The sequence below is a fragment of the Pelobates fuscus genome, chromosome 3 (assembly GCF_036172605.1).
Source record: "Pelobates fuscus isolate aPelFus1 chromosome 3, aPelFus1.pri, whole genome shotgun sequence".
Lineage (NCBI taxonomy): Eukaryota > Metazoa > Chordata > Amphibia > Anura > Pelobatidae > Pelobates > Pelobates fuscus.
The window spans coordinates 305614395-305758573 of record NC_086319.1 but is presented as its reverse complement, the minus strand read 5'-3'; the positions used below and the strand labels follow the sequence as shown (position 1 = coordinate 305758573).

General features: G+C 38.2%; 1 protein-coding gene and 1 long non-coding RNA gene across 5 annotated transcripts; one reads left to right on the top strand and one right to left on the bottom strand.

Annotated features, from left to right (window-relative positions):
* Nucleotides 1–48777: 48777 nt before the first annotated feature.
* On the bottom strand, nucleotides 48778–107585 carry LOC134603155 (uncharacterized). Its single transcript, XR_010090456.1, has 7 exons — nucleotides 107269–107585; nucleotides 84781–84852; nucleotides 81617–81636; nucleotides 80949–81020; nucleotides 78248–78350; nucleotides 51839–51911; nucleotides 48778–49586 (listed from the first exon to the last, which is right to left on the bottom strand). It is a non-coding gene; the product is annotated as an uncharacterized LOC134603155 (long non-coding RNA).
* NR2F2 (nuclear receptor subfamily 2 group F member 2) lies at nucleotides 106412–118691 on the top strand. 4 transcript variants are annotated; one of them, XM_063448862.1, is made up of 3 exons: nucleotides 106412–106813; nucleotides 114155–114682; nucleotides 117175–118691. In XM_063448862.1, the coding sequence occupies exons 1-3, from the start codon at nucleotides 106771–106773 to the stop codon at nucleotides 117447–117449; spliced, it is 846 nt and encodes a 281-aa protein (XP_063304932.1). In that variant the 5' UTR covers nucleotides 106412–106770; the 3' UTR covers nucleotides 117450–118691. The 4 variants fall into 4 exon arrangements, with proteins under 4 accessions (XP_063304932.1, XP_063304930.1, XP_063304931.1 ...); XM_063448860.1 differs by lacking the exon at nucleotides 106412–106813 and adding an exon at nucleotides 111331–112560 and having other exon boundaries at nucleotides 114134–114682; XM_063448861.1 differs by lacking the exon at nucleotides 106412–106813 and adding an exon at nucleotides 111332–112560.
* Nucleotides 118692–144179: the final 25488 nt, after the last annotated feature.

Here is a 144179-nt window from a genome sequence, read left to right as displayed (position 1 = left end):
GTGTCTGTGTGTCAGATACATACACACACACACACACACACACAAAGATACACATTGACACACACTGGCACATACAAACACTGATACACACACCTTTTTCTGGGAGGTTCCAAGATGTTGATACACTATGTCAAAGGGTTCCATGGGAAAAATTAATTGGGAACCCCTGCAGTAGAAAGACATTAAACATTTAGTGTGGGCAGTTACCTTGGTTTAAAAAACTATGATGCACTTGTTCCAACCATTGAGATCTACTAAAACAGCATGAATATCCAATTTGTTGTCCCAACTCGGAGGTAGAAGAACCACTAGGTTAGAACAATGTAGATTTCCATGCTGCTGCCAAGAATAACTTTTGCAGTAATGGTACGAGCTGGCTCCCATTAGCTGTTGATATGACTAGATATATACGCAGAGACAACTTGCTTTCCTCCCAAGTTATCGCAGGTCTCACAATCTCCAAATATTTTTTTATTACTTTTTAAGTATGGTATGTCTATTTACTTCTGAATGGAGGAATTGTATCAAGTTTTAGTAATCATTCAGTAATATGCCCCATTTTAATCTGGCAATATGGTAATCATATGTTATAACTTAATGATAAACATTACATGGGATGATAAAAATAGATTTTATTCTTCCGTAATTCCTTTTAGACCCTTTGAAGTTCTTACATTTCACCACAAGACTTGTATACATTTTTTTGTAAATGAAAAACTCGATTTGTTTGGCGGAGAGACTTTTTCTGTAAGTATAAGGTAAATATTTCTATAAACTTAAAGACGAATTTCCCATCTTTAGTCAATATACTTCTTCAATGATGCAGTTTTGAGAATGTGTTTAACACAGATGCATAGAAAATAATTGATTCACTGACTAACTTTATGATTACACAATTCGTAAAGGGTTAGGAAGAGAGTAGATAAGCGAGCCACAAAACATGTATTTAATTTGATTAATTTTAATAAATGATGCTGATTCTATTTATTACACCATCAGGTCACATGTCTGTATGGTTTGACTGAAGGCATAACCATTTTCTTACCAACACTGCTATTGTCATGATAGCACCATGTCTTAACATATATTTAGGCCAGACCTAACTAAGTTAAAATAGAGAATGGATAGAGGCTTGTTACGGGCAGTTAGAGTGGCTGGGATAAACATTATAACAGAGAAGCAAACACCCTGAGGAACAGGCTAAAGAGTCAATAAACAGCCAGAAGTCAGTAAGATGAATACAATATAAGAGGCAGATGGAGCTGGGGGAGAGAGGTAGGCAGAGCTGGGGGAGAGATGGAAACTGAACTTTGGGGTAGAGATGGAGACAAAGCTGGGGAGGAGAGAGGGAGATGGAGCTATGGGGGAGAGAGGGAGATGAAACTGGTGGGGCAGAGATGGAGATGGAGCTGAGGGAGATGCTGCCAGCAAGCAGAGGCTTAAAGGGCAGCAGAGGATACAGCCCGTAATCTGTTGAGGGGACCAGCCATGGTTTGGGGTCCTGTAATGCTACCTGGTGCGGTTGAGCACTGGACTACATTGCGGAATCCAGTGATGGTTTGTGTGTGTCTCTGTCAGTTCCTGTGTATGTGTTGCCAAACAGAATACAGAGGATGCAGCTGATAATCTAAAAAAAAAGTAAAACATTACAATAGTGTAATACAGTCAGAATTCAGTTACTATGTGCCAAATTCAATTGCACTCACAAGATGAAGACTTTTAAAATCGCCATAGGGTGCCTCCCTTAGATGATTGGGGGGGCTGATCCAGGGCTCCCTCTCAGCTTCAGATGATGTCACCACAGTACTCAATAAGTAATGGAAAATGTAATCTGCGTTATTATATATATAAAAAGTAGAATAAAATCCAAAAGTGGTCCTAGGCGTTTCGTCTTGCAAGAGACTTCTTCAGGGTACCAGTGATAAAAATAATACAATATAAAAGCAATCCTAAGAATGGAAAGAAGCAGCATGTACCCATACCTGTGTTTGTGTGTCTGTTAGTGTGCATATGTGTTAGTATTTGTGTGCCTGTCAGTGGGTGGGTGTATATTTTCCTGTACATGGCTGTGAGGCATATGTGAAAATGTTTGTTAGTGTGTCTGGTATCGAGAAGCACTGTGTGAGTGTATGTCTGTCTGGCAGTTTCTATCTGGGTATGTGCGTGTATCTCCAGGGGGTTGTGTCTGGAATGTTTGTGGATGTGTGAGTGTGTATTTATTTGTCTGGAAGCATGTATGTGAGTATGTGTGGGTTGATGGGTGTTGTGTTATGATAGCAGTCCTGCAGGGTGGACTGAGAATCGAGGCTGCTAATGTGAAGCGCTAGCACTCATCTGCTGGAAACTCTGCCAAATGCAGAGGAGACACAAGAATTAGTCCCAACCACTAAACACCAGGCACCCTGGCCAATAATTTTATTATTGCTTGCATTTTATTTTTAGTTAAAGCTTCCCCTAAGGCCCTGCAAAGTCTAGACCTGCCACTGATTCTTTGGGAGTGTTTGTGGATGCAAAGTGTAGAGAGTCAGAGTGTGTGTACATTAAGTTTTATCTATGTGGACTGTCACTGTATGTATGTGAGTTTATGTGTACTCAGTGTTATAAGCTTACCCCAAAACCCATATCACATTCCAACTGCCTTTGCAATTTCAACCCCAAACATCTCATATACCCAACCATTGCCCTCCCCCTATAACTTCTACTCACTCCTCCCATTGTCACATATTCCTAGTTAATCCCTAGTGCTCAACGTGACACAAATACCCAGCCGTAGCCCAACCTTTGTCACAAATGTCCATTGCTTCAACTCCAAATATCAAACATCTCCTCACATCCTCACCTCCACCTGCATCCTTCCCATTTTTAATTTCTTCCATCTTTTTTATCTATCAAAGAGGACTTATTCCTATTGTCCAGTAACGGCAGCTGCGCATCACTGAGTACAATCAGTGCTGCTCATGGGTGGGTCATGCTCAAAGCATCATTACAAGTCATTAAACTCAAGCCTATGAGGAGCAGTGCTAATTAGTTCTTGCTGATGCTTAGCTCCCACCAGCTGTGCATGTTTCAGGCTGCAGAAGCTCTGGTCCTGGAGACTCCCAGTGCCAACATGTCCAGTGACAAATAGAGGGGCGGGAGAGATTTCTATCTAATTCCTTGAATTTCTTCTGTTTTGCCCTAATTTCTTTAGTAATTCAACTCAAATTGGTAGACCCGCTTGGTGTGAAAATATGAAAGTCTCATCAAGAAAATGCACCACTTCACATTTTATACATAAATATATTTTAAGCAATCCCAATTTATTCTCATGCTGTCCCGAGATTGGTTGATTGTGTTCATTAGGGCTAAAATGAGAATGTTGGATTCTGATGTTGTTGGATAAATGCAGGAATTCAATTTTACACATGGGTTGTGAAAAGTTTATTGCTAAGTCAGCCTGTTAGATAGCCATTTTAATGTATATGCTAAGGATCCTTTTACACTGTGATTATGTGAATCTAATTGTAATTACCATCTAAATTGAATAAAATTCCAAACTTCTAAAATAGCTGACAGAGCCCTTCACATTATCAGTTTGTAAAAGAATGCATGACCGCTGACATGGAAGGGGCATTACAATCTTGAACACAGTGAGATATCTCTGCTAAACAATATGTTTTGAGACTTAAAAAGACCTTACATTATTAAGGTGAAACTATCTGTGTTACAAAAAAAAATTATCTTAACAATTAGGATTTAACCAATTCTGTTATGTTGATCTAAACTGTGCAAGTTATCATAGCCCGCTGTTTAGCGAATAAACCTCAGTATCAGCATCAAAATATATTTATTTATCATATTTCTGAAAGTGACAGTTCCTCATTCTTTTGCCTCAATATACTCCAACCCGTGATGATGCTAAGATAAATCAACAATTGGAGATGATGTCACTTTAATTCTATCTGTGCGCTATTTTATAAAGGCAATTAAAGTGGCATAGTGAGTCATACAGCTTGTCAGAGGCATTCTCTGCTATAAAGGGTATAATATTATAATTGCTACTATCATCCAATTTAGATAGTGAAAGTGTACAAAAACTAAATTACAGAGTGCTGCAGGTGTATCTATTAGGCATCTCTCGCAGTTTCGTCCTGTAAAATAAAGTCTCTACTTAAGGGGGCAGCATGTGCTATTCACTTTACCTGGACAGCAAATACCTGATTTATATTTGGTAAATGACTACAGTTCCTTGGAACCTTTGCTATTTTGTAAATGTATTATTATTATAAATTATCATTAATTGCTTCCTATTTAAGTCATCACCTTATTGTATGAGAAAAAAAAGAGAAAAAATAAAATATTATTTTAACTCATACATGGCCAGATTATCCTGACAGTCCTGCTTAAACAGCAGAACATTTTAAATCAAGTTAAAATAGTTACAAGGCATGCTCTGGCTCCGTCAAGAGAGTCCAGCATTCAATGTAACTTCAAAAATCCATTCTGAATTAAAGAAAAAAAAAAATAGTACAACCCATTTGGTTGGAGTTGGCCCAAATCTCACATGTGACCGTTCCGCTTTAATTATTAAGCTAAACCATATCTTTATTAATATTTTTGCTCTTGTGCCAAGTGCCAAGTGCCAACACACAAAACAAAGAAATAAATTGTGATCAGAAAATACATTTAATCAAAAGCCAACATAATTTAAAAAACTTGCTATTACTAGGTAAGATTCTGTTCCATTCACAGAATGTATAGCTTAGCAGAACGTAGAGCTGGGCAGGTCACTCTCTGCAGAGTTTAATTGAAAATGGTCAATAGCTTCAAGTTCTTTATATGTTTAACCGATCCCGGCAGATATCCTATCTTTGTTGTGGGCACCAGACAATGTTACAGGATTCCAATTTCGGTTTACAAAAAAAAGTGTCCTTCAAAGAATCACTGTAGAGTGTTGAATCATTTAGAGCAGGGGTGATCCCCAGATGTTTTAAAACTACAGCTTACATGATGCTTTGTCATTCTAAAGGCATGCAAAGCATGATGGGAGTTGTAGTTCTGCAACATCTGGCACTCTACCGTTTGGGCACCCCTGATTTAAATTATATTGAATAGGATCACTATAACTCCTGCGGTAATCATGTGTCTTTGGGGCACAGGGTGAAGAATTTTACCTTTTAACACGCGTGTAAACTGAAGATGCTATGAGCGGTAACTAGTCTTGTTCTTGTTCGCGTAAAATATCGATTCAGTCAAATTATTTTTTACAAACTTTTAATTTGTTTGGGATGTCCGACGTTCATTCATGTGATGGTTCGACTTGTCCAAATATCGTCCATGGAAAAATATTTGGGGAAACATATCTTGTATTATGTATATTATGTATATATTTTGCAGTACACTGGTTTATAATTAATATAAATATTATGTACCGTATATACTCGAGTATAAGCCGACCCGAATATAAACCGAGGCCCCTAATTTTACCCCAAAAAACTGGGAAAACTTATTGATTCGAGTATAAGACTAGGGTGGGAAATGCAGCAGCTACTGGTAAATTTATAAATAAAATTAGATCCTAAAAAAAATATATTAATTGAATATTTATTTACAGTGTGTGTATAATGAATGCAGTGTGTGTGTATGAGTGCAGTGTGTGCGTATGAGTGCAGTGTGTGCGTATGAGTGCAGCGTGCGTATGAGTGCAGTGTGTGTATGAGTACAGTGTGTGTATGAGTACAGTGTGTGTGTATGAGTGCAGCGTGTGTATGAGTGCAGCGTGTGTAGGAGTGCAGCGTGTGTATGAGTGCAGCGTGTGTGTATGAATGCAGCGTGTGCTTATGAGTGCAGTGTGTGTATGAGTGCAGTGTGTGTATGAGTGCAGTGTGTGTATGTGTGCAGTGTGTGTATGAGTGCAGTGTGTGTATGTGTATGTGTGCAGTGTGTGTGTGTGTGTGTGTTGCAGAGCTTTGTTGGGGGTGGGCAATTTTATTATTATTTTTTTAATTATTTTCATATTTTTTATTATTATTCCTTATTATTATTTTTTTATTTAATTTAATTATTTTTTTATTTGATTATAATTATATATTTTTTTTTCGTCCCCCCTCCCTGCTTGATATATGGCAGGGAGGGGGGCTCTCCTTCCCTGGTCTTCCAGTGGCATTGGCAGTTTAGTGGGGTGGAGAGGGGGGCTGGCAGAGCTGTAACTTACCTTTCCTGCAGCTCCTGTCAGCTCTCTCCTCCTCCGCGCTGTCCATTCAGCTCTTCTGTCAGCTCACACTGTAAGTCTCGCGAGAGCCGCTCTCGCGAGATTTACACTGGGAGCTGACCGAGGTGCTGAATGGACGGCGCGGAGGAGGAGAGAGCTGACAGGAGCTGCAGGAAAGGTAAGTTACAGCTCTGACAGCCCCCCACAGCCCCAGTCTGTATTATGGCAATGCAAATTGCCATAATACAGACTATTGACTCGAGTATAAGCCGAGTTGGGGTTTTTCAGCACAAAAAATGTGCTGAAAAACTCGGCTTATACTCGAGTATATACGGTATGTATTTTGCAGTACAATGGTTTATATTTAATATAAATATTATGTATGTATTTTGCAGTACAATGGTTTATATTTAATATAAATATTATGTATGTATTTTGCAGCACACTGGTAGGGGCATATTTCTGCCATTAGGTTCACAGATCAAATGAGAAAATGAAACCAATAGAGGGAATAGGAGGAGAAAGAGTATAAACATACATTTAAATATAGATTTGATTTTATTTTCCAACGCTCCTCCTTTTTTCCCTGAATTGGTCACTTATCGCTTAGTCTGTGAATAAAATCAACATTTAGTGGCTGTCTCCTCACAATTAATCATTGTTTTTCCCATCAATTATCCATTTTTTTGGTGCAAGAGAATGTACAAGTCTACACGGTAACCCTCTCAGCTAGGAAAGGCCAAACTAAGGTTTATAGATATTACATCCATAATATGTTCAGTGCAAGAACCTCCTAACAAATGGTTATCTCCTAAGAATCCCCTCCCATTATAGTGCTACACAAATGATGCTCGATATTTTAAATGTGTAAATTTCTCAAATCCATTTTGAATGGATACCCAGAATTTTATTACCTATGACCATGCAGAGTCCTGGAGATTTACAGTGAAATTAATAACAGTGCATGCCCAATTTCTGTTTCTTTTCCAAAAAAAACATCCCTGTCTCAGTGAAGTAAACAGCACATTTCATGGCTTTGTGAATAGGACCATTGACTGGTACTTTGAAAAACAACAAATAAATAACTTCTTGATCAGCACCCAACAAAATAACTAATGTAAACCGCTGGAAATGAAGTACTGCAAGGTACACGGCATGCAAAGCATTCTCTTTGCCAAAAAAACTATCATGTGGCCTTCTGTGTCCACTTTTATTGCACAGAGGGGAACACAGTGGTCGGCTTAAAAAGATTGCTAAGTGGAGGCCAAATCAGCGGACATAGAGAAGGAAACTCTCTAATATTGCTAATAATCCATTTCCATTGCTTTCGATTTAGGTATATGCTACAAATATTCAAATAAAACAAAGTAGAAGATAAAAACTTAACATTCTAATTTGAATATATAAATGTATTTTTATAATTAGATGTGCTCCAATTGCGATTAGATTAGTGACGCCTCTTGTTTAAATATAAATAAATTATATCACTATTGAATTTACCTTCACTCCAGTGCTGGTAAAGTTTTGTTGCTGCAGCCCATGCTTCTCCACTGAAGTTCTCAATTCTGATTATGTTTGTCCATTCAGATGCTTCTCATAGTGAAGCACTGAGGACCCATGGTGCATTTCTCCTCCTGGGATAATTTTGCTATCCGGTAATCATTACGATTGCAAGTTAAAGCAGAACTGTTACTTCTCAGTAGGTAAACAGCAAACACTATTAAGGCATTTCCAAACAAACGATAATTCAGGCCTTTCACCCTCTCAGGGGTAGTGTGATGAGTAAAGATATCCTCCAACACGATATATGTAAATGTAAAAAAATGCAATATAGTGAAGTATGTTTAGAAATATACAAATTCACATTTATTCATTGCACTTACAAAATAGCAGCATAAAAAGGCATCTCTCCATAAACATATGGAACTCCTGGTGATGACAATCGAGTATCCACAGTCCAGAGTCAGGAAGAAGATACAGCATTCAAATAAATAAAAATAAATAAAAACAATATAAGTACATAAGAAGTTCGGTTATATCCAACGCGTTTCGTCCTATTGGGTATCGGACTTCTTCAGGGATAACCATGGGTCCATTTCTGGAAGTTTTTATACCGTTGTACATCATCTTCATAATCCGGTACACATGTAATCAAACATGCGTTTCACTTGTGAACCGCAGAAATCCGGCGCGAAATACATGGAGCTTCTCAAACAGTTCCGGGTAATAGTGCGCATGCGCGTAATGAACGCGCATGCGTCAGCTGGAGAGACCGCTGCCTGCAGGGAACAGAAAGCACAGAAAGGCGAAAAATACGCCTGAGAAGATAACCGTACACATTCTACTGATAAAAATCCTATATAGTGGCAAAATTGCCTATGCTATTGAAGTATAAAGCAAGGATATATCTGTAGATCTCAATATAAATATTGTATTACAAAAGTTAGTACAGAAATTAAATATACATAACCCATATGTAAATATAAGGTTATAAGTGGGGATGGATTGAAAAATCTAGCTAGTATAAACCATATTAAGAAGTCATATAAACCCATATGTAAGTGAATATCATAAGTTCCTTATGCACAAGGAAATATGTATGGTGGTTCAATAAATTGTGGGGGTTCCTATATGTGAATCAGAAAGTTAGACTATAATGAATTTATATTACATAAAAATTATATTCCATATATTTACATATAAAAATTATATATTTATATATACATACAAACAAAGAAAAACCATGACATCTTATTAAAGGAACATCGACATCAAGGAGAACACATGAGGAAAAATGATTAGATGAGACCTTGTAAATCTATTTCTTGATTGAGTCCCACATTTAAGGTTTTTAGATTGAAAATCCACCAAGCCTCCTTCCTAACTAACTCCTCTTGCTTATCTCCACCTCTCCACCCTAGTTGAACTGAGTCTATTCCATAAACTTGCAGAGTGTTCCAAGAGAATGAAGGACAAGAATTACAGTGTCTTGGTACACTGTGGTCAATTTTATTTTTGCGTATATTGTTGTGGTGTTCTAGTATTCTGATATGTAACTTTCTGGATGTGCGTCCGACATACGGTTATCTTCTCAGGCGTATTTTTCGCCTTTCTGTGCTTTCTGTTCCCTGCAGGCAGCGGTCTCTCCAGCTGACGCATGCGCGTTCATTACGCGCATGCGCACTATTACCCGGAACTGTTTGAGAAGCTCCATGTATTTCGCGCCGGATTTCTGCGGTTCACAAGTGAAACGCATGTTTGATTACATGTGTACCGGATTATGAAGATGATGTACAACGGTATAAAAACTTCCAGAAATGGACCCATGGTTATCCCTGAAGAAGTCCGATACCCAATAGGACGAAACGCGTTGGATATAACCGAACTTCCTATGTACTTATATTGTTTTTATTTATTTTTATTTATTTGAATGCTGTATCTTCTTCCTGACTCTGGACTGTGGATACTCGATTGTCATCACCAGGAGTTCCATATGTTTATGGAGAGATGCCTTTTTATGCTGCTATTTTGTAAGTGCAATGAATAAATGTGAATTTGTATATTTCTAAACATACTTCACTATATTGCATTTTTTTACATTTACATATATCGTGTTGGAGGATATCTTTACTCATCACACTACCCCTGAGAGGGTGAAAGGCCTGAATTATCGTTTGTTTGTGAGTGCATTTCTAATCTCACTTTAATCACTACTCATATTTACTTTTTTACGCTATGAAAGTTATTTCAATTTTCACACAGATTCCAATTAAGGAAATTTGACCTATATCAGGTTGTCCTTTTGTATTTTATCTATTATACGTATTCTGGGTGGTTTCCACTTTTTTCTGTTTGCTGTATATTTCCACAGGTGGTTGTGAAGTTCACCTGGAGCTATCACAGTATACGTGTATTTCTTTAGTGTATATACTTTGTTTTTTTGCTTCACTATTAAGGCATTTTCTGAGGTAAATAACACAGTAAAAGTAAATAAAACAATTACCTCTGCAGCACCTCCATATTATGGCTTCATTGGCCCACGATGCCCCATGATGCCCTATGATGCCCCATGATACCCACTCAGGCATCTATCGGAGAAATGCTGTCCATGTGGATGGCACTGAAATAGTTAAACCATTCACATACTTCTCTGGGCGTTGCCCGGCAAAGCATGTAAAGGAAAATAAAATTATGTTTTTTTAAAATAATTTTAGCAACCTATAGGTAACTCTTAGTTATTAGGTTTTGCTAAAACTAAGTATATGACAGGTTTATTTTTTAATATCATACTGTTGCAACACCTCACTGAATATGCATGACAAACATTAGTATATACACATTAGTCTATACACAAACTTGTTGTTTTGTTCATATTATGTTAGCTATTAATCATGTATTTAAAGGAAATGTTCCATTTGTCTTTACTTTAAATCACACCAAGATAGCCAGATTTCAGTATAGTGAGGGGAAGGGGTTTGTGCACATTTTGGCAAATTGCACTGTAGTAAATGGATTAAGTTTAGAGTAAAATATTATATATACACAACCTAACAAAACTGCAGATGGAACGTTCATTGTGGTGAATTGTTTTGTTGAGTGATTCTTACACACCAAACATTCCGGGTCGCTTCTAGTAACAGTATTAGTAATAGTATTGGGGTAGGAATGAACGACAAGTAGATCTGAGTCTCAACGATCCCCCCCCCAAAAACACAGACATGTGGGAGGTATGCAATCCCAGGCCAGTTTGTGTTCTGTCATGCAACTAATTTGTATCATGCATGGTAGTATTAAATAAATTACCTCTTTTTTGATTCCTGAGATATTACCGAAGTTGTTGATGGGTCAGCACTGTTATTTCAGGCAAAAGAAAATAAATCTGACTTAGTGAAACTCAGAAGTGAATTACCCTCCGGTGCTTTCATCATTCCATGGAAAAATCAAATACAGATGGCAAATTATATTTCTGCCCTTACTGTCAACTGCCTCTGATGCTTCATGCATTAATTAGTTAAATGCTCTGAAAATATACAATTGTTAGAATGTATATTATCCTAGGTGATTTTAGTTTCCTGATTACAAGCAGGTACAAGCTAAATTCCAATTCTGGTCATGACGTTAGGAAGTCAAACAGTGTTAACCAGAGAAATAATAAAGGCATGCAATTTTAACAAACTACACACTCAGCTGTAGCAAATAAATGGGGTGCAGCTGTCATAAAGCATAATACCCTATGGGATATTATTCTCTAAAACTGAGGTTTTAGATTACATGGCAGATGTCATGTCGCCATGACCTACTGTTAAGTCATTAGACACCTCAAGTGAAGAGAAGTCAATGAAATTACTTTCCTCCGACTTGTTTACAACTTTACCAAACTTTATTTCAGCTAGGTTTCTGAGTCTATAGTTTGGACCTTTAGGGGTCAGGCCACTATGGTAATGTAAACAAGCCAAAGCAGAATGTAAGAGAGCAGTGAAAAAAAAGTTTATTCTACAATGAACAAAATTACAAACACTACACTTTTTTTTTTGCCCCCATTTTTCATGAGTTGAACTCAAAGATCTAAGACTTTTTCTATGTACACAAAAGGCCTATTTCTCTCAAGTATTGTTCACAAATCTGTGTAAATCTGTGTTAGTGAGCACTTCTCCTTTGCCGAGATAATCCATCCACCCCACAGGTGTGGCATATCAAGATGCTGATTAGACAGCATGATTATTGCACAGGTGTGCCTTAGGCTGGCCACAATAAAAGGCCACTCTAAAATTTGCATGTGACGAACCATGAAGTGGTAGCTAGAGGTTTGTCGGTTTTTACCCGAACGGCTATGAGCAAAAGTGATTATAACTTGCTGTTCGGATCTCCATTCGTTTAATATTCCAGAGTAGATGAAGCGTTCAAGCAGAACTTCCCCAAAGCAGTAATCAGCTACCCAAACATCAGCCAAAACATGATGAAGGGTGTAACAGGAATTAAATTATATTGTGCCACACTGGCTTTTATGCGATTCTCCAGGCCAGAGGAACACCCCCTGGGACTGGTGGAAAACAGGGACACAACTTAGTACAACCAATAACAATACAGGGACAAACAGTGACACACCCAGTACAAACAGTTAATTCCCTTCTCTCTGCCTGGAGATAATTGGGTCAGATAAAGTAATAACTTAATTATCTCTGGGCAGAGGGAACACAATTTTCACAATATTTGGAAAACACCCCAAAACATACAGGACCCCCACAAAGGTCACATCCCCTGATAGCCCCGATCACCCATATCGAGAAAATCACCCAGATCGGTTCAGGGGTTTTCGAATTTCATGGAAGTCCTATTTGACCGACTGCACATGAGGCTCCTGCCCAGAACAGTACCATGTGTTTAGGTTGTGCGGTCGGTCTATTTTGTTAAGTCATAAAACCGAACAAATGCACAAATGGATCCCTCTGGCTCATAGCAGCGATTGTTCCCCTGGTTCGTGGGAACCAAACTACCGAACAGCGCTCTCCTAGCTGTTTCGGAAAAGGAAGCAGGTGTTCGTCAGTTTGACCGGTGTTTCGGGAAGTCGAGTGTCCAATTGTAGTTTCAGACACTCGACGACCAAGTCCCGCTGCCTCCTTTCATGCAAACAAGATGGCCGACGTTTTCTCTTCCACGTGGCGTTCGGCTATACTAACGGCGGCCACACATAGAGAGCACTTTATTGAAGGTTTCCTTTAGCAATAATGAGCCAGAGGAGTGGTCGGTCGACCGGTAGTTTGAAAACTACCGAACAAATAAACTAAATATAAACAAAAATCCAAAATATTCCACGAACAAAGTTAGAAAATGCTGATTTTCTCACATTGCAGTTTTACTGTATTGGGGGATTACCGAGATGGTCCGAAAACCAGTCAATATCTGGTGTGACCAACATTTGCCTCACACAGTGCAACATATCTCCTTCGCATAGAGTTGATCAGGTTATTGATTGTGTCCTGTGGAATGTTGGTCCACTCCTCTTCAATGGCTGTGCAAAGTTGCAGGATATTGGCAGGACCTGAAACACGCTGTCGTATACACCGATCCAGAGCATCCCAAACATTCTCAATGACATGTCCGGTGAGTATGCTGGCCATGCAAGAACTGGGATGTTTTCAGCTTCCAGGAATTGTGTACAAATCTTTGCAACTTGGGGCTGTGCATTATCATGCTGCAACATGAGGTGATGGTCGTGGATGAATGGCACAACAATGGGCCTCAGGATCTCATCACGGTATCTCTGTGCATTTAAAATGCCATCAATAAAATGCACCTGTGTTCGTTGTCCATACCATAGGCCTGCCCATACCATAACCACCATGGGCCACTCAAACCACAACATTGACATCAGCAAACCGCTCACCCACACGACGCCATACATGCTGTCTGCCTTCTGCCCTGTACAGTAAAAAACGGGATTCATCCGTGAAGAGAACATCTCTCCATCGAATGTGAGCATTTGCCCACTCAGGTCGGTTACAATGACGAACTGCAGTCAGGTCGAGACCCCGATGAGGATGACAAGCATGCAGCACCCAGAAAAGAACTGTCAGGTATACTATAACACCAAATGTTTGATATGGCTCTTATTAACCCATCTAGTCAAAGTTACAGTTTAAGATTATACATTTATATAAATATGAACACATATATATATATATATATATATATATATGTCCACCAAATGGAACCCAAAATGGAAATTAGCAAAGCCCTAAGGCTACAGTTCTTGGGTTGAAAAGACTCCTGTAGTATATATATATAAAGCTTTAGAATACATTGTTCCTTTTATGCAAACTTACAACTTAACAGTTTTGGTCCTGGACAAATCTTACATAGCTTGATACGCCTGTCTGTACAGGAAATAGACTCATAATCTACATCTAGATAATTCTCAGTGTTGCGGAGAGGGGCCTCTGGGTCTTCTTCTATGCACTTGCGCTTTCTGACTTTATCCCACTATTATGTGAAAATATCACACACTGAGTTTCCTGGCAGTTATGAACTTCAGCCTGTGGTCTAGATGTTGTTAACTAACTGAAGTGCACTCATTTTATCAACCTTGCTATTATTCCAAGCTTGGCTGAGTTGACCCTTCAGGGAATTGAACCTGCAACTCTGAGACATTGGAGAAGGAGCTCTACTTGCCAAAGTATCATACATTGTTGATATGCTTGCTTAGTATGGATGTCTTCAATACTCAATTGACAAGGCCTTTGATTAGCTGAAACAATTAACTTACGTCACTGTATCTTATGCATAGCAATGCATAACAGCTCTAGACTACCCATGTGGGACCAATCAGACTATCTAGTAGACATTCCTTCAATGCATGGCCCACGTAAGTTAAAACTCATTGGAGACCTCCTAAGTTTGTAGCTCCCATAGGACCTACTTTCATTCCAGTTTAGATTAAAAAATTTATCTAATTTCTTACTTTTTTGCTCAATGCCTATCACGCCATTCTATAAATTCTTTCTAAGTTCTTTGGCATCGAACATTTTAAATATCATGCTGCATAGCTTACCCTGTGGTTGCCATCAAGTAATTTAGAAAAATATAAAACCTTTGCCATAGAAACACATTAATACCGGTCAAAAATACTAAATCTATAAAATGTTACCTTTCACACATCACTATTACCGCTGTGTTGATCCATATATATTTTAAATTACATTATTATTCTCGTGTAACATATTTTTGTTAATTTGTTCCCAAGTCACATTACTAAATACGTCATTGTTAAACTGATGAAATATGCTTGGGATGGTATATTTTGAACTTAAGCATCAAAAGATTACAGTTCTGAATATAAATCCGCTTTCTGCAATGTAGGATTTTGTTTCTATGAATTTATTTATTTGCTTAAATATTTATTTCCTTGGCATATAGTGCTCTTCTCACCTTCAAATGACAGTGCCTCGTTTTCTTCTATCATTCCATATGGCTGTCACAGTGTGGGTATTGAAATGTACTTATAAAAATGAGATAAAAAGCTTTTTCTGGAATGTTTTTATTGTGTATACATAGAAGTACCAGATAGATAGCTCTGTCAGTTCATTGGGAGGACCGGTATACCGAAGGCCCTCTCGGCCAATGCTACTTGACCAATCAAATACAAACAACAAAGAGGAGGTAAAATAAAAGATAAAGTTCAAGGAAAAAAAAAAAAAAAAAGAAAACATACAAAAATCTTGTTTCATGAAAATCATAATTTTATGTTCAGTCTAAAAACAACCCCCAACCTATTCGTAAGTCAGACAAGAGGCTTAACTCTGCTATTGCTAAATATTTATGTCATGTTTAATTACCCTTGATATCTGGGGACATTGGCAAGAAAACAATGTTTTTATTAATGTCTTGAGGAGTACACTGTCAGCACGGTGTATAAGAAATGAGAGATGAGACCATTTAATGGAAGATGTTTCGGTTGCTTAGTTAACATACTAAGAAAGCAATTTATTTCATGGCACCCAGTAAAGGATGTTTAATTCTTCAGAACGTATCTCATGTTTGTTGACAATTGGCCATAAATAATATATGATTGCGGCTGTAATTTATATGACTGCATGTGTAAAGCTGGCAATCCCATTCAATTAACCACCGATATAAAAGAGCGAGAGGAAATCTTTCAATCAAGCTGAACATTAGGATTGCAGAAGAGGTAATGTGAGGAAATCCTGACATCTTGAAGATTTTTTACACATGCAACTACTCAACAGAAATTCATTACACCCATTATCATATTAACTGTGTTCTGCATTGTGACATCTCTCGTAGGCATCAAAGTGGCACACAAGACCAAGCGATGACAGAGTTCTAGGCTTTTACACATCTGCCTAATGCTAATGTTCTCCTGTACATCCTGTAAAGAGATATGAGTGAAGAGAGACACTTTAAACTGGGTTTATTTACTGAACAGAAAATTGCTGTGAATTGGAAACCCAAACTGCAAAATTTAGACCGAATCGATATAATAAGTAGAAATTGCAGCATTCTTAAAGCTCTGCTAATTTGGATTTCTTTTTTTTTTTAAGTTTTTTTTCCAATCACTACTATTGATTATTTAGTAAATTAAACCGATAATTATATGTGTAAAATTCTCCACATATAAACAAATGTTGTCAATATGTTGGATAATGAAGCTGCAATCCTTTCATTGTAATATATTCGCTATATTAATCTTTTCACTCTCAATAACATGTATACACGGGAGGCAGGTGTATGCATCCAACCCACATACCCTTCTATACATGTTTGTCACCATTTCGATAACATGGGAAAAACAACAACTTAGGACTGGCAAATAATTAAATGTTCTCATTATTCGTCAAAGAATAGTTTTGATTGTCTCATTAAATAATGTGCTACTATCCATTGTGACTAAAAAATAAATTTACAATTTTTTCACAGAATACAAAAAAAATGATTCTAGTGATCATTTTGTTTTGCAAATAACATTGTATTGGGGGTTTTATATTCTGCTATGAACATCAACATTTACCAACATTTTGAACGTCTAGATTTAGTTTCTGCTTACACACATAATAATATTACAACATGATAGGACACTCTGTGTATTTTATTTATTATTTTAAGGTATACTTTCTCCTGTGCTAGATAAATTCTAGCCCATTCTCGTCATATGATACATGGAGAGGACAGTGACTGAAGGGTGGATTTCCATAGCAGCAAGAATAAAAATCTTCTTTACATTTTCTGTTTTGTTTTTTTATATACTGAAAATCATCAGTGGAAAGAAAATGTCTGCCTGTTTTTCTTTGCTTATTATGCTAACCCGTTTATATTTTCAGGTACATAAACAATAACAGGAGGACTAATTTAGTGAATTGTAATTACAATATTTTTAAGGAGAATATTTGAGTCCTTATATTCTCGTGACCATTAATATTCTGTACCTCTAGTTATCTCCAAAAATCAGATAGTTGACCCCTTTTATAATATATTAAATGTAAACAAAATAAAAAGGATGAATACCCTTGAAGTTTCTAAATATCCTTCAGTTTTCCTATTTCCTGCTATTTGCCCTAACGAAACCAGGAAGTGGCTGAAAAATGCCACCATAACTCTCTATGGGAGCTTTTTGAATGTCCTTTAAACTCTTGGACCATTTTTAGTTCTGCTGTCAATTTTTACTGAAAGAGGCAGAGTCAACAATAAGGTTACAGATGTTAACTTTTTTTTTTTTTATGAATAAGGCAAATTAATGAAAATATTTGTAAAGTAGACTGTAAACTCATTTAAGCAGGCTCCTCCTCTACCTATTGGTCCTGTATAATTGTGTAATTGTCTCATTTATTGTCAAATTTCCCCCCTTTCATAATATTGTAAAGCGCTGCGGAACAAGCCGGAGCTATATAAATACCAATAATAATAATAATAATAATAATAATAATAATAATAATAAACAGTAGTTAAATGCTTGGCACATCTTGAATTACTTTTGTATTAGTTCACTTATTTTTATTTTGTGTATTACATCATTACAGTCACAAACCTGCTGTATAAACACTGTTACAGAAAGCTATGAGAGAGACCATGCCAACTTTCAGAAGTTCAGTTATATCAATTCACATCATGAAGTTTCACTAATGAATCTGAAAAGGAAAAGATGCAGTTTGGGAGAAGTTGAGCAATGTTTATTAAAATTATATTTATTTTTTCAACTAAAAGATTATTCGTGATTAAAAAAATTAAAATTAAAAAGTCAAACATAAGAGTATAAGTATGACTCACCATAAATATAAATGATATTGCAAATTCCGCTAGAGTTACGGAGATGGGAAAATATTGTGTAAGAGAGAACAACTATGATAAAGTTATAGAAAAGACAAAGATAGGGAAAGATTAAAGTTGCAAAACACAAAGAGAGAGAGCGACATGAGATGCAAAAGGGGTAGAGAACAGGAAAGTGCCAGGGATAAGGGAACTGACAAGAAAACATCTAGTTCCTCTGTTTAGGAAAGCAAAACTTGGTTCTGAAATGAGGGATGTTCTCAGAACTTTATTAATATATGGTTATTATTTGTAAATACTGGAAAAAATAAAATAAAAATCTCTGTATTTTTGGGAACTGTATTTTTGTGGTATGTTATTTGCGACGGTCCACTGGCAAAGGATAATGAATGTGACTTGACTTGCCGTGGTCAAACAAAGATGTACCGATGATCGCTTCTTCATAATCAGGTTTAGAGGAAAAAATGATAATATAGAACTCACATATCATAGAACTTACAAAATCTGATTTTTATGATTGAATATTTCAAATACAATTTTCATTTTCCTCAGAACATTTTGTTTAGGCCAGGGGGGTGCAAGCTACAGAACAAGTGTGATGTGAAATTTAAACAGTCAAGGGTACTAAGTTATGTAAATTACTAATTATGTCAACCAGGATTGATTTTCCATAAACCAGGCCAAAGAATACAAAAAAAGACAATTATTCATGTGCTTATATTTCCCCTTTCATTTCAACCTGCAACAATAGTGCTAATATTATAGCAAAAAGAAAAATATATATATGTACAAAACACTCTGACCATCCTCTCCACACTTGGAGTGTCTTTGTTTTCTGCTACATGAGTGCTTATTCTTGGGCACAAAAGACGTAACATGTAGAGAGTAGAACCGAGGGATTTTGTACATATATTTTATTTCTTTATATTTTTTATGTGTTTTCCTTGTGCCATGGATTGATATTACTCATTAAAGGAGAAGTATTATCTTTCAAGGGTCGGGATTGTTGTTGGTTAGAATGTTTCGTTAAGCACATGTTGCAGCAATGTTTGTATACCTTGGATTGATTTGCCTACATATGTTCCAGTAAAGAGCTTGGCAGGTGAGCACACCTAACCTTTTCTTATTTTTATTTCCTCTTTCATGCATGTACCTAACAATTTTCATGTATGCACCTAACATTTTGAGGATGAAAAACATGCCAGTTGTCATTTTACAATATTTCTGTTTTCTTTTATCTCTCTTTCCCTCCCTTCCTCTTCCTCTCAGTACCCATTTTTCTCTGGACAATTGGTCATCTGTCAGAGGCATGCTGAGTGGACCTTGAATATTCCATCCAAGGAAGCTGTAGTTTATTATGTGCTGGAAGATTACCCTTAAGAATTGCAGATAATTCCCTCAATATGCCCAGATAAGGGATCTTTTCCTCCCACTGCCAAGTGATGCACAGCCATGCAGATTTTATGGCATTGCTTCCAAGATGAGCTTGTAACCCAAGAAGACAACGAGACACCATTTAAAGGGTTACTTAGGCACCAGACCCGTTATCTCACTCAGAGAAACGGTAATATTTCTATTGCAGAGTTAAGACTGCTTCTAGTCTAGAGGTGCTTCTCGGTGCTTCACAGAGTTTAACTCCTTGAAACAAACTGGACATTCTCATGCTGTCCAGCTTCTTGAGAAACCTCATAGGTAAGCATTGAGTCAATGCTTTCCTATGGGGAAGGCCTAATGCACATGTGGCACCTGCCGCACAGTTTCTTTAGTTTCCCCCCATCAGTTGACGTTGGAGGAGAAGGAGGCCCACCCATCTCTGAAAGACCTAAGTGATGGAATCAAGTAAGTGCTTAAAGGGTTATTTAACCCTTTTATGGCTGAGTGGGACCAGGAGGGGCGTGAAGGTAGAGGGACACTTCAGTGTTATGTTCCTAACACTATAGTGTTCCTTTAAGACAACCACCTCACGGTTGGGTTTAAAAAGGCAAGCCAAGAATCCAGCTTAGGAGTATAAAAGTATGTCTCCAATACCACCACCTACTTGCATTGCCACCACATATGAAAGAAAGTAATTCAATTGCCACAGTCCTTACTGCAAAGAGGGGAATGTTCCAGACAAACATGGCTTAATCTCACTTGAAGTACCACCAGGAAAACACACTTGTAGCCATTTTCATACGTAGCCCATATAATAAGTTATAACAACTCTCACAATCTAATTCCCAAGATGTGTCATCTAGCTCTTGACCTATATCCCATTCCCAGAGCATTTCAAATACAGTTTTACCAGTGCTCAAGGTAACCTGAAGCATAACATTTAAAGCTTTTTACATATTGTTTTACATCCCTTAGGGTATAGGGCATTTGAGATTTAAATGCAACATTGTGCATAAATCTCACCAGTAAGTTTTATCATTATTATTATTTATAAGGCGCCAATAAATTCCACAGTGCTGTACAATCTATTAATATAATGTCTATAATCAGTCATTTAGCATACCTGATGATAACATCACTTCTCTGCAGACACCCCGGAATGTGTGATTAGGTTGTTAAACCTTCAGTCTAAAATGGGTAGTAACACTTTAAATACACCAAATTAACTTGCTTCTTCCTATCTTCTTCTTAGTCACAATATGTTATCCAACTTTGTATCCTTGGATAACAGCTGCTCAAGCTGTGTGACATCTCCAGGTCTGGGTGTGGCTACTGGACAGGTAAAGGGACTCCACTACCCATATAAAACATAAATAAATAAATAAAGCAGAAAGTAACTTTCTGGATCAATAGTCTGCTTGAAAGCCAGGAGGTGTACAAAGGTTAATTTAAAAAGGTGTCAGTTTCTATTGTAATCTGCCCATTTTGTAAAATGAAAGTGAGGACACATTCTTCACCCATAAAGCATTTCAGCAAGCTAAAGTGCTTTAGGTGTCCAGAGTGTCCCTTTGAGACTTACAGTTGACCTAGATCAGGGATAGGCAACCTTCAGCTCTCCAGATGTTTTGGACTACACCTCCCATGATGCTTTGCCAGCATTATGTGTGTAAGAGCATTATTGGGGATGTAGTCCACAACATCTGGAGAGCCGAAGGTTGCCTATCCCTGACCTAGATCAACAACAACTGACCAGGAATTGACTCAGAAGCCTCACATATACCTTTTTTTAAATTTAATATAGGCACATACTGTGACAGATCCATCTGCATAGACTAAGATTGCTGGTTTGTCTGTTTGCCTCTATTTAATTTAATTGCCTGTCCGTATGCCCCTGTTCGTGTGTTTCTCTAAGTACCGATTGAAACTACCGAACGGACGGCCACCCAGGAGAGGAGTGTGCTGCTGGTTAACCTCTTGGCCCCAATTAGAACATTGTGGTTAACCGCAGACACCTCTCTATTCTATCCGTATGGGTGGTCGTCGTTCGTATGCCGACCACGAGGCGGCGGCCATTTTGGAACACGCGACAGAACAGCGGTGTTCGGTGAGGATTCTATGGAACTAAAAACAGACACTTTATCCACCGAATACCGCTGAAGACTACCGACTGCCCGTCTATTTCGTCGAGGCATACGAACACCGGTCCGTTCGGGAGTTTGTAACATACGCATGGACTTAACCCAGATAGCCATCCCATGGAGTCAATCGTATACCGAAAGACTTGTGAAAGACTTTGACTCCATGGCGATTTAACTGTGGATCTGAGCGCTATTCGGTAGAAATATGCACTCAGATCCAGGCTATCTGGAGATACGTTACATGAAGCACCTACATTCGGTATTTCTATGATTATGTATTTTATGGTATTTTTATTGTAATAGTTAAAATGGCGATTTGCCTCTATCCCTGGAGATAATTGGGTTTCTTCCCAATTATCTCCCGGATAGAGAGGAGGGATTTATGTATGTATGGGGAGGGCTTACACCTAAGCCACATCGATTGGCTACTGTCCAATAAATGTCCCAGTCTTCCATCTGGTTCCCTAGGGGAGTGTCCATCAGGTGGGAGACCTCCATAAATACCGGGCAGGTAGCCCCCATTAAACAGAATCCTGTTTTACCCTCAAGACGGAGCTTGGTCTCGTTTGTGGGGGAATTGCTACTGGGAAAGTTTATTTTGTTTCTTCTAGCTGTGAAGGGAGTTCGGCTGATTGGATGTTCGTGAGATACCGCATTTTTCTACACTGCGTTCAGGAGTTTGGCGGTTGGCTGTGCAAAGCCTGCATTTCTAAAAAGGGGGATTATCGACTAAGCGGCGGCTTCACTTATTTCAGCGGTGAGTGTGGTAACACATACTATTACAACCAACATTTTACATAGATTTCATGAGGACTTTTGAGATTTCAGGAAGGCTTTTGACACTGCTGAACTTAGAAGGTTCATCAATAGCCTTCAATACAATTTTTAAGTTTTGATTCCAATATTTTTGAATGGGTACGGCAGTGGCTGAGTGTCAGGCAACAAAGGGTTGTAGTCAATGGAGTATATCTGAAGCAAGGTAAGCACGCTAGTTACCAGTGGGGTACCTCAGGGATCTGTACCTGGACCATTCTCTAATATTGTTATTAGTGATATTGCAGAAGGTCTTGATAGTATGATGTGTCTTTTTGCTGATGATACAAATATATGTTACAGGGTTGATGCTCCAGGAGGGATAAGCCAAAGGGCAAATGATTTAGGTAAACTAGAAAAATGGTCAGAGCTGTGGCAACTGACATTTAATGTGGATAAGTGAAAGATAATGCATCTTAGGTGTAAAAACACAAGGGCAGAGTATAGACTATTTGATAGAGTCCAACCTCAACATCTGAGGAAATGTATTTATGAGTAATTTTGTCAGATGACTTAAAGTTAGGAAGAAAATGTATTAGAGCAGCAGTAAATGCTAGCAGTAGGCATGTGCATGGGAAAAAAATTCGGTTCGGTTCGGGATTCCGAAATTCGGGATTTTCACAATTCGGGACTTCGGCAATTCGGCACTTCAAGACATCGGAACTTCGGCAACTTCGGAACTTCGGCACTTCAGCACTTCGGAACTTCGGCACTTCGACACTTCGGAAATTCGGCAACTTCGGAACTTCGGCACTTCAGCACTTCGGAACTTCGGCACTTCGGAACTTCGGCACTTCGGAACTTCGACACTTCGGAACTTCGGCAACTTCGGCACTTCGACACTTCAGAACTTCAGCATTTCAGAATTTCGGGACTTCGGCACCTCGGGACTTCTCTTGCAGCCGCTTGGTAGATGACTCCCTAATTCCCACGGTATCAGGGAGTTATCTACCAAAAGCCTGAAAGACCTAAATTGGACTTTCAACCAAATTTACTAATACTAAGTAAAAATTACTTAGTATTAGTAAATTTTGCCCCTACTCACTATACCGCGAGTAGGGGCATGTCTAGTAAACAGTGAGCAGCCTGTGACTGCTCACTGTTTAAAAAAAAAATAGTGCCCCCCCGTCCCCCACCCCTGAGCGGCGGGTGGGGGCACTAAATACTAATAAGGGGAGGGGCCTAATGTCCTCCCCCCTGGCCCCCACCCCTGAGCAGCGGGTGGGGGCCCTAAGAACTAATAAGGGGGGACCTAATGTCCTCCCCCCTGGCCCCCACCCCTGAGCGGTGGGTGGGGGCCCTAAACAAGAATAAGGGGGTGGGACCTAGTGTCCTCCCCCCTGGCCCCACCCCTGAGCGGCGGGTGGGGGCCCTAAATTGTAATAAGGAGGGACCTAGTGTCCTCCCCCTGGCCCCCACCCCTCAGCGGTGGGTGGGGGCCCTAAATACAAATAAGGGGGGACCTAAGGTCCTCCTCCCTGGCCCCCACCCCTGAGCGGTGGGTGGGGGACCTAAATTGTAATAAGGGGGGACCTAGTGTCCTCCACCCTGGCCCACACCCCTCAGCGGCGGGTGGGGGCCCTAAATACAAATAAGGGGGGGTACCTAAGGTCCTCCCCCCTGGCCCCCACCCCTGAGCAGCGGGTGGGGGCCCTAAAAAAATATCCCCCCCAGGTGACTAGGGGTCCCCAAATCCCTAGTCACCCCCTCCCACCCAATAAAATGTATCCCCCTACCTACACCCCTCACCCTAAAAACTAATGAGTGGGGGACCTTTAACTAAGTACCTGTAAAAAAATAAATAAAACTTACCATTCAATGTTTTATTTCTTCTAAAATCTTCTTTTTTCAGTCCCAAAGAAGGCCAAATAAAAAAACCATAATAACCGACGCAATTATAAAAAAATTAAAAATAAAAACGAGCGCAAAAAATAATAATCCATCTTCACCCATGGAGGGCTCCACGCAGACTGAGCTCTGCAGGCGGGGCAAGGCTTATAAAGCCTTGCCCCACCCTGCAATTAGGCTCAGAGCACTCTGATTGGTGGGTTTAAGCCATCCAATCAGAGTGCTCTGACAGGTAAATCAAGAGACTGACAGGTAAGTTTCTACATTTACCTGTCACAGCACTCTGATTGGTTGGTTTGAAATCCACCAATCAAAGTGCTCTGTGTCATTTTACACAGCGTGGGAAAGTTCTTTAGAATTTTCCCACGCTGTGTAATTTGACTCATAACTCTCTGATTGGTTACTTATTTTTTATTTGGCCTTTTTTGGGGCTGAAAAAATAAGATTTTAGAAGAAAGAAAACATCGAATGGTAAGTGTTATTTTTTTTACAGGTTCTTAGTTAAAGGTCCCCCCCTCAATATTTTTAGGGTGAGGGGGGTAGGTAGGGGGATAATTTATATTGGGGGGTGGGGGTGACTAGGGGTTTGGGAACCCCTTGTCACCTGGGGGGGAGGGGACATTTTTTAGGGCCCCCACCCGCCGCTCAAGGGTGGGGGCCAGGGGGAGGACATTAGGTCCCCCCCTTTTCCAATTTAGGGCCCCCACCCGCCGTTCAGGGGTGGGGTCCAGGGGGGAGGACATTAGGTCCCCCCTTATTCTTGTTTAGGGCCCCCACCCACCGCTCAGGTGTGGGGGCCAGGGGGATGGACATTAGGTCCCCCCTTATTATAATTTAGGGCCCCCACCCACCGCTCAGGGGTGGGGGCCAGGGGGAGGACATTAGGTCCCCCCTTATTCTGATTTAGGGCCCCCACCCACCGCTCAGGGGTGGGGGCCAGGGGGGAGGACATTAGGTCCCCCCTTATTCTAGTTTAGGGCCCCCACCCACCGCTCAGGGGTGGGGGACAGGGGACAGGACAATAGGTTCCCCCCTTATTATAATTTAGAGCCCCCACCCACCGCTCAGGGGTGGGGGCCATGGGGGAGGACATTAGGTTCCCCCCCTTATTCTGATTTAGGGCCCCCACCCACCACTCAGGGGTGGGGGCCGGGGGAGGACAATAGGTCCCCCCCTTATTCTTATTTAGGGCCCCTATCCACTGCTCAGGGGTGGGGGCCAGGCGGGAAGAAAAGTTTGGCGGTCAGCTGTGCAAAGCCTGCATTTCTAAGAAGGGGGATTATCGACTAAGCGGCGGCTTCACTTATTTCAGCGGTGAGTGTGGTAACACATACTATTACAACCAACATTTTACATAGATTTTATGAGGACTTTTGAGATTTCAGGAAGGCTTTTGATACTGCTGAACTTAGAAGGTTCATCAATAGCCTTCAATACAATTTTTAAGTTTTGATTCCAATATTTTTGAATGGGTACGGCAGTGGCTGAGTGTCAGGCAACAAAGGGTTGTAGTCAATGGAGTATATCTGAAGCAAGGTAAGCACGCTAGTTACCAGTGGGGTACCTCAGGGATCTGTACCTGGACCATTCTCTAATATTTTTATTAGTGATATTGCAGAAGGTCTTGATTGTATGATGTGTCTTTTTGCTGATGATACAAATATATGTTACAGAGTTGATGCTCCAGGAGGGATAAGCCAAAGGGCAAATGATTTAGGTAAACTAGAAAAATGGTCAGAGCTGTGGCAACTGACATTTAATGTGGATAAGTGAAAGATAATGCATCTTAGGTGTAAAAACACAAGGGCAGAGTATAGACTATTTGATAGAGTCCAACCTCAACATCTGAGGAAATGTATTTATGAGTAATTTTGTCAGATGACTTAAAGGTAGGAAGAAAATGTATTAGAGCAGCAGTAAATGCTAGCAGTAGGCATGTGCATGGGAAAAAAATTTGGTTCGGTTCGGGATTCCGAAATTCGGGATTTTCACAATTCGGGACATCGGCAATTCGGCACTTCAAGACATCGGAACTTCGGCAACTTCGGAACTTCGGCACTTCAGCACTTCGGAACTTCGGCACTTCGACACTTCGGAAATTCGGCAACTTCGGAACTTCGGCACTTCAGCACTTCGGAACTTTGGCACTTCGGAACTTTGGCACTTCGGAACTTCGACACTTCGGAACTTCGGCAACTTCGGCACTTCGACACTTCAGAACTTCGGCATTTCAGAATTTCGGGACTTCGGCACCTCGGGACTTCTCTTGCAGCCGCTTGGTAGATAACTCCCTAATTCCCACGGTATCAGGGAGTTATCTACCAAAAGCCTGAAAGACCTAAATTGGTCTTTCAACCACATTTACTAATACTAAGTAAAAATTACTTAGTATTAGTAAATTTTGCCCCTACTCACTATACCGCGAGTAGGGGCGTGTCTAGTAAACAGTGAGCAGCCTGTGACTGCTCACTGTTTAAAAAAAAATAGTGCCCCCCCGTCCCCCACCCCTGAGCGGCGGGTGGGGGCACTAAATACTAATAAGGGGAGGGGCCTAATGTCCTCCCCCCTGGCCCCCACCCCTGAGCAGCGGGTGGGGGCCCTAAGAACTAATAAGGGGGGACCTAATGTCCTCCCCCCTGGCCCCCACCCCTGAGCGGTGGGTGGGGGCCCTAAACAAGAATAAGGGGGTGGGACCTAGTGTCCTCCCCCCTGGCCCCCACCCCTCAGCGGCGGGTGGGGGCCCTAAATACTAATAAGGGGGGACCTAATGTCCTCCCCCCTGGCCCCCACCCCTGAGCGGCGGGTGGGGGCCCTAAATTTTAATAAGGGGGGACCTAGTGTCCTCCCCCTGGCCCCCACCCCTCAGCGGTGGGTGGGGGCCCTAAATACAAATAAGGGGGGACCTAAGGTCCTCCTCCCTGGCCCCCACCCCTGAGCGGTGGGTGGGGGACCTAAATTGTAATAAGGGGGGACCTAGTGTCCTCCACTCTGGCCCCCACCCCTCAGCGGCGGGTGGGGGCCCTAAATACAAATAGGGGGGGTACCTAAGGTCCTCCCCCCTGGCCCGCACCCCTGAGCGGCGGGTGGGGGCCCTAAAAATATCCCCCCCAGGTGACTAGGGGTCCCCAAATCCCTAGTCACCCCCTCCCACCCAATAAAATGTATCCCCCTACCTACACCCCTCACCCTAAAAACTAATGAGTGGGGGACCTTTAACTAAGTACCTGTAAAAAAATAAATAAAACTTACCATTCAATGTTTTATTTCTTCTAAAATCTTCTTTTTTCAGTCCCAAAGAAGGCCAAATAAAAAAAACCATAATAACCGACGCAATTATAAAAAAATTAAAAATAAAAACGAGCGCAAAAAATAATAATCCATCTTCACCCATGGAGGGCTCCACGCAGACTGAGCTCTGCAGGCGGGGCAAGGCTTATAAAGCCTTGCCCCACCCTGCAATTAGGCTCAGAGCACTCTGATTGGTGGGTTTAAGCCATCCAATCAGAGTGCTCTGACAGGTAAATCAAGAGACTGACAGGTAAGTCTCTACATTTACCTGTCACAGCACTCTGATTGGTTGGTTTGAAATCCACCAATCAAAGTGCTCTGTGTCATTTTACACAGCGTGGGAAAGTTCTTTAGAATTTTCCCACGCTGTGTAATTTGACTCATAACTCTCTGATTGGTTACTTATTTTTTATTTGGCCTTTTTTGGGGCTGAAAAAATAAGATTTTAGAAGAAAGAAAACATCGAATGGTAAGTGTTATTTTTTTTACAGGTTCTTAGTTAAAGGTCCCCCCCTCAATATTTTTAGGGTGAGGGGGGTAGGTAAGGGGATAATTTATATTGGGGGGTGGGGGTGACTAGGGGTTTGGGAACCCCTTGTCACCTGGGGGGGAGGGGACATTTTTTAGGGCCCCCACCCGCCGCTCAAGGGTGGGGGCCAGGGGGAGGACATTAGGTCCCCCCCTATTCCAATTTAGGGCCCCCACCCGCCGTTCAGGGGTGGGGTCCAGGGGGGAGGACATTAGGTCCCCCCCTTATTCTTGTTTAGGGCCCCCACCCACCGCTCAGGTGTGGGGGCCAGGGGGAAGGACATTAGTTCCCCCTTATTATAATTTAGGGCCCCCACCCACCGCTCAGGGGTGGGGGCCAGGGGGGAGGACATTAGTTCCCCCCTTATTCTGATTTAGGGCCCCCACCCGCCGCTCAAGGGTGGGGGCCAGGGGGAGGACATTAGGTCCCCCCCTATTCCAATTTAGGGCCCCCACCCGCCGTTCAGGGGTGGGGTCCAGGGGGGAGGACATTAGGTCCCCCCCTTATTCTTGTTTAGGGCCCCCACCCACCGCTCAGGTGTGGGGGCCAGGGGGAAGGACATTAGTTCCCCCTTATTATAATTTAGGGCCCCCACCCACCGCTCAGGGGTGGGGGCCAGGGGGGAGGACATTAGTTCCCCCCTTATTCTGATTTAGGGCCCCCACCCACCGCTCAGGGGTGGGGGCCAGGGGGAGGACATTAGGCCCCCCTTATTCTTGTTTAGGGCCCCCACCCGCCGTTCAGGGGTGGGGGCCAGGGGGCAGGACAATAGGTCCCCCTTATTATAATTTAGGACCCCCACCCACTGCTCAGGGGTGGGGGCCAGGGGGGAGGACATTAGGTCCCCCCCCCTTATTCTGATTTAGGGCCCCCACCCACCGATCAGGGGTGGGGGCCAGGGGGGAGGACATTAGGTCCCCTTCTTATTCTGATTTAGGGCCCACACCCACCACTCAGGGGTGGGGGCCGGGGAGGACAATAGGTCCCCCCCCCCCCTTATTCTGATTTAGGGCCCCTACCCACTGCTCAGGGGTGGGGGCCCAGGGGAGGACAATATGTCCCCCCCATTATTTTACATTAGGTCCCCCCCCTTATTAGTATTTAGGGCCCCCACCCGCTATAGCGAGTAGGGGCATAATTTACTAATACTAAGTAATCTTTACTTAGTATTAGTAAATTTGGCTGAAAGACCAATTTAGGTCTTTTAGCCTTTTAGTAGATAGCTCGCTAATACCGTGGGAATTAGGGAGTTATCTACTTATTCAATCCTGTCATTAAACTGACTGGCCAAGTAACTTACATTTTATATGAATGTATGTTACTTGATTGTTGTAAGTGTTGCAAATGCTTACAGGTGAATCCTGGCTATGTCTGCATACTTTTTATTTAAAATTGTATACAATGTAACATTCTTCTTCTTTCACTGGGTAAGTATATTAGTACTTAGGCAATACTATGCTTCGGAACTTTGGCACTTCAGCACTTCGTAACTTCGGCAACTTCGGAACTTCGGCAATTCAGCACTTCAGAACTTCAGCACTTCGGCACTTCGACACTTCGGCACTTCGGTAATTTCGGAACTTTGGGACATCGGCAATTTGGCACTTCGGCACTTCGGACATTCGGGTACTTCGACCGACTTCGGGTACTTTCGGGTATTGTCCGAAATTCGACCGAAACGAATTGCACATGTCTAGCTAGCAGCATGCTTGGTTGTATAGGGAAAGGTGTTAGCAATAGAAAGAGAGAAGTGTTCATGCCATTGTACAGAACATTGGTGAGACCTCAACTGGAGTATTGTACGCAGTACTGGAGACTGTATCTCCAGAAGGATATTGATACTTTAGAGAGAGTTCAGAGAAGGGCTACTAAACTGGTTCATGGATTACAGGAAATGTTAAAGGATCTTAACATGTATAGCTTGGAGGACTGACAAGACAGGTTGGATATCATAGAAACATTTAACTACGTAAAAGAAATCAACACAGTAAAGGAGGAGACTATATTTAAAAGAAGAAAAACTACCACAACAAGAGGACATAGTCCTAAATAAGATGGGGAAAGGTTTAAAAATAATTTCAGGAAGTTTTACTTTACTGAGAGGGTAGTGGACGCATGGAATAGCCTTCCAGCTGAAGTGGTAGTTGTTAACACAGTGAGAGAGTTAAAGCATGCGTGGGATTTATAAGGCTGTCCCAAACTTAAGATAAGGCCAGAAAAAGAAAATTAGAAAATTGGGCAGACTAGATAGGTCGAATGGTTCTTATCTGCCATCACATTCTATGTTTCTATGTTTCTAGATAATAATCAGCTAGAAATTGGTGACAGTCTCCTATAGTCACAGGAACACACCAAATCCATAAATACAATAGGCAGTATAATCAAGGATCAAATGTGCCATTGTTCAATAGGACTTGGATCAGAACTGGATTACACAAAAGCAGGCATAAATGGCCTCCTAGAGTCTGAACTCTGTCTTTTAAAAGGTTTTCCCTGAGCTGGCATTGGAATCTAACTATCTCAATGCTCGGGCCTGCACCCAGGCTATGTGATCTAGTGTTTCTCCAGGTCAAACCTACAGATTCCCCCTTACTGTTGGTGCTATACTGCAGGGCAGTAACAAGCAATACTCCAGTCTGCAATTGCTTTGTCCGCAGTGTCCTCCTAGTTAGAGGAGCTTACAGTGCTTAAACTGTTTTAACGGATTATAAACATTAGGCAGGATTTTGTTTCCTTTCCACTTTTCAATTGATCTTGTATGATTATCCTGAGTCCCTTGCTGCTTATCAATGCCTGACCAATAATGGATATATGTGTATTTAAATATGAAGAGAGGAGCTTTTTGAAGAATCTGACCTTGGGGCAGCAGAGAAGGTCCTCTCACTACCTCCATGGAGTGTTGTGGCCTGCATTGGGTGCAGATCACTTTAAAAGGTCCCTCATGGTTCCGGCCGCTTTTCAATGACTCAGTGCGCCACAGGCAATGCCCTGAGTCATTGACTGAGTGCCAGGACCAAAAGGGAGCTCTTAAAGTGATCTGGAGTCCTGTCTAGGGCTGTGGGCAACCTTAATCTGGCTCTCACTTGGATGTTAATAAACGTGTTTTAGATGTATGCCATTGCATTTATTTGTGGGACAGTCCTTCAGTTATAAAATGTTCTAGTGTTTTGAAGTTCTATAGTGATGTTCATAGCACTGTAACGCTAGCTACAACCAGGTAAAGATTCATATAATATTGTGATATTGGCTGAGCAGACATTTGAGATATAAATCTGGCTTTGCACACATTTCCTATAGCTGTAAAAACTGTTCTATCAAACCTAATATAATTAATTAACCCCACCATTGCTATGAGTTAGAACAGAGAAGCACACTCTAACCTGTAGCACTAACAAGGCTACACTTTAATAATTACACAAAACAAACTATAGTATTGCGTGTCCCTAGGACCCATGATGACCAGATGCATCCCAAACAATTCAATCTCTTCCCCCACCCAATATTACTGGTTATTACTGAGACCCCTCTAATTTTCATGGTGGTTGGGGTTTCTTAAAGCTATTTTTAGATAAACTGTAATAATGTCATAGTAGTTTAGAGGGATGATGTTGCAAAAAGCAATACAATGGTTTATGCATTTCCCTTTTAAGTTAAGAGAACTGCAAGATAATCAATGGGTTTATAATTGGTGATGTGTCATTCATTCATCAAATGTTTTTGCACTTGGGCCTATTTTTTATTTTTTTTTATTTTAGGCTATCCACCATGAGAGCAATAACATTGCCTAAGTAACCAGGCCAGTCTATTGTGCAGATCAGCAACAAAAAGTAATAAAATGGCTAAGTTCTCTCAATTATCTGTGACATTTACCCAGCTGCACACAATTGTGACTTTCAACATACTTTTACTTATGTTACTTGCAGCCAGTTAAGCCACATAATAAATGTTAACTTTGTTCTGTTTTTGTGTATAAAGTTTTGCAAATTTGAACTTCCTCACGACCAGCACGAAAAGCGGAAATTCGCACCGATAAATAAACAAGCAAATTTCATTCCTTGTTTTATGTATAAAATCGATTAAACCCTTCACTAAATGGCTTACAAATTTGCATCTCAGATTTCTGTCACCCAGTGAAAAGATTACAGAAACTGCAAAGGCCCATGTTGTATACAATACCAAATTACAAAAGGTTGTAAAAACTAATGTTTTGTTTAATGTTTTGAACAAGACCATATGCCTTTAGTGACCTTGAGTAAGATATTTTAATTTAAAACATATCGAGCTTCTAAAGGTTCGAAAAGAAAACAAAGCCTTTGTGGATCAGAAAACCCTAACCCCAGTGTTTAGAACAGAGTAATGTGTTTTAATATCGTTTCCATTTTCTTTGCCTTCCCTGGCAAGGGGGTAGGTGTTAGCACATTGCACGTATAAAAATAAGGTTGAAAACACATCTTCTCTACTTCGCATATGAGAACTTTTTTATTTCTCTTTTTTTTGTTCACCTTAAACAAATCTCTATTCAGGGAACTGTTTAAGTAATCTACTAGGTATAAGTCATGTAAAGACCTGCAAAGCTCTCAGTTGTTCATTTGTCTATTATATGAATGGCTGTTGACCTTGCGATTCCATAGACATGTTTTACTCTGCATTCCATGCACCATTTAAAAAGAAGAATTGAGCAGTTTAAGTGGATACTGTCATCTAAGTCAACAAATATTAACACTTGAAACTAACACATGGGTAAATATCGCAAGGGAATAAAGCCTTATTTAAGTACAGGCAAATAAAAGGTAACGGCTTGGTGCAGAATGGCACAGAGTGTGCCAGGTAGTTCAAAAAACTATTTTGGAGTTTGGTCGGCAGGGGACTGGTTAGGACACCAGATGCAATAGGTTGACTGGAATATGAATGGTTGTAATTGTACATTTTTCTAATTCTAAATGTTGATGGGTTTCTGTTTGTGCTTTTTTTGTATTTGTATGTGATTTGTTATAAAAAAAACACGTTTTAAAAAGGACACATGGATCGCCTTTTATATGCTGCTTATGTCATTGATCTCTGAACTGAATTTTTTAGTTGTAAGCAAAACTGTCTTGGAGATTTTTGCCAGTTTGGTTAGTTGTGATTAAATGGACACTTGGGACCCCTAACGCACTTTAGTTTGCTGAAACTCAGTGTGTCCTCTTGGATCAGAACTCTTTTTTTCATTTTATAAAAAGTGCAGATTTCAGTAGCATTGAAAAGTCTTACCCCCGTCCTCCCCTCCACCACCTCCACTCCCTCCCCACCTCTACAGCTATCAATCAGACAACTAGTCCTGTAACTTTCTGTTTTGGTTAGCTCACTGGAGCTATCCTCAAGAGGCTGACAATTGTCCAGAGGGAAGGACTTGGCTTGTAAAGGCTGTAGATAATAGAACTGCTGCTTTTGCAAGCTGTTTTTAGATATATACCCAATGAAAAAATCACATAATTGAATGCATTTACAGTAATTTTTATTTATTTCCTATTATTCTTTTATTTGATTTTTTTTGTAATCGGGCAGTGGAGTGTCCCTTTAAATTTGAAATTCGATCTAAATTCACAAAAACTCTTGCTTCAGTAACTAACCCTGAAGAATGATCTCCATTTTTATGATAATATATATATATATGCTGGTGAAGCTGTTTTGTACGCTGTACAGCATGCATTTCTCGTGCAAAAGTCATGGACATTGTGAGTACAGACTCCTTAGAGTGCTCAAAGCAAAAATGAATTCCTCACAGTTTATAATATAAAAGGCACTTATATTTCACAGACATTGAACTTGTGTCTGCATTGCATGTAATTTACATGTATAAACTGCTTACAGATGTAAAGTCAGCCATACATCTGCACAAACATGAAAAAGCAAGCAAAACACAAAAATAGTGTTTGGTACAATAGGATATAAATCAGGCTACATATTCAGCCCTTTTGAAAGTTACCAGATATGAGACCACTACACTATTACAAAAAAAAAAAAATGCTCTTTTACAAACGACTTGTTCCTTCACACTAGGAATAGATAAAGAACTCTGGGCTAAAGGTTAAACAGGATCACTCCAGTTGTTACAAATCCATCCTTAATATACACATTATAATGTTTGGCACAGGGCTTGCTTGCAGTAAAAAAATAAATAAAATAAAACATTATACTTGGTTGTAAATTGTGGTTTTTAGCCAAATAAATTGTATCCATAAACTAATTGATTCGTCCGAATAAATGGCCTTTTAATCAACACTAGTGATGTCCCGAACGGTTCGCTGGCGAATAGTTCCTGGCAAACATAGCGTGTTCGCGTTCGCCACGGACGGCGAACATATGCGATGTTCGGTCCGCACCCTATTCGTCATCATTGAGTAAACTTTGACCCTGTACCTCACAGTCAGCAGACACATTCCAGCCAATCAGTAGCAGACCCTCCCTCCCTGACCCTCCCACCTCCTAGACAGCATACAATTTAAATTAATTCTGAAGCTGCATTCATTTTTTCTTTATTTATTTTTTTATTATTATTATTTTTTTGTGTGTGTTTGTGTTTATTATACATTATCCTCCATACCCAGTAACCTGTGTTTATTATACATTATCCCCCCATAGCCAGTAACCTGTGTTTATTATACATTATCCCCCCACAACCAGTAACCTGTGTTTATTATACATTATCCCCCATAGCCATTAACCTGTGTTTATTATACATTATCCCTCCATAGCCAGTAACCTGTGTTTATTATACATTATCCCCCCATATCCAGTAACCTGTGTTTATTATACATTATCCCCCATAGTCAGTAACCTGTGTTTATTATACATTATCCTCCCATAGCCAGTAACCTGTGTTTATTATACATTATCCTCCCCATAGCCAGTAACCTGTGTTTATTATACATTATCCCTCCCATAGCCAGTAACCTGTGTTTATTATACATTATCCCCCCCATAGCCAGTAACCTGTGTTTATTATACATTATCCCCCATAGTCATTTATCGTTGGACCTAGGCAGCATGATGTCTTATGCCGGCCCAGAAAGTGAGTGAGTGAATAATATAATATAATATACATGTTCAGAAACATATTAGTAATATATGTAAATCGGGTTCATGCAAAGAGGGTGAAAAAGAATTAAAGAAAAACACACTTATTGCATCAAATTTACAAAGCCAAACTTTTAAAAGCTTTCCTCATTTCTTTCTCGGGATGAGGAATATATCGGTTGTAGACTGAGGATTTCCATCTGCCCAATCTTTTAATAATATGCACTGGAGTGTCAGTGTTGAAGGAGACCGAAGCTGCCCCTATTCTAAATGAAAGACCCGAGACATGGATACAACCCAATCTTAGGAGTAGTGTTCTGATGTAGAAGATGAATTTAGCCGTAGTCAGAGGGATTCAGTGAGAGTAGTGGTGAAATGTGTGTGGCATGACTGAGTGTGGGTAAGTAAGAGTCAAGTATTTTAACTGGGCACTAGTTCTAGGTGGGATAAAGTGGTATAGCGGATGGATGAGTAGTTTGGTTCGTTTTAGAGGTTTGTAGAGAAAGTATATAGTGATTTTTAGCGATATCCAATATTTTTAAGGTGGTCCCAGTGCCACCACTCATATCTGGTGTCACAATAGCTTGCATTTTAAAAAAAAAAACGTTTTTGACTGTGATATAATAGCAGTCAGTTTCCTTCACACGTGTGCGTTTCAGGGCCTGCCAGAGCACAGTGTCATACCAGTGCAACTCATATCTGGTGTAACAGTAGTGTACATTTAAAAAAAAAATACGGGGGGCTTGTTGTCACCTTTCGGGGACCCTTGGTGTTGTACGTGGCTGGGTGGAGGAAGAGACCTTCAATGACATCAGTGAGGACAAGGAACGGGACATGGCTAGCTTGGTATCCAACCTTGTGCAAATGGGGAGTTTGCGGTTGTGCAAATGGACTGTTTGCCGTTGTTTGCGGTGCATTAAACGGGGAGTTTGGTCTGTCACTGTGAAGCGGGCATAACCCTTACACTACCTGATCGATACAACATCATACCTAATGTTTTAAAGCACATTATTCCAAACAATTTAGGAATGTTAGGTGATTTATGCCCTTTATGGATTAAAACCAGACTCTGCATCAACTATGTAATTTTCCATGGGAGTTTTGCCATGGATCCCCCTCTGGCATGCCACAGTCCAGGTGTTAGTCCCCTTGAAACAACATTTCCATCACTATTGTGGCCAGAAAGAGTCCCTGTGGGTTTTAAAATTCGCCTGCCTATTGAAGTCTATGGCGGTTCGCCCGGGTTCGCCCGTTCGCGAACATTTGCGGAAGTTCGCGTTCACCGTTCGCGAACGGAAAATGTTATGTTCGCGACATCACTAATCAACACTAAAGCAAATTGTTTCTTCCATTCATTTGCCAGGTGGATCAATCTGTTCAGGTGTGGATTGAAAGACTTTTGATGCGGACGAATTGTTTCATTTATGGACAAAACACATTTTTACACATCTAGTTTTTTCCCACAATACATTTATCACCTGGTTTGTATGGCTAAGAAACAGAATGAATTGTCTTACATCATATGCTTTGAATGACATACTCAAATTGCTTAATTGGCTGAAGATTGTCCTATTTAACAGTTCGAGATAAACAGGCAATTCCTGGAGAGTTAAACAGAAAGCTGCACCGACCAAGTCATACTAATAAAGTCCTAGTGAAAGTATCTGCTGAGTCCTGTAAGTGGAGTTGATTGGTTGCCTAAAGGCACTGTAAAAAACGAATTCAATGTTGCAAAGAGGGATCAATATCTATGCTGCTGTCAGCTTCAAAGACTTCTCTACGCCCCATACTTTCTTGTTCTTTGGTCTCATAAAGACTCAGAAACGCCTCCAACCCTCAGACTGACTGAATTAAGGAACGTTTACACTTACTAAGTGTAATTGTGTACATAGACTTCGCTATTTAGTGTCAAATGGGTTTTTTTTTTAAAAGCTTTCCATATGAGTACTCGTGTAATCTTTGAAAACTACGTAAGCTTCTGTGTCATGTTTGCACTGCTAAAACATATTTTAGATTTCACCTTTATTCGAGAGCCTTTATGTAAAAGGTTTACAAATGTAAATTACAATCAGGGCTATCCCTAAATTGTCTGGTGCCCTTTCAAAAAAGCTGTTGTCTCTGCGATAACAAAGTATGCATTCATAGATGTGTGAGCAGTGTGGGTTTGCAGGAGGTGGTTGGAAGTGGGTTTGTTCTGTGGTGTGGCAGAATGATGGGGACTTGAAGGTGGTTTAGCTTGATGAAGAGTGAGGCTGAGCAAGTGCGAAATGGTTATGATTGCCAGATCTCTTTGGTGATGTTTATGAATTCTGCACATCAGACAGGGATTGAAAGTGCTTCCCGGCAGAATGTAAAATTTGCGCTTTTCCATGAAATAAATGATTTAATCACATTCTTCCTTTGATGTAAGATTTGCCAGACCACCAAGTTTTGCAGGAATATTTCTACATCCTTCTCGGCAGGGCTCAAAAAGCACTACCTGGCTACACATGACATTAATAAGCACAAATATTGCTCTTTGTTTCAATTACTATAATACCATAGTTCTGGTGATCTTTGGCAGTTGTGACTAATAATTCACAACTGCTACTACCAGACTCCATCACAAGATAAAAAAAAAAGAATTAAACTTTGTGGGCAAATTGTGAGCCTGTTGAATGAGCCATATTGACACAATTTAATTGTCTCAGTGGGTGACTGTCAGACATGCAAAAATAAAAAGGCAAATATCCAGGTGAAATCCAAGGAATTCCCAGTTATTTGATTAATATTTATGACACATTTATATTAACGTATATATAGTTCAGTTGTTTTGATGTTTTGACTCAACCATGTTTATCCTCCGAGAACTAAAAGGAACGATACCATGTGTACAGGAAGGCATTGTGACATTCTCAGAACCATTTATTGTCCAGTGGTCATGCTCCTAACAGGGTTATACACCAAAGTAAGAATCCAAAGTATATTTCAAATGTAAAGACAAAGTAGCCAAAAAGGAACAAAATCTCTGAAACAGTTATGCTTAGTAGCTTTTTGCTACTTTGGTCTTAAAATTAAAATTCAATTTGAATTCTCCCTTTAGTGAATAACTCGAAAATGTAAAAGCTGCTTTAACCCCTTAAGGACACATGACATGTGTGAAATGTCATGATTCCCTTTTATTCCATAATTTTGGTCCTTAAGGGGTTAAAGCACTGATCATTTTGTTCCTTTAATCCACTGGGTAGTCAAAAGGTTAACCAGTTCAACGCTGCATGCAAATCAGGATCTGCATGTTTGTGTGTAAGCAAGTTTCTCGGTCAGTGTGACTGTCTTGGTTAACATTTAAATGCTGCGGTATTTTACGTGTATCCAGACATTTAACCCCTTAACGACCGCTGACGGTTCAGGACCGTCAGCGGTAAAACGTGCGTTTGGACCGCTGACGGTCCTGAACCGTCATAACGGTTTTGGGCTACTTACCTGATCGCCGTCGGTCCCACGGCGGCGATCAGTGCTCCACCCGGTCCAGGGGGGTTGCCTGTCTGCCCAGGCAGTCCCCCTTCGGCAGATCAGGACCCCACGGCCATGTGATCACTCGATCACATGACCGCAATAGGTGTCCATGTGTCTGCCTGCAGGGGGACTGTCTGTGCTGACAGGCAGTCTCCCTGCAAGTGAAAAATCCAAAATAAAGTGTAAAAAAAAATCTGTGTAAAAAAAAAAAAAATATGTGTATATATATGCTATATATACATGTATTATATCTATATATACCTATATATAATATATGTATATATATCATATATATAATGTCACACTAAGTGTATTTTTATATTTATATATACGTATATAATTATAAAAATACACTTATATTTAAATTACACACGAATATATACAATATATATAATAACTATATATATGGTATATATATATTATTATAAAATACAAATAATATGTTAATAAAAATAAATAACAAAAAATAAAAATAATTTTTAATAATTAAAAAAAAATTATATATATATATTCAGTTTTATTCTAACAGTATTTTGATATTGATATATATATATTTATATCAAAATATACTTAGAATGTAATGATATATATATCTATGTATAAATAAATAAAAATAAATAATACGAAATATACATATGTCCACATACATAATTACATAAATAATTTCATAAATATACACGTAGACGTCAAATATATAAATATGTATATATATTAAAATTCTACGTGCATATTTATGTAATATTTTTACCTAATTAAGTAATTTTAATGATTGCAATTTGAGGGACCTGCCTGCCAACCCAGGCCAAAAGTCCAGATAATTTAATTTGCTAGCACTGTGTTTAACCCTGTAACTTTCTATGACACCCTAAATCCTGTACATGGGGGTACTGTTTTACTCGGGAGACTTCGCTGAACACAAATATTAGTGTTTCAAAACAGTAAAACATATCACAGCGATGATATTGTCAGTGAAAGTGAAGTTTTTTGCATTTTTCACACACAAACAGCTCTTTCACTGAGGATATTATTGCTGTGATATATTTTACTGTTCTGATACACTAATATTTGTGTTCAGCGAAGTCTCCTGAGTATAACAGTACCCCACATGTAGAGGTTTTATAGTGTTTGTGAAAGTTACAGGGTCAAATATAAGGCTTGATTTTACTTTTTTTTTTTTTATTGAAATTTGTCAGATTGGTTAGGTTGCCTTTGAGAGCGTATGGTAGCCAAGGAATGAGAATTAGCCCCATGATGGCATACCATTTGCGAAAGAAGACAACCCAAGGTATTGCAAATGGGGTATGTTCAGCTTTTTTTAGTAGCCACTTAGTCACAAACACCGGCCAAAGTTAGCGTTTTTTGCATTTTTAACACACAAACAAATATAAATGCTAACTTTGGCCAGTGTTTGTGACTAGGTGGCTACTAAAAAAACTGGACATACCCCATTTTGAATACCCTGGGTTGTCTACTTTAAAAAATATGTACATGTTAGGTGTGTTTCGGGGATTTATGGCAGATAACGGTGTAACAATGTCACTATTGATACATTTAAAATATATATATATTGAAACAGCAATTTCCTACTTGTATTTATAGGCCTATAACTTGCAAAAAAAAGCAATAAAGCATGTAAACACTGGGTGTTTTTAAACTCGGGACAAAATTTTGAATCTATTTAGCAGTTTTTTTCATTAGCTTTTGTAGATAAGTAAAAGATTTTTCAAGTAAAAGTCCAAAAACATGTTTTTTTTTTTATTTTTCACCATATTTTATTATTTTTTTTAAATACAATATATGACATAATATATATACTGGTATGTAAAGAAAGCCCTTCTTGTCGTGAAAAAAACAGTATATAACTTGTATGGGAACCGTAAATGAGAGAGCGGAAAATTACAGCTAAACACAAACACCACAAAAGTGTTAAAACTGCTCTGGTCCTTAACGTACAAACATCGCAAAAACAGGCCGGTCCTGAAGGGGTTAAGGATTCAATAGCAATGACTGTCATAGCAGGTACCGTGTTCAAAGAGCGTCTAGGATCAAGACATGTGCATTCCTAGTCCCAATAACTTGTCCAGTAATTGGTATATTGATTGCTAATGTCATCATGTTTTAGAATGTATAAACCCTTCACTATATCACACAGCCGCCAACAGTCCAAGAAGTCATTGTTTATTCATTGGAGTTCCCATACTGGCCTGGGTAGGATTGAGCTTGAGGGCTTGCTGATAAAGATCAGCAGATGATTGGGTGAACACATTCTTAACATGTCTGACCCATGACATCCCAAGGGCAGCAGCCAGCCTGTCATTACAGGCACAATGCACCTCTTTCTTTCCACTTATCTAAACCCAGATGACTTTGAAATTTTTATTAACTCATTAATGACTGAACATGTCATTAGAGGCACCAGGGAAAGAAATAAATTTGAGTGGATGATGTATCACAGCTATAAATGCATAAGTCATATATATTGTTTGGTAGTGTGGGGGGGGAGGGGGTTGTTGTTGTTTTTCGTTGTTTATTTTTTGCATTTTGCAGTTCTTACTTTTAACTTTTTTTTTATTTATTGTATACAAACCAGCACTGCTGGAAAAGATTTCAAGTGCAAGGAAAAGTACACATTTTTACAACAATCATTTTCCTATTCCTTAAAGGGACACTATAGGCACCAAAACAACTTTAGCTTAATGAAGCAAATTTAGTGTACAGATCGTGCTACTGCAGTCTCACTGCTCAATTCTCTGTCATTTAGGAGTTAAATCACTTTTGTTTCTTTTTATGCAGCCCTAGTTACTCCTCCCCCGGCTGTAACTAACACAGCCTGCATGAAGAAAAAATGGTCCATTTTCAATCGGATATTAACTTGCTTTAGAAGTTTTATTTCCTGTTCTGTAAATTGAACTTTAATTGCACACAAAGGGCTCCTGCATGATCTAACAGGCTATGGAGCAGGAGATAAGAAATTCTAAATTAAACAGAATGTGCAATAAAAAAGTTTAAACAATAGATGTCTCTGTACAGGAAGTGTTTAGGAAGGCTGTGCAAGTCATATACAGCTAGGTGTGGCTATGGCTGCATAAGAAAAGTGATTTAACTCCTGGCAGAGAATTGAGCAGTGAGACTGCAGGGGCATGATCTATACACTAAAACTGCTTAATTAAGATAAAGTTGTTTTAGTGCCTATAGTGTCCCTTTAATTAACCCCATGTAACCTCATGCTTACATACTACTAGAACAAGGTAAATTAACTTTAATGAGAATGTATTAACATAATATTGGGGCTGCCATAGAGACAATTTTTGCACTGTTTGCACAAAATGAGATAGTGCTCTATAAAAGTGGAAACAAGTTCCTGAGCATTAGACATCCAATTTACAGAAGCCCTATATGCATCATTATTATTATTTATCATTATTTTATTATTTATATAGTGCCAGCAAATTCCGTAGTGCTGTCCAATGGAATAGCATAGAGATGTTGAACTGTGACACCCTAAGGCATGATCTGGCAGATATTTGATATTTGAGATGTTCGAGTGGTTAAAGTCTTGCCCTTATAATAAAATCTGTAGAAATAGGTATGGATAGGATATCACAAAGTGTCAGTTTTTTTAAGAAACAGAAAATTCTCATACAAAATAAAATATAGGTGGCAGAAAGCACATAAATAAAATATAGTATAACATTAAAATATAGTAGACATTCACTGACAGAGGCAAAGCGCAATACCAAACTGCACTTTTGCCCCAAGGGCGAGAAGCCTCCAGATAGTCCCCCAACAGAATCCGGTCTCCTAAGTCCTCAATGAAGAAGAAACTGTAAAACCTAATTGGAGTTCCAGGCAGCACCACTGAAAGAGCTACTTGTGACCAGTAGTGGAGTGTACTGGAGGACTATCATGAGGCTTCTGGCCCTATGGCAAAAACACAGTTTGTAACAATTTGGTATTGTGCTTTACCTTTGTGAGTGAATGTGTATTATATTTTAATGTAATTTTATATTATTAAAATAGTACACTATATGTGCTTTCTGTATATAACAGTACCCTAACATTTTATGCACTGACACTTTATGGTGATTGTATTACTCATATTAATTGCACAACTTGGCAGAACATTTGTATATTTATGTACTTTACTCAAGATTGCACTTAATATATATTTATTTAAATCTAAAGCAAAGATAGCGTATGCGCTCACTGTAGCATACAATGAGTGGCAGCGGCAAATCGACAAGTTTTGGTTAAATAATGTCAATAAAAATTCCTTTACAGTACATATTTATTTAAATGTATTCAAATTCAACTTTTATTATGTGGATAAAATGTTTAATACATGCATTTGCTATATTTATTTTCACACCAATTTTCATCAAATTAACATTCTGGACCATTTTATGTGATAAGTAATTCTGATGTAAGAGCAAACAGTAAATTGTAAAACTTAAAATTCTCTTTGCAGCCTAACACATAGAATCATATGGATAGTGTTAATTGCTTTCCAAATACCCAGGTTAGACTTAGAGTATGACTTACTTTATTTCCACAGGCATTCAAAAATCTAATCGAAAGCCCATTATTTGTATGTTCCCATATTCTACCACATATATTCACTGTTAAAGAAAATATGTGCCATTCCGGACTCCACCACTTTGCCGGACTCCACCACAATGTATCTCCAACTTTCACCTAGACTGCTTAGGGTTATGTTGTTATTAAAGGATTCCTTTCTGTAACTAATTAGATTTTACACTAGTCTTCAATTATTTAAGATATATTCAACAACCCATTTCTTTGAGGTGACATATCAACTAACCACCAGTTGACTCCTCTTCATGACGCATTTCCCCTTTGTCTTCAGAAAGCACAAATTATTTTTCTCCTCTTTAATGTAAACAAATTGATTATAAATATACAGTTAATATATTCAATTTTTATTTTGATTTGATTATAAGTTACCTTTAATGTGGTTTTCAAATTTGTCCTACTTATCATTTCTTGATTGTGTAAGTCCATCTTGTCTTGTTGGAATTATTCGTATGTCTATTACACCCATTTAGGAATACATTGGCAATGGCACACTATAAATTATGATGATGATGATGATGATGATAATATGTTCTTTTATGTCAAAATGTTAATCTTCTTATCCTTTTCTTCACCTTGTTGAAGATTTTGGGTTCAACATTCTTTGTTTGCTTCCATATATTTGTCCCCGTTTCTATTCTTTCATTGATCTTTCCTTCTTTTCTCCTTTGTTTTCCCTCTTCTTTAATTAGGTTTTCTTGTTATCCATTTTATTTTTCCATACGTTTTGTTTCTCTACCTTCAAACTTTCTTTCACCCTTTATAATTTTCCTTTGCTCTCTATCCCCTCCTGTTCTTCTACTCTTACATTGTAAGTGACTTTCCTCTTTCTTCTTTCCTACTGTCCCACTACCCTTCCTCTATACCTCTCTTTTGTTGCTTCACCTTCACACAGAAACTCTTCGTTTCTTCACCCTCATTCATTTTTTCTTCTTGGCCTTCAAATTGAATCCTTCCATCTCACTCTCATTTTTCCTTTCCTACTTACTTCTATCTTTGTTTCACCTTATCTTATGTTATTTCTCCCCTGTCCAACCACTCAATCAGTCCAGTCTCTACGAAGCCATGAAATATACCACATGTCACTTACTTCATTTCTCCTTATTCTATTTCTTTCTTTTTTTTCTTTCCTCTTCAAACATTTTCTTCCTTGTTCAAATGTGGGTATCTATTTGACATAGATACTTAATTACAAAATCCTCTGTGGAGCATTAAATAAATAAAATAATTTTTACAAAATGTTAAATATTTTTAAAAAAAATGCAAACATGCTCTAATAAATATTGTCTCATAGTCCTTTAAAAACATCTCAGAAAAGGCATTTTTCTATTTAAAATTACTACTATAATGTAAAATGTTTTAAATATTCCCCCCCCCCCCACCCCCCATGTCCCATGATGCTGCTTAAGACCTTGTTGCCATTTTTCATCTTAATGACCAGTAGATGAAGTACTCTCAAATCCCCTATAGATTCTGTTGACAAGACTTGACATGGGTCATTATAAATTACATGTTTATAGGTACCAGTCATAGGATAATGGCACTCATCTCACATACAGCAAGCACTAGGTCCCTAATAAGCCTTCATTGCATATTCATTGCCGAAGTGTCACTACTCTATTCATGCATTTTAGCAGCGGTTGGGGCATCTTCCCTACTCATCTCAAGCCAGGTAAGCATTTTTGTGTCATGTTGCTGCAATTAAAGTGTAACGTAAGATGGATTGTTTGAGCAGAGTTTCATATACAAATGAGATTGTAACTCTCTCTCTGGGGAATCATAGCCCTTGTTTTTGGTCCTGAGTTAAAATCAACTGTGAAAAGAAGTCTACTTGTGGAACAATTATCAGTATTTTCTCCATTTAATTTGTGGGTTTACCTTACCAAATTACCTTTTGCTTTGGGTACCCACCTAAAATTAACAGAGAAGGTGAAATGAGTACCTAGCTTAAACTGGAGGTTGTGCATAAAGAATAAATCTGGATTCATTAACTAAAATTGACCAATCGCTATGGAATCCAATATGTTGCAATGATAGCTTCAATTTTACTTTTTTATTTACTTGTGTTTGGCTTTGTGCGTTATTATTGAGTCCATAACTTATCCATGTGTAGCATGTTTAGTCTGCAACGTGGCTCAAGCAAAAACCCTGCTCGGTAATAAGGAGGGCACACAATAATTTTTAAATGGCGCTAGAGTGTTGTGTAATTTTAGTTTTACCCTGCTGATGCTCAAATTGGAAATATACCATCCTTTAGTTCTTCAACATAGCATGAAACCTATACATAATTAGCAATAGCATAGTAGTTACATCCCCAGACTGTTCATACAATATTCACGCACACCATTATTTCTAAGTGACTTTGGTTCTGCTTTACTGGTCTTTATATGATTGCTGTTGACTGTAATCATTTGTATTTGGGGTTCTGGATGTGATTATTATTCTTTCTGGTTCCCTAACAGTTTCTCATCTAATGGATTAGATTTCCACTCTGCCTTGATCTTGGATTTGTAATACAGTTGGGCTTGAACTCTGTCAGATTTGTCCCAATTCTGCCTGATTACATTTTCTTTATTTTTAGATATAAAAAATACACGACCCACAAGCCTCGGAACTTCGGTGACAAGTGGCTGTATTGCACTAATTTTTTAATAATTCCTGTATAACAGACTACTACCAGTTAAGGTCTTACATTAGCCTATGACTGGATGCTATAATCTCCACTTAAAACTGCTTATACACAGTACATACCCAAACCAGTACAAGAGATACGAAATGCATTTAAGCAAATGTCTGGTTAATTGTATGTATTTGTTGACTGTATTAAATCTCTTTATTTACAGGCCTATCGCATCGTCGGTTCCGGCACACAACCGACTTGCTCTTTTATACTATCCTACGCTTATACTGGATCGTTACTCCTTATACAGCTATGTGCCCCTAACACAAATATATAGTTGGTTTGTCTTTTTTACTCATAATCTAGCCCTTTAAAATCATCAAAATGCATAATTTTACTCACCCACAATCAGCCTTTTCTATGTCCAATCTGTATCTTGCATTACTTTGGTAGTTACAAATCAAAATGGCAGCAACTCTTGGTATTCACTAGTAAGAGGCAGTTTTATGTCTATGAATATTCTCAGTACTATATAATCTTCCATGTGTCTCATGGTTACATTCGGTGAAACATTAACAAGTATTGCTGAACTGTCTTACAATTATAAATCACTTCCCCATCAACACTATGTATACTGCTGTTGAGATCTATTTTGCAATGCACAATGAGACGTAGTCCATAAGTAAGTATACTAAATATACTCCATGAATTCTTGCAGTACTTATTGCGTGTGGACAATGTGCACACACAAAAATATTTTTACATTCTTGCAGCATTTATGGAACTTACATTCCCAGAAATGCAAATAGGGTCTTTACAAGTACTCATTAACATGAAATTTGGGCAGTGTTACTTATTTGTTTTTGTCACATCTACTGTATGTGACACAAATCGGATTACTGGGGATACCACACAATTTTTATAATTGTATTCCTTTAAATTTCTTTATAATGTGAAAGAATAACTAAAAAAAATTAAAGTGCATTCCCCCTGAATAGCAATCTGTACATAACAAGAAATTGCTGTAATATGCACTCTTTATATGCTAGTTATGTTTAAAATATAATTTTAATAAACATAGAGAGTTTTTTTTTAAAAGAGGTATACTGTGTTTTTAAGGCAAAGAGGTGTAATAATACATTCATTAATACATTAACCCCTTAAGGACACATGACATGTGTGAAATGTCATGATTCCCTTTTATTCCAGAAGTTTGGTCCTAGGGATACTTTAGTAACCAGAACAACTACAGCTTATTGAATTTGTTCTGGTAAGTAGAATTATTACCTTCAGGTTTTTTGCTGTAAACACGGTCTTTTCAGAGAAAAAACTGTGTTTACATTACAACCTAGTGATAACTTCACTGGCCACTCCTTAGATGACTGTTAGAGATCCTTACTGGGTCATGGCTGCCTAAAATGCATCCAAACATTCAGTGTCTCCTCCCTCGGCATGCAGACACTGAATTTTCCTCATAGAGATTCAATTAATCTCTATGAGGAGATGCTGATTGGCCAGGGCTGTGTTTGAATTGTGTTGGCTCTGTCCCTGATCTGCCTCTTTGTCAGTCTTAGCCAATCCTATGGGGAAGCATTGTGATTGGATCAGGCCACCACTTCTGATGATGTCAGCAGACTGCTTGTTTTTCTAAGTCAAACAGCATGCAGGGCTACAGCTTCAGGCTTGAATACAGTAAGATTTTGCTATATTTATGGAGGCATGAGGGACCCAGGGGGGCTAGATGGTGGTTTTAACCCTATCAGGTCAGGAATACATGTTTGTGTTCCTGACCCTATAGTAAATTAAGTAAAAATCTGACTTAGAAAGTTGGCTACATTTCATAAAATTTAACCCCTTCCCTCGCAACACTGTATATACTCAACTAAATTTTATTTTTATTTGCAAAGTAATGTTAAATAACATTTATCCCATAAAGACCCATTCTCTTTGCACCAGCAATGGCTTTCACTCTGCAAAGTTGCATTAAGCAAACTGTTGCTGACCATTTTCTAGATAATTATACACAGTAATTATACTTAGCAATTTATGATTTTCTGCAGATCAGCTTGCTGTATAACCTATCAGAATTTATAAGGTTCAGGTTAACATGTAACTAATTGTCAGGTTGTAAATCTCCCAGTATATAGTCATTTATAGTCATTTGTCCAGTTCTGTTGGAAGAATAAAGACAAGGATTTGACATTGTTGAAAAATACATACTTAAATATGGCATTGCCAAGAATGAAAATTACACATTTTATTAAAAAAAAAAGAAACACTACTCTTTTTAATATTTAGGCGATACAGTCACCCTAAAAGTAAAATAAAAAAAATATATATATATATATATATATATATAATATAATTTAACAGTAAACAGAGAATTGACATGGGATGTTTGTTGGCAAATTCTTGTTAGGTATTTTTTCTCCCAGGTTCAGGTGTTTTAAAGGGAATTTACAGTATTAGGAATAAAAAATATGTATTCCTTACACTATAGAGCCCTCTGCCGCCCCTCCTTCGCGTCTTGTCCCCTCACCCGTGATCAATAAAGGGTTATAAAACCACTAAACACTTACCTGATTCCAACTCCGATGTCCCAACAACATCCAATAGGGGGGCAAATGCGTATACGTGGAGAGCAATGTGAAAGCACTGGATCAATGCTTTCCTATGGGGATTTGACTGATGCTGGACGTCCTCATGCAGAGCGTGAGGATATCCAGCCTCATTTAGAAGACCTAGAGTCCAGCAAACTCTAGGAAGCACCTCTAGTGGCTGTCTAGTGAGTAGAGGATGTCTTAGTGCTGCATTGCAAACGTTGCAGTTTCTCTAAATGAGCAATGTTTTACATTGCAAGAATAAGGGGAACAGGGGCAGTGCACCCAGACCACTTAAATCAGCTTAAGTGATCTGGGTGTCTAAAGTGTCACTTTAAATAAAAAGGGTCTCAGCAAGGGACAACGTGGGAGCACTCTGGAATTCACCTTAGTACTACCCAATATCAAACAAGTTTTAGCCACCGGCAACAATAGCCAAAACATTGTTTGAAAATTACAAATCACCAGATCCATCAATTTACAAAGCCATCAGAGTTTACAAACAATCTAAGTATTTTCAACCTATGTATTTACTTTATGGAACTGCGATGAAAGATGTCAGATCACCTCGTCAGGATTTGCCGTCTATTATGAGTTCTAGGTTTATCTTTACATTTACAGCTTGTTCAGCATAATAGTTTGCTGCTGACTGCACTTAAACCAGTGAGATAAACAGGCAAGCTGCTCAAGAGAACTTGGATTCCACTACATTCCAACAGCAATGCTTGAGTAAAGCTGATTTATGGCCAAATTGCTGGAGTTTTTTTTTTTGTTTGTTTTTTGTTTTTTATTTTAATGTTAGCTCAAACATGAGGTTTGCTGAGTAACTCTCCACACAGGAGGGAAAATTTAAACTCAATTGATAATATTAGGATATAGTTTTTACAAGGTTTCGTCCCGAGGCAAGCTATAAACTTAATCTTATCAAGACTTACAAAATAACCTAATCACCAGCATTTAAAAACCATTAAAAAAAAAAATCTTAAATGCTCTATATGATTTACATAGCCCATCTGTGAATCGTTAGAGACATTCACCCAGTTTAGATGTTGAAAAAGCATATTGAATTCAGATAAAAAGATAGAAATAAAGTACCTACAAAGGAGACTAATGTATATTCACCACCAATAAACATATTACACTTAGTATGTTTTACAACAATGGAAGTATTAAGAATGAATGCGCCATCTTACCTTATGAAGTTATACAATCTGCTGTCGCTTTAAATCTTCATTTCACAGTGAGACATTCTTTCTATATGTCGCTAGAAAATAAATAAGTACAAAAGATTTTTTTTTGTAAGGAACTGAAATGGAGCATAAAATACACATTTTAGAGGAACACACACATAAAACCGACTTATTACAAGACATGAGGCTGTTACATGGAAGAAATTAGAAGTTTCGCAGAGGAAGCTACAGAATCCCAAATCTGGAAACAATTAGAGCAAATTCATGACTTGTTAGCAAACATTCCACAATGTGTTTTCTTTTTTTTCTTTTTCATTCGTAGGTTGCCGTCAGTGTGGAGTTGTTCCAGTGTCTCAACATAATGTAATGTTTGAATCGCTTGTAAACTGTAAATTGCGCTACGGGGTAGGTTGCAAAACAATTAGCATTGATGCTTTATCAGCTACTGTTGAAAAAATGTTTTACTGCGAAGACAGTTATGCTAAATATTTTATGTCTCTTTAAACAGAAGTCTGCTGCCAATTTATCGTAACCCTGCAATCAGAAGGAGTGTGTGATCAAATGACATAGTTTGTGATTTTATTATCAGCAAAGTTTTGTTTCATTGCCTCTCATTAAGAATTCTTATTTGGCATTAAATCTGGTATAATTTGGTCTTATTATATTTGATAGTTTGTCATTAAAGGGACACTTTAAATACCATAACCACTACAGCTAGGAACACTAGCTTTACAAGAAGACAAGGCCTTTGAAAGAAGAAAAAAGATCTTCTGAAGTTGGCTTGAAGTGAGACTACTTATATATCACTTAGGAACTTAACGTATTAGTGGGAAAATTGTCACATTTGTTCATGGGAAGAAAATGTTTGGACCAATACATAATATGTACAGGAATGCTGGACTGTGTCATCTTGGAAGATGCAAAATAATAAAGAATTGGAGTTTTTACAATTTTTACCATTTTTATTAGACTAACAAACTCCACAAAAACAGAAGCGGCCCTGTTAGCATATTTTTCCTTTTCTTCACTCCATGGCTATGGTGCGGAGAGTGAATATTGTCCAGGCGATGCCCAGTCTATGGGGCCCTATTATAAAAATACATGTGACCCTGCAATAAGGGTCCAGAAGATGCTTATTACCCTGGACCCTGTAATAAAATATGCATAGCTTCTGCTAAAGGCCCAGGGGATGCTTAGTTTTCTGGCTTTACACCAAAAAAAAACATATGATTCCCGATAAGCATCCAGGAGATGCCTAGTATCCTGAGCCCACACAGTGACCAACCCCTCAAGTGGCTATGGGTCCTCAACTCCCTAGCCGCCAACCAAAATATGTCCCTACCTATTCCCCCTCAGTCTTCTTATTTAATTTTCTTGTATTGCCCCTAAAATATAACAATACCCCCCAAAAAACAATAAAATAGACCCAAATTGAAAGAGCAGGATTATACTAGGGGTTGAACTAAATATCCCATAATCCCGTTTATGGGTAAGGTGTTTATGGGACAAAAAATATTTTTTTATTTTAATTTTCTTGTATTTATTTCTGTTTTGTATTTTTAACTGATTATCAATAGAATTAAAAAGGAGGGGTGTTATCTCTAGCCTGGAGTGTATTATTATTTGAGTTCATTTTAGACTGGAATTGTACATTCTTATAGTGAGTGAGTGTAAAAGGGCTTTAATGTACAATAACATACTAAAGCTGCTAGTTCAATTTATGGATTTTTCACACTATTCCTAAAGGAATTAAATATATTTCTGAAATATAACGTATCGTGCAGTATTATAAGAATGCCACAGTTCTGACAATCAGCAGATACATTCCATTCATTTCTGCGCTAATTGTTCCACTATGGCCAACATTAGCTAAAGTTTAGCCTTGTTTTATGCCATTTAATTACACATATTCTTCTTCAGACAGTCAAGGTCTAAAATTACATAAACCGAAGGTGAAAAAAACAGGAATGGACCATTGTATTAAAGGATTGAAAATGAAATAGAAATGTTCTAAACTGACTTCATGAACCATGGCCAAGCAAATTCTGAGTTCTCTGCCAAAGGGTTAGTTCGGGCAGCATACATGGAACTACTGCCAGTGCCGTACAATCAAATTGGAGCTGGCCGTGTATCCAGACAAATGCATGATACACACAAAACCAGAACAGTAAAGAATATTTTTCACTGAATAGTGAGTTGTGATAAGGACAGGTAACGTGTAAATCATTTCACCCAAGCTTCATTTTTCTAGCTCAGCTAATTTGGCCAGTGGGTTAGAGAAATTAAGCTTAGTAAGTAAGTTCTAAAACTTCCGAAATAAATGTACCTTGAAAAAATGTCCAGTTGTCTTCCTCTTCTACGTTGTGTTTTTCATCTCAGAAAGTGCTCATCTGAACATTCTATGAAAGAATGGAAAAGTTGTCAGCAAGTGTGTAACAATTCTAGAACAGTATGTGGGCCAAATAAAAAGAAAATAATAGTCACAGACAATGAAGATGCCTGTAAGGAACATGGATTGCTTGTACACTCTATGAGATTGCATTGTAAGTAACTTGTGTCAATTCTGTAGTGTGGAAAGGGTCAATGATGATACAATCACACTAGCAGACCTGTAGTGACTTGTTACAGCCAAATCTTAAAGGGACATTATAGCCACTATGAGAATTGCATCTCGTTGATTTGGCTAGAGTGTCTGAAGTTCCCAAGTGTAGTCCTTTCATTGAGTAATAAACCATTTCCAAGCAGCTTCATGCCTAATATGTCTGCCCACAGCTCGGACCTTGCTCTCGGTATCTCTAAGGAAGTGATTACACACTTCATTAGCCATGCCAATTCATACCAGCAATGGTTGTCTGTGATTGTCTGAAAGTGGTCAGCTGACATTCTCAACCAATCACAGCTACCCACTGTGGCTCAGATGAATGCTTCCACATTAGCCTAAGCAGCAGAGAGGAGATGCATTGCTGGGAACTCTAGTTTAGCAATAAAACTAATAGAAACGGTTTATAACCGATTGAAAGGTCAGTGCCAGGGGACTCCAGACACTGCAACTACTTAAGTAAGATATAGCAGTTATAGTACTACAGTGTCCCTTTTGCTTAACCAAACAGGGTGCCTATGCTATAGCTCCCAAATGTCACTATTTAGGAGGCCAAATCCATATTTTAGCCCCTATATCCCTTTTTACTATCCTTATGTCCAGTGGTGTATCCTGGTTTTGTGCTTCCCTAGGCAGGTCTTAATAAGGGTCAACTATTATTGAAAATGTTGCTTTTTAATTGAAATCTGTTTAGTTTGGAAAAACGGCGCCTGAGAGGGGATATGATAACATTATACAAATATATTCATATATTGCTTATGTATTTGGGCTGATGACAATAGCTGATGCTGCTGTCCAGGAGTAGTAGGTATTTGAATGCAGGGCTAATTTCTCCAAGCATTTTTAAACAAGACTATAGATTCATATATATATATACATAATGCACATCTGTCAATTTATTGCTGTAAATATCCAGGATTTCTGTATTGTTAGATAAGATGTTATTGGAAAGAGGAAAGTCATAAGAAAATGTATACACAAGAAAAAAAAAAAACCAACAATAAATAGTAAAAAGCATCATTAACTATGACAACTTTATTGGCAGGAAGACTGGTTTACAAGAACTTAGATTATGTTTAAAGTTAAGCTAATTAAACCTTTTCGTGGTAATGTTTATCAGCATTCTTTACTACTCTTTAAATGCAGAATTATAACACAGTAGCCATATACTGCATGACAGAGTTGTGATTATTAATCCAGTGTGTACCTGTTAGCTAAAAGCATAGCTCCGCTGAGCCGGTGCCCATAGGGAACAGTTTCATACACACACTGTACATATATCCAGATGTTACTATATAGATCCATGTTTGTTTTTTTTTGTTTTTTTGTGTGACATTGTAGTTAGAAAATATTTGAATAGGAGTCTTTAGCAGGGAAAATCAATAAGATGCGAACTTTAAAAAATCACAGCTCCCTCCTCTCTCTCAGGGACACGGAGGCCAAACACAAGCGAGGGCCCACCCCTGAACTGACAAACCAGATCAAACTACACCAACAAGCTATTAAATCATACATGACCAAAGACTCTCAGAAAGCTCTTCAGTGGTCAAGGCAACTATTTTATGAAAAGTCCAATAGAGCAGATACCCTCCTCTCCCGTAAGCTTTGACACAGGACACAAGCCAGACATATAGACAAAATCGCCTCACTCAACAGAACACATCTTTGACACACCTGATTGAATCGCCTCGATCTTTTCAAAATATTTCTCATCCCTATATGACCATAACCCAGACTCACGCCAGTACCAAACACAATTCCAATCCGCAATTGAGTCATAACCCCCGAAAGATCCCTCTCTCTTCATTAAAAGATGAGAGAGGCTTTCTACCCGAATCACAGAAGAAGTAGCTAACGCAATGAAGACCCTGAAACCCAATAAATGCCCGGGTCCAGATGGCTTCTCCAGTCTCTACTACAAAACATTCTCCACCACCCTAATCCCCCAACTCACCACACTCTGCAATTCAATCTTGAAGGCAAACCCCCTCCCCTCGGAAATGTTCAGGGCAAATATATGCCTTATCCCGAAACCAAACAAAACACACCTACATCCAGGACACTTCCGACCCATGTCGCTTCTGAATGTTGACACTAAACTATTCACAAAATTCTTAGCCGACCAAATCCACCCCTTCCTCCCAAAACTCATACACCCCGATCAGGTAGGCTTCATCCCTACACGCCAAGAGTGTGACAATACCAGATGAACACTTGACCTCATATGGGTAGCCCAACACAGAAAGATACCAGCACTCCATCTATCAATTGACGCCGAAAAGGCACTTGATCGCCTGCTCTGGCCTTTTCTCTTCACTATCATTAGAAAATGCCGCTTCCCAGAACCCTTTATTACTGCTCTAAAAACTCTCTATGATCACCCAACAGCTACCCTTCTCATACCAAACACAAAAGCACAAGAAATCACCATCCGAAATGTGACACTCTAGGGCTTCCCACTGTCCCCCTTCTATTTGTCTTATCCCTGTAACCCCTACTCCAGAGCATTTGAACCACCCCAACAATCAAAAGACTCAAAGTCAGGAACAATGAATATAAACCCGCAGCTTATGCTGACGATATTCTTCTAACCATCACAGATCCATGCCACTGCCTGCACCTTCTATACACCCCTTAGAAGTGTACGCCACCCTCCCAAAACAGCCCCTAAATCACCTCTACCAAACCTACCCCTTCAAATACAACACACAGAGTATCCAATATCTTGGAACATATCTCCCAACCGACCTCATTAACACATATAATCTAAACTACACACCATTGCTCCAGCAAGCGCACGCGGACCTACAGAGATGCACCCAATGTCCATATCCTGGATGGATATAATAGCCACTGTAAAGATGAATCTCCTCTCCCGGTTCCTCTACCTATTCCAAGCCCCTCCTATCTCTATCTCAAAGCAAGATTTTAAACTGCTTAGGATGAAAATAGACAACTTTATCTGGGCAGGTAAAAAAATGAGAGTTAAAAGGTCCACTATGTACATAACCACTAGAGTAGGAGGTTTAGGCCTTCCGAATTTTTACCACTACTTACAAGATGCCCAACTGGCGCATATCCAGAACCTCCATGCACAAGTAAGCATGAAACTATGGGTAGACTGAAAACATGATCTCTTGGGCAGAGACCTCCCCTCACTCCTCCTCTGGCTCCCTAAAAATACAGGCCACACACTCCTTTAATAACCCCAGCCCTAACCACATCCTTCCAAACATGGAACAAGATAATCTCACAATACCCTCTAGTAAATGTACCATCACCACTCACACCAGTCCTGAGAAATAAACAATTCCTCCCAGACATGACACCCAAAAACTTTTTGAAGATACGCATTTTGAAGATAACGGGCTGCTACGACTCTTCCACTTCTTTCGTATCCAACAACTCTTACCATTCGCCGATCTACCAAGAAAAGTAGCACTTATCAATTTCGACCAGTTCTGATATCTACAATTGCGCAGCTTATTAAACGAACCAAGCATTACGACTAAGGCTAAGGCAACGCTCACACACTTTGAAAAGGCATGTCTACAAGGCCCTGTTCAAAAAGTACAGATTTCATCGATATACTCCCTCCTTAACTCAACTTCCCTGGAAGATGTCTGCTCTTATACAGCGGCTTGGGAAACGGACATAGGCCCACCAGATGACCCCTCCGACTGGACGGACGTCTGGGAAGTCACAGTTTCCCTCACTATATGCGTAAACCACAACAAGCATATAAGACGATGTTCCGGTGGTACCTCACACCTCTCAGGTTGAAGCAAATGGGGCGTTCGGACACAGACGTCTGATGAAAAGGTTGCGGAACCAAGGGAACATATATTCACCTGTGGTGCAAATGCCCTTCGATTGCCCAGCTTTGGTTCAGTCTCTCTGACCTTGCTTCAAACATCCTCCATACAGACCTGCCCATGGACCCTTGGATCTGGTTACTCTCCAAACCCCATGCCACTCTTACCAGAGCACAGAACAAACTGGTGGCGTGGATTGCACTCATCACCAGATGTACAATTGCTGAACAATGGGGTAACAACAACAAACCTTCCCTCGCAGTGGTAGTCTGTAAGACTGATGAGACTATAGAACTGCATAAGCTATCAGCCATGTTTCACAAAACAACAAAACGTTTCCACAAAATCTGGGATGCCTGGATCCTGGAGTGCTAAAGTGATCTATCTCCTCTCTTTCCCCTCCCTCCTTCATACCCGTCCCTTCTCCCACACAGCGAATGCCGTAGCATAACCCAACGCTACACAACACACACAGGGAGTCTGCCCAACAACGGCAACAACCACATATATATATATATATATATATATATATATAGTAAGTAATAAATGTAGGCTGGCACTCACGGTCTGTAGATAGGTAAAATTTCTTGTTTATTTCAATTCATTAAAATATAGTTGCTGCCATCATCATCAACGTTTCAGCCACTCCTGTGGCTTTCATCAGGACCAATCCAGCATATAAAACATTTCATATACAAATTACTGCTTATATACAGCTAACCTGATTTAAAAACAATGCTTACCACCTGTGTTCTCGAATACCCGGCGTCTATCCCGATCCTGTGCGCATGTGCGAGCACGTCAAACCGGAAGTGGCGTGCTCGCGTCACCGCCCCGTTGCCGTGGTAACCCGAAACATAAACAGACACCACGGCAACGATGTCCTGCTGCACAGCGCCAGGGTATTCATACGGTGGGAAAGTTTCAACATAAAAACATACGATCACTACACATTTTATCACTACATGAGGCAACATTACTTACATAACTCACTAGCTCTCAACCATTATGAATTATATAATAGGGAGGGCATATCGATCGTAATGATCCACTGTCTTTAGACATCACAATACATCTCACACTTCATATAGACTTTACTATGAAATCTATTCCCTCTATGTGTCAAATGCTTTTTACATAATTTCTATTATATTAGGGGAGATATATATCACATAACCTAATTCCTATATATATGAACAGTACAAATTACTGTTCTTACTTGTATCAATTTAAACACCAAAATTACATGTCATAAAATGTACACCAATAACTTCATTATACTAAACAGTGCTTCCTAGAGACAACTCAGTATTATTACATATACTGAAGAGTCTTCCAGTGTATTGTATTAAAGTGCTCACAACCTATCCCAACTCTATCAAGTACAATACTCATCCATATTATTTAAAGTGATACTTGTTGCATTTATATACATCAAAGTGAAACTAATTGCATTTATATACATTAAAGTGATACTAATTGCATTTATATACATTAAAGTGCTCACCGTAGTTAATAAAGTGAAACTCAGTGTTGTTTGTGAGCAATCATATGCTATCTGCCAATCTCTTATTAAAGTGATACTTATTGCTTTTATATACATGAAAGTGTTACTCATTGCATTTATATACACTAAAGTGCTCTTTATACTCAATAAAGTGAAACTCCGTGTTATTTTGTGCAATAAAGTGCTTGCTGCCAACATATCGTGGTTATCCACCACTATCTATCTACCAACCTCTCGCATTAAAGTGATACTTATTGCTTTTATGTACATTAAAGTGATACTCATTGCATTTATATACACTAAAGTGCTCTCTGTAATCAGTAAAGTGAGACTCCGTGTTTATATGTGCCCAACCATGTGCCTATACTATGTTGCCATCAAGGATAAACATTTATATATTAAAACATAGCTTTACTCAAGAAGATTGTAAGCATCTATAGCCTTATTTAGATAAAGGGGGCATATGATAACTGCTCATTTAAGCCCCTTGGTGCAACCGTATCCAGTTCATAAATCCAGAAGGCTTCCTTGCGTACCAACATGTTACCCCTGTTGCCGCCTCTTGTTGGTAAGGGAACGTGGTCGATTGCCACGAATTTTAAGGTGGTTAAGGCATGTCCATTGTCCAAAAAATGTTTGGCAACCGGTTTATCTGTGGTTCCATCTCTGAAAGCCGTCCTGATGTTGGACCTATGTCCCCTAATTCGCTCACAAAGTTGGGTTTCCGTCTTCCCAATATAGCACAGTCCGCAGGGGCATGATAGTTTATATACAATAAACGTGGATCTACAGGTAATAGTATACCTTATCTTGTACGTCTTATTACTGTGTGGATGCGTGAATGTGCGTGCCGGTACCATATGGCCACACGTCACGCATCCAAGACAGCGCACACTCCCTCGTATCTGCACCTTCTGAGATATAGTGTAACTTTGTACCGGGTCTGTTCGTATCAACATATCTTTCAGGTTATATATATATATATCTACCAGACATCAGATTCTTCCTGACACACTATACATATACAAATATTGTCAACTATAGTTAGAAATACCAACTAAAGTGCCACCTCTTACGACATGAGGCAATAAGAGGATAACTACAGCCACGGAAATGGAACGTTGAACCGTACAATGCTGACAACTATCTGAGTTATGATGTCAAAGACCATAATTCTCCCCTCCATCTATCGGCAACTTCTACTCTAAGCAAACCTTTTACTTTATTTACTCCTTAATGTCAAGGGACTCACCGAAGCCACGTTGACTTGTAGAGGCATCCAGTGCATCTATATGTACATGACTTAAATTATACCCTCGATAAGCACTACTGTTTGTACTGTCCACACGTATGTTATGAGATATATTCACAAATGATAGGCAATGCATGTTGGATACCACTGTGACTGTATTTTCCCTGATATGTGCCCATTTCCATTTCTTTCTTCTGTAATCCCTGATTCCAGTGCAACAATTACCTAAAAAAACTATAAATAAAGAATTTATAAAAAAATTATAAAAAATAAGTATATTTGAACTTATCTCAAAGTTCAATAAACAGTCACACTTGAAATCATTTATGTAGAAATTTTACACCCACTTCCAAGCTAAAAGCATTGCAGCTTCTCCATACTTTAAGTCAGAAAACCACAAAAATTGTGATAAAACAGGGAAGTTAAACATAAAATAAAATCACAGCTCAGCAATTTTTTGAAATTATATATTTTTTTATTCATTAAAAATATAATTCAAATGGTGTGTTTCAAATGTCCCAGTTAAATATTGTGATGCTCTAATGATGGTATGTTCGTATGGCTAACGTAATTAAATCTCAGCACAAAAAAAGAATCCCAGTTATAAAAAGTGCTCCTAAAACAAGGTTAGGTTTAGGGGGGTTAGGATTAGAGTCGAAATAAGTTATTGATGCGAGTGCTTAAAGGGACAGTGTAGACTGTAATCATTTACTTTGAGATAAAACTTTCCTATCTATTATCCCATTTCCCAGCTTTGCGAATACATTCCTGCTTTCCTTACAAGCTATGGCTCAAAGTTCCATGAGCAGCTCTATTCTTTACCAAGGCAGGAAGGTATTCATGCCACTTTGACATTTTAAAGTGTCATGATTTGTAATGATCTGCTGCTTACAGATAAACAGGGAGTGTAACACCAAGGCTATCAGCATCAATGAAAGTTATCCATTAATTAACATCCCACTTGTGTTTACTTCATGCTAATTTCAACACGAGTAAATCATTTACTACAATCTATTACTGATTAAGGTAGTATTTTCCTAAATTCCATTTTGCAGGACTGATGGGAGCCCTTACTAATCTCTAAGTGATTGATGACTGCACTGTAGGCAAGATGTGGTAGCTCTTTTAGAACGTTTAATTTATAAATTAAACCACCCATTCCTTTACATCATATAGCACAGCTGTGGAACTATTTTCAGAGCAACATCTGCTAAAACAAAAGTAAGGCGAACACAGAAGTATGGCTGAATAGGGTCAATAACTGGTAAAAAGCCTTATCTTATCTTATCCCAAATATCAGCCTCAATTCCTGGAATATAGTTTGGATATAAATTGTCTATTCTCAGCACAAATTACATGATCAGCAAACCTCTAAGTTAGGGATAGGCAACCTTTGGCACTCCAGATGTTGTGGACTACATCCCCCATAATGCTCTTACACCCATAATGCTGGCAAAGCATCATGGGAAGTGTAGTCCAAAACATCTGGAGTGCCGAAGGTTGCCTGCTCTAAGTGATATTTAATATTGGCATGTTACAGCTTAAGGGGTTATTCCAACCATTATAACCATTACAGCCTGCTGTAGTCATCTTACCTGGTCCTGCTGGGCACTGGGTTTCCTCTACAGACAGGTTTCGGATATCTGGACTTATAGAGCTGCGAAGTCTAAACACTCTCAGCCAATCAATGAGTGAATGTGCATTGGAATTTGCATAGCCTGTTATTCGCAAGCCTGGAACTTTTGATGCTGCCAGAGGTGGAGTTACTTAGTCAGTCTCAGGCCCCAATTTAGATTGAGGACTAGAGATGGTGCGAACATAAAATTTTCCGTTCGCGAACGGCGAACGCGAATTTCCGCAAATGTTCTTGAAAAGTTGTTTCAAGGGGACTAACACCTGGACTGTGGCATGCCGGAGGGGGATCCATGGCAAAACTTCCATGGAAAATTACATAGTTGATGCAGAGTCTGGTTTTAATCCATAAAGGGCATAAATCACCTAACATTCCTAAATTGTTGGGAATAATGTGCTTTAAAACATCAGGTATGATGTTGTATCGATCAGGTAGTGTAAGGGTTACGCCCGCTTCACAGTGACAGACAAAACTTCCCGTTAAACGCACCGCAAACAACCGCAAACAGTCCATTTGCACAACCGCAAACTCCCCATTTGAACAAGGTTGGATACCAAGCTAGCCATGTCCCGTTCCTTGTCCTCACTGATGTCATTGAAGGTCTCTTCCTCCACCCAGCCATGTGCAACACCAAGGGTCCCCGAAAGGTGACAACAAGCCCCTTGTATTTTTTTTTTAAATGTACACTACTGTTACACCAGATATGAGTTGCACTGGTGTGACACTGTGCCCTGACAGGCCCTGAAAGACAAACCTGTGAAGTAAACTTTCTGCTATTATGTCACAGTCAAATTTCTAGTTTTTTTTTTTTTATGTACACTACTGTTACACCAGATATGAGTTGCACTGGTTTGACACTGTTCCCTGGCAGGCCCTGAAACGCACACGTGTGAAGGAAACTGACTGCTATTATTTCACAGTCAAATTTCTAGTTTTTTTTTATGTACACTACTGTTACACCAGATATGAGTTGCACTGGTGTGACACTGTGCCCTGGCAGGCCCTGAAACGCACAAGCATGAAGGAAACTGACTGCTATTATTTCACAGTCAAAAAAGTTTTGTTTTTTTTAAATGTACACTACTAATACACCAGATATGAGTTGCACTCGTGTGACACTGTGCCCTGGCAGGCCCTGAAACGCACACGTGTGAAGGAAACTGACTGCTATTATTTCACAGTAAAATTTCTAGTTTTTTTTAAATGTACACTACTGTTACACCAGATATGAGTTGCACTGGTGTGATACTGTGCCCTGGCAGGCCCTGAAACGCACACGCGTGAAGGAAACTGACTGCTATTATTTCACAGTCAAAAAAGTGTTGTTTTTTTTAAATGTACACTACTGTTACACCAGATCTGAGTTGCACTGGTTGTTACACTGTGCCCTGGCAGGCCCTGAAACGCACACGTGTGAAGGAAATTGACTGCTATTATTTCACAGTCAAATTTCTAATTTTTTTAATGTACACTACTGTTACACCAGATATGAGTTGCACTGGTGTGACACTGTGCCCTGGCAGGCCCTGAAACACACACGTGTGAAGGAAACTGACTGCTATTATATTACAGTCAAAAAAGTTTTGGTTTTTTTTAAATGCAAGCTATTGTGACACCAGATATGAGTGGTGGCACTGGGCAAGTGGGCAAAGTATACACTGTGAGCCTGACACACACACTGGCAGGCAGGCAACTGCAATTAGATTACACAGGAAAAAAAAAGCAGACTGATGTTCTAGCCCTAAAAAGGGCTACAGCAGAGATCAGAGGAGTCCTTCAGGAATGTAGTGGACACTGAATACACTAGCCGAGCTATCGATTTCCCTATTAAATCAGCAGCAGCACACTGTCCCTCCTCTCACTAAGAATGCAGCTTCAGAATGAATCTAAAATGGATGATGTCCAGGAGGTCGGAGGGTCTGGGAGGGAGGGTCTGCTGCTGATTGGCTGGAATGTGTCTGCTGACTGTGAGGTACAGGGTCAAAGGTTACTCAATGATGACAAATAGGGGGCGGACCGAACATCGCATATGTTCGCCATCCGTGGCGAACGCGAACAAGCTATGTTCGCCAGGAACTATTCGCCAGCAAACTGTTCGGGACATCTCTATTGAGGACTTCTTTTTTTGCTATTTCTGTAAAATGACAAAATTACCTATCTTTCTGATGCTTTTAATTCCTGTTACATTTATTTTTAGTCCTCTCTCTTCTGAGGATTTTAACATTGATTCTTCACCCAATAGCTTATTATTTCGTTTACTAATTCAGCTCATTATTTAGTTTATTAGTTAAGCCTTTGCCTTGCTTAATCAACTCATATTCATGAAACAGATTGTCCTGGCACTATAATCGAACCAAAGAGTCTAGAGTGTCTGCTAATATCCAAAAGGGGGGCCTCCTAGGGGGAATAAACAACTGTTCAGTCTTGCTACTCTGCTTTTTACTATCGTTCCTCTCTAGTCTAGATAATTGTTTCTATGATTAAGCGTAGACTCAAGTCTAAGTCTAGACAAGCCTGCCTACTCATAATCATTCATTATTTAATTTTATCACCAACTGCCTGAACATATACCTCTTTATTTTACATGCCTCATGCGAGCATTATCTACCTACCCTAAACGCAGTTGGTTCGACCCCAGGAGTCAATACAATAATCTTGTTTACCTCGCATGTAATCAACTAACTAACACTTAAACAAGGCCAACTGCGTGATACATACTCCTGATTGTTATAAATGTTTTGAAAAAGCATATTGATTTCTATTTAAAACAGCAAAAAAGAGCCAAACGATTAAACTGTTGGAAAGAGCACAAATAGGAAAAATGTGGCGCTAATGAAGGAAAATATTGGTGCAAGCAAAAATGCAACTAAATATTGGTGTGAACACACCTGGGCCACCTTTTATATAGAACCATCAAAGCTGTTATAGAGGTGAGAATGTTCCTTTAAAGAGAAGGCACGTTCTCACCTCTCACCTCCAAAGAAGGAAAACAAGCCCAGAGATGCGCTGACAACATGTACACGTTACTAAATTAGGCCTCCAGTGGCTATAACCCTTATAGGAAAGAATATATTCATATATATTCATATTCAGTTCTGTACACCTTCCTCTTATTGAAGTTTAAGCCCCACCCAATGTGCATAGGAAGGTCAAGGTCCACCAAGTATTTTTCATGGACACGGGGCCTTTACTAGTGACTGGGCAGTAATAGCTACCAGATTCTAGTTGTTGATCACAGTGAGCAGGCGCTGGCTGTAAGATGGCAGGTTGGGTAATAAGGGAGGTTCTATACTTCCTTTATTCTAATATAGGGGTCTTATTGAACCCCTATAGGCATGTATTTCTTTATTTTTTTGAGAGTTTAATCTAGCCAGCTCGGGCCAGCCACCACATAATTAATGTTTGCCCTGCCAAAGAATTTTGTCACATGGACAAAAACCAAAAACATTTTGTCAAAACCAAAATGTTATATTGGACGGATCGATTCAGGCAATCTGATTTTTTTTGCACAAATCTATTAATAAAGTGCAAAAGTATAACAGACAGCTATTTTTGTTATTAGATCTTGTAGCAAAGCAAATTGTACAACTACACAGATATATTTACACTTACAATTATTTAACATATTGGCTGACCACAATAATTGCACAGAAACATTTTCTAACACACTGATATGTGAAAGCAATTTCTGTGTGTTTATACTCACTATCTATAAAAATGACAATTGGTATTTAGTATGTTAGTTGTTCGTGGTTAATTCACAAATAAAAAAACTTAGATCAATTGTCCATTTGTGATATTTGTAAAAAAATATTTTTTTTGTGGCTGTTTAGTTCATGTCATTCTTATGATCTTTTATTTTAATTAATAATAAGATCTTGTTCAAGTGGAACTGTAGCTTCTCTGGAAATTACAACTCTGGAAAATTGTATATTATAACTTGTGTTAGGTTTTTTTATTAATGTAATGCTCCATTTTTTAAAATGCATATTAGACTTAGCAAGGGATATCACAATCCCGTTCAGTTCAGGCACTGCCAAGGCACACAATGCAAATGAGGAGAAACGTTGTTTTGATTTTTCCTTTTCCACGATGATCAATGGAGAAAAATTACAACATTTATGAAGCTGAAAGCACCTAGCTCTAAGATTATTGATAACACTGGAGAGTGACAGTTCCCTTTTAAGTCGAAATGATATATATTATTTTTTAAGTAATAGTACCCTTAGTTTTAGTTCACAGTGGCTACAAAATCAACTGTTTCTGTAGTTCTGTTTATTTTCCTGTTGGCTTTGATAATCCCACCTGTGTCTATTGTACTGGGAAATTCTAACTGACAGTCTAACTGATAACTGTTGAATTTACTGAGTTTAGTTCAGACTGAAATGAGTGTATGTTTATAAGATCTCATCTTGATAAATAGTGCTAACGAAACAAGTAAAGAACATTCAAGGTGGGAAAACAGATATTTTCATAATAAGCTTTTGATAAATGTAGTCCTGGGGAAATTCACTTTTAGGCAGCTGTGAGCTCAGTTTATCTAATCATTCACAGATAATAACGGACACTATATAGAGATACAGATACAGACCTGGAGATCTTATTTGATCTGAAAATGGAAATTCTAACCTTTTAAGTATCTTTGAACTGTTCTTGTTTTCTCACTATCTGAAACACAGATCAATATGAACTTCTTGTGCTCAAGAATTCATTTCACAGATTAAAAATAGGAACGGGTAAAATAAAGGTCTTCTAAAAGTAGTAAGACTGTGGCCGACAAAATATAAACCAGTTAAAGGAAAATTGCGTTTAAAACTACACTGGCCACAATTCTTAGCATAACTTAATAATAAAAAAAATGCATTATTGTTTTTATGTTTTTTTATTTCTTTATGTAATCAGCTGTGTTATACTGCTGCTTTTAAATGGGTTGGGACAATGCCCATAATTTTAATATTATGTTTACTTACACTGTATTTCACAAAACATGTATTAGTGAGGTGTACAAAATAAAATTAAATGTAGACATCCACGTCTTTATTCTGCAACTGAGCACCTCCAAATAGTCACTGCTATAAACTAGCCTTGTGTACAGAGAAATAATTAGGTTCGGCCAAATCGATTCCTCCAAATAAAAAACCTTGTTTGGGTGGTCTGAAATTCGTGCATGTGATGATTCGATTCATACGAATATTGTCCAAGAAATCAATTTGGAAAACCTATTGGGATGAACCCAAAGGGCACTAAAATTGGCCAGTTAGTGTATTGTAAAATATAAATATTAAAGCTTAATGAAGTGGTCTGGGTGCCTGGTCCAGCTAGGGTTAACCCTTTTTTCGATAAACATAGCAGTTTCAGAGAAACTGCTATGTTTATAAATGGGTTAATCCAGCCTCTAGTGGCTGTCTCATTGACAGCCGCTAGAGGCGTTTCCGCGCTTCTTCCTGTGATTTTCACAGTGAGAAGACGCCAGCATCCATAGGAAAGCATTGAGAATGCTTTCCTATGGACTGGCTGAATGCCCGCGCGGCTCTTGCCGAGCATGCGCATTCAGCTGGTGACGGAAGAAGAGGGAGGAGAGGAGGAGGAGAGCTCCCTGCCCGGCGCTGGAGAAAGAGGTAAGTTTAACCCTTTCCTCCCCCCAGAGCCCGGCGGGAGGGGGTCCATGAGGGTGGGGGCACCCTCAGGGCACTATAGTGCCAGGAAAACGAGTATGTTTTCCTGGCACTATAGTGGTCCTTTAAGTATTAATTAATGGCAGTAGAGGGAAAAACAGGAGGAGCAGTAAAAATCTAAATTTATATATTATATGTTTATTAAATTTATAATATATGTTTATAAATATTTTTTTATTGCATGTATAGCCCCTCTTTATGAAGGCTGCCCTTATACATGTAAAGTACTACTCTGGACTGAATGGAAGGGCAGACATGACTGCTGCCCAGAAGTAAGAGGGTTGGCACAAAGAGACAGCATTGTTGCAAGTTGGAGGGGAATAAAAAGGAGGAACAAGGAAGGGGACTCACCAGTCATTCCAAAAGAGTGTAGGGGACCCTGACTCTTTCCCGCCCACCCTCCCTGTTTTTTTTTGTTAAAGTGTTGTTGGTTTTCTGGTGTCTGTTCGTGGTTATGTTTTTGTTTTCTCATTGTCGCAGCTCCGGTGGTGCTCCTGGCCAGCGAAATGGATAGTGAAGTGAAACGATGGACTGATAGCGGTAGGCATGCTAATACATACTCTGGACAAGGAAAAGGGATCTGTCTGTTGAGGGAAGTTACCCAACAGTTGACAGTTGGATGGAATGCTGGTCTGTTAAAAGTTGTAAACTTATTAAAGCTGTGGCCATTGCCCTTACCCATATTTCTGGTATCATGTGTTTCTGTTGGGGGAAACGGGGGGGGGAAGGGAATTGGTTAGCAGTCATGTGAGTCCACAGGCGATGGCACCAAGTGCCCGGCATTTACCCAAGTCCATAAAGTACTTTGCTTAGAGCCTGCTTTGCCCCTTCTCGTAGGAAAACAATGGATCAAATGCTTTCCTACGAGTTGCAACATCATATGACCATGTTTTACTCAGTTGTTGCCATGGAAGCGCCTCTAGTGGTTGTCAGTATGACAGTCACTAAAGGCATGTTTAACCCTTCAAGATAAACATTACCACTTCTGCAAAACAGCAATGTTTTTCCTTATGGGGTTTAACCTACTGAACCACTGCAAACAGACCACTTCACTGATATGAATTAGACTCTGTGACTTTAGTTGTCCTTGAAATTGTGGAGAGTATTATACATGTATATTATAATAGTATTATATTAATATTTATATGTTCTATATACATATATAAGCATAATATAATTGAGTGTGTGGTTTGTGTGATGAGTGTCACGCCATGAGCGGAATGTACGGTGTGTAGTTTGTGTAATGTCACACCATGAGTGGAGGGATGTCACACCATGAGAGGAGTGTACGGTGTGTGATTTGTGTGATGTCACACCATGAGTGGATTGTACGGTGTGTAATTTGTGTGATGTCATGCCATGAACGGAGTGTACAGTGTGTGGTTTGTATGATGTCACACCATGAGCAGAGTGTACAGTGTGTGGTTTGTGTGATGTCACTCCACGAGTGAAGTGTACGGTGTGTGGTTTGTGAGATATTACACAATGAGTGAAGTGTATAGGCTGCAAAAAAAAAATCTTTTTAAATCATAAAACCTCTTTCCACCTGGCAGTTAGCATAGAAAAAGCATATAGAGAAAAGGAGTATTGAAGCAATGTTATTATTTATCCTCTTCTGAGCAATATTTACCAAGGCAGATTTCCCCCTTTAAACTCGCACTTCATGGAGAGGGGATATAGAGAATATATATATATATTCAACTCATATTCCACTATCCAGGCTAAAAAGTTAGTCACCACTGCAAGCCTGGAGAGTCCATGGCACACTAACCAATGAATGAATTTCTGCTCACCAGGGCTGAATTGTAAATCACCAATGATTAGTAGTGAGTGGAAATTTCTACCCTCGGTTTTGATTATACTTATGCTAAGAGACCTGGGAACTACCTTGGCACGCAACCTGACAGCTTAGCATTATAAATTCCAGTGGACTGGGGAACTCTGGCATACTACCAGGATGCCAACACTGGTTTTGGTAGATGATCCCTGATACAATACTCCTATTTTAACTTTCTCCGACAAAGGTCATTATGTTGCTACATGTTGAAACATGGTAATAACTTATATATATTTATAAGCATTAGAAAAGTCCATCAAGTGATTAAAGACATACTGGATACTGACCTCCCTTTCCAGCCTCTCCCGATGCTCCTTCATCACATTACAATACATCTCTCGATGTGTAAGATGCCACTCACCAAACATATTCTAAATGCTGGCAAACTATTAATCCCGGCTATATGGTGTTACGCTGATGTGCCCACTCTCCAACAGTGGATGGCAAAAGTAGAATAGATCCATAAAATATAAATACTCACAGCCTCCTTGAGGGGTAGTTCAGAGCGCTGCCTCCATTTTCTCCTTCTTGTTTCTTTTTTCTCGTTTTTCCTTCTTTTCCTCGTTTTTTCCTACTCTCTATCTTCTTCCTCCTACATAGTCTCCCACCTCTGTTCTTCCTACTTCTGTTAATGTTGGGATTTCTCACTCTTACATTAGGGACGGGAATGCCCGCTCAATGCCGGTTACTATCAAAGGTCTGGTTGGACGATGGGCACAAGAGGCATAGCCGGAATAGTGACTGAAATGCGACCGTAATGCTAACTGACACAATTTGCTCGTTTTAAAGTCTTAAAAACTGGATATGCACCAGATGATGTCTTTAGCAGTTTTCACCCCTTTTATTGTATAGGCTGCCCTATGAGATCCCCCACCTTCCCCTCTCCCCACCTCCTAGTACGGAACAGAACCAACGTAAGCCACAAAGAGGTTCTGGAGGTGTATATATATATGTAGGTTTGCTATATGGCTTGTTGCCCTGAGCACACTAGGTGATCCGCATTGCGTTACAGCAGGACGATAGGCTCATTTTTATAATACGAAGCCACCACAATATTAATGTCGGAGTTTCCCTTAGACAGGTTAAAATCAGTTATACTCTTATTTTGTACTTACTGGCCAGCCTAGAGTAACCCATGATCACGTGCACCACAGACAGTCCCAAATTCACCTAATGAGCAACATCACTGGTACACAGCTAGACCCTTCACAGCCAAGTTTCAAGGGGATACACCTGAATTGATCCCTAGCAATAAATAAAGCCCTCAGCTCCTGGGCTAAGTTATATTGAGATGCAATGTATGCATACCAGTTAACACTAATAGATGTTTTGTCTGATATCTTTATTGCTATTTGCCCGTGTGACCTCTCATGCTTGAGAGCTGAGCATAAACAAAGAATAAAAAAAAATAAAACTGGATATGAAGTCTAATTTACCACCATCAGTTTTTTAAAACATGTGTATTTATTAAGGATTTCGACTAGTGTCTCTTTTGCCTAAATCTTTCATTGAGAGCTACAATGACCCCCAAATGTTTTCCACTAATGCAATTTGATGCTAGAGTTTACACCTTGTCCTTTATTTAATGAAACACATAGTGTGCCCTTTATTACAAAGACTGTATTGAACGTGTTTATTTAACAATATTATTATCTGTAAATATATTTGTTCTCTGTGCAGCGTTGGTTTGATTTGTACAGTACAAAGGTTAACCTTTTATCTGCCAAAGGAGCGTACTATATGCTATTGCACAGTAACGTGGTGGCCTTCTCAGCTCCTTAGAATCCTTGCAGTGCTCCCAACACAAGCTTAGATAGTTTAATTATACCTTGTCCGTATTACACATTTCTCCAGTTTACAATTGTCACAACTTAGCATCTTAGACTTTTGAAAGCAGAACTAAGTCCTATAATTTCAAGCTGTCTTATATGCATCATATGTGCATTATTTGGCAATGTCTTAGACAGCTGTTAGCCATTAAACGCTGTGTCCTCTAGTTAAATGCTCATTGTAAATAATAAATTCCTGTTTTCCAGGGCCTGCGTGATGTTACTTGGCATATGTTTTCCAGTTTAGCATTTGTTTCCTTTTTCCATGTAAAGATACGACGCTTTGTGATTTTTATGGAGGATCAGACTTAATCTTCAAAGATAAGCGAATGAAATAACTTGCTGAGAAATGTTAACTATAATTTATAGCATATACCTTAATGAATTATTGTGAGTTAATAAACAGATTCTCACATATCAAAACCATATATCTGGGATTTACTGCAATCCTCCTTTAGTTGGGGGAGGGAGGTTGCACATATTGCTTTGGACCGATCAAGGTTTACGGTAACTCTAACCATAGAAAGCTCTTCAATTACAATATCAGCCTTTGAACCTCTAAATATTTTCAAATATAAACAGATCCTAATATAAAATAGTTTAGGAATTAGAACTTTGCCAGGTTCTGTAGGGTAGTATTTGAATTTAAAAATTTCACCAGACCCCATAGAATGGCTTAGGTATTAAATGGTTGTTTTTTTCAATCTACATAGTTTTCCCCATGTATATTTTTATTTATTTATTTATGCATTTATAATGCACCAACAAATTCCACAGCTCTGTACAATTTGTAAAAAGACAATACAATAAAAACAGACCAATACAGAAGGTACAGGCCCTTCCGTGAGCTTAAAATCTAAAGGTGATTAATCCTAGGTCACTGGGACCTAACCTCCGGTAGGTATAGAATTATTGGTAATTAAGTTACAGCAAGTGTTTACTCAGATTACAAGGGGGTCAAAAAAGTCCTACTTCTTTTGGTAACAAGAAGGGTTGTCAATAGGTGCCTTGGTGACCAGGCTTTGTCACCTGAGATGGAAAATAAACTAATGGAGGGTGGTTTGTGGTGATCTTGTGTTACTGTAGTTTGGGGGGGTATGGAGTTGCTCTGTTTGTTTGTAATTGTGACCTTTGTCATCGACATACTACTACATAAAATAATAAATTGATTGAAAGTTCAATAGGTCTACTGAATGGAAATGAAGCCAATAACGTAAATGATTAAACATAATTAAACGATAACTAAAGCAAATAAAAAAAAGTTATTTTATTCCCAATGAAGAGTGGGGGTGTGAGGATTAATTTAACATGCCCTCCCACCTATTCACTTCTTTTTACTAAGTCTCATAACTACCATAGTACAAAGAAATGTCAACAGCAAATCTCCAAATTCTGTTCCTAAAGTACCAATTGTGGGTCAAGGACAAATACTTTGTATTCTGGTACCAAATTTCCACGAATAAAAAATCCTTCCAAATTTCCCTTGGTAACTACAAAATTGACTATTGCAGGTCAAGTTCATGAATATTCCCTAAACTTTGCTATTCTTAAGAATATTAGCACCATACCGACCAACAAATGTTTGCTAAACTGAAATATATTGGCCTGACCAGCTGATTTCAAATTTTAATTAAAGACACATAGGTGGTGTAGGACAGGGTGTACAGAATATTCAAAAAACCTAATGCTAAATTACTTTCTATAAGGTAAGAAGGGGTTTTACTGAAACAATGCCTTAATATTTTATTATTCATGTCTCCAAAAAGACAAATAGAGTGTAAGCTCCTTGAATAATTGAAACAAGTGCTAGAGAGGACACTATCCATAGTGCTTTACGAATTAAGCAATAGCAATACAGGTAAGAAGGCAGACAGATGGATATTTAATTAAACTCATTGATACAAAATGAATAACATGGTCAGTAACAAGCCAGTAAACTATGTAATACCTTTTCTGTTGATTTTTTTTGAGAAGGGTTGGGTTTTTTTTGTTTGTTTTAGTTTTTTTAAAGATAAATGTGTTGGGGCCATGGTTTAACTATAATATTTTATTTTATTTTTGTCAAGAGATAATTTGAGTAAATTAGGCCCTGTACATTAAAATGCATCTATTACAGTTCATGCTGCAATTGAACATTATTTTTGACAAACTGAAAATCAGACAAGCTGTTTTCAACTTCTAGATAAAAACCTAGAAGGTTTGCATCATTGGTGTAGGGCTGACAGTTATTTTTTTTTTAAAGTATCAGAGTTAGTATGCTAGAATACTTTCGACAAGGTAATATGGGTTTTACGGATACTATGCCTTCGTTTTTGATTGAGCATAGCTTAAAAAATGCATATGGGGGTCGGAGCTTGACCGCCAAGCGGAGTAGACGTGGGGCGAGTGAGCTCCTGCCCGGTGGGCACAAATCTGCCGATATAGAAGAGATTACCCAACCTGCAGACATCTTAGGGTGCACAACCCATGCTGGGGGTGCACCATAGAAGCGACTACCGCAAAGCCGGCATCTGTCGGAGGAGGGAGCGTTAAACGCTGATCGCGGCCTACAGTACTCAGAGCCGGGGCGAGACGGCCGCTCTCCCCGGCCCAGGAACGACCTGGCGAACACCCTTCCCCCCCCCCTTGGACCAGCGGGGGTCATCCCGGTCCTCCCCAGCCACGCTAAGCACACCCAAGGATGGCCTGCAGGGCCACAGGGCCTTCAAGGGTTTGGCACCATTACAGCACAGCCAAGGTGGCGGCCCAACGCAGGCCCCAGCTAAAGGGAACAAGCATCCAGCCGCAGCCGCAGCCTCAGCCCACAGCAACCATGGACCAAGTTTGTGAACGCTTCTGGGCAATACTCCGCAACCGAGGAGCAACACAACATCAAGCGATGAAAGCGGTGGCCGCGTGGATCCGCCCTGCCACCAGGCGCCGCCATTACGGAACGCTACCGCGGACTCCCAAAACAGCTACTTGGCGGGGAAAGGGAAAACGACCTGCAAAGCGGGAAGCAACTACCGGGCACGCAGGCACTAACACCTGTTCCCACACAAGCGGAAAAAGGAGCGCCACGCTGGCCCCACACATAAGCACCTCGCCTGACCCAAGACAGGGAGCATTACACGACAGGCGGCTACCCTCTACGGATTCAACCGCATACCAGCAAACTGTGAGTAGACACATGCCACGGCCCACAGAGGGGATCGTGCTCATACCTGGAAGTGACAAGGAATACATCGGCTCCCACTGACAGTGCACACAACACCAATGCCCAGAAAGCCCCACCGTGCACGCATGCATGGCCTCCAGGGCGGGCATCGGCTGAGCTACCACACTGCCACGTCCATGTTACCAAGGAGGACCCTGCCACACATCTCCTGAGTCACTTAAGTTACCTGCTAGCCTAGGCTCAAGAATTAACTTGGACACACTCCTTAAGCTAAAGATTGCATCACATTTACACGTCTATAGGTTATTGAAGCTTACACTGCATGCTGTTATCACCCTACATAACTCACTCTAAAGTGCACATGTGTCTCCACAGTTTTATAGAAATGTTACCCATGCTAACCATATTTAGCTTGACTTTATTCTGTTGCACAGCCTAAACATGTATGCATCTATCCAGGCATTAACTAGCCTTTACATATCTGGCGAATCCACACAGTTAGACACATACTCATTAGCTACAGTCAGGCAAGTGGATTATGTTCATTGATTGTTATTAAGCATGTTTTACACTTTGCGTGTCCAGTGTACACCAGCTGACTTACAGGTTTACCTTACCTTTAATGTTATATTCACCTCATAATTTGCCTAGCCTGTACTAAAAGTTATGTTGAAGTTTGATTCATGACCCAATTAAGCGAAAACGGAATCAACTACACTAGTTTGCTGGTATAGTTACCATTACGCTGAACACTGCATCTTACTTTTATTCCATGAGCAGAAAGTTAAGCGACGTCATATTAGTTTATTATAGTTTATTTTATGTTATGAATATGCCTAAGTAATGACAATAGATACCGGATACCGCACAACTCAACCTTATAAAACTGTGCAAGATCAATCTTGTATAGTGATGTCCCGAACAGTTCGCTGGTGAATAGTTACTGGCGAACATAGCTTGTTCGCATTCGCCACAGATGGCGAACATATGCGATGTTCGGTCCACCCCCTATTCGTCATCATTGAGTAAACATTGACCCGGTACCTCACAGTCAGCAAACACATTCCAGCCAATCAGCAGCAGACCCTCCCTCCCAGATCCTGAAGCTGCATTATTTTTTTTTTGTATTTTTGTATTTTTTTTTTTAGCCAGAAGTGTGTTATATTTGAGCATGCTAGACTGAACGTGCGTATATCATGGCTAGTTGCACTGAGGGTATGAGTATATAGCAGTACATTGTTGTGAAAGATGGCTGTCATGTTTAGGGTGTAGCTTGCACGTTATCAACTATGTATTTATATCAGCAGCTCCACCACTAGTTAAAAATCAAGTGTGAGTCGCCCCATGAGATGAGACTAGTGAATAACTTAATACATGAATGGTTAAGGTAAAGGCATGTAAGGAACTATGGCAATAAACTCTTTAGGAGGTGAAATAATGACATGTTTAAATGCTTGCTACCTTACGATTAGTTAATGTGCAGAGAGCAGTTCATGTGATCAAAGGCATGGTGTGGAGGATCGGCTAAAGTGGGACATGCTTGGCAGGCTGCTGTTTACTGCTTGTGCTTATCTGATCCCTTCTGAGCACCAGGTGCAGACCCTGGGAGTCCCTGATACCTGGAACAACAAAGGCAAGTCTCTGGCTGAGTGCCGGGTTCGCGGCTTGAGGTGGTGGAAGCTTGTTTTGTCGGGTGGTCGGATCTGTCCCGGTGGTGCTTCACGTCCGGTGCGGGATTGTGGTGGCTTAAGGTGGAGGTGAGTGCTTGACGTGGGGCAGGCTCTGCATTTCTGTTTGTGCCTCCGGTCCCATCTTCAACGCCTTTTGCGTTGGTGGATTTTTATGGGGACTGCTTCGCTTAGCTGTGGTGGAGCTTGTTGGGGCTGTGGTGGAGCTTGTTGGGGCTTCCTGCTTGTTATTTGCTTTCAAAATTGATTAAAGAGTCTGTCCAGCTTAGACTCAATATCCTGCATGTACCAGGAGGACACGCGGCTGCCGCCATATTGGGAGAGTCGCAGATGAGTATGTCAGCCAGGGCGGCTGTGCTCTGTGCGTCCATTAGCTCCAGACAGCCTCTCAGGGGTGGACCGTGATAACCCCCACAAGGTCTGAGGGGGGGGTAACAGAGCTCCTGCCGGGAAGAAGCTGCTCCTGGGCATCCCAGGATCGGGAGATCGGCCGCCTCTCCTGCCCGGTGAGCACCAGGCCACACTTGCCACGCGGAGGTAAGTAAGACTCTGTCGAGTTGCTGACCGCTATTAAGCATGTCGGGTCGGTCAGGTAGGAGTAACATTGCTGGGTCATCCCCTTCTGGGGTGAAATTCGCTTGTTGATAGTTGCTATTGAGATATTGAGGGAGCTCACACGAAGTGCATCTTTCCTCCATGACAGCTAGGCTCCGCCCCCCAGAAGCTGCATTCTTAGTGAGAGGAGGGACAGTGTAGCTGCTGCTGATTTAATAGGGAAATTGATAGCTAGGCTAGTGTATTCAGTGTCCACTACAGTCCTGAAGGACTCATCTGATCTCTGCTGTAAGGACAGCACCCCAAAAAGCCCTTTTTAGGGCTAGAACATCAGTCTGCTTTTTTTTTTTTTGTGTAATCTAATTGCAGTTGCCTGCCTGCCAGCGTGTGTGTCAGGCTCACAGCGTATACTGTGCCCACTTGCCCAGTGCCACCACTCATATCTGGTGTCACAATAGCTTGCATTTAAAAAAAAAAAAACTTTTTTGACTGTAATATAATAGCAGTCAGTTTCCTTCACACGTGTGCGTTTCAGGGCCTGCCAGGACACAGTGTCACACCAGTGCAACTCATATCTGGTGTAACAGTAGTGTACATTAAAAAAAACTAGAAATTTGACTGTGAAATAATAGCAGTCAGTTTCCTTCACACGTGTGCGTTTCAGGGCCTGCCAGGGCACAGTGTCACACCAGTGCAACTCATATCTGTTGTAACAGTAGTGTACATTTTAAAAAAAAATACAGGGGGCTTGTTGTCACCTTTCGGGGACCCTTGGTGTTGTACGTGGCTGGGTGGAGGAAGAGACCTTCAATGACATCAGTGAGGACAAGGAACGGGACATGGCTAGCTTGGTATCCAATCTTGGACTATTGCGGTTGTTTGCGGTGCGTTAAACGGGGAGTTTGGTCTGTCACTGTGAAGCGGGCGTAACCCTTACACTACCTGATCGATACAACATCATACCTGATGTTTTAAAGCACGTTATTCCAAACAATTTAGGAATTTTAGGTGATTTATGCCCTTTATGGATTAAAACCAGACTCTGCATCAACTATGTAATTTTCCATGGGAGTTTTGCCATGGATCCCACTCCGGCATGCCACAGTCCAGGTGTTAGTCCCCTTGAAACAATTTTTCCATCACTATTGTGGCCAGAAGGAGTCCCTCTGGGTTTTAAAATTCGCCTGCCTATTGAAGTCTATGGCGGTTCGCCCGTTCGCGAACATTTGCGGAAGTTCGCGTTCGCCGTTCGCGACCGGTAAATTTTATGTTCGCGACATCACTAATCCTGTACCTCTATGTTTAAATGTTTTATAATGTGCTAGAGTATTGCCTTTGGGGTACCTCACAAGCGATTGTTCGAAGCTTCTGCACTACAAAAATAAAGAATTTTAAAAAAATGCATATAGAGTGTAAGCTCCATGTATTATAGAAACAAGTGCTGTAGGGAGGGAACACTATCCAATGTGCTTTGCAAATTAAGCAAAAAGAGCATACATGGATTTACAGGCAGAGGAACATATTAAACACACTAGTAGGCTCAGGAACAAGGCAGTCATGTCCGTAAGCCCAGCATGTTAGATTAACTCAACTTTCTATGTATATATTTCTCAAGGCTTACCTATATAGTAAAGGAAACATTTAGTCCCAAAAATAATCATCGTTAATTCAGGACTACATGTTCCCTTATATCTTTGTGATCACCGTCCAACCCCCATTGCTCAGTAAAATAAAGATTTCTTACCTCATTTCCAATGCTGTGACTCGTCTAAGCTGACATCATCCACGATCTCCTCCAATCTTTATTTTTTTTTTAAACTAGGCATGGGTGGACAAACCCCGCGCTCTGCCAATCAAATGCAGCTGCATTTGATGCCCAGGCCAAGTTTCACTCGGTTCTGGAGAAGGAAGCGCCCCTAGTAGCAGTCTGGAAGAAAGCTACTAGAGGAGTATTTAACATTGTAATGTAAAGCAGTTTCTATGAAACTGCAATGGTTTACATTGCAGGGTTAAAATTACAGGCCAACACTGAATTAAGTGGTCTGGGTGACTTTAGTGGTCCGGTAATGTTTTTGAAGTAAAAAAGAAAACAAAATAAATAATCTTCTTTTCTGAAAAATATGTAAATGATTGAAATTCTCTGATATCTTCAGACAGACAGATGTTTAATTCATCTATTGCAAAGATGCTTATAATGACAGAAACTGAATAGAAAGACGCTAATGTAGTGCCACTTCTACTGTACAGTTTAAAAGGACAGTAGGACCAAGCACTTCTACAATGATGTATGCATGAATCACAAAATCCAACCCATCACTTTAGGGCCATATGTCTAACATTAGGTTTTTGTACAAAATAAAAGGATACATAGGTTCGCAGCTGAATCTAACTGTTATAGGGGCTGTCATAAAGTATGAGCATCAAGATAATTTTTTTCTAGGAGGCAGTTCATTCACTAAACTTATAAGATCACTAAACGTAGAATAGTGAGTACTTGAGAAGTTCTTTGGGGTAAAATGCTTCTCGAAACTTAAAATCACTGTGCAGTTAAGTTGATCATAACTTGCTTCACTGCTCCCGGTGATGAACTTTTTTCGGACTTTCCAAATAGTGCCTTCGGAGGCCTATCAGTAAGTCATTCCACTTCGGCAGAAGTCCTCGTCATGCTAAAAAGAGAGGGCCAACAATCTATGCTTGCATCTTTCAAAAATGATATCCCTATAGCAGTAATACTCTTAAGAAAGCAGTAGTTTACAAAATAAGTAACATATTAAACTGTTATTACACTATACTTACCATGTTCTATCTTACTGTATATAGAGACAAATTCACAGACTTTTCAGTCCTGAAATACTTATAGATACTAATTTAACTTTTATCACCAGTATATGTTAATTTTGCTGCTCTCACTATAGATATTGTAGTGCATGGATATACAAAAAGGTTACTTTTGATAGAACTGTATTTTTTTTTTGTATTAGGTACTAGGATCAGGCATAGGCAACCTTCGACACTCCAGATGTTTTGGACTACACCTCCCATGATGCCAGCATTATGGTGTAAGAACATTATGGAGGATGTAGTCCACAACATCCGGAGTGACGAAGGTTGCCTGTGCTTCTACTAGGTTAATGTTTCCATAATGATTGACAAATTAACAGGTTCTGCATTTTTCTGGATTTACTTACAGTTGATTTAACTTCGTAGTGTATGTAGCGTATCAGGGTAGTTCTTCATCGCATGCTTTAATCCATTCAGTGATGGATTCAGACAACATACTCAGCAATAAAACTATATAAAGAATGTTAGTACACACAAATATTAGTACACACAAATTGTAAAGGAGCACAAATACATATATAGTTATATATGTTGTTCGGTTTCTATAAGCGCATACACACACAAACAGACACATTTAGTGTAAAAAGACATAGCTAAGAAGGATCTTCTATAAATATGTTTTGAAAAAGTTACTCTGTGATTGTAATTAAATGTTTATTCTTTTTCGTATTCCTTCCTTTCTCTTTCCGCTCTACATCTTATTCTATAAGTATAGATTATCCAATTTCATGTTTTAATACTCATATTGAGTCCATGAAAAAAGTTCTGCATGCCAATCATATCAAGCATTTATTTTACTTTAGGCTAATTTTCTCTGAATATTTTAAGTTTCTCTCTGAAAGAAAAATATAATTTAATTCACTAATGAGCTAGATCATGGCAGGAGATATTTAGGACTCTCAAATGATATATAATAAAATAAACATTTTCCCACCACTCCAGGAAGTAATTGATGCCTATTGTACATTTTAGAGCAACTGGTTCCTATAAGTAGTGAATTATGAACACAGCAAGGATTTCTGAGAATTTTATATCCTAAAATCTAAAAGCTGAACACCTCACAGAGACCTAAGTTGTGACATCAGTACAAAAATGAATCACTGCTGGAGAAAAGGGTAATAGTATCCTTACAGGGCAAGGCTAAGTAATACTAATTATTTATTAAGACAATAAAATAATAAATTAATTAATTAATTTAAAAAACTGAGAAAAAAAATGGCATAATTAGCTGTAAGTGTAAACTAACCTAAATATTGCACCACATGTGTTGCTGCCTAAAGTAACCCTTTAAGGTTGTGGAATACCTGCAGACAGTCTACAGTAGTTCAAGAGTCCTTGCGGGTCTAGGGGTAGAATTACTTTGCTCCCTCATTTTTGAAAGGTTGCAAAGCAGCTCCATCTTATTAAAGTGCTTATAGTGTCTGGAGTCCCCTGGCACATCCTTCCATTCAGCATTAAGCCGGTTTTAATGTTTTAATGCTGAATGAGAGTCCCCTGTAGCTCATACCCCCTCTGCTGCTTGCACTAATGAGGAAGAATTAGCCTAAGCAGCAATGGGTGACCGTGATTGACAGAGAGTGTCAGTGGACTGCATTTAGCCTGTCACGGTGCCCCCATTGCTGGTATGAACTGGTATAGCTAGAAGGAAGTGTGTAATCTCTGCCATAGCGATATCTCAATGGGAGCCAGGCTACGTGTGCTCTGGGACCCTTATTTAATGTTAATCTGCTCAAAAATGGGTTGACACTGAATGATAGAACAATGCCAGGGGACTACAGGCACTATAACTCATTCAATGAGATAAAATGTTTATTTATCACGACCCTGCAGGCATTTCAGACACTATAGTCTCATGTTTGTATTTCTGATGCTATAGTGTTCCTTTAAAGATATTTTTTAGAAATATATCTCAAACCACTTGCCATTTAACTTGTGCTATTAAAATGCCCAAATCATATACAAACACACCCCTGCATTCACACACAGACATTGCTTAGAAATGGCAAGGTACATACAAATACACCTCTACATGCACACACACATACTTCATACAAAAACTAAATTACATTGAAACGCACAAACACTGCTCAGAAATACAAGACTGAAAGGATAGGCAAATGGTAGAACCCCAGTTGGCATTGCATTGTGGGAGTTGTACGATAGATGGGGATCTACCTTTTAGTCACCCTTGCAGTATAGGGGGCCCAAAATCGTTTCTTGCACCAGGACTCTCACTACATTAGTTCCACCACTGTGTTATGGATACACCTAGTCCACTTCCAAGCATTATGTTTCTATTATAAATTACAAAATGTTTTACTAAGATATTTGAGAATTTACAATTAGCTATAAAGCAAATGTCAGATGTGTTGGGGAGACTTTAACCCCTTAAGGACACATGACATGTGTGACATGTCATGATTCCATTTTATTCCAGAGGTTTGGTCCTTAAGGGGTTAAACTACATTTGAAGAGCTTGGCAGATAAACAGAGGGTTAATTACCGCTAACAGGAATGGAGGGGGTATTTTAGGGAAACAGTTGAGAGAGTGCAGAAAACAGAATTGTCTATATTAAAGGAAGGTGGCTCTCTTAAAAGAAACACTATAGCATTAGGAACACAAACATGTATTCCTAACTTCATAGTGTTCCCGTACCTATTTAGGTATGTCCAATGCCGAAAGGTATGTTTTAATTACCTTTCTAACCTTGCCAGGCTGGTCTCCCTGTGGCCACTCCACATTCCTAGCTGAGAACATCAAGACTCATGATCTCAGTCAATTCAATGTTTTTTTACATAGCTGGATTTTTCTACATTACAGGGTTCAAACTAAAAAGATACTGTACCCAGACCACTACATTGAGATGCTGTTGTCTAGGTGCCTTTAGTTGTCCTTTAAATATCCTCTACTATTTTAGCAAAAACAGTTGAATGTATTGGTAAATATTATACTATATATGCCTTGCGATCAACTCGATACAGAAACACGATTACATGACATTATTGTTGTAGCTACTATTTTATTGAATTATAAAAAGTTATACTTACCATAGGTGCGTCCTCACATCTGGCTTAACGGAAAGCATCCGTTTGTAACGTTTCCACTTACACTGTCAAACACTGTAAAACAGAAAGTGAACAAAAGTTTTTCAGAGGCAAATATAAAAATATAATCTGCAAATCGATCAAGACTTTTCGGTAAATAATAAAAAAAAAAATAGGTTGAAGTTCAGGATCAAAAGTGATCACTCACAGGATTATTCACTAGAAAAAAGTGAGAATTGTGGGGAATTCCAAGAGAATTTTAAATATAAGGACAAAGTAGCTGAACTGAAAGCATAGCTGGCTAGGAGAATTATTCCGATTTGGCTATTTTGACCTTAAATTTCAAATTCACTTTGAGTTTACTTTGAATTTCCTGCAGTTCTTACTTTAGTCAATAACCCTGTATATGTACAAAACACCCACTGGTAAAACGGTGCAGCATAGCAAAACAACTGAAAAATATTTTATATATTTACAATACATAAAATTATAAATCAAGCATATATATGAAATTACAGATGCCTACATAGAAAATAGCTTTTACTGGAATATTTCCATCTGGGGCCTATAGGTCCTAGATTTCAAGTGGTCCTCTGACAGGCTCACCTAAATCAGCTGTTGGGTCCATCTGAAGGCAAAAAGGTATGGAAAAAATAAAAATGTCTTCCTACCTGTCGGCTTGCAAGTGTGCCTAAAATATAAAGAAAATAAGATAAAATCAGTAAGTATACAGAGTATTCAGTGGGAAAATACAGCATAGTGAGATATGTACAGAAAACATGAACATCAATATTTAACTCCTACTGCAGTGTATACATATTGTATTGTAACTTATCGTATGTTGTCTGTGAGCATTCTCTGAGGATGTTAATAAAGCAACAACCACAGAGGACAACAGAGAGGCACTTTTTAAATGTGTACTTTATTTAAAATAAACATAACTGAATGATAAGAGCCTTTAAATGCATCCCATTCTACTAGTAGGTAGACTGTATCCTAGAGGTATGTTTCATAATTACTTTGTGAAGGACACCGAGTTGCATGGTGAGTTCTTACCAACCAGGTCACAGCTTCACTTTTTTATTTATTTATTTATTTATTTATTTGCGTCATACGGTTATTCTCCTATATGTTTATATGGACCGTTTTGCTTTGTTTTCTAACGTATTCTTTTTTCACGTTTTTATTTCCTATAGAGTCACAGTTTAAAATCCTGGGCTTATCTTCCTGGATGCAAAATATACTATTAATTTGACTGCCGATGCTCTGTGACTAAACCAGTAGCTCTGGTCAACTAAATGCCTACCAAGAATGATGTTACATGTAGTGAATTGAGGGGAAAAGAATGATGGTTTCTCCATCGGAATCTAATTAACACTTTGTGGACTAGTGCTGGTCACGGTCATCATAACAAACGGCAGGGTTATCCACTAAAGAGATCACATTGCCAATTCAAAGTGAATTTCAATTTTTTAGGCCAAAAATGTTCTTCCCATCAGATATGTTTTTATAAAGGCTATTTTGGCCTAACCGTGTTCTAATCAGTAATGCTCTACCCTTTTAACAATAAACAGGGTCTGTAAAGCAAGCTGACAGTAAGTGTGCTATGTTGGTAATTTTAACCCCTTAAGGACCGGACTGTTTTTGCGATGTTGTACATTTGCGACCAGGCATCTTTTTGACACTTTTGTGGTGGTTGTGTTTAGCTGTAATTTTCCGCTCTCTCATTTACTGTTCCCATACAAATTATATATTGTTTTTTTAAGGACAAAAGGGGCTTTCTTTACATACCATTATTTATATAATCTCATCTAATTTATTTTTTTAAAAATGAAAAAATATGATGAAAAATTGAAAAAAATACATGTTTTTTGACTTTTATGTAAAAAATATTTTACTCATCTACAAAAGCGAATGAAAAAAACTGCTAAATAGATTCAAAATTTTGTCCTGAGTTTAAAAATACCCAGTGTTTACATGCTTTTTGCTATTTTTTTGCATGTTATAGGGCTATAGGTACAAGTAGGATATTGCGGTTTCAAAACCTATATTTTTAAAATGTATCAATAGTGACATTGTAACACTATTATCTGTCATAAATCGCTAAATAACACCCCACATGTAAATATTTTTTTTAAAGTAGACAACCCAGGGTATTCAATATGGGGTATGTCCAGACTTTTTTAGTAGCCACTTAGTCGCAAACACTGGCCAAAGTAAGCGTTCATATTTGTTTGTGTGTGAAAAAAGTAAAAAACTAAATTGAACGCTAATTTTGGCCAGTGTTTGTGACTAAGTGGTTACTAAAAAAGACTGGACATAACCCATTTGCAATACCTTGGGTTGTCTACTTTTGCAAATGGTATGCCATCATGGGGGTAATTCTCATTCCTGGGCTACCATACGCTCTCAAAGGCAACGTAACCAACCTGGCCATTTTCAATGTAAAAATATTTGACCCATATATTTGACCCTGTAACTTTCAAAAACGCTATAAAACCTGTACATGGGGGGTCCTGTTCTACTCAGGAGACTTTGCTGAACACAAATATTAGTGTTTCAAAACTGGAAAATGTATCACAACAATTATATCATCAGTAAAAGTGCTGTTTGTGTGTGAAAAATGCAAAAAAAGTCACTTTCACTGACAATATCATCGCTGTGATATGTTTTACTGTTTTGAATCACTAATATTTGTGTTCAGCGAAGTCTCCCGAGTAAAACAGTACCCCCCATGTACAGGTTTTAGGGTGTCGTAGAACGTTACAGGGTAAAATACAGTTATAGCAAATTAAATTCTCTGGACTTTCGGCCTGGGTTGGCAGGCAGGTCCCTTAAATTGCAATCAATAAAATAACTTAATTATGTAAAAATATTACATAAATACGCACGTAGAATTTAAATATATATGCATATTTATATATTTGAAGTCTACGTGTATATTTATATAATTATTTATGTAATTTTGTATATGGACATATGAATAGTTCGTATTCTTTTTATTTATTTATATATACATAGATATATATATACAATTTCATTCTAAGTGTATTTTGATATAAATATATATATATTAATATCAAAATACAGTTAGAATAAAATTTCGTATAGATATATAATTTTTTTTTAAATTTTTATTATTATTTTTAATTTTTTTAGTTTAATTTAAATTACTTATTATTTGTAGTTTATAATAATATATATACAATATATATAGTTATTATATATATTATATATATACACGTGTGTAATTTAATTATAAGTGTATTTTTATATTAATATATGTACATATTAATATAAAAATACACTTAGTATGACATTATATATGTGATATTTAGACGTATATTATATATATATAATATACGTCTATATATCATATATATATATATACACATATATAATTATTATTTTTATTTATTAACTTTAAACTTTTTTTTTTTATGATTTTACACTAAGCAGGGAGACTGCCTGTCAGCACAGACAGTCCCCCTGCAGGCAGAGACTAGGACACCTATTGTGACCATGTGGTCGTCCTGTTGGGCGATCACATGGCCACAGGGGTCCTAATCCGCCATGGGGAGACTGTCTGGGCTGCAGGCAGTCTCCCCACAACGGGAGCACCGCCGATCGCCGCCGGGGGAACGACGGCGATCGGGTAAGTACATTGGACCGTTAGGACGGTTCAGGACCGTCCTCGGTCGGCAATGCAAAAATGCCGATGACGGTCCTGAACCGTCCTCCGTCCTTAAGGGGTTAAAGGAACACTATAGAGTCAGGAATGCAAACATGTCTTCCTGACACTAAAGTCCTGAAGTAAAAATGTGATTGTACTCACCTTTTCTCCCATGCTGTGCTGGCCTCACAAGGGATTGACCAAGTTTTGCAAATCATGTCAAGTTGAGTTGGTCTGAATAAATAGTAACAATTACCGAAATTGTTAATGTTATAGAATATAAATATTACCACTTTAACCCCTTAAGGACACATGACGTGTCTGACACGTCATGATGCCCTTTTATTCCAGAAGTTTGGTCCTTAAGGGGTTAAATACATCCTTTACATTGTTACAGAGTAACATAGCTGAAAAAATACTTGCGTCCATCAAGTTCAGCCTTCCTTACATATGTTTTTGCTGTTGATCCAAAAGAAGGCAAAACATATTACATCCATGAGGTTTATGCACTACATATTAAATTGCAATTTGAAATATAAAAATAAAATTGCAAAATCTAAGCTAATATTGCCAAGCCATTAGGAAAAATACCCAGTTTGTTTTCGCTTATATTTCTCAAGTCAATCTGGGACATTATTCACTGTCTAACCTGTATTATAATGATTCTTTTTTTTTTTTTTTAATAGTCCATTTTATGCTTGTTCTGCTTTAGTGGTGTAAGGGAAACCCCTTTTCAGAGTCTGCTTGTATACTAACATTGATTTGTGTACAGTATGGTGGATGTAAACTATCGGGTGAAATATTTGTGTCTTACAGTAGCTATCTAACCATACACATCTTAACAATTTGATAAATATAGTGCAAATCTTGGTTCATTTAATATTAAGAAAAAAAAAGGTAAACAAGTACCTAATGTCCTAAAATATCCTATTGCGTATGCAGTCTTCATTTTCAGATATTGTATACTATAAATAGCTAAAGTGCAGCTTCGAAAACAGAATAATAAGGCCTCAATTATATATATATATATGCTATATTTAGATTATATTGTGTATACCTTTAAATTGTTTCTAACCCCTTGGCTGCTGGAAAGATACATTATGTGATTTTTTTTTAGTTACACAGATTATCACTATTTTAAATGTGACTTGCACAATTGAGGGGAAATTCTGTTTGCAAGGTCATTTTACACAAACTATAGGTAACATTAATCTTTTCTGGCACTGAGCTGTAGGTTTGACTTAAAGCATCTGTCCATACTCAGATCTTAACCCTTTGTGTTTGCTCTGCTTGAAGAGCAATCATTTTTCACTTCAAACCAAAGTTACAGTTTAATCCGTCACACTGAGATAACTCTGAGACAAATGACATTAGTCTGAAAGATCTCTGCATGTTAAACCAAACAGCACTGAACTGTAGCATTTTTTGGTTGAGATTCTAATTTTCATTCCATTTGCTGAGGGTTTAAACTTTATCTCAAGCCCAATCTGGAGGTAAAAAAGGGAGGGGGGGTGTAGTGGGATTAAAGACTTTCCCATAATTCATTGTAGCTCCTCCCTTATTATCAGCTGGGTCAGAATATTATCTATTGTGATAAGGAATGATGTATTGAAGTATAAGCAGTGTCACAAAGCCTGCAGACAAACAATCCATCATTCGTTTACAGTCATTTTACCCATTCATAGACATGAGTCTTTGGAATACTTTGTAAGAACACAGTACAGAAAGAGGTTCCTCCTGCCTTATACAATAGTGCTAGTGGGACATTGAAACAAAGGAGCATATTTATGAAGTGGTGGGAAAGGTTGTCTAAACATCCCCCTGAAGCAGACCTCATGTTTGATGTTGCCACGTGGAGTCCATGTGTCCAAGAAATGGTTCTACTAAATTATATATCTTTAGTTGGATTTTTGCAGAATTGTGAATTTTTGTTTGTTTGTTTGTTTACGTTGTTTCGAGGTTAAATTTTTTTTCTAAACTGGAGAATTGTTCCAAAGTGGTTAATTTGATTAGCATTACTTTTGCATCTGTTTGTTAAGTGAATACATGTTAGTGCACACATTGCAGTTTAGTTTATTTGTTTTGTAGCCTTTAAACTTCACGATTCCTGGAAATACAATGTCATTTGTGTCTGTCTATTTCAGACGATTTGACAGACTGTGTATTTTAACATGGAAAGTGGTTTTGAATACACCTGAGAGATACATTTTTTTAATAACTCGCTTTAACTTTTTCTAAGCTTTGGGCAAAGTCCATCGAGAGGTTTTGCACATTATTAAATATACATGATCTTGTACAATTAAACATTTTTATGTCTGCTTAGGGTGCAAATTCCGCATTACGGGGTCACATTTTTCAGACATACATTATTGTTCTAATTGGCATTTATAGAGCGCCAACTTATTTTGCAACGCTTTACAATATTATAAAGGGGGAATTTAACAATAAATGAGACAATCACAAAATGTTACAGGAACAATAGGCTGATGAGGACCCTGCTCAAACGAGCTTACAATACATCACTTACTAGTCTTTCAAACAGCGGAACACGATATTCAGACCTGTTCCCTGCATTGTTTTTATTTGCCCTTTACTAAATGTTCTGTAATTTTGCAAACTACTTGAAAGTGTGTATACAAAGAACTGAAAAATTATTTTTAAAAATTTAATATTTTCTCATGTGAATCATTAACACCTTCACTACAACACTTGTTTAAGTTAGAATATTAAAATAGAACTTAAAAAGGCAGGAAAAGTAAATAGAGCGTAAATGGAGGATTGAACCGCAGTTGTGTGCATAGATTACTGTTCTGTACATAATTTTACATTTTTATTTAATTGTTGATCGTTTACAGACATATTGGAGGAACAACATATTTTACAAACTATATGGCAGGCCTCTTTTTCCTTGCAATATTTCAGGGTCTGAAATTCCTTTTTCTGTCACAAAGAGCCCACTCGTCTGTACTCACCTCCTGATTCTTCAATGGCATAAATAAAGTTTCTAATTCACACGTGCTTATTGTATTGGCGTAGCGGAGGGCCCTGCCATATCTATTTATTTTGCAGATACTTACTGAGAAACATTGACATTAAGTGAATTTTTATGGGGTAAACTTCATTTTGATTTTTAAAAATAAAAATAAAACTTGTGCATTCAATTTTTGTTAGTGAACTGGTTGAAGCGAATGTGTCTAATCATTTTGGAGTGTGACTTGTGCTGCTTAACTGCTCTCCATCATAAACATGATTTAAAAAAATTAAAAAAGAGTCTCTAACACTTCAAAAATTGCATGCAATACCTCACTTATAGATCAATTCATTAGATATATAGTTTTGGCAAATCAACGACCAACTTGCAAAATGTAGCCCATGCTAACAAATTTGGAAAAACGTTCCCCACTCTGCCTAGCTTTAGATATTTTCCATTTGAACCTTTTTTTGGCTAACATTTTGCAGTAAAGATTTGCACGTTATATCAATGGCCATTGTTCTTGAGTGTCATGGAGTTTATTAACTCACTGAAGTTGCTGATTGAAGGCACAGGTTATGTGAATGTGGGAATGTGAATCACAGGGGGAACTTATTAAATTGACTTTCAAACCAACATAACAACTACAGTATGTTGTAGCGATTAAGGTACCAGGAGTCCCCAATCACTTTCTGGCAGTAAGTGGCAAATTATTTAGAAATACTGGCTATAACGAGTACCGGTCTTATATGAGGACATTCATATGTCAACATAATCATACCAACTCAGTATTCATACTTAAGTTAGGACACTATTCATTGACTGAAACCTGTAAGCAACTTGACAATTTGCCACCAGTAATGCTAGTGGTCTCCTGCAGTGAGCTGTAGTGGTTATGGTGCTTAGAGTATTCTTTTAAGTACAGTGAACGTAAAGTGTGGAGTAGTACTGGCCACTTGCACTAAAGGTTAAAAAAAAGCATAACATGGAACCTAATGTGATGCACCAAGATCCATACAAATTTTAAATTTTTCGCATAAATGGCATGTTCTGGGGCAGGCATAGGCAACCTTTGGCACTCCAGATATTTTGGACTACACCTCCCATGATGCTTTGTCAGCATTATGGGTGTAAGAGCATTATGGAGGATGTAGTCCACAACATCTGGAGTGCCAAAGGTTTCCTACTCTGGTTCTAGGGAATCTGTGTAAATGACTTTTGTTGAAAAATTGAATTGCCATGTAGAGTATATTCTCAATTATTTATTTCTTATATAAAATCAGAAATCTATAATTTCCTATGCAGCTGTGTAATTAGAATACTAGCTTGACTATTGCTTACATTTCAATGTAGGTTTTGAAACCAATCGCCTAACAAAAAAGTGTTATCCAAAGGTAAAAACACAGTGGGATGAATTTTGTATTAGTTGGAGAAGATAGATTTATAGCATAGAGTTACATACTTTAGAGGTGTACTTTAGACACATATTTTACTCTATTCATAAGAATCATACAAAAGCTTTGGATTTGGAGATGTTAAGATGCTCGGAATAGTCCCCATTGATGTAAAACAGAGAATTGACATGCTGCAAATTTGGCAAAATCAGAGGTTTGTGATTTGATATAATCATCCTTGAGCCGTGTGAGCTATTTAGAAGGTATAACGAAGCAGTAGTATGGACATCTTATGAGAAACACAACAAACCTAAAGATAACCATCTCCACAATGTAAAATAGCCTTATTTTCAAAAGGTAATTAGAACCAGCACATATTGTGTAGCTTGATTTAATTAAAATAGAATGCTTCGCTTCTGTCTGTCAAATTAAGTTTCCTAAACCCCATAAGTGAATGCAACTAGTGTCGCTGAATGTGTCTGAGCCATATAAGTAAGAATGTACATAAATAATTCTATACGGCAACGTTCTTTAACCATATTATTCTCAAAAGCAATTGCAAAGCAACATCTTTCAAAGCATATGCCATGAGCAAGTACACCGCAAGCACCATCACAGATTGTGTCCATAGCGTCATTTATCATGTCAGGGAGTCTCCTGTGTCACACACAGTTCTTTCTAATTGCATTAATTTGCAATAAATAAATAAATACTGCAGCGATAAGCCTTCTACTTTGAATTCACAGGTCAGAGAAATGAGATGCCGTGTGCCACACATTCGCCATTCACACTAACTAACTCTGTGACATTCTGGACCATGGCTGTGCACAAGGGGGGTTTTACATGTCCTCCTACTGTACAGCTCCATTCATGGAACTGTGACCAGAGCAGTATTCAGCAATTCCATTCATTTTATCTAATAAATGGGACTGCTGCCAGGGACTGAACATACATATTCCTTTATCCTTCGCTGGACTGGACAGCGGATTTATTGACATATTTCAGACCCATGGACAAGAATAAAAGGCTACTGGTCTGGTCTGGGCAGAACCTGCTGCTGATCAAGAACCTTGAAGGTGAGCATTTTTTTTTATTTTATTTTTTTGTAATCTTGGGTCTCAGTTTTAAAGATCCTCACTATGCTCACTCCCCACTCTGGAGAATTCTTAGAAACAAACCGCCTCTTCATGGATGGTTTCTGTATAAGTGATCCCATCCTCCTTTGTCTAAGAATTCCCTTTCCTGTTCCAGAGGGAATAGTGGGAGATCTACTTGGATAGGGGGAGTGAAAAGTTACTCATGTTATAGGTATACAAGTTACTCATGTCATATGTGTACCTGCAATTTTGGACATGCTCTCCAGGCATGTAACATTAATGTATTCTTCAAAGTCAAACAAATAATATGATACATTAATATATTTTATATAGCTTATTCACAAACAAGCTAGAACACCATATAAAATGTTGTCAAAGGTTTTATCTTATTTTATTTTACTCATATTTTAAGTGTCACTGTGCATTTGTCACAAAATATTAATTGATGCTAGATTATAGGGAATAACATGTCATTTAATCAAAATATTGTGATGGCCAAATTGGTAGGACATGTTTAGGGGAGATGTTACTTTTATGTTTCCTCATCCTGTAAAACATTAACAGTTAGGAAAAGCAATGAAAGATCACAAATTAAATAAATAGCGATATTCACACAGCCACCGCATCCATTATTATGTTTGACCATCTTGGTTAAGGAGGGAGGTATTTTAAGGAAAGTATATATTTTAAACTATTATTTTAATAATGCATAGAATGAATCTTATTGAAGGTAAATATGCCATCTGCACAGTTTGTGTCTGTACGTTCCTTTTAATATATGTGCCCTAAAGGGACACTTAAGCACCAGATCAGCTTTAGCTTAAAGGGATACTAGAGTTACCAAAACAACTGTAGCCTAATGAAACAGTTTCTGTGTATAGATTATGCCTCTGATGTTTCACTGTTCAATTCACTGCCATGGTTTCCTTTTCAATCAGATGTAACTTACTTTAAAAGTTTGTATCCCCTGCTCTGTAAATTGGACTTTAATTACACAGTGGAGGCTCCTGCAGGGTCTAGCAAGCTATTAACAGAGCAGGAAATGACTCTTTACAGGAAGTGTTTAGGATGGCTGTGTAAGTCACATGCAGGAAGGTGTGAATAGGACTGCATAAAGAAAGTGATTTAACTTCTAAATGGCAGAGAATTGAGCAGTGAGACTGCAGGGGCAAGAACTATACACCAAAACTGCTTCATTAAGCTAAAGTTGTCTTTGTGCCTGCAGTGTCCCTTTAATAAACTGGTTTTGGAGTACATATCATGCTACTGCATTCTCGTTGCTCAAGTATCTGCTATTTAGGAGTTAAATCACTTGTGTTTATGTTTATGCAGCACTAGCCACACCTCCCTTGGCCATGACTCACAAAGCCTCGTGTAGTAAATGGTTTCACTTTCAATCAGCACGGTATGTTTACATTAGAAGTTCTTATCTTCTCTTCTGTTAATTGAACTTTAATCCAGTGGCGTACTAAGGGGGGGGCGGGGGGGGCGGTCCGCCCCGGGTGCCATCCAGTAGGGGGGTGCCACACTCTGTACCTCCTGCTGGTCGTCCTCTCCCTCGCGGCTCCGGCGCTCAGTGAGTGAGTCAGAGCACAGGGAGGGGATTCCCAGCCTGTGTTCTGAGTCATCACTGAGCACCAGGGATGCTGTTATGGAGTGTGCCAGCAGGGGGCGCAGAGCGTGTATTCTGACAGGATTCTCCCCTGCGGCCACTCTGCCTGCACCTCCTGCACTGCCTGGGCTGGGATGGAGAGAGACAGCCCCTGAATCATGGTAAGAAACATTATTGTAAATTCACCCTCACCCCCTCCCTCAGTCACCCTCTCACCCCCTCCCTCAGTCACCCTCTCACCCCCTCCCTCAGTCACCCTCTCACCCCCTCCCTCAGTCACCCTGTCACCCCCTCCCTCAGTCACCCTGTCACCCCCCCTCAGTCACCCTGTCACCCCCTCAATCACCCTGTCACCCCCTCCCTCAGTCACCCTGTCACCCCCCCTCAGTCACCCTGTCACCCCCTCCCTCAGTCACCCTCTCACCCCCTCCCTCAGTCACCCTGTCACCCCCCCTCAGTCACCCTGTCACCAATCACCCCCTCAGTCACCCTGTCACCCCCCTCAGTCACCCTGTCACCCCCCTCAGTCACCCTGTCACCCCCCCTCAGTCACCCTGTCATCAGTCACCCCCCCCAGTCACCCTGTCACCCCCCTCAGTCACCCTGTCACCAATCACCCCCTCAATCACCCTGTCACCCCCTCACCCTCCTCAATCACCCTGTCACCCCCTCCCTCAGTCACCCTGTCACCCCCCCTCAGTCACCCTGTCACCCCCCTCAGTCACCCTGTCACCCCCTCCCTCAGTCACCCTGTCACCCCCCCTCAGTCACCCTGTCACCCCCCTCAGTCACCCTGTCACCCCCTCCCTCAGTCACCCTGTCACCCCCTCCCTCAATCACCCTGTCACCCCCTCCCTCAGTCACCAGTCACCCCCCCCACTCAGTCACCAGTCACCCCCCCACTCAGTCACCCTGTCACCCCCCCTCACCCTGTCACCCCCCTCAGTCACCATGTCACCAGTCACCCTGTCACCCCCTCAGTCACCCTGTCACCCCCCTCAGTCACCCTGTCACCAATCACCCCCTCAGTCACCCTGTCACCCCCTCCCTCAGTCACCCTGTCACCCCCTCCCTCAGTCACCAGTCACCCCCCCACTCAGTCACCCTGTCACCCCCCCTCACCCTGTCACCCCCTCCCTCAGTCACTCTGTCACCCCCTCACCCTGTCACCCCCCTCAGTCACCCTGTCACCCCCCTCAGTCACCCTGTCACCAGTCACCCTGTCACCAGTCACCCTGTCACCCCCCTCAGTCACTCTGTCACCAGTCACCCTGTCACCCCCTCCCTCAGTCACCCTGTCATCCCCCCATAGCCACTCAGTCACCCTGTCACACCCTCAGTCACCCTGTCACCCCCTCAGTCACTCTGTCACCAGTCACCCCCTCCCCAGTCACCCTGTCACCAGTCACCCCCTCCCTCAGTCACCCTGTCACCCCGTCACTCTGTCACCAGTCACCCCCTCCCCAGTCACCCTGTCACCAGTCACCCCCTCCCTCAGTCACTCTGTCACCAGTCACCCCCTCCCTCAGTCACCCTGTCACCCCCTCCCTCAGTCACCAGTCAACCCCTCCCTCAGTCACCCTGTCACCCCCTTCCTCAGGCACCAGTCAACCCCTCCCTCAGTCACCAGTCAACCCCTCCCTCAGTCACCCTGTCACCCCCTCCCTCAGTCACCAGTCACCCCCTCCCTCAGTCACCAGTCAACCCCTCCTTCAGTCACCCTGTCACCCCCTTCCTCAGTCACTCTGTCACCCCCTCCCTCAGTCACCCTGTCACCCAGTCACCCCCTCCCTCAGTCACTCTGTTACCCCCTCACTCTGCCACCAGTCACCCCCTCCCTCAGTCACCAGTCACCCCCTCCCTCAGTCTCCCTGTCACCCCCTCCCTCAGTCTCCCTGTCACCCCCTCCCTCAGTCACTCTGTCACACCCTCTTTCAACACCCCTGCCCTCTCTGCCATATACACCACCGCCATATACACCCCTGCCTTGTCATAATATCCTCCCTGCTATAAACCCACTACCTGGTCATAATTCCCACCCTGGCATATACCCCTTTAACATGTCATATAATACCCACACTGCCATAATCCCCTCCCTGCTATATACCTCCACCGTATCATAATACACACCCTGCCATACACCCTGGCCCTGCCTTGACATAATATCCTCTCTTCCATATAACACCCAATCCCATTGTTCCCACCCGTGACATAAAACACCATATACTCACCACCTCGCCTGCAGTCACCTCCTTCAATCCACTGTGTGCAATGGCACACACTGACATAGTATCCACCACACTGTCCCACCCTGCCATATACCTTTCTCCTGATCGTAATACTCACCCACTTACATATACATCCACGTTGTCACATTCCCCCAGACAGATAGGACAGATATATACTGGAAGGCAGTGAGATTAAACATTTTTATGGACCATATAGGAGCTTGTGTACGCCCTGCAGTAAGCCGGCAGCCGGGGTATGACGTCATCCTGGCATCGGCATCACTACTGGTCGTGCAAGTGAGCTGTGAAGGAAGAGCACAGAGATCCCAGCAGCAACCGCTTGTCACTCCCAGAGTAAGGTAGGGAGGTTGGTTGGACCTCTTAATAACTAAATGCGTTTGTATATCTGTGGTTGTGTATATGTTTAGTAGATAGCTCCCTAATTTGGTGTCCTTAAATATGTCAATCCCACATAAGGATAACAAATAAGTGAGTTATCTACTAAACAACCTAAATATTAAAATTAAGAAAAAGGCTTTTAAAATGTAGATCTTTTAGCTATTTAGTAGAGAATTCCCTAAATTGGTGCCCTTATGTGAGATTCCATATGTAAAGATACCAAATTAGGGTGCTGTTTAGCAGATAGCTCCCTTATTTGGTGTCCTTAAATATGGCAATCCCACATCTCAGCATCTTGCCAACACTACACACAAACACATCCCTGCATTCCAGTGCAAACACTACATACAAACACACCTCTGTATTAAAACATCACCATTATATATAACCACACCACTGCATCTCGCCAACACTACACACAAAAGCATGCCTGCATTAAAATGCCAACACTACATACAAACACACCCATTCATTTACTCACACTTACTCCATACAAGAGCATGCTTACATTGAAACATGGAAGCACTGCTCAATGCTACATACATTAAAAAAAATTGTGGGTGTTTTGGACATTTTAAAGTGCGGGGGGGGGGGGGGGGGGGGTGCCAAAACTAGGACCGGCCCCGGGTGCCATATGCTCTAGGTACGCCCCTGCTTTAATCACACACGAGGCTGTTGAGGGCTCTAGCATTCTATTAGCACAGCAGGAGACAAGAAATTCTAAATTAAAACAGCTCTGTAACCTTCTGGGGTCTTTCAAAGACCCCCAATGATGACATCGCTGTATGGTGTGGGTGGCCTGGGGGTGCAAGGGAAGGTAGGTTTTACTTACCTGAAGCTGTTTTTACGGCCACTGCCATTTCCATCCAGGGGAGCCTCTTTATATCCTCGTGCTTTATCTCCCAGGAGCCCAGTGCTGCACTCTCACACATGCAGACAGAGACATTTTAATCAAACAATGCACTTAAGGAAATTTTAAAAATGTAGATTTTTTTTTTCAGGAAGTGTAAAGTGTGAGTGTCGTCAGTAGTGGTGTGGCGAGAGATGCATAAACAAATCAATTTACCTCCAAAATGGCAGAGAATTGAGCAGAGAAACTGCAAAGGCATGATTTGTGAACCAAAATTACTCACTTAACCCCTTAAGGACCAAACTTCTGGAATAAAAGGGAATCATGACATGTCACACACGTCATGTGTCCTTAAGGGGTTAAAGGACCACTCTAGGCACCCAGACCACTTCAGCTTAATGAAGTGGTCTGGGTGCCAGGTCCTTCTAGGGTTAACCCATTTTTTCAGAAACATAGCAGTTTCAGAGAAACTGTGGCTGCGCCCCGTCGGCTGCGCATTCAGCCGACGGGGAGGAGAAGAGGAGGATCGGAGGAGGAGAACAGGAGGAGATCTCTCCGCCCAGCGCTGGAAAAAGGTAAGTTTTTACCCCTTTCCCCTTTCCAGAGCCGGGCGGGAGGGGGGCCCTGAGGGTGGGGGCACCCTCAGGGCACTCTAGTGCCAGGAAAACGAGTATGCTTTCCTGGCACTAGAGTGGTCCTTTAAGCTAATGTTTTGGTGCTTAGAATGTACCTTTAACATATTAACACAGCAAACTTGAAAAAATGTAAAAGCATATGGCACTAGTTTTATCTTGTCTAAAAAATACAGGTAATAAGAATTTGATTGAATTAACAACTTTGACTTTAAAGCTATGTTTTGTTTTCAGCCAATCAGAGCATGTGTAGACTTTAAATCATGGTCAGTGACTAACATTTTCACTGGAAATAGTCCACTTTCATGACTTTCTGTCAGCACTACAAAGAACCATAACAAATAAAATTGTACACTTTGCATAACTTTTATATACACTAGTTACGCTTCTCTAAATCTGATATTAAATAAACTCATTTTACAAATGTCCGCGTGTCTCCCTCTTCAAATACTGAATAGGTATACATTTTAAATTAGCGTGATTTAGAATGTAATGGCACTATAAGCTTGTTTTGAAACACAGACAGTTAATAATAATCTTCTAACCATCTTGATATCATATGTTTCGATCCATATTTCAATACTCTCCATGTAATGTTGCTTAATCTGCCAATTGGTTACACAGTCCCCAGTGGCCTCCTTCTGTACAAATCCAGAGCTGTGTAGTAGAGTTAGCACTTCTCAAGTTCCCAAATCTTGGCTAATATGCAATATAGGCATGCCCATCTTAAAAATAATGTGTGTTCAACAAAGTGATAACTCATGTAGAATGTCCTGGCATTGCATATTCCAGAACTTGGAGAGTTAAAATACCAAGCTGTCAAATTAAGCATTTCAGCAAAGATGCTGAAAAATATTAATACCAGAATTAATGGTATTAATATGGGCATGTCAAATTAAGGTTGACCCTGTTATCTTGAGATTTTGTCTAAATATACTTACTTTATGAAACTTACCATACTTTTGGTATACATTTTTTAAACACTGTGGAATAATTTAATTCCAGATAATAGCGGGCTTTTAAAATACAGGCCTTAACAGGGATTACCCTGGCAAAATTATTGAGTAACTGTTTCAGCCTCATCTACCTTCTTCACCTTCCTCCTTCAGAAATTGCCAGGACTAGTATTACAGGGTAAAATGGGATTAGATTCTATCAAGTTTAACTTTTTATTCGTTTTACAACTTTTAATGATCCAAAAGAAAGTAATAATTAACTCATTTTGAAGAAAGTTAAACATGTGTGCAGGTTTTAAAAGTATTGTTAGTGTGCTCTTCAGCTCAATTTACTGTTAGTGCTGTTGGTGAAATCTCATTTTTGCTATTCGGATTAGATGACCTCTTGTCCTTTGTACATTCCTACTAAGGAATTCCAGAGATCAGTTTGTATTGACCCTATATTTATTTCTCCCAGAACATATCTGTTTCCACGATAGAGAGAACTAAATTAATGGGGAACAATACTGCCTGAATTGGCATCACAGCAACAAAACAATATGAATGACTTGTATATTGCCCCAGTCAAAACAATTAATGGAGCAATGAATTGGGAGACCTGTACTCCAAAAATAGCAGAAGTTTTGTCATTCTGTAGTCTATTCACTAGCCAGTGAGTGGTGGTGAGGTGATAGGAAACTTCCCAAATTTAGACCAAATATCTGTATTTGGGTGAACTAGGTGGGACATGCTCCCACTACTCACTGTTTAAACCTTTTGCAATGTATAAGTTGATTTATAAATTTGAAGTTATTGCCTGACAAATCACAAATATGTTACTTGAGTAGGTAGAAGCTATGTGTGGGACATTTACAAAATAATGACACGTGCTAAGTGAGTCAAAATGGTCCCCTATATGCACAGACACATGGAACACAACAAGAAGAATTAATGATACGAGTCTTTGCCTGACAACACAGGCTATTGTATGTGTAACAAAACAAAAATCGTCACTATTTTACCTTATTTTAAATAATACCTATTGTGTTAAATTTACATCTAACAATTACTGCACTTAAGAAAACTAGTAAAAAAAATGTCCTCCTCATCCCCTACTACATTTTGAACAAATTATTTATCAAACCAATATTGTTTTCTTAAGCCATGTGGAATTTTAGATTGCAGATAAGTGCTGGGACTTGATGTAGTGTCTAATGATAGGAAAAGGGGAGGATAACTGAATGTTCATCAGTAATTCATCTGGTGCTGTGAGGAATGTAGAGCAAAGAGCTTTAGCCAACTCTGACACCTCCTATTAATCTTCTTCAGACACTTTTCAGTAGGTGTCTGCATCTGCTTCTAGCATCTACATCATGACACCACCACCATCCCAAGACACCTTCATTCCATCGGACCATTGGTATATCTTAGTGGGAACCATTTTCTCCTTGAATAATCAATATAATTTAAATTATGTTTTCTTTATTGTGTCCTGCATCTGATTATCCTATCTCTTTGTATTTACTTGTATTTACTTCTAACTATTTTTTTTCTCTTTTTCTCTTTAAAAGTTAAGTTAGGGGTAATTTATTTGTATGTTTTTAATTGGCTGATGAATTTGTTTCAATCTTATCATTTATCATTTTTATTTTAATTTTTTTTTTTGTTTATTTTTGTTTGTTTTTAATTTATAAGGTCTGTATTGTTACAATGTTTTGATTTTTTTTTCTTAAGTGGCTGTTTTCTACATAAACTGCTTTAAAAGCTGGTTTAAATATTAATGCTTGTGTTATTTATTTTACGTCTTTTGCCTTATATATTTATTTATTTTTATGACATTAGAAACTTAGATTAAATATTTTTTTTAATATTTAATAAGGCTGATTTCCTTAACAAATTTCCATGTCTGAAGTTTGTTACAGGCCTATTTTACACAGTCAGACATCAACTCTCCTAGAGTAACCTCTACCTCACATACCTGTCTCTTGCTCTCTCCTAAAGGGCAGCACTCTACTCTATCCTCCAGCTCTGCTTCACTCCCACCTTATTTGATTGCTATTTTTTTCTGTCCTAATGTGTTTTATACCTCACCTCCTATAGACTGTAAGATCGTTTGAGCTACGTTTTTTTGTAATTGTCCTATTTATAGTTAAATCCCCCCCTCTCATAATATTGTAAAGCGCTACGGAATCTGTTGGCGCTATATAAATGGCAATAATAATAATAATAATAATAGTATTACCTGGTTACTGGGTTAAGCAAACTTATTTTCCACCTTTAAATGTCCCAAAAATCTCAGTGCCTCTGCATGGATGCATTTACAGCCTTGACACCAAAAACAGAGAATCAAATCCTTACAAACAACAATGGCTGTGTTTCCTGTGTGTTCAAATCTGTTTCCAGAAGCCATACATCAATTGCTGGTTTAGTTTAGTGTTAAATGTCACAGCTTTCCCTTATTCTATGTAGCACATGCCAAACCTACAAATCCTCTGTAGCCACTCCTGGGCAGAGAACATAGCACCCACCCCATGAAAGTATTGATCCCAGTCTATGGAGTTTTAATTTTTATGGAACTTACTTCCAATTCATTATGTCACTTGTAGCCCTAGCAAGGTTATGAATGTCCTTTTTAGGCAGAATACTTAAACTTGAAATGTAATGCCCAAGACAAATGAAGACCTTATATGCCAGAAGTAATCTCTGCTGAATGACTTACTCTACATGTCTTTATTGAATACGTGCTGGATTTAATATCATTTTTATTTGGTGGGAAGAAAACACAAAAGTGCAATCACTCTGCTACATTACACATAACTTGTCTGTTGCTGTTATCGTCTGACCAAAGTGCTGGGGTAGAAAAGATAGGGTTTAGTTTTTTTTTTTCCAGGGTAGTAAAGAGATAGAAAAAAAAAAAAGAACTGGCATTCATCCTAAAGAGAAATCATTGAAACAAATTAATCCTATGCCGTTTAAATTGACATGGTAATCCATCATGAGAAGACAAACTCTGAAAGCAATCTCGGATCTGTAGCATTCTTTCACTGGCCCTGGGGCACCCAGACAGATAGTGAGAGGCAGGCAGAATATCTCCATGCAAACTTACCACCACTTGGAAACATTGTAACAGCTGACATTGCTTTTATAAACACACACTGTCATCTTACTGACTGGGGAACTGAAAGTGTAAAACACACCACACATACACAAATATACTGTACTGTATCAACACATACATCACATGCATATCCATTATTCTAACATATATCAAGTCTAATTAGAGAAACATATTCGCATATATGTACATTTTAAGAATGGGTGAAGGAATGGTTGTAAATAACTGAATTACTGTGACTGTGTTTGTGTTTCTGATTGTTTGTGTAAGAATGCGTATATGGTGTGTGTGTGCACAAATGATGTGTATATATATATGTGTGTGTGTAAATATCTATCTATCTCTCTGTCTGTCCGTGTCTGTCTGTCTGTCGATCAATATTGCAAGTGCATCCTTACATAGACGTATTTTATTTGCAAAGATGTGTACACATAAAAGACAAGACATGTATAAGAGACCTGTGAATTGATGTATTATTTGAATTCATCTTATTTTGTGGCCCTGGCTTTTAGCCCGGCTAGAGGATATTAGATCGCACGGTTGGTGCCTTTCAGGGCTAGTGGGATACAATAACATAATGGGTTAACCTGACTGCCTGGTAATAGCGACTTTACCAAGTTTACACACCAAGTGGATTTTATAGAACATTAAATCATAAAATCGTAATACAAGTCACAGTTTGTTACACGGCATCTATTTGAATAACACCAGCTTCCTCATGAGTAACTTTAAGTTCCCCCCTTTACCTTGGTTGATATTATTAAATCAAAATCCGTGCTACGATATTAACCCCTTCGGAACCAGAGACATATAAGAAACGTCTGGGTAACAAAGGATTTCCCTGATCCTGGGCTTGAATCGGTTAATGGAAAAATAGAGGAATTATTTTTTACAACAAATAAATCTGTTTAATTCCCGAGTACATTTAGTGGTCAAATGAAGATTATTCATATTATCTAATATATAAAGGAAACCACTGTAAATGAATCTGAATATGGGTTGTAAATCTCTGAACTAATCCACCTGTGCCCACCTATCAGACACTACAGATTCTGCAAAAACAGAGAATACACGCGATTAACCCTTTAACTGCTGCCTTTTTTTTATCAGAAATGTTGTTATAGATTGGAGCACACATCATGTGTGAGAAATACACTCCTACCAGGAATCTCAAACGCATGAATGTGGGTTTATGTGGGGGAAAAAGTGTAAATAGTCAATAACACATTCTAGAAAATTGATCAATATCACTGATGAGATGTTTGAAGTGTTTGCGAAAATTGCACATTTACTGGTTATGATTTAACAATAAGATGCCAGATCTGTTTAAATATATGTCCTGCGTGTGTGTGTTTTGCTATTACACGTTTATAACAGAAAAAAAAAAAACAATTTCATAAAGACATGAAACTATTGTATTGTAGGCCATTCCCTCTGCACTGTCCTGTATTGTATTGTATTTCCATATAGGAAGAGAGAGAGAGAGAGAGAGAGAGAGTGTGTGTGTGTGTGTGTGTGTGTGTTTTCCTTTACATAAACCCAGTCAAATACTCTGTGACATGAGCTAGGCCCTCACAGGTTAATAATACAGATCATCTTGACGCTATACTCATCGTTTGTTAATGATTGCACTAATTTTGGTGGTCTGGGGACTGACTGAATGCCCATGAGGGGTTATGGTACATCAATTAACATTTGGCCTTATAGGGTTAGTCTTGCATATCTTAACATATATCAGATGGTTTATTGTTTCGAAAGTAAGAACATTCTTTATATTGCTCTTTATATTGCTATTTGTGTGTATATATATATATATATATATATATATATATATATATATATATCATAACATGACTATGATAAACAGACAGACAGAAAGACAGAAAGACAGACAGACAGATAGATCAATCGATAGATAGATAGATAGATAGATAGATCAATAGATAGATAGATAGATAGATAGATAGATAGATAGATAGATAGATAGATGGATGGATGGATGGATGTATAGACAGACAGACAGACAGACAGACAGACAGACAGACAGACAGACAGACAGACAGACAGACAGACAGACAGACAGACAGACAGACAGACAGACAGACAGACAGACAGACAGACAGATAGATAGATAGATAGATAGATAGATAGATAGATAGATATCCTTTGCTTATAATTCTATAACCCCATGTCCTATGTTACATAAATAAGATGGGGCTTTATAAGTGAATTGAAAAGCAATGTTCTCAATGGAAGGAGGGAATATGGAGATTATTTGCAGATGTTTGTAACCCCAAAGTTTGTTTTCAGTATTATAAGGACCGCTTTGCTGCTCTGTCCCCTAACCTGCATCAGGTGTTTCCCCACCCATCCACAGAGTGACACAGGTTACATGAACTGATCACTTACTCTGTCCTGTTATATGATACCTGCCTCACTTAAACCTAGGGCTGATAAGTATATCGCTAAGCTAAGACATCTTTCTTTTGTAACAACATGCACCCACCAGCCTTTCTCTACGCTGGAGTTTACATATAAGCCTCATCATGAAGGGTTAATGCAAATAAAATAAGATTTCTGAATGCCAAACTATTGTAATGGCTACATAGAACAGGAAAAAGAAGAGCTTTGCCCTCACTGTTGGAATGTGAGCGATTGACACATATTCTCAATGCAGGATCAGGTGTAGGAAGCATTGTGCAGGTTAATTAACCCTTCTGCTCCCAGGGCGGTCCATTCTCCTGCAGCAGGGGAAGATTATAGCCCAAGAGCTTGTCACTGCCTGCACCTTCTTTTTACTATAAAAGATTAAAATGATTGCGTGCATTTCATTACGGTTTACAGGGATCTGGCAAACCGTTTAATTCAGCAAGTTAACCCCTTAGGTTTAAGCAGACTGGGAGGCAAAGCAAAAGAAGGGGTTAATCGGTCTCAATAGCTGTGAGAAAGACAATAGCGATTGGAAAACCTATCTAAATGGTGGGCTGAGGGGGGGCGGGGGGGGGGTTATACATATATTTATCCCACCTATTAAAATGTGATCACCCATATGCTGAACCGACCTGATGATTAATTGTGTTAAGCTGTAGTTAACCCTTTAATGACTTGGTCGCTTCTCCACTTTCCAAAGGGTTAAGTCTTTTCTGTAGATCAATATGTTATGTTTATTGTTTGGGAGTCGAAGGCTGATTTTTTTTGCTTGTTTTTTGATATATTTTTATTTAAGTGACATACTATAGGACATGTGTAAAATATGTTCAAGATGTCCAGTATGTTTAAAATTCCGAGGAAAATATTGTTTAAAACATTGATCTGGTTTCTGGGTCCATTTGTTTCTATCTATTTTTAAAAAAAAATTAAATAAAGCTTTTTCTGCATTTCTTTTGCTTTTCTTTGGCTTTCAAACTAAATCCATGAAGGCTGTGTCTCTTCTTCTAGAAGCACAGTAACTGCTGGCTCTCCTAATCACTGACTATCGATTTCCCTAACTCTTCTCATCCAACTAAAGACACATTTTAAAACACTCCAACCCAGAGTGTGTTTTGTGCTTTATATACACTAATAAAATGATTTACCCTTCTCTCTCTGCTTTCTACACAGGGGAAGATCGTTCACGTCCAGCTATTTGTGTGATCAGTAAATATTTAGTGTTAGGGACAACTCAAGCTTCTCATCTGATCAATACATTTCCCAACAGGAGGTGTATTGTCAGGGACACAGTTTACTGATGGACCTATGATCTCTCTGTCTCCCAGTGTCTGTCTCTCACACATTACTGCATATACCTGTGTATTTCACTTACCCTAAATCACCCTCATTAAACACATATGTTCCAGACCTTTATTATAAATAATTCGCCTGAATATTTTTCCATAAAATTATTTTCTATCACACTGTTCTAATTATCTATCCCCTTGTCCTAGTTTGTATCAGCATTCTATAATCTGTATTATATTTCTTTTTACATAAATACTTTTAAGATTCTACTTTTATATATAAAGTAATCCTTCCTATTTTGCAACAAATCTACACATATATTCATTTTATTTTTATTTTCATGTATTAATTCAAATTAGAAAAATGCATGTACTAACATAGATGAACCTAAAAATAAAAAAAGGTTCTCTGCAGAAACAATATATATACTGATGGTTCCAAATTAAAAATGCCTATACACTAACACATTCATATATGTCTTTATGAGAGCCTGTATAAACATTGAAACACATATTCATATATGTTTGAATTGTTACAATTATGAATTGATGGAATAATATTTTTATTTAAAAAAAAAATTTTCTTTAAAGTTTTAGAGAAAAAAAAATGTATAAGCCAGGTAATGTGTCAAAGAAAAGACAATTTGAAAACAGTTTAGAAATAATATATTAAACCCAACATATTGCTACAAGCACCTGGTCATCTCCCTGATTCTATCTAATTGTTTTTCCTCATTCATGTCTAGAATGGAATGCAAACGCTCAGGCTAATTATCAGCATCATTCCTGCCACTCTTAGTGAAGAATCTCCCTTTATAGGTGTATGGACTTAATTGCCTCCTTCGTCTGTCTTTATGATGGGTGCTGGCTCATTGGCCAAAAAAAAAAAAAAAAAGAAAATTGAACAAAAAAAAAAGCCTGAATTTATTGTATTTAGCAAGAATACAGACAGAAAATGTTGCACAAGTTTTTTGGTTGAAAGAGCACATATAAGGCCATTGAGAGGCATTGATCCGAGAAGACACAGAGAACAAGCGAAATCGATTTGAAGCGACCCTCTCGGTCCCTTTTCATACCATTCAGAGACCCCTATTCCTTATAAGACAAAAGGAGTGCTTTGGGAATGCCAAGACAGGGAATCCAGTCTCTCAAGCAAAATCCATTGCTAATCTAGATATGAAAACTAGTTTTATCACTCTCCCTCCCACCCCCCACCCCCCAAAAAATAAACACTCTTTGCTGGAGCTTGTTGGAAGAAGAGATTGGTAATTGTGGAGTTATGCTTAGACAGACTGCCTTCAATCTTCCAATAGTCAGGCTCTATGGGGCTAAACCAAGGCTCACCCTTGACCCCCAGGTTCAGAGTAAAAGTTATCAATACAATGTGGGCCAAAGTTTAAAAAATCTCAGCTAGTCAACGCCCCTCTGGTATAAATGAAAGCCCATGTGCTTGTGGGAGGAAACACAGGGCACTTTTTTAAGGGAATCTTAAAAAAAAAAAACATCTCTATCAGATCTTCAAACATCACATAATTATCTGGCATTACAGCTCTGAATTACCTTGGAGTTTTTCATAAGCTGGCTCTAGGTTCTGCTTTTACATCGTACAGTAAGGAATCCTTTATCTTGTCTGTATGTTTATTGTGATCAGTTTTGATTCAATAACAACAGCCTGTAGATTTTTAAAACTGCAGCATCTGTCTGTCACTAATACCCTCCCCTAATTAATATAAACCCAGTTCTAGCAGTTTAAAAATAACACAGGATACTCAGCTCTTATTGGGCTTTCCCAGCAGTGAGGTTTTTAATACAATATTCTGCATGGTCTGATTAGACTGCCATCAATGGGAACTTTAGAATTTAGCATTTTTGTGGTATTAGCAGTTAGTTAAAAGAGCTATGGCTTGTGTTCCTTGCTCACAGCTATTTCCCTTATAGTCTATAATTACAGTGTCTTCCTACTTGTAGTCTTGTTTGAGGTAAGAAACCATTTGTAATTTCCATTAGCCAGTAAATATGTAATTAGTATGCAGTGCTGTGTTTAACTTAATTCCTGTTAAACCAATGACAAGTGACAGTGAAGGAGTATTTGTTTCATTCGTCAATTCTGACACACATCTTACCATAACAATTTTTTAAAAAGAAGGAATCTGTGTTCCATTATCTTTTTTTTTTTTTTTTTTTTTTTTTTAAATCAAGTATTTTAAACTGTCTTAGACTGCCAGGCTTTTATTATCCATTACATTTCTCATATGATAATTTCCCCATTCATTTATTTTGTGTGTGGGGGGAGGCGGGGGGAGGTATAAAATTAATATTACATGTGTCAAATGAAAATGTACGGTGCTTGAAATGTATTAGCAGAAAAAAAAAAGCCTAGCAATTATTTATAAAAAAAAAAAAAAAAAAAAAGGTAGAAGCAAATTGATCAGTTAGATGGATCAGGTTTTTTTTTTTTTTAAATGAGGTTTTAGGTATGTATGTGAAGAAGGCTATTTGAATTTCCCAGTGTTCTAAATAAATATTTATTAAACTAAACAATAACAAAAGTAAGTATTTATTTGTTTAAGTTTCTCTGTTCCAAAAACACTTTGAAAGGCCATTTAGCAAGGTATGGTTTGTTTGTTTTTAAAGTATGTTTGTGATAAAGCCCTGATCTAGTGTCAGATGATGTGTAGTAAAAATACTTTCTTAGATCTCAAAACCCCACTAAGTTAGAGGGTTAGTATTGTTAACTGGGCGAGAGTTTTAAGATCCCTGTTTCCCTGCCCCAAATCTAGAAGGTGTAGCAATAAACACTCTCTCTTCCTTCTAAGGAATGAGATGAGAGGATATCACTGTAGGCTGTTTTTACCTTGGGTACTGGGTATTCTTTAAGGCGAGGCTCACTCACATTCCTGACAAGCTGTGCTGTAGCTCCCTGAGTCCCACTATATTTAAAGTTATAGTGTCAAGTTTTCGCAAGGGCTGATAGCCAAATAGTACTCTCTCTCCCTTCAAGCAGAGGATACCCCATTCACCTTTCTCCCTTTCACCCCTCCAGGCTTTTTGCTTACTTTCAATCAGTTTTTTTCCAGTCGCTTAAAATAAACACAGAAAAGGGACACATTCTGTTCTCTGTGCAAGGAAATCTCCCATAACGTCTAAAAAGGAGTCCTTTCACCTGCCACTCTGAAAAGGGGATTTGCACTTTTATAGAGAAGATGCAAGCCATCTGGGACGCAGAACAAGGAAAATACGTATTTGGTATGTGTATTTTAATAATACAATGTATCTTGCTATATTCCCTTCGCTTAGATTGCCTCTTTAACCAGCTCCTAGCCTGATGTATTCACTCACACACTGACTGTGCTTTTTTAAAGCTGCCTTGAGTTCTATTGCGTTGTTTGTATATACAATTTTCTTAATCACATTTGCAACTAGGCATAGAAATAGGCTGCTGTTATTAGGACTGCTGTTATTAGGACTGGCAGTCTGGTTATAAAGTCCCTGTGCTGCATCGTACCCACGGTAGAATTGGCAGCCTCTCTGCTAATGCCAAAAACATTGCAGTTTGGTCAATTTGGTGGCTATTCGGTCAGATACATAGAAATATATACAAGGTGCTGCAGCCTCTTGGCTGGATCTGGGTCAGAATTCGAAGCCAGGGTCCTGCAGCCTAGGAGACATGCATTATAGGCAGTGAATTGCAATGTACTTACCGCTGACTTGTCCTGTTATGGGGTCTCTGAGCTCAGATGGATGGCTAGTATCTGTTCTATAGTGCAGAGAAATGATCTCCTCAGCCCCTCACTGCTCTGCACTGAATGACTCCACAGCAGCAGCCTCTGTATATCAGCTCAGTGCTGGCTCTGTTGATGCACATAGCACAAAGTTTAGGTGCACTCCGGTGATGTCCAAACCAATTAATTTTAAATCCTTTGGAGTTAATCTGATTAATATGTACATAAGTTTCTTTCTTGCGTGCATACGTGAGCCAGAAGTCGTTTCCCTTTAAGATCCCATATTTTCATCGTAGGTTCAGTTTTTAGGCAGATGAAAGGCATACACTAGGGGGCAGACAGATACTGTACTTGCTCCAATCTTAAGCATTTTTTCCCCTCACAGCATATGCTCTGATTTTGCACTGTAAATTTTTCAGAGGACCCAACTCTGACAGCCCCTGGTGATTTTCAAAGTACCACAAGCCAGTGGTTAAAAATTGCATTGACTTGGAAGTTCAGAGGAACACAATAGGAGCCACTTTCACTATTCACAGGGCTTTAGTGTGGGAGAAGATGTGCACACAGATACAAACACACAGAGAGATATACACACTCAGACACAGATAAACATGAATACACACATAGACACAAAAAGTTACCTACACACACCAACACAAGGACACACACAATACAACACTTTTAAACACACATGTATACATGTAAATACACAAAAACACATTCAAATAAATGAAACACACATACAAAGAAATATACACAAATGCACTGCAGCACAAAGGAACAAAACGTACACACACATTGCAGCAGACATATTTAAATGCAAATACACATATGCACAATTACTTACAACAAAAAATACCAACACAAAATACGCAAAGACATATTTAAAGAAAATTCCAAGTGCAAAAAAAGCTTTAGACAGTCAAATACGTATAGAAAGATACAAAGTATTACGCTATAACACAAAAGCACAACAGCATACAAACAAAGACTCATGCAAACACACAGATAAAAACTTTCACACACGCAGACACACACTTTCACAGACACACTATACACTCTTCCTTCCCCCACACACATAAATAACCCATCCATCCCCACCTGCCATCCTCCCATCCACGTGCACACTCACATTCACTTACACACACACACAAACAAACACACACTGTTTTATGTGAATAGATCTTTTTTTTTTTTTTTGTATATTTGAATTCACTGTTCGCTAGTTGATTTCCCAAGAGTGAATTATCCTGCAAACAATTAATATGGTTAATATTATCATCATATTGAAATTCACATTACGCATAATTTGAAATGTTGTTTCACCTGATTTCAAGGTAGATATTCATTGATATATAGTATTGTACTACAGTAGTGAGTATATCGCAATGTATTGTACCCTCACGCTGACAATCTGATATTAGTGCGGGGGATATGCAATATTTGATACACTGTTGAGAGTGTTTTGTAAGGCTCAGGACAATGATATATATCTGATAAGATTCTGTCATTTACTGTCTGGCCTTTTTTACATGATTTCATCTAGAATAAAGTGCCAATCTTTTGAATATGTCATTTTCAGCTGTAGGTTTCCTTCACAAAAATTCTAAGAATTCGCCTAAGGACAGTGACCTATAATGTGACCAGCAAGGCCAATAATATGATATTAAAGGAATTCTAGCTGGCGTAATTTGATTTCACTACCTGACAGTGAAGTCGACATGTATCTCAAGTACTTAGAGTTATACACAACACATAATATAATATAATATGATATAATGTGGGTATAACATAATATAATATAAAATAATTTGTGTGTGTGTGTGTGTATAATATAATATAATATTATATATAGATAATATTATATCTGTCCATGTTTTCACTAGAGCCCTTGCCAGAAAATCAGATACATATTTATTGCCTTTCCAGAGGTATAAAGGAAATTGTAACACATACTTTTAGTATAATCTGAGTCAACAGAAAAAAAAAATATGTTATTTTACTTGTATCCAAAAATGTGATTTGTACAATACAGTTGGGATTGCTGCAAAGGGACAAGCCGTATGGCTATTTCACTATTACATTTCAGCAAAAAAATAAATGTATGGATACACATGCACTTGCATTAGTAACAATCATGTCTGTTTATACAAAGTGGATGTATATATTATGTGGCATGTGTTAATGTATGTGCATGCATGCTATGAGATATTCTTGTGTGCGTATAATTGAGGTCTTGGTGGTGTTTAATCACCCACAAAAGCATATCAGAGGTAATATTTTTTTTTAACATAAATGAATATGGGATATAGTTGAAATAACCCGTGTGTAGGCAATGATATTCCACCCATGAAATTCTTAACATACACACATGTATACCTTATGCGAGGTCATGTTACACCATGATACATTTTATGTTAGTTTTTTGTGCCAATCTCAACATTCTATAAGGTACCTGAACATTCTATTAGCTTTTCCAACTGCATTTACCCCCAATACACAGACATAATACATAGAAACTTGTGTACCATGATGATGACCTAGTTAAGAGTTAGTCACATTACAGGATGTGCTTTGAAAGAAAAATAGCTTACATTTTGAAACATTATATCCATTCCGCAGATCCTGAGCTGCAAGTCTGTTATAGAAGGAAATCCGCTTAATAGCTGTAAAATTATAGATATAGCAGGATGATAATGTCACTGTGCCTTGCCTGTGCAATTAGCCTTAAACCAACAACCATCTGCAACCTTTACTGACATGGAGTGCTTCCCCTGAAGTAAATAATAGCCCCAGCCATTGGGTTTCTGATGGTCAAGTGATCAAACAGCACCGACCCTCATTCTTCAAGAGAGGGATATTGTCCATAGGAGCCTCTATCACCTCGCCTGCAAAAGCCATGTCTGGTACTTCACGTAGCCTTTCCCTCACCTCAGCAGAGCAACCTCTGTTTTTATTCGTGCTATCCTCCTATGAACCATAGCCCTGAGTGTATCTGGGTGTCTGAACCTGAAATGTCTGTATGCTTGCGCACATGGATAAAGATAGGTAGATGGATGGATAGATAGATAGATAGATAGATAGATAGATAGATAGATAGATAGATAGATAGATAGATAGATAGATAGATAGATAGATGGACAGTGTTATAAAAGTAAATGTAATGAAACATGAGTATTCTACCTTTTGCCTATAAGTAACATTTTAAGTTTTAATGTATATATGACAACTCAGATAGCTGTCCCCATGTTTCATATTCCATAAAAATATTAGTTTCCTAGGCTCATGTCAGAAGATATAGATATATATATAAATATCACATCTCTCTATGTTTCTCTCCCTCTCTTTCTCAAGATTTCTACAAGTTAGGGTATGTGGTGTTATACAGAGATAGGACAAAACGTCAGACCCTCTAGAAGGCATTTAGTGAAATATTTCTCATTGTGACATGTAATATTAAGCTTGTAATAATTCTTATTTGTAATGCCCTTCACACGTGCTGGGAAAGTAATATCCATCAGGGCTTATTAACTAATTGCAATTTGTTTTAGAGTGCAAAACAGCTACCTGTCAGCAGCCACGGTCACATAATTTCCCCCCCTTTATTTTATTTTTTTTATTATTTGTACTACTTTTATTATTATTTATTATTATTATTATTATTATTATTATTATTATTATCATTTACTCTTACTTTCCCTTTTCAGTACTATTGAAATGTGCTTCATATATATATATATATATATATATATATATATTTTATCATCCATTTTTTTTAACTTGACACACCATTACTACCACAGGCTTATTGTGTCTGGTCTATAAGCAGCAGTGCTGATATGTGAGTGTATAGAGAGATGACAGTCTCTAGGACCGGGCAATGAAGAGTCGCAGGCACTCTGTACCACTAGGCTGGCCTGACCAATGGGGTGCAAGGGGAGGGCTGGGAGCCCTGACCAGTTAAACACAATCTCTTGCCTTATAAGGAGCAGCGTCGCCATGGTAACGTGTGCTAAGTTGCAGCAGTGGTGTCAAAGTTCACTATATAGAGAGCTCACTGAGCTGATCGGAGAGACACCACTCTGCCAGCCCTTTCCTACAAATCGCAATCACTTCCTACACCCCCCTCCTCTTTAGCATATTTGATCACTTTGATTCCCAGCTCCTGCCTTTTATTTGAGGGGTTTTTATTCTGCATGAAGGATATGTCCAGCAGTCTGTGATCTGCTTTCCCTGTTTTGTTGTTTTGTTTTTTTAATTGTTATTATATTTTTTTGTTATTATTATTATTTGCTGCTGCTTCTTGCTGCTGGAGAGAGAGAGAGGAGCCTTTATTTTTATTTTTCCATGCACAGAGGAAGAAGGGATCTGAACAAGTTCTGCTGGAGCCTACCCTCCCCTCCTGACTGCCAGCGCTGGGAAAAGAAGAGCAGGTCTCCCCCCTGATAATCCTTAACCCTTCCCCTGACTCTGCCTGTCCATGGCTTTCCTGAATGGCTGACTGTGATCTTCCCAGGACCTGGCCCCCAGCACTAGACCTGCACCCCAGCTTCACAGAGACAACCCCAAGTCATCTCATACACCAGACCAGCTCTCCAAGCTTTTTCCTGATCTGATTGTATTTGCCTTATTTTTTCCTCTCTTTTTTTTTCTTTTTTTCCCCAACTAAAAATTCCTTGAGAACTACCTACCTACCTCTCCCCCCTCCCCCACCTACTCCTTCCCTTTTTTTTTTTTTTTTTTCTTCTTCTTCTTTTATCTTTATTAAAACTGCCTGGTCTGGTCCCATATACCACCATAAGAAGAGAAAGGGGGACGAAGCAGCTTGAAAACGGTTTCCAATAGATATGGCAATGGTAGTGGGTGCGTGGCGAGACCCCCAGGACGATGTGCCAGGAACTCAACCTTCCCAAGCACCACCAGGGCAAGGACCCACAGGGGCACCACACACCCCACAGACTCCAGGGCAAGGGTTGCCCTCCTCTGCCCCAGCTCAATCCAACCCATCAAGCCAATCCAGCCAGAGCCAGGGAGACAAACAGCAACAGCAGCAGCACATTGAGTGTGTGGTGTGTGGGGACAAGTCTAGTGGAAAACACTATGGACAATTCACTTGTGAAGGCTGCAAAAGCTTCTTTAAGAGAAGTGTCAGGAGAAATCTGAGTTACACTTGTCGTGCCAACAGGAACTGCCCTATAGACCAGCACCACCGCAATCAGTGCCAGTACTGTCGCCTCAAAAAATGCCTCAAAGTTGGCATGAGACGGGAAGGTATTGGGATTTCATTAGTTTTTACACTCTTGCCTTTTGTTCATGTTTCCCAACGTTCTGTAAGAGAATGGTGTGTAACTTTCTCCTGCATGGACTGGATGGGGGCTGTGAGTTTGTATGTGTCTTTTTTTTTTTTTTTTTTTTTTTATCATTGCTTACAAACTGTATAGAACAATAATAATCAGATACTCCATTGTTTATTTAAAAGAATGTATGTGCATGTTATTTATATACATATATATATATTTACAGATCGATAAATAGATAGCACTAATACAGCTATGTCTAAAAAGAGAATAAATAGAGATAATCAGCAGTCCCTGCCTGTCAGAAAGGGTTAATGCTGAATTCAGGGTTTTTTCCCCTTCCCTCTCTCCTAACAACCTCTCTCTCGCTGGAATAATCTCTCTGGCCTTTATGACCTAGAATGTCATCCTGCACAGGAGTTAAAACTGATTAAGATCAGAGGTCTGTATGGTATTGGCTCTCCAAACACCCACCCTCCATTAAAAACACAATTTAACTTCTAGGTTTACTTTAAAAATAAATAGACCTTAGGTCTGCTTGTGTAATTTTTGTGTTTGTGTGTGTATGTGTTTTCAAGGCTACACTTTGTATGTGTGTGTGTATGTGTGTGTGTGTGTGCGTGTATCTGTGTTTGTGTTTGCCTGTCCCCTTGTGAAAGTCAAAACCTTTGTGATATAAAATTGGACAAGGGCAGTGTGTTGTTAGTGAGCAAAGCAGCCCAGCCTGCTGTGTTATGTAGAGGAGAGGTTAGTACACTGCCTGGCTTTCTTTGTGTCCTCGCTTGGCTGTCTGTCCCTAGCAGTGTGTAAACTCTAAGGCTCAGATCTTCTAAAATACATTGTAACCCCACACACAGCACCCCTTACACCTCACCCCCCTCAGCCCCTTTAACATTATCCGTGCTTTGTGCATCGTTTGCTAAATGCAAATCTATCCAAACAACAGCTAAGGCCTTGGAAGCTGCAAGCAGTTAGAGAGATCTCCCATACACAATATATCTTCTTTGTTGTTTTTTTTTTATTCTTCCCCGCTTTTCATTTAACCATTCTGTGGAGCGTGTGACTGCCCTTTGTATTTTGTTTTTGTTACAGTTGTTATTTTAAAGGCTAAGGCATTATGTTAAAAATATATATATATATAATTAAAATGGATCTGCAATATTATATGTGTAGATGGGGAAACAAGGCAGCATACGGCAATGCATGCACATATGGAGGAATAATTGAATCTGTTCGTGTTGAGAAAGTCAGCAGATTTTTTTTTTATTAAGCAAGCATCTCAGTGATATTTAAGCAGTTGTACAATGAGTACTTTAGATTATGTGTTGTTTTAATTTAATCATAAAAAAGTCAGATCAGCTTCAGAAATGAAATGTATCTCTCTGTGTCTCAGTGACTTACAAAAAGAAAATAATTAAAAAAAAGAAATAAAAATGAATGTGTGTGTGTGTGTGTGTGTGTGTGTGTGTGTGTGAGTGTGTGTTGTAGCTTCTCATAGATACAATGTATCTCTCAGCCATTGCCAATTCAGATATTAATTGCTGTAGTTTCTTCTCTTTTTACTGCAGCCGTACAGAGGGGTAGAATGCCACCCACACAGCCTACACATGGTCAGTTTGCCTTGACAAATGGAGATCCCCTTAACTGTCATTCCTACCTATCCGGATATATATCCCTTCTTCTGAGAGCAGAACCTTACCCAACCTCTAGATTCGGCAGTCAATGTATGCAGCCCAACAATATCATGGGTATTGAGAACATTTGTGAACTGGCAGCAAGAATGCTCTTCAGTGCTGTGGAATGGGCAAGGAATATACCTTTCTTCCCAGATCTCCAAATCACAGACCAGGTGGCACTGCTCAGGCTGACCTGGAGTGAATTGTTTGTCCTCAACGCTGCCCAGTGTTCCATGCCCCTTCATGTGGCCCCTCTCTTGGCAGCGGCTGGGCTCCACGCATCCCCCATGTCTGCAGACAGAGTGGTAGCCTTCATGGACCACATACGAATCTTTCAAGAGCAAGTAGAGAAACTGAAGGCGTTACACGTTGACTCAGCAGAATACAGCTGTTTAAAAGCTATAGTACTCTTCACATCAGGTAAGAGGCATGAGGATGTGGTATTTTTATTTTTTTTATTTTTTTTAAATATATTTATTTATTTGGTTGATTTTTTGTTCATTAGAATATACCCCCTTCCTCATATGGAAAGTCTAAACTATTCCCTTTGCTTCATGTTATGTATTATGTATAACATGCATGCATATACATATGTGTATAGGCATATACTTGTGTGTGAGTGTGAAGGCCCTCATTGCATATAAAAGTGAATGAAGCTAACATCATAAATAATTAAAATTTGCCCTGGAAACCCTAGCCTGCTAGAATGTGTGAGAGCAATTCTAAAGGACAAAAGACAAGTTACCATGTGTAACCTTAATTTGAAAAATGTAGAATAATAAGAATATTAACACTAATAAAAAAATAATTATTATTATAATGTCCTATAAAATTGCATTATTTTTTATAGTCTGTCATTTATTTTCCTTGTAGGATAGAAGGGCTGATAATTTACTGTTTCCTTAGTTTAAGTGTATAGCTGAAGGCAGACAGTTTGTTTACTTAACTCTATGGGCCCAAACCATTTAGATTCCAAATGTATTTGTGAATCGGACGAGTTCAGACAAGCAGTTTTGGATTTCACTGCTGAACTGGTGTAACTTTAGACAGAATACAACGTTTAAGTGTAGAAATACCGAGACAATCCTAGCTTTAGCTTAGCCACTGCTGCTTGGAGACTCTAAAAGCAGAAAAGGAAAATAAAAGAGAAAAATAATAAAAATTAAATTAAATAAAAAAAATAATAAAAAAAACAATGATCAATTCCTGTACAGGAAATAAAAATGAAAGTAATATTCCTCAACTCGTGTGTAGTGTGGCAGTTATCAACTAATAATGAATGTATTCTGAAATCTAATTAGGATGTATTGCAGGTTAATCTGTGTGAATAATATATCTGACAATAATTAACTCTTCAGGCTAAACTATGTAAAACAAATTATACTTTGTAATGCATGTAGAATATCTGTACTGCGTGTTACACTCATACCACCCATTGGGTGTAATCCTTACTTTACCCACAATATTTAGAATCGCCTTTTTGTTATGTGTGTGTGCATTTTTGTGTGTTTATTTTCAAACATTTTTTTTTTTTTTTTAACTTTAGCGACGCAGTGGCTGCAGCTTTAACTGCAAATAATAATATTAAATTTTTTTTTTAGAGTTATTGTATTGTTTTTATTTTCTATTGTAAAATCATTTAAAACTATACTTGGAGGAGGAATAAATATATATATATTTTTTTTTATCACACCCTCTCACACTGAATTAAATATCGACCAACACTAATTCGTTTTATGGCATTTCCCAATAATAAACAATTTAAAGTTTGACGTAAAGTATAGCCAGTTAAAGAATGATGCCCACGTCTAAAAGTGACTCCATTATTTTGTATCAATATATTAATTGCTGCCATTAAAATAAAATATAAAAATTACAAGATATAGCTGTAAGCCACACGTACTAATACGTCAGGACTAGACATGTCCATGTGATAGAATTACTTTACGTGTTTGCAATGTATTACTGTTATTATTCCCTGTTGATTTATTCGCTTCCTTCTTAACCCTTCCCATGCCATGGTGCCTAACCTCATTTGGTAGATTTTGTTTTACATTTTTTTGAAAGCTATTCTGGCAGTGCAGAGGTTAAGAGACTCCATGTAGACAAACACATAAAATGAGTTAAACAGAGGTGTTTTTTTTTTTTTTCCCTCCACATGATTCAAATAATCTGCATGCCTTTTTTAATGGCGTGTCTAACAATTTGCATGTGTTGCACAGCTAAGACCCTTTCCAATCAGTCAATGGCGGTTTGGGTGACAATCTTGCAACCTCAGCTCTCAGGGCAAAGGGAGTTTCTGATTTAAACCCCATGCATTCTAGTATTTTTTTTTGGGGGGGGAGGGGGGTATTAAATTGTGCAGACCTTCTCTGGGTTCCCTGTGTATAGGGGCCTTCTTCAAATCTGCTTGAGTGCAGAGAGGGGCTAGAGTGAGAGAGGCAGATCACAGTTTGCTTGGCTGATTCTGAACAGCCTATACTGACAAGATGATCTTTTAAAGAGCCACTTAAAACAGTTTCACAGACCAAAGAAAAAAAAAACATAGTCCTCTAGCAAGAATATATTAGAGTCTTGTAGGCCATTTCTGTTGACTGGACTTCAGTGCTTTTAGGATGGACAAATGCTGAGCAATACAGGCCTCTGATTATTCCTTCCCACGTTGAACCATAGCTAACTCTCAGTTCATTCCCCAAACTGCAGATCTATAGGCCCTGGCTTCTGTAGTTTAGGGACGTTCCATTATTAGAATCCAGAGAATGGGAAGACTGTCTTCAGCTACAGTTGTATATTTTTACGTTTCTTTTTGTTGTTGATTTTTTTTTGCAAGATAGAACCCTTCCTCCCCCTCCCCTCCCCCAAAATAAAATTCCTGATCAGTTATTGATATTGTTTTTCACACTTTCTTGCAGATGCCTGTGGTCTTTCTGATGTTGCCCATGTTGAAAGTCTGCAGGAAAAGTCACAATGTGCTTTGGAAGAATATGTTAGAAGCCAGTACCCTAATCAACCAACAAGATTTGGAAAATTGTTACTCCGTCTGCCCTCTCTCCGCACAGTGTCCTCCTCTGTAATAGAGCAATTGTTTTTCGTCCGTTTGGTAGGTAAAACCCCAATAGAAACCCTAATTAGGGATATGTTGCTATCCGGGAGCAGTTTCAATTGGCCCTACATGTCTATACAATAAAATATATTTAAAAAAAAAAAAATATTGAAAGGGAAAGCAAGAATTGCAAAAATTAAATAATAAAAAAATAAACAACTAAAAATAAATAAATAAAGACTTTGGGGTCTGGTTGCTATAATTCCTTCTGCTGAGGAGGGTTTAACTTGCTGTTACAAGTTTACTTAAAGAAGAGAGGGGAGATCTATTGGACTGTGAATTTAAAAGACTATCATCGAACTCTTTCAGAATGCATTTAAACGTGTCGTTAAGAACAACTTGCTACTTATCATTTTTTTTTTTGTAAAAAAAAAAAATTCCGAAAAAACAGGAAATTAGTCTTTTTTTGTAACCTTTTAAAATATCGCTAAAAGTGCATTTAAGGAGATGTGGAGAAAATTAGCAGAAAGAAGAAAGTAAGTTTCTTTTTTTTCCCAAAATTATTAATTGTCCTGTGTCTATGTATCTATAGCTCTTTCATTTTTTATTTTATTTTTTATTTTATTTTATTTTATTTTTTTTTTTTTGTATTTTTCTGGTTCCAAACCAGTTTATTTGTGGTTCTATAATATTTTTTATATATTCTTGGCTTAAAAAAAAAAACTGTGTATCCTTTAAAAAATATATATGTTCTGCAAGAATTAAAACAGTTTCCACCACGTATCATAGGAAAAAATGGAACTTAAAATATATATATTTAACTTGGAAACGCACTTATAAGTGATGACCCTAAATTAATTATTGAACTTGAGACCTCTAATTATTTACCCATTTGAACCACATAAGTTTCTTCAATACACAAAACAGATTTTTATTTCTTGTAATATTCACAAATTAAATAAACTGTGGGTTGAAGTGAAAAGGGTGTCAGTGTCATAGACACTGCTGTTTAGATAAATTCATTTTTTGGCCATTTTTTTTTCCATGCAGTATTCTCAAAATGTTCTGAAGCTCCTCTACCTGTTTGTATATTTGAAATCCCTTTGTATGATAATTGTTGATATTTCCCTTTTTTAAAGAAAAAAAAATACAATTCAAATCAGCATGACACAGTTGGCACTTATAGATAATGTGATTGATTCCGTATCTAGAGTTTACAGTTTTGTGTTAAAACTGAAGGTTTTTGGTTATTTTTTAAGTGCAACTTTTTTTTTTCTGTATACTGTAAAAGTTACAATAACTGAACTGTTTGGTCAAGTCTTTGTGTGTAATATTCCAAGAAAATTGAAAGTATTCAGAAATTAAAATATTATTTGATATCTGAAATTTGTTTGGCTGTGACAAGTGTCTTTCACCCCCTTCCCCAACCCAATAATAATGAGTATGATCATAATAGTACTCTTAATGTATGGATTAAAAACATATACCAGTACAGCAACAGCAGCAAATGAATAACCCATTCGATTCCAGAGATGTTATTTGTAATTTTAATTTCTGGAATGTAAAGGGTTAACTCAATTATTTACCTATTTACCTTTTTTCATTATGTTTGTTCAAAGGTGAAGCAGTGTATCTGAATGCTTGATTCGGCTCAGAATGCTTAAATACCTGGTTAGATTCTCGGTTTAAAAGGTGCTGTACAATATTGCTCACCATTCATAATCCCCTTTTTTTAATTAAAAATGGATTTCCAAGAAAAGGCCAGAACTCAGATGATCTGTATAACTATTTTAGCGAAATATATTGCTGTAAAACTTTAAATATTTGCAGCATCTATTTTCTGATCGTATATTTAAAAAAATATCTATCTATATATATATAAAATACATGCACACTATTTTTTGACATTTCAAGTAAATACACACAGGCTATTTTTGGCAAGCCACTAATAGATTTCTAGTTTACAGATCATTTTTTTTTTAATTGAGTTTTCTGAAATGGACAATATTATTTTGTTGGTCCCTTTATAATATTGTTTAGGAGAGGTGTTTAAATGGGGATAGTATGCTACAGAACCCTGCATCTGTTTCAACTACACGATTGAATATCAATTTTGATTTTACCATCAGATTGTACAAGAATCATAACAAGCCATCAACACATATACCATTTGGCTTGTATTTGTGTTCTAATGTTATTACTGAAATTTTACCTATCCCTGTACACATGGGTATAATATTTTGCAAGTGTGTCCTGGACACTGATTACACACAGCAGGTCTTTCAAAATGAAGTCGTATAGAATATATCTAAATATATATTTTCCTTTGGATTGGTCAGATATATATATTTGATTCCTTTCGTGAATTTAGGCATATCCCAGATGTTGGGTGTATGAAGCTTGTAATTGGTTTAAGACTTATCCCTTAGTCACACATTATTGTGGCTTTTACCAAAACGGGCAACATTTTAAGTCAATTAAACGCTCATTTTAATTTACTCTAAATGCATGTCTGGATTAGAAAGTGAGGAATGAAAGGGATATAAAACAATTATGCACTTGTGTGTATGAATATATATATATAAATATATATGCATGGGCATATATATATATATATATATATATACATATGTACGTACACACACAAATAACAAATTATTCTACAAAATCCTGATGCCCACACAAACACACACATCACACACACATATTTATATCCCCCCATTTATATATAAATAAAACACTTAAAGACTTCCATGCATTCATACAGGAATAGGAACTAGATGTGTGTGGGATAGTACAAATGCAGAGTATTGCTGACCTCTACATTCTGATTTTTCTATTGCAAGTCATTTGTGAGTATATGAAGTTTGTATTAAAAGAAAAAAAACACACAGGATCTCTTCTTTGTTTTGTGTTAGCTTGATGTAAACATGTGTTGTAAATTGTCATTGGTATTAAATTATAATTTATGATTTTGAAAATCAAAAAGCCAGTCCCTGTCTCATTATGTGTGCAGAGTGTAACAGTATCTTTGATTGGAATTTTGCTACAAACCTTTTTTTTTTTTTTGTACTCCCAGAGTAACTTCAATGTGTATGGTCGTTAAACAAAACCTGTGTATGCGTGTATGCTGCTCAGAGGAGGATTTGTTTAAGGAGCAGAGCTAGATTTAACTATATCACGTTTAAAGTAAGTTTTCCTTTTCCTGCTGAGTTAGAACAAAAGCTCTAGTAAGCATTTGAAAGAAGGACAAAAAAAAGAGGGGGATGTGATTTAGGAGCAAGTTCTGTGAGATCTTAAACAACTGCTTGTCACAAGCAGCTAAACTGTGCTTGCATGGGGAAAGCTCTGAATGTCCACTCGGACACGCAAGGGTTAACTCGTACTAGTGGAAGTGGCAACACTCTTAAACGTGTTCAGTCCAGGCTGCTCTAATGCTGCTTAGTGTCTTAGTGCAAAATAAACAGGTTTTTTTTTTTTGTTTGCTTGTTTAACATTAAAACCCCCAGTTGAGATCAAACAAGGATCATCAACAGAATGACGTTTGTGAAATAAAAATGAGACGATGTAATATATTCTAAAATAAACCATATGTAGCAACTAGCAGTGAGTTTCTGCTATTCACAGTGCAGATCTGAATTATCATGCAATCTGCAGATCATCCCTTCTCAGTGATCCCACACAGTGTAGCTTCCTTAATGTTATTTGGTCTTAGGGCTTCTGTTTACGTTAAGTGGAATTTTCAGGGGGTGTTTTAGTGGGAACCCAAGCGTGTGAAAGTATGCCTTTAAGCTTGCTGGTGACTCTGTGCCCTCTAAGCTGAGCAAACATGGCGTCTCTCATTGCAATGTTAGGCTGCTCTAAAAGGCAGAGCTTCAGTAATACAAAACACATTGACAGAAGACAGGCAGGGGGACCTCTCCTCTAGGAGAATCAGCAGCAGACAGAGAAAGGTTCCATTCTGGAACTAGGCAGCAATAATATACTTACTGTATGTAATATTACACATATTATATAGTCATACTATGTGGGACGCCTAGCTGAACCTATCTATCAGTTCCTAATGCATGAAAACTCACAGAATAAGCTGTCATTGCAATTCTTACGAGGCTGACTTTTGAAAGCAATTTGTAATATAGCAAAATCCAATGAGAAGACTGACTTTGGGGTCTATGTACTAAATGACGCGTCGTGTTGACGTGAGAATGAAAATAAATCCCTAACTTTATATGAATTGAGGCCCCGTCACTATTTAGAAAATTAACCCCCTTAAAATGGGATCAGGGTACAAATAGTAAAGAGGAAAGTCAGAATTAAGAAGGTGCAAGGGTTAGACTGCATAATATGCATATTATCAGAATGTTTGCAAAAATGTAACCCATTCGCTGCCTGCCGTACACAAAGTTAATGAGGTAGGCCCATTTAGACTTGTTGTACTGTCATTTTCAGTTTTTGGGAGTTTCATTATTTACTAACTAAACTATACTATGTAAGTGTGGTCAGAAAAGTAAAACATTTGAAAAAAATACTATCACCCCACAGCGCTTTTTTTACCCAAACCTAATAATATAATAATTGTAACCTAGTAAATTAAACAGGGTAGGTTGCTCAACGTTAAAATGATTTCTAGGCCTTTATAGACTTTTCTCAAATCCACAGTCATAAGGTTAAATTAATTAGGGATGTATCCACTAAACAGTAATTTGTGGTGAGCTGACAACGTGCAAAATAAAGGTTAAAAAAAACCCTAAGATAAATAAAATATTATTATCAGCACTGCTTGCTTTCTTCCTCCCCCCTCCCCCCCCCCTCCCAGCATAAACTATTGGGACCTAAATTGTGGAAGTCTGTTGTTATCTCCCCATTTAGTCAATAATTCCCTTAGCAGTCCTATCATTTATCATAACTTCTAAATGTAAGTAGGTAATGAGATGTGCTTTAACTTAAATATAGTTGTTTTACAAGTGTTATTCTGAACAACCTCTTAAGAAGATGACGAATGAGCAGTAGAGGTATGTGCACATCCACAGCAAGGGTTAAAAAGTGCAAATCTATTGAACGTGTTGAGGGATATTTTGCTGCAGATAAGTGTAAACATGAATGGACTGCAGGTCTAAGTGATTGGGATCATTGTATATCTGGATTACAGGCAGTCAGACAGGGTACTAAGTTATTCACTAGACTCTCTGTTCTGTGAAAAGGTTTCTGCTTACATTATGTAGAACAGGCTCCTCTTTTTTAACACTTATGCTCACCTGTTAAAGAAGTTATAAATCTTATCTTGCCTCTGATAATGCAATGATAATAGTCCTTGCAGTCTTTTAAATTGAACTGTAAAATGTGACTGGGGCAGTATTGCTTTGGTGCCATAAAAAAGGCATATACTCTCCCTATCTGCTAAACTGATCTATGTTGACAAAGTGATATACTACAGCCAGTCACACCACATGACACAGAGAAAAGCATGGGCTTTACAACTTTTTTTTTTTTTAAACATAATTTATTGAGATAAATTTCTTTTTGAGAGGTAAGAAAAAAAAAATCAAAGGAATTTCTAAGTGAGAGAAGTTTCTCAGAAAATAAACATGCCAATGATTAGCTAAGCAAACACATCTGCTTTCTTAGTTTTTCCTTAGTTAATTACCAAAACAGGGAACCTTCCCTCCCCCCCCCCCCCCTCACCCCCTTCCCCTCCTGCAGAATATTGTTATTTCAAGAGGATTCTGCTTTACCCTTGCAATATTAATTTTATTGGGATTACCAATGGGAAATGAGCCTTGATATTCTTCCTAATGTAAAGCTTAATCGCCACCCCTTAAGAACAATATTTTTCCACCAAACATCTTTCAGAGAAAGGAGGGGGGAAGGAGTTGCAGAGGAACTAAGCAGCAATTTGAATCAAGGCTGCATTGGGCTGATTTTACTTGACAGAGCGTGTGTTTCAGCAGGACTGTATAATTTGCACTTCTGTTCCCTTATTATGGAAGGACAGCGAACTAATGAGCTTTTCTCCAGCACAATGTCAATTATATTTATTTTCTTCCACAAACTTTTCATTTTCCTATAGTTCCAAGTTATTCCTTAAAACAATCTGTTCCCCTCCACTCAAGTTCCATGGCTGATACAGAGTTAAGCCATGTGTGCATTATATGACCATGAAATGTGTTTTTGGAACTCAGTACAGATAGATATTTTGTTTTAGGAAGTCGCTGAAAGAAGTGCTTAGTTTACAAACGAGTGATTTTATTTTTTGGATTTTTTTTTTTTTTTTCTGTTTTATGAAACCAAGTCAGAGTGCATTGCAGGCCAAGCGCCCATAGTACATAACCACCATACGACAATAAATAGAAAACTAATAAGTAGCAAAACAGTACTTTTATTTCAACTGCAGGCTTATAGAAAAAAAAAACAATAGTGCATTGTAAGATTATTTAAAGATAAAACAGAGAGAGAGCGCGAGAACACACATAGACAGATTTATAATGATTGTGTTCATAACAGAAAAATAATATCATAGTGCAGTGTTTGTCTTTAGGTGTAAAAGATTGATAGGAAATATAATTTGTAATGGATTATTAGCTATAGACTCACTGATGAGGATACATGTGATGATGTGGTTGTATTGTATACTGATTACATGTGTCTGTGTTTTTTTTTTTTTTTTTTGTCTTTCTGTATATGTATGATAGGAAACATATTGGTTATGATAGATTCGTTATACATGCCGAAGAAGATATGTGGGATGAGGTTTTATTATATATAAAGACAAAATAAATTTTGTGTGTGTGTGTGTGTGTGTGTGTGTGTCTGTTGCATTGTGAACATCATGCATGCTGCCAAGCAGTTGCTGTATTGTGAACTGCAGAGACAGTTGCTAAGCATCCAGAAACAGAGGGGTTACATTGCAGCCACTTTAACTCTTTCAGTGCCATAGAGGCCTACATCATCAACCTTCTCCCCACACCCCATTTCCCCCTCCTCTGCTGTCAATCGGTTAATAGATCTGAAACTAGCTTTCTGGTAAACAAAACATATGTCAATATAAATCAGGGAAAAACAAAAACAGGGTATGCCAAAAAACAAAACAAAAAAAAACACACACCACCCCAGTAGATTAGGATAGGGGGGACAGGCACATCAGAGGGTCTCTCTGTGTATTCCTGGCCAGCTGTAGTCAAACACAATGCTTTGTTTCAAACTCTCTCTCTCTCTCTCCTTATCATCCATTTTCCCCTTTCGCCCATCTCCTTTTTTTCCATGCTATTTTTCTCTCTCTCTCTTCCCTTCCAGTAAATTGGTCGTAACGTGTGCCTTTATGTTCTGCCTATAACTAGGATGTAATCAGGCGCCGCATGTCTCTCTCTAAAAGCATTTAATAAATGTCTATTAAAGGTCTACACATGTAAGATAAATTTAGTAGCGCTGCTTCCTCTGTGTATCCGAACGGTAATGATGGATATACCAACAGGGATTCTCCTTCCGCACAGCCAGAGATTCACTCTACAAATAAGGCAAGCAAAGTACCCACCCAAATACAATTATTTACACTGAACCCCAAATCGTCACTCTGTGCCCTGTGTGCTACAGTGGGTTTCAAATCCAGTGGCTCCTTTTACATTTTTCAATCTCCATCTAAACCTAATAAAAAGGAGAAAGAGTGCATATTTTTACTGGCCTTCTGGGTGTATTTTGATCAGACTGTTATTTTACACAAGCTGTTTCAACATTTTCTCCCCCTAAATCTATCTCCATAAAACCTTTAATTTTTTCCAGTAGATTTTTATAGACTTAAAATAACAGTCATCTCTCTCACACACACACACACTCTCTCTCTCTCTCTCTCTCTCTCTCTCTCTCTCTCTCTCTCTCTCTCTCACACACACTCACTCATTCAATCTTTCTCTTCTTCAACTCTCTTTCACAATCCATCCATCTCTCTCCCTCAATCTATCCTCCCATTCCATTGCCTTTTATATCTCTTTCTCTCCCTCCTATTGGCAAATGCCTTATTAAAATATCTTATAGACAGCATATGATTGTTACTCCTTACTGTATATTAAAAAATAAAAACTATAAAATACTGACAACCATCAATTATCTTGCAAACACTCATTTTCCCATTGATATCAATCTGTATCATCAAAATCCCAATGATTGCTCCCCTTTTCAATATCATAGACTGATACAGACACTGCAAGGCTTCAGATTCCCATTCAATAAGTATGAGAATACTGCCATGGTTATTTGATTTCTCTTGTTTCATCCTTCCTAAATAAATAAAGGCTTTTTATAGCTGATATAGATAATTCGGCCTCCCATTGTCAGACAAGAGGAATACCTTTTTCTAGATGATTTTCTAAGCAAATAATAGAATATTTAAACTCTCTGCCAGGGTTGACAGACACCTGCGATAATGTAAAGAATTGTAGCCAACTTTAGTAACAGTATGCTATTCAATATTTAATGTTTAATTCAAGGAATAATGCTGTTTATTTTCTTTATAAATAAATATACCCCAAATGCTCCCATATTGATTTCACAACGAAAGCCTCTTAAAAGCCTCGGGTTGCCCATGTAATAAAAATCTAAAAATTAAAATTACATACTAGATACACACACATAAATGAGCTGTACAATATTGTCCTCATAAAAACACTTGTCAAATACTCGTATATTTATTGTGCATAAAATATATCCTTGTTAATTACATAGAGTGTACACAGAATTAGGTTTCACACAGTCACACCATATAGGTGAAGTCAATACAGCCCTATAAAAATATACCCTTAACACTTATATTAATTAAATCTCATTTACACACTCAAACACTACACACACCGACAAGTAAAACCACTAAAGACATACACATGCAATAGATACATGTAATACATTTAGAGTGGGATTTTTTTTTTATATACTATAAATTATTTTGTCCCCTTGTGTAGTTCTTTGTGGACATTTATAGATTTCATTGAGACTTCTTCTCACTTTTACTGTCAGTTATCTTTGTCCCTTTTTAAATGAAGGGCTTTTAACAGGAATCAGTGCTCTCGGCGTGAGTCCCTCTCTCTAAATGTTAGAAAATTGTGCCATCTACCAGCAATGCTAAGTACTGACACATTCACAGACCTCTAAGGACCTTCAGTCCAACTTCAATGCAACTATGTCAAAGGGTGGGCTTCTGGGGGGGCTGAGAGATGGCAGGCTTGGGTTCAGAGGGGATTTCTAAGCCTTAAGGAGTAGTGCAGAAAGGGTCGTGAGCAGAGGGTGGTTGATGTATTCTCTTACAAACAGGCATTGAATGATAGAAAGCATAATATAATAATTTAGATTACCTCCAGTATCCCATCTAAATGCCTTTTTTTTTTCTTTTTTTTTTTTAACAAAAGTTAAAAATGGAAGGTTCTTGCGTTAACTGAATATGTGCTGGGTCCCTCCCCCCCAAAAAACATGTTCTTAGAGGGAACACTATCATTCTTTTTCCAGCATTGGTACAAATAAACAAATATGGTTGATTTAAACCAAATTAATAACAAGTGCTTGTTGAATTTTCCAAGGTGATATTTTTTGGTACGTGCATTATTTACTGCAATACCCACATGTATGTAAAGTACATGTATGTGCAGGCACACATACATATCTGTGCATATGCTGAATGTACCATATGCTATAGGTATGTGTGTATATTTGTGAGCATTTGTAACTTTGCAATATATATTACATATATATATGTGTGTGTGTGTGTGGGGGGGTGTTTATATGATATATAGCATTTATATATACATATTTGGATATAGATATACAGTCTCGTTAAAAATTGCGAAATATCTTAACAGTATTTAATGACATAGTGCAAATTAAAAAAGTTCACTTGGCGGCCAAGCGGAAAGATAACGGTGTATTTAAATTATATTTTATCCCAAGTACTTATTATACAGTTAAAAACATAACCTAAATATTTAAGATATATAGTCAGATATTTTTTTCCTTAATTAACGTTTTAATCATTTTATTTGAGAGGATCATTCCACAGAATGCCATATAGTAATGGCAATGTTCTTTAAATTAAATGAAATCCGTAACGTGAGCGATTCTTTATTCTGACCGTTCTATATGTGAGGGATAGCACAGACAACGGTGCGAAGGGTGGCTTTCTCCATCATGTCCCAAGTCACTTAAGCTTCCTGATATGGCCTGAGGTGTAGCGCCTTGATTTAATGCCCAATATAGCAGAAAGTTAATGAATAGGAAAATGATTTTGCAATAACGTGCATTTGTTTTTCTTACAAGTAATATGTGCAGCTTTTAAGGTTTCATATTAAATTGCGTGCTGAATTATTAATCAGTATTAATTTGATAGAAATGGTTATGTTTTAATTTTTGTATTATTGTTTTACTCTGTATTCATATAGGGAAACTGAGTTTTCTAAACTCAATTAATCACATGTCCCTTGTATCCTTCAAAACAATGTCAGGTTTGAGGGAGGGACATTTTTGACAATATGAAGTATTAAAGCCCATAGTATTTAAGGTCATTTCAGTCCTGGTGGTTGGTGATCTTCCATGCTGGATACTGAATATGGTGAACACAATAAATGATACACTGAAGGCAATGTAACCTGTGGGTTAACTCTCTTACTGCCTCACTAGGATCGCCGCTGATTTAGGCAGCAGCAGTAAAGGGGTTAACCGCTACATACCTCCTCTTTGGTATCCTTGATGCACCAGTGTTTATTTAATGTATTACTATAGAACTGGTTTGTTTCAACCGATTATCTCGTATCTGTGCAGCAGAAGTAAGATATCTCAGTAGCCTCTGGGTCAGTCATTGATCTCTGTGAAATGCTGCAAAGGGATGGGTTAATACTTCCTGATTAGCATGTTCACAGCACAGGGCTGACTGAACCTTCTCCCTCTCCTCTCTCTCTCCCCCCATCCTTATTCTCTCACAGCCCCCCCCCCCCCCATCCAGATCTTTTTCTATCTCTCCCCTGTGCTCTATTACCCTATCTCTCTTCCTCTCTACCACTTTCCCTCTAAGTCTTTCTTTATCCCTTTTTCTTTATTTCCCTCTCTCCCTCGCCCAGTCTCCCTCTCTCCTCTCCCCCATCTGCACAGGTTCTTAGTAACTCGATTCAGTAAACCCAAAGCCTTTTTGGTGTGTGTGTGTGTGTGTGTGTGTGTGTGTGTGTGTGTGTGTGTGTGTGTGTGTGTGTGTGTGTGTGTGTGTGTGTGTGTGTGTGTGTGTGTGTGTGTGTGTGTGTGTGTGTGTGTGTGTGTGTGTGTGTGTGTGTGTTTTGTTGTGTATCACGCTCTATTCAGTGCACCTTAATACACCGTTACAACTGTCCCCCCAAATTATTTCCGTTGCATTTCTCTGTTTCAATGTTTCTGGCTTTCTGTGGATTGTGTAGTCACCCTCTGGCGATTTTCTTCCAGTCTCTTTACTTAATCTGTTCTTTGGGGTGTTTTTAATTCATGTGGGTGCTATAGAAGTATAGCTCAGAAATAAAAACAAAAAAAACAACAACACAAAAAAAAAAACCTCTACTACCTACAAAGAGACTAGGGCTTTGTAAGGATAGAAAGAATCAAAAATGAAAAGAGAATTGCAGTCCTGACTAACTTGTGAAAGTGTGTTTGTGTGTATGTATATGTGTGTTTTTTTAAAGATGTCTTTGAACCGCCTTTGTACTGAATAGGCACAAGCAATTGGCAATGCAAGTCACGGTTAGAGACATTCTGATTTAACCTCTTATACCGAATGAACCTTTTCATTTGCAAACCGATAAATCTCCATCTCCGGCTACCTTTTGTAGGAGCTGGCTGGGGCTTACCAAAAGCAATCTTTTTTTTTTTCTTTTTTTTTTTCTTTTTTATTCTTTTTTTTTAATTATTATTCTGTTCTTAATGAAATCTGTATTTTTGAAAGTTTTTCTCACTTGTAAAAAAAGTTTTGGAGATTGCATTTTTTGGAATAAAACAATAATCTTCAACGACTGTGGATGTGGCAAAGTAAGATCATTCACTTTATTATATTCTCGTTGGAATGTTAGATTTATTTTATTTATAGTTTTTTGGGCTTTGTATTGTGTCTGTGTATGTATAAGAGTGCTATTGGGGGTCTATTCTCTAAACAGCGAGTTAGGAAGTGATTTGCAAAATGTACAACAAAATAATCTGTTTGAAATAATAAAACTCAAATTTGGAAGAGTTAAAGATGAATTTGAAATACAGCTAATTTGACTCTCAATTTTGCAGATCAACACAACTCTGTATTTAGCAAATAACCCCCTACGTGTGTACGTGTTTATGTATGTCAGTAAGCCTGAGTTATATCAAGTTACTAATAAGACAAGGGGTGTAGTAATAAATTAGTGTTAGCGGGCTGTATGAACACTCCAAATTAACCCCTTGTTTGGCAAAGGAAGTGTCCTGTGACTTAAACAGGCCTAGAACAAAAAGAATATACAATTAGACCTAAATACATTATTGGATTGATATTTAATAATAATTAGTAATACCTGATTAATAACAGAATTTACATTTCTACTTATGTGTTTCTTTATTTTTATGTGTTTGCGAAATACTAAGATTTAAGAATAATTGGCACTACTACTGCTTTTTTCCTGTAATTCCTGTAGAATTTCACATACTTTTTTCCCCAAAACATATATATATATCCGTTCAAAAAGTTACCTACACTTGGTATGCTGTTTTTATAGTCGGTGCAATGTAAATATTATAGTACAAAATATAACTTACTAATCTGTCTATAAATAGTATTTTTGGCAAATAGATATGTTTTACTGTTAACCATTTGAGTATAAGTACAACCCCCAAATAAGTTGCACTCAAAGGGTTAAGTTGGTGTATGTTTAAAAGAGTGTGAAATATATCTACAGCAATTTATAAACACTTTCACTCAAAAGAAATATGTTCAATAATCATTGAAGGGTAATGCTGAGATCAACTGTCCCCCAAAAATATATAATTATTGCTATTAATTTTTATTTGGATGTACAGATTGGTTTATATATTAAGCAGTTGGATGCTAAGTTCGGTTCCTTAGTTTCTTCTAAAAGGATAAAACAGCTCTCATCCAATTCACTTTAACCATTTGAGTGTCAGAACTTATTAAGAAACTCAGTTAAACCAGAATGCCAGACAGCATGTTTGTTTACAAAATATATGACAATTATAAATAATAATAATAATAATAATAATAATAATAAATACCAAAGCCCATACTTAGTTTATTGTTACACATTAGTTCTGAGCAATTTGTGAAATTCCCATCTTGCTATTTTCAAATGGGCGAAACCGCAACTGAACACATTTTCTATAATAATTAAATAAATAAAATACAATAAAAAAAAAACCCTACAAATGATTGGATATTAGTGAAAATGTGTACATATATAATAAATAAATAAATAACAATTTAGGTGTTTTTTTTTTTTTTTTTGCAGTATTTTAATGCTATCTAATACCATGACTAGTTTCATTGGGGAAAATGTATTCCTTCAGCTATGTATTCTGCGTGTGCTCCCCATCCCCACGCGTGGGTAAGAAGGTAGCGATGCCTTTTATTGATTCAAGCAATATAAATATTAATTACACAATAACATCAGATAAATGATGCAGCTGCCATTTCTCCACAGTGTTATAGAAAAGTATCTTTCAACAGTTTTACGTTATACAAAATACATGAATGATATATTAAGCTTATTTAACCTTTTATGTACCAGAGTGAAGACTAAACGACAAGATTATAAAATTGGCAAATATGTAAACACACAAACAATGTACATATTAGTACGGTGTCCGAGTTTAAAGCATTATACTGCATAATTATCTGTATTATTATTATTATTATTATTATAAAAAAAAAAAACTAATGCAAAATAATGCATTTCTGTATTGGACTGAGAGTTTGTATCACGTTTGTCTAATAAATTATTGATGCGAAAATCTTTAGTATCCAGTTAAACAATATTGGAAACTCCTCATCTTAGCAGTTATAACAAAATGAACGCACAGGAAAGAGATTGCACATGCAGGGGTGTACAATCAGGATAACAGCATCGACACATGTTTCTGTCTAATGGCAAAAATAATCCTCTAAAAAAAACACTATTTTAGAACATGACATATTTGGTAAAAAAAAATAAAAAATAAAAATGTGAGAAGAGGCTCGATGGATTAAAATGCATTCCGAATGCAAAATAATCTTTAAACAAGCTTATAAATGTGTCAGTGTGACACAAAATTGGTCCAAATGTCTTTTCACCTTGAAAGGATAATCGCCTAGCCATCAAAGGGTTAAACCTACTGATTTGAAGTAAATGTGTGTTGTGTATGTGTATATATATCAACTTAAATTTGACATTTGTTTATTATTAATATATATATATATACACACATGTTGCAACTGAAATATTGGGGTATATTTGGCTATGTGTGAATTTTCAAATAGAAAACATCCAATTGCTATTATTAGTATTTATAAAGCGCCATCATTTCAAAATTGGATACAAAGAAGCATTCTGTCATTCTGATATAGAACCTCTGCTGCTGGTATAAAAACCCTTCACCTTTCCCAGGCCTCACTGTTGTAAGACTACTTACATGTCTCAAGCTCAGTGCTCTCAAGCATCTGGGGCATATGGTGATGAAAAGATCATTCTTGGTACACAATTGTCACATAGGGGCTTACTCACCACCCAGTGAATTGTACTTGATTGCCAAATTTAGGCCACCTAGCTAAGTTGGAAAAATCCACCAGTTCTTGCGATGCATACCGCTTGACTGCTTTAGCCTGAATTGTGCAATGCAGTTTTAAGTTCACTTTGGCGAATAAACCCCTACACGTGTCACTCATGTACTTCCCATATCAAGGACAACCAGAAGAAAAGGCTGGTTAAGATATCACAAGTAGTAACTGTTTGGTCACTGACTGGCTCAGGCATTTCTCTTGTCCTTGGGAATTAGAGTGTTAACCCTAAGAAGAATCCACCTGCTTTGCACTAACCTGGTAGCTTGGAAACTGCCAGGGGCGTATTCACTAAACAATGAACATCGATGTGTGAATCCAGGCAAGGGTAGCTGAGTGTGACATCAATAAAATCTAGTGCAACTGACATGAATACATATTTCCCACCGGTTTGGCCTTAAAATTACCATGAGATCTCAACTCAGTGATTAGTAAATAGACCCAATGTGTGCATTTTATTGTCTAATATACACCGTGCCATTTAATTGCAACTGACAACTTGTGACCCAGTCCTTAAACCTGTTAACTCCAATTTTAAAGGATACAAAAGTAGGGCCAGTTTGTGAACAAGGATAGATAGATAGATAGATAGATAGATAGATAGATAGATAGATAGATCGGGTTACAAGATTGATCGGATTGATTAATTTGAGTCTTGGTTCTCGCTGTTACCATTTAATTAGCCATTTAACTAGTAATAATATTAATAAACTAAACGCAACACTATGTTAACGGTGAAGAAATGTCAGATCAATAAACACTGATTGGTATCATTTCAGAGTGCTTGGAACACGCTGATATGTCTCTTGGCATGCATTCGTTATTATTGCACACGTTAATAAATGAAAGCTAATATTCTCTGTCTATACAGCGGTCTAATGGGGAACTCTCATATTAAGCTCACAGGTTGCAATGCAGCACTGAAGCCTCCTCCCCAGTCTCCCTCTAATGTCGATTTCTGTAAATACATTCTCACTTCGCGTATTTTCTCTCCTGCAATTTCTTTCCTCCACAATTTTCTCCAGGCATACATAGTTGTTTTTATCAATTAAATATAATTTAAATTAAAAAAGAAAATATTGTGCACTAATGTGAATTCGAGAAACGCACGACTTGCTCTCAATTAATGCTAAGTGGGTCTATACTCTCAGTGTCCAGGATAATGTTTTTATAAGCAGGGAAGACAGTGGTTCTTGTGGTAACATTCTGATGTATTAGACAGGCAGGTCCAGTTCACCAGTGATCCATCCCTCTGGTTAGCCTCTCCTGGCTCTCAATGTGTGAATCACCAAACAATTCAATTTGGCAGGAATTTTAAAGTCAGTAAATAGCCAGGGCTGATATTTTCACCGAATGTTTGTGAATATTTATAACATGTTCAGCCGGTTTGAAAACCGAAAAAAAGAAAATAAAGTCTGTCTGTGCATGTTGAGATTTATAGTTTACAAACATCTTAGGTCCCATGGAAAGATATTGCCTGTAGACTACGTAGCGTGCAGGTTAGCAGAACTGGGTTTCTCTGGTTCTGGTTAAGGATTGTTATAGTTACATTGTGGCAATTGAAGTGTGACGTCACAAAGTGGTTGATAGAATGTTCTCCTGAGATTCAAACGAAGCTCTAAATAAATTCAGATCAGTGACGTAGGTGTTCACAGACATCAGAGGCACGGAGACCTCTCTGCTGTCTCCTTGATACAATTTGTAAGGCTTGCAATCCTACATTTCTTGTCCAATCCAGAAAATGTATCTCATCTGGAGCTCTAAATCAGCCTCTTTCTAAGAGGATAAAACCATGATTTTGTGTGTTGTGTCAAATCCATGTAATATACACTTTGCTCATCCAACTCATCACTTGCACACACCGTGCACACACACATGCACACACGCACACGCGCACACGCGCACACTGACATACGCACGCACACACACACACACACACACACACACACAAACACACATGCACACACATATACAACATGAAAATAACTTTTGTTTACACTTAAGTTAATATTGTTATTATCCACGAATTATGGGCCAATCAAGTGTGCAAAAACAATGACATTCCCTATACAATTCTATAAAATAAATTTTTAACCCCTTAAGGACCAAACTTCTGGAATAAAAGGGAATCATGACATGTAACGTGTCCTTAAGGGGTTAAAAAAAACTGAAGCAGTGGGTTGGGGTGGGGGTGTCGACCTTAATCTATTATTGATTTTACTTTGAAATATTTGAAAGTGCAATACTGTATTGTTGTGAATAAATATAATAAAATTCTTAAAACACACCCGAGTTCTTTTTTTTATTCATTTTATTTCTCTATTTTATTCAGTCTGGTATCTATCTGTGTGTGTGTGTGTGAGTGTGTACAGAGAGAAAGGGAAGAGGTGTGATTGTGTAGAATGTGTAACATCTCCAGTCTTGTTCTCTCTGTCTTCAAACCTACGAATCATTAGCAATACCCTCTGGCTACATGTTTTGCACAAGTGAAACATTAAGCCATAGTTTGTAATACAAACCCTGATTATTTGCTTTACATTTGTCTTGAAGAACTGCAGCAAGGATCCAACCCTTTCCCTCCTCCCACCACGAAACTTCTTACAAAATAACAAAACCCCAAGCCTTGAAAAATCTGACTTTATTGGTAAATTGCAAAACCCTAGACGGTCTGGCACTCTTAATTAAATAGCTTTATTTAAATTTATAACAACTTCGAAATCTGTCATTTTTCTGTGTATATGGTTTCTTACTATATAAAAAAATAATCAATAAAATTCACCAGGACTGCTATAAAAATGGAATATGATCCATAGGGGACCTATTCACTAAACGGCGTTTTGGAACGATTTAAAAAATAAAATAAAAAAAATGTACATGTAAAAATGTAATTTAGGCCAGGATTGCAGAGTTGAAAAAAAAAAAAACAAGTCTCAAACTTGTATTAGATTTTTTTATTTCTATACTAAGCTTTGTGTTTTTTACCCTGTATTTTGCTAGTTGGTTCTGAGTCCCCATAAACTGAACTTACTGTTCAGTGAATAAGCCCCTTAGGAGGCAGACTCTCTTAACACGATATATTCCGTCTGCCTATTTTATAAAGCCAGCGCTGGATATTGTCGATCTTTCACTTTGTAAAGCGCCAACATATTCCATAGGGTTGCACAAATAAAAAAAAGTAATTGGCAAGAAGTTACATAGTTAATTGTGCCCATCCCCCTACAGAGCCAGAAAAGCTCCAAATCGTGTTTGAAATGAATACCACGTATTGGCTAAATTCTAATTTCTGAAATATTATTGCTTTTTGCCAGTTACATTTCAACTAAATGTAACTTTATCAGGGCTGATATTTAATACACATTACACCATTACAAATAATTGTATCCATTGTCCCAGATCGCTCCAATGTAACAAAACTGAACCGAACAGCTATCACTATAATTACACAACAACTTACAGGTGTAACAGCAAACACGATTGATTTCATGTCTTGAAAAATTATCCAGACAAAAAAAAAGAAGGAAACAGAATATACAGAGAAATGATTTTCGCTAATTATCTGCTTCTAGGCGACGATAAGACTTGCTGTCTCAATTCACCTCCATAGAAAGTGATTTATTAAATAAAAAATGGAAAGATATGCTTGCAATTTCTATGACAAAGTACAATTGCTCCATAACATTCTTCATTTTCAGCAGACTCTCTGTAATGCCCTTTTTATTCTCATCGATCCTTGCCTGTAATATCATTTGGATATTAGCTCAAGAAATGTAATCCCAGAGTCTATATTGCAAGAAATATTGACACCCAATGACTCCATATCACCACATACTGAGTTATTAGTAGATCACATGATTCACTTTCATTTCTCTATTTCTAGGTGCTGTCCCTGTGTGTAAGGCTGTCAGAGAGAGAATGTTTTCTAAAGTGCCTGGTTAAGGGCTACTTCTAAGTGTCCAGACCTATTAGTTGTTTGATTTTTGAAAAGTAAGCGTATTGAAATTTCACAAGTGTTTTTATAAATTGATCATGTTTTTTTCTGTTGCAATCCCGCCTGCTGCAGCAAGGTGGCGCTGTAATGTATGAATGCGTATCCTTCAGCACAGCTTTTGCAGTAAGCGCAGTTCTATACATGTGTGTATATTCTGTCCTTTTTAAAAAATGTAATGTGTGTATTTTTATATTGCTGTTTCATTGCATATAATAATTGGTAACACCATCATTTATTTTATTGCGCATTATATTGGATATTAAATAATTTAAATGAATTTCTGTCACTTGGTGAATTTAATATGAAAATGAAAATACTAACTGTGGAATGCTTAGAATATAGCTATTATAGTCTGATCTGCAGCTTTAAATATAATACTCGATTTACAGCATTGGGTACCTGAGTAATGTAAAAACAATATTAATTATTGTGAGGTTTTAAGAATAAAATATTTAAACATTTCATTGCAATAAAAACAAATGTATTGCAAATTGCTGTTTAAGTGTTTGAAATTCACATCCATGGGAAATACAAAACCAAATATTCTAAAAATAAATTGAGAAAAAACGTGAAACGATTTTTAAAATAAAATAAAAAAAACAAGTATCCATGATTTTTTATAGCTACATTTTATTATTTTTCATCGATTAACATACACCTTGTGGATTTTCTTTTTTTTACACATGAAACAAAAAAAAGCAAAACAATAAAAAAAGCGAAATGAATTATGGTATTAAATATTTTACAAAAACATTAAAAAATGATAATATAAGCATGAATACAATTAAAGAAAAATACAAAAGAGGTAACTAAAAAAAGAACAAAGAAGAATTTATATCAAAAGCAATAGAATATTCTTTTATCTTACCAATGTATCAATTTTATTTTGTTAATAGATTCTAACTGTCCCCGAACCCAGTTATATAGAAGGGTGATATAAGATGTTTAACATTTCACTCAAAGAAATGCTAGTGTCTGGCTGTAAACGTGGTGTTTGATATATAATTGAATTTAGGCGTTTTTTGTGTCTTTAATATATTTTACATTACTTCAGGCTAAAATGTTGACAGTGTGGATAATTATTTCCAACAAGGATTTATTATGAATATATTGGTTTATATGTTTTATTATATGATTTTTTTTTCCCCAGAGGAGAAGTGATGTATGAACCATGGTAACTTCAGTATAGAACAATAAACAGATGTTTATAAAAAAAAAAAAAAAAGAACTGACTGATTTCAGATGTGGGGGATTTATCCATACACCACACTGACCTGTGATACCTATTATAGGAGGATATAGTGAGGGGCATGATCTAAAAGTTTACATCAATTTCGTTCTTTATTATTTATATTAGTGTGGCTATGAGGAACGACAGCACAGATAAGGGGACAGTTTAAAAATCCAGCGAGACATTAACCTGCAGATTGTTTTAAATTATGATGGATATATGAAAAATGAGCTTTGCTTTCAAGCTAATGCAAAATAAAGTTTCTCAATTTTCTGAATCAATGTGTCCTTATTTTGCGAAAGTAGATGGCTTAAAATCTGTTTAGAGAGAGAGAAAAAAAAAAAACAATCTTGCAAAATTGTTAAGGGGGGGGGGGGGGAGGAACTAAAGCTAAGAAAATGGCTATTATTTCTTGAAATTAGCTCTCCCCCCCCCCCCCCCCCATACAGGTGTTTGTTACAGAAACAGCTGTGGTTATAAGGCGTAATGTGTTGATATGGAAACACTCCATATAAACATTATTTCTTTATTTTTTTATATTATCCATCTTGAAATGTATTTGAGTTTTAAATGTTGATATTGTCTTTAATCCATTAGATATCACCATGTTAAGCATCTTTGTAACCCAGATATTAGTAAACTGGCAAAGGCTGGCTGTGCATCATGAGAGGTTTAATTCCCAGGTATAAGGGCTGCTGGGGCACTGTATACTGACCCAGAACCAGACTAAATTGTTGACAAACAGATCCACTTGCATTTGATGTCATTTTGAATTGTGCTCAGTGCATTAAGACACATATCTCCAATAGCAATGTCAGCCAGAAACAGACACCCGCAGAACAAAATCTAATATTAAACGAATAGAATAAGATGTCTTATCTGGAAATTGGCGAACATATTATTCCGAGTTAGGGAAGTAGAAATCTCTGCAGCTTTGTGTTAGCACCAATTTCCCATTGTCATTTCATACATGGTATCAGTCCCTCTCTTGGCGTCTTCTTTTTCCCTCATCTATTATAGTTAAAATTATATTCTACAGATAAGGAGCCGACAGAGCCAGAACAATGCATTGGGAACCAGAGAAATACACTCATCATAATCTGTTACCTAATGAAACCAGGACGGGGAGGATGGGGGTTTAACCCCTCACTGGAGGCACCACAACAAATCACACACACACACACCACAACAAATCACACACACACACACACACACACACACACACACACACACACACACACACACACACACACACACACACACTGTGAGTTTATGTCTCTTTACAGGTGTAGCAGATGCATACATGTGTTTGTATTTACATTTAAACATGTATGTGTTTGTTACTCTGTGTATGTTTATGTGTCTGAGACTATATCATGTATATGCATATAAAGATTGTGTGTATGTATGTGATATGAATAGGGAAGTGACTTTAGAAGACAGACAGATAGACAGATAGATAGATAGATAGATAGATAGATAGATAGATAGATAGATAGATAGATGTTAGTATCTGGTCAGTTGGATTGGAGATATTAAGACAAACAGATCCACACATATTAAACACACCATCTTCTCATTACTATCCCAGTGCAGGGAATTCCTTTTCCGAAGTTCGCATTAAATGTAATAAACGACACTATATGTAAAATCTATTGCAGCCTCTTGATACTTGTCTGTAATTAGTTTTACAACTCACACACTGGAAGTGAAATAATTATTTTATTCACAGCAATCAATAAAAAGTGAGGCACGTGACTGTACTGCTCGACTTATAAATACATTGTTTCAAGGCATTAACCCTTTGAGCGGTGTGTGCTGGCTGTGGAGTGGAGGGTGGCAGTGCCAGCCAGGCTCAGTGTAGTGAGACTGGCACAGACCCTTCCCGTGCCCTCTCTGTGTCTGTGTGAGTGTGAGCATCCTATCCCTCAGTCCTCACACAATCCGCTGGTGTGAAGGAGCTGTCAGCATTCATTACACAGCCTGTCTAACAGCACATCTCAATCTCTGCCTGCTGTAAGATAGCCATCTAAACCACCTCACTCACTGCCTCCATGTGTCTAAACCCGGCACGGGCTGGGCAGCCATGGCACATACACACACACACACACATACACACAGCACATACACACACACACACACACACACACACACACACTACATGCACATACACAAAGTACATACACACACAGCTATCGCATACACGCAGTACATATACACACAGCTATCGCATACACACACATGCTCACAACTATCATATATACAAAAACGCACACACAAAACTATATCATATATACACATACACAAAGCTGTCAGAAACACACAAATGCATACACATAACTATATCCTAGACACACAAATACAGACACACAACAATATAAAAGACACACAAATAGACACACAGAAGAAAAGTGTGCATATATTTCTCTTTTTACACCTTCACACAGAAGCAATATTTTATTGCATACATACATACAGAGATATACACAATCAATATAATTATATCTATCTATCTATCTATCTATCTATCTGTCTGTCTGTCTGTCTGTCTGTCTGTCTGTCTGTCTGTCTGTCTGTCTGTCTGTCTATCCATCTATCCATCTATCCATATTTATTATGTCTCTGTTTAAATATATTTTTGCTGGTGTATATTTGTGTTTTTATATGTGTGTGTTTAAATATGTATGTGTGTTTTTGTGTTTGTGTTGAATGCGTTGCACGTGTCTGTATATTTGGAGATTCCATGCCTAGCTCTCTGCGGAGGGATGGATTCTGTATCCTCTCTATCATTAGCAGTGATACTGCAAGACGAACATTTTATAAAAAGAATAGTCTGTGTCTCTCGGATAAATCGATAATTGGGGATGATGCCACTTTAATTCTATCAGTGCGCTCCTTAATAGCGGTATATGAAGCGGCACAGCTCTACAATGAGGGGTGTAATAGTGTAATTGTAATATAGATAGGTGAGTGTGTATTCCTTGGGCATCTCTTTCAGTTTAACCATATAAAGCAAGGATTCTAATTAAAGGGACAGCATGCACTATTCAATTTACCTGGACATTTACATTTAAGGACCATTAACTGTTTAACTGTGGTCTACAGCTGCCTGGAACGGTCGATATTTTATACGATTATTTACTATTTATTTTTAGATCACATTTCTTCTTTAGGTCATCCACTTATTGTGAATAGCAGTACTTTAACCCCAATTCGTGGCCAGAGCTGAGTGATTCATGTCTTATGGTGATTGTGCCAACACGTGGCTGGTTCTGAAGGGTTTTAAAGGCAACAAATAAAGTATTACAAAATAAGTAAATAAATAATAAATAAACCTTATCACTTGCATTCATTTTAAACAAGAATCCATGACAGTTAATAATGCTTCATATCGTTTCTATCAATACTGGATTCGCTTAATTCATCACACAGACAACAATCCGGTAATGCAAAGTTTCAAATGACTTCCAGGAAACCAGCTATGCTATAATATAACTGATATATTGTATAGTACAATATTCGGACACTTTACCGAGACAAGAACACTTTTCTTTTCAGTCACATTTAACCATTTTATTGCCACATGTGAACAAAAAATGTTCATTGAGTTGCTGAAAACGTACAAAAAAAATCCAGAAAAACAAAAGAAATAATAGGAAAAAAAAACCAATACAAGTAAAGGAAATAATGCAATGATTAATATAAAAATATTACACGTCACGTTTAACCCTTACATTGATATGTCACTATCTTAATAGTTGACAGAGGAATATAGTTGTTGATCAGTGAACATCTTGTTCTGGAGGGGTCTGAGTTCTAAGCAGCAAATTGTGATGCATTGAAGAAGTCTGATGTAGGTTAAAGGAGATGAATTTGAAAAAGAAAATCTCCTGTTTGCCAAAATAGGAACGTTTTTGAGATTTCTTTTTCTCCCCAATCTGAGAGCTGTGATGTTTTAGCGTTCAGTTTGCCATACCGTTGTCATTTGACTAGAACTCTGCTAAAAGGACAGACTGCTCCTAATAAGTTAATAGGACTATGGGTTACAGGACAAGGGGCAACTGAGTTTGCCCAATATTCCATCGAAACTAGTCGCCCAGGTTTAATGCTGAGCACATGAACGTAATAATAATATTAATAATAATAATAATAATAATTTCACAATACCTGGATAAGACAACACCTGTTTTTAAAATGTTTAGAAAAAAAAATTAAATCTGTGGAATGGTGAGCTAGGGGCATTTTCCTAAAACAATTAGAGAATTGTCACCTCACTATGTAAACTGGGGTCCTCTTGTCGCATTCACCTCAATGCATCTGCACTGCACTCCATGAGCTGTGTTGAAGAACTTTTAAGGTGAGGAAATAGGTCCCAGGAGCTGACAATCTAACCTGATAAATAAATACTGAGTACCACAGCTAAGCCTGCAGAACTAGCAGAACAAGGATTGGAAACCCTGGCACTGAAGGTGCTGTCATCTTCAGCTGCATTTACAGCCATCATGCCCAGCCAGTCTCTAAGCTGGCTGAGCACAGTAAGAGTGGTTTATAAACACCTGCAATGCTAAGATTAGAATTAACATCTATCAGATGCCTGTGGTGGCAATATTCGACCTATTTCTGCACCAGTGAGCTTATTTACCAGACAGGAGACCTGGACTACCCCTATAAATATACCACATATTCTGAAATACCTATCATAGTGCTGGTCAGTCAAAACACAACATATTGCAAATAAACTACTCCTTTATATAGAACACTTTTTTTTAAACAAATCTCTAGTTCCCATGACCCTCAGTAATTGTTATAAAACATTTACAGTATATAAATGTAACCACACACCATGCTGAGTTAGACATTGCTGGGGTATATCACTTTAAAATAACCTCATATACTTTCAATGGGATACTAAACTTGCTTCGAGCCTTCTGGCACCGAAAAGGTTAAATACGTTTGTTCCACAATTGTCCAGTACCAATCTCTAAATGTTTACAGCTCAGATGGGAACTCCATGTATGTAGACTGCCAAATAGCTCATCTAATGTTTAGATAGTATCTTAATGACTAAATCAAAACGATAGATGAGGAATACTGATACTGATACTGATGAAAGAGGTGAAGTGGGATTAGGGGGTGTTGATGGTCCAAATCCATTTTTTTTTTTTTTTTTTACAATTAACCATTTTTATGAAAGTGTCCATGCATCCTTGTATTGAGCTATTTCTCCTTGTCAGTCCTGAGAGCACTTTAACTTTTAACTCAAAGGTAAATATGATCACATTTGAAATCATCTATATTTCATTTTTATTTTATTAGAAAAAAAAAAAATCTTAATTCCCAGATTAGACAGTCTATTTTTTTTTCTTTCCCTTCTATCAAGTGAAGGGGATGAGGTTCTCTGGAATATAATGTGCCAATTGTAGTCAGCATGTGATCCATGAAATGAGGAGGTGACTATTGTGGCTTTGGTATGTAATTATGCAAAACACTTCCCATAAAGACTTGCCATCTGATCTAATGACAGTCCCCAAGGTCTGTTTCAAAAGGGAGGGCCCGAACAGAAACATACAAAAAAGAAAGTTACAATTGTTTTAATACATTTTTTTAAAGGCGAAATGAGAGGTATAAACACCAAGAAAGTATTCATTACAACTTTGGAAGTTTTCAAACAAAAATGTGATATTAAAAACAAATAATAATTTATATGACAAGCCTTTATTAATAACAAAAATTGTATGTTTAATTCTAGGACATAAATAACACATGTATACATTCATAAATGGACCTAATTTATTGAAAAACGTCTATAATTCCATTTAGATTTTATGTAAGGAAGTGACAATAACAGATATACACCACGTGAATACAATGACACGACCACAAACACACACATACATGCGCAAAGGCATGCAAACAGTTAACTGATACCCACACACATACATTTATCCCACATGCTCACACTGAGAGACACAAAATCACACACGCATACCACAAGTTCAGAAATGCATATACACACATTTACCACATGCATAAGCTGAACGATACACACATTGACACAGATGCAAACAAATACAAACCACACAGATACATTGTTACACACACACAAACCAAATGCATACGTTGATATAAGCACACATGCAGACAGAAAGCACTGATCATAGACAGTTGCATATATCAATTGGCACCAACAGAAAGTCACAAACATATGTATGCACGTGTGTATGTTTCTGTGTGTCTCTCTGTCTATGGTTTATATATATATACAATATAATGAGCAAAGACTTAATCCTCATATAGATATTCGCAGACACATAGACAAAGACAGACAAACATCAAACACACACGTCCATATATATGTATGCACACAATACAGTGTATTAGAAAACACATTAATCATCTTTAAATGTGAATTATGCTTTCCATAAAGAAAGGGAGAGCAGACTGGCTTATTTATAGCACGGTGGATGGGAGGTCAGGGTGTGATTTTAGGGTTTCATATCGAGTATTATAATGGAAAACATATGTTTTAGCCTTGGACCATAGAACACTTGTAACATACAAGCAGAATGCAGGCTGGGCTCTGCTGACCTTATTAAAAAAAATCCAACAGCATTTCAGAAAAAGTCTTCCCTTTACTCCTGTAATTTGCTTTAAGTAGATAACGTCTCTCCGTATATCTATTGATCGAGGAGCCCTATTTTTTTTCTCTCCATTTTCGTTTCTTTATTAAATCGTTTTCAACGTAATAAACGTCATTAATCAAGCAGAGAACATGCTCCACACACACACACACACACACACACACACGCACACACACGCACACACACACACACACACACACACACACACACACACACGCACACACACACCCAGTGGTGT

Coding starts and splice junctions, on each gene's coding strand:
- NR2F2 (XM_063448860.1), top strand. CDS start 112,137: ATGGCAATGGTAGTGGGTGCGTGGCGAGACCCCCAGGACGATGTGCCA. Junction 112,561..114,133: donor AGTTGGCATGAGACGGGAAG/GTATTGGGATTT, acceptor TAATTGCTGTAG/TTTCTTCTCTTTTTACTGCA. Junction 114,683..117,174: donor TATAGTACTCTTCACATCAG/GTAAGAGGCATG, acceptor ACTTTCTTGCAG/ATGCCTGTGGTCTTTCTGAT.